The 111,803-nt window shown below is 41.3% G+C and overlaps 2 protein-coding genes across 4 annotated transcripts; one reads left to right on the top strand and one right to left on the bottom strand.

Moving 5' to 3' along the window:
* Positions 1 to 19,542: 19,542 nt before the first annotated feature.
* Positions 19,543 to 52,538, top strand: CAPN7 (calpain 7). 3 transcript variants are annotated; one of them, XM_038163068.1, is made up of 21 exons: positions 19,543 to 19,755; positions 23,738 to 23,846; positions 24,488 to 24,645; positions 26,874 to 26,941; positions 28,023 to 28,223; positions 28,631 to 28,717; positions 29,408 to 29,534; positions 29,865 to 29,950; positions 32,318 to 32,411; positions 33,992 to 34,138; positions 35,770 to 35,876; positions 37,410 to 37,530; positions 37,790 to 37,934; positions 39,450 to 39,549; positions 41,216 to 41,351; positions 41,809 to 41,884; positions 44,124 to 44,269; positions 44,996 to 45,058; positions 47,448 to 47,578; positions 48,755 to 48,847; positions 48,928 to 52,538. In XM_038163068.1, exons 1-21 carry the CDS (start codon positions 19,654 to 19,656, stop codon positions 49,070 to 49,072), a joined length of 2,442 nt encoding a protein of 813 aa, XP_038018996.1. In that variant the 5' UTR covers positions 19,543 to 19,653; the 3' UTR covers positions 49,073 to 52,538. The 3 variants fall into 3 exon arrangements, with proteins under 3 accessions (XP_038018996.1, XP_038019012.1, XP_038019004.1); XM_038163084.1 differs by lacking the exons at positions 41,216 to 41,351; positions 44,124 to 44,269; XM_038163076.1 differs by lacking the exons at positions 19,543 to 19,755; positions 23,738 to 23,846 and having other exon boundaries at positions 24,503 to 24,686.
* A 1,102-nt stretch (positions 52,539 to 53,640) lies between these two features.
* SH3BP5 (SH3 domain binding protein 5) lies at positions 53,641 to 105,484 on the bottom strand. The gene is made up of 9 exons (XM_038163097.1): positions 105,335 to 105,484; positions 103,064 to 103,126; positions 92,851 to 92,979; positions 73,381 to 73,545; positions 65,182 to 65,312; positions 61,308 to 61,350; positions 59,187 to 59,406; positions 55,784 to 56,044; positions 53,641 to 55,099 (listed from the first exon to the last, which is right to left on the bottom strand). The coding sequence occupies exons 1-9, from the start codon at positions 105,413 to 105,415 to the stop codon at positions 54,918 to 54,920; spliced, it is 1,275 nt and encodes a 424-aa protein (XP_038019025.1). The 5' UTR covers positions 105,416 to 105,484; the 3' UTR covers positions 53,641 to 54,917.
* Between the last annotated feature and the right edge of the window lie 6,319 nt (positions 105,485 to 111,803).

Here is a 111,803-nt window from a genome sequence, read left to right as displayed (position 1 = left end):
GATGAATGTTTACTTGCCAACTTCATTTTAAAGAATGAAGAGACAAAATGATTTTCCATTTCAGTGTTGGTGCACCTTTTATAAGCCTATTGCATATTTTTCCATTTCTGAGTAAAGATTAGTAATTAGCACATTATGATCCTGTAAGTAAACATTCCTTATCATTCGTACTTCTGTATTCCTGATGGTTTAAACAGAACAAATTGCAATAAGTGCACATTAACAAAATTTCATGAGTAGACCCTGGTATCCTGACAGTCTCAAACAGTTCTTAACCTACCATGAAATTAAAAATAAAATTACAGTTTCTCTCTTCAGTCCAGAAGATCCCTCAAAAACAAATCTTCTGCCAGAGAGCCCAGCTATTTTTGACATCTCCATATCTGAAGTAACCATACCTTATAACATATATATAACATAACCATAGTGTTCCCTGAAGTTAGATGTGTTGAATGTATCAAGAACATATGTATATTCCCTTAGGATCAGGACAATTCCCTGAGAAGTCCTGAGCATCCTCTAAAAAATCTTTATCTATTTTACACCTTTCCTTTGCTCAGCATGAGCAACCTGCAACTCCCAAAATGCATGATAACAAGACAAGCAGAGCTATCCTTGCTGCCTGCCAGGTGTCAGAAGTAAAAATTCTGTAAGACTCAGATAACAAATTTACTGACACTGCTATGTTGCCTCCCGCAACTCCCAATACTTTGCTTCAGGGAAATCTTCACTGAAAAGTCTGAGGTTTCTACTCATAAAGCCATTTTTAACACAGAATAAAATAAAACAAATGGCTGAAAACCTCATTGGTTGAAAATGAAATCTAACCAGAATACTTACAACATCTACCTAAGACCACAGTTAGCTATTCTGAGAGCCTGATAAGCTTTCACTACCTCACTTTGAACACTCTGTAATTGGCTATTTACTAATCACACCCCAGTTTAAACTGCTATACTCAGTTGAAATTAATTAAAGCTTGCCCCTAAGCATATGAATTCAACTAGACTATTCCAAGTTGTCAGTAATGAACATAACTATGCACATTATTACAGCTTTAGACACTCAAGTTTTTGTTTCCCCAAGAAAGTAGTCAAGCTGAAGGTTACATTTCACCTTTCATCCCAGATGGAGGAAAGAATTTTAAAACCAAACCAAATAAATGGAGCTGTGAAACTTAAGAGTCTTTAAACCCTGAGTTAAACGAGTTCTTACCTAGCAATGACTCATTTTGACCCAGAACTAGTTCACTTTCAAACTCCTAAACACTCTGCTCTTTGGCCTCAATAAAAGAAGAGCAGAAGGGGACCTCATAGACAATTTGGGACTGTAACCAATAACCTGTATATACATATTTCACCGCAAGGTGAATGTATCTCCTACTAAGGAATTTGTTAAAAGGGGTAAAGGAGGCCAAAAGAGCTCCTTCTTATGGAGGAGCAGTTTTCCCACATCAGAAAATTCTTATGGAACTAGAGATGCATCTGTTATTGTTTCTCTCTCTCTTTCCTGTCTGTTCTGGCCTTAGACTTACTTTGCTGTAGTATCATGTCAGTATCAAAGAAATATCATGGCAGTGCCACAGATCAAGCTTGTTTACATACAGAAAAGAGTATAAAAGTGATCAATAAAAAGCATTAAAGCAGGAAACCAAAACCATTTCACAGACCTAATAAAATGGGCCAGCTAAACCTGGAGGATGATACAAGTAACTTTTCATATCCTTGCCAGTCCCTTTGACTGGAAAGTAGACAAATATCAACAGCATAAAGGCAAAACCTTACCCACATGTGCTTCACTGACTCATTTAGTAAAGGATATTAAGTGAACTAAACACAAACATTTCATTCATGAAAGCAGCTTCTCAAAGCCAAAAGTTCTTAAGAAAACCAGCAGATGCGACTCTCCTACTTCCAGGAATACTGAGTGGGAAAGCATCCTATCCACAGGAGTAAGTACTCAAACTCATCTGGAACACATTAATTTTATAACAATTCTTGTTATAGAATAAAAATAGTATTAGTCCCCTCATGCTGAACTACTACAAAGTGGGGAAATTTAAATTGAGGACAACAGTTTGCAGGCAGCGTTACACAATTTTTAAACCATCAATTATTCACTAACATATGCTAGATGTACCTTTGAGATAGGATTCTAAAAATAGGAACTTACTGGTGGCAAGATGCAGATTCTGGCTTTATAAAAACTTAATGCTAGAAAAATCTTACCTTGCAATAGTCAGTAGAAGTAAAATTTCTGCCAACATACTTGCTTAAAAACCCCACCCAATTATCTTCTCATTTTTAGTTCTTAAAATAATTAATTTTTACCAGAATCTATCACTTTTGATGGCAGGAAAAAATGAAGCTACAAAGAATCAAGACTTTTGCTTGTGAATATCTTCACAAGACTACAATATCATCCATAATTAGTTCAAGGCTCATGTTGTCTTGTCAAATGAAACATCTTTGTAAAATGAACAAAGCAAAGAGACATACGCATTTCTGAAGCCTCCTGATATTATTACTAGGTGCATATTTTACTTTGAATCATCTGGAATAAATTTTGTTTATCCAAAGGCTCTTTTCATATTCATTGACATGAAGGAGATTTGTTTGACTGAATGATACTGTATTTGGATTTGAATGTGCAGAAGAATTATGTAAATGATTGTATGCAGGCCAATTAGAGCTGAGTGACTTTGTGGCAATCATCTTTAAAACTGCAGCTGTTGTGAAACCAATGAAAATTAAACAGCATGTTTTATATATTGCCACATCGAGAGAAGAATCCATAATAAACTCTGGAAAGCAGTTGTGGAAATCTGACACTTTCTCAGGTGTCTGCATGCCTGTACAGGTAACTTAGAAAATGTGTTTTGTGGCACTCGCCATGCACTAAAGTCACAATGCACCAGATAAAATGTAAGCTCATCCATATGCAAACATTCATTAATAATCCTCAGAAATGGTATCTCACTATAGCAGATCTTGAAAAACAGTTTTGTGAGGAGCTAAGAAACTTAAAAATGTAGCTTCACACAGAATCAAAATAAGACCAAATTCCAATTTTTCGCTGAAGGCAAATCAATTTAAATACAATTTGGCACCTCTGAAGTGCTCCATTTTCTCAAAAATCGGTGTTCTCTGATTTTTTTTAATGCTATAATACTAAGCTTCTAAATGCTGAAATGAGCTACATCACACTTGCAAAATGAATGTTTGTCATACATGATTACTCAGTACTACATAGGACTGTCTTGGCAGATGAAAGAATATCACTTGAATCTGCAAACTACTGGTGAAGGTGTTGGGTTCTCTTCCTTCAAAGCCTTGTCACTGATGTTCCAATCCAGCAAGAATTGTGCATAAATTCTTTCACCGCATTTTTTATATTGACAATGCCCACTGAAATTCACTTCACGCAACTGAATGCAACTGAATAACCTATGTAGAAAATGTATTTTGAGATAACATACAATCAACCATAGTCATGGAATTTGGCCTCTACAGCATCATCTACAAAAAGAGCCCTCTGTTTCCCTAGGACCACACAAAAGAAAACAAGTATAGCATCAACAATTTTTCCCTGAGCGCTACTAACATTTCCTGGACAATGTTTCAGTTCAAGACTACCATATGCCTCTAATTATTTACTGATTAGAATTCTTGCATGAGCCATTATGTTTCTACATTCTAATTTTGCTTTGAAAGGTTGTAGGTTCAGTTTAGAAGGCTTCTAAACAAATGCTTTTTCTTTGACTGGTGTCAGGAAAGCTAAAAAGAAGTGGAATCTTGCACACTGTCCTGCACAATATAGTGCCATACAGATAATTCAGCTGCAATTCAGTCCCTTTTTTAATACATGCTAATTACTTCCAAGCAATGCAACCAGAGGTCCTGGGATCCTCTGAAAATTGACAAGTGGGTTGAAATACCACCAAGAGGCACTGGCCTCAACCGACAGTAAAGTTCCCTTCAGTGAAAGGGAGACAGCAACCACTATGTTACCAATTTATCTGGAGTCGTTGTAGGTAGGAAAAATGCTTCTTCATGTTACAGATTTTGAGATGTCTCAAACTTAAATGGGAAAAAAACCACTGAAAGCTCAATTGCCCACATCAGAAACATTGGGTTTTCTGTTCCCTTCAGAAGGGAGTCTCACTCATCTTTTTTTCGTTATGGAAGCAGTTTTGATGCAGGGAGTAGAGCAACTTAACCTCAGTGACACCCCCATGCAAGATGAATCATTATCGCTGTAATTGTTCACTTCCACTTGTAGAGCCTCACACCTATTGTGCAAGGGCATCTGGAAAGGGGGAGACAGAAGGCAAGGACATTTGGAAAAGACAGGATTTGTGCACATTCAGGTTCCTTAGCTGGTCATAAACCCGATTTTCTCTTAAGGGGTATTGAAGTGGGCATTTTCCCAGTCCCTACCTTTGCACTCTCAAATTGAGTGACATGACTGGAGCACTTGCTAGTGAAGATCAAATCAAAAAAACGTTGAACATCTCAGTTTTGTACTTGTCAGTTTTGTACTGTTGTCACTTTTAACAGTCATAGATAGGTCTCATTTCCCACTGATCAGGCAGGGTGCCTAGGTACAGTTTGTGGTAATTGGGAGTGGGGCTGCCATCAAGCCTCATCCCTAAGTACCACAAACTGTGTACCTACAAGGGTGCAATTTCTTTCTCTTCCTTTTTTGTCGTAAGTACCTGAAGGAAAGCTGTTATTTTTCATTTCCCTATGGAAGAGGAACAGGTTCAGTTCCAGATGTCTTGGCTTGCCTGATTCCCTCCATGTGCCCTGACTTTTTCTCTTCAGTATTTCATTTTATTTTCAATTTGCTTTAATCTTCAGCTGCGTCATCAATTTTGTTGTTGTTTCCCTAGGAATCATCTTCTATGTATCATACAGTCTCAAAACCCATACAATTTTGTTCTGTTTTATAGTAATCAGGTGTCTCAGGAAAGACAGGCAGCAACTTTGCTTTTTTTTTCCCAATTTATTTCCTATTTTATATATATGTCTTGGGATACAAATCAGGAAAGAACCACGGACTTCATTAGCACAGTTTACAGTAGATAAGGATCTGGTGTACAGATGGGGCTTTCATTCCAACGTCTCCAGTAATGCCTTTCCTTAGAAGGAAAAGGAAAAGCTAATGCACTTAGACTGCCCAGCAAAGGCAATGACCAGCTATTGTAAGGGTGACTCTACGGGTCACACTGCTTCAAGATACAAGAGAGATCTTTTGCTTTATTTCCAGTGCAAGATAGATTTAGTAGGAAAGTCCATCCCTTCTGAACACAGTAACTGCAAAAGGTGCAAAAGCTAAAAGAAGGATGAGCTAATAATGGCATGGTAAGCAAGGTTAATGCTGGAACAGAGATCACATGAGTAACAATTCCTGCAACTCTATCCCTGCTCCACTCACAAGGAGCTCTACACAGTATGAACTACATCACACCAACTAATGGGGCAATTGCACCGTTTGGGGTGTTTTAAGGCATGTAGTGGCTTTAATTCTATTTTTTTTTAACCTTTTACTGAAAAACTGATTTCCAGCATCAAATACTGTAATGTTTTGCTAGTCTCTCCTACATTTGGGGGTAGGAAGCCCACTGAATATAAGAATATAAGACAGACACTGCTGAATGTTTGCCTGATCCATCATTCAAACTAAACCTACTTGCAGAATACCTGGAAAAGTTTCTGGATCATCCTGGTCCTGTAGCATATTCACATGATGACACAGGTAGTGTACTTAATCCTGTACAGATAAAAAATCCTCACTTCCTAGGAAGGCAAGAATTCTTCATTAAAAAAAAATATTACAACCTGACTTTCAAAACTTCTTACAAATATCTCGGGCTTAGTTTACAACCCTGCAGTGACATCTCATGGCTCCATAATAGTTCCAGCAGTGAACACATGCTGGCAAAGAACACAGACAAAACTGAGGAACACAAACATCTACATGTAGAAAACTGGGTAGCTGGCATTGCTATGGGATGATCTAACCCTGTTAGCTGGTAACACCAGACTCATTTATCTTCCCAAATAAACCTAATACAAAATACTGCCTGTTACAGGGTACTTACATCTGTTTGTACACATGTATCCTCCCATGCCAAGTATGCGAGTTTGAAATAAAAGTATGGAATGGATGTGGAAAATAAAATGACAAGAAACTATGCAGGGATTAGTGAAGTTAAGGAGCAGGGTCAGAGGAGCAGCAGTAGCTTCTGGAAAAATTGATTCCTACTCTTCCTAACACAGACAAGCCACCATGCCAAGAGGTCAATGCCTTAGGTAGCCACCTGTTTCAAGGAAAAAAAAAAAAAAAAAGACAGTCTCTTAGTTTAAGAAGCCTGGAGCCATCACCTGAATATCATTACAGGAAAGCTTCATACTTGCATTGCAAAAGACAGCAATAGGTGAATTAATTCCATGTAATAATAAAGTTGACATTTTCTTACAAAGAAAAACTACTAAAATGCTCGGTCAAAACTGAGGACTAAACCCATTCCAGCCTAACCAATCACTGCATCTGTATACCTTTTCAAAATTTAATGCAAGATCAGTCTTTATTCCTTAATAAACTCAAAGCACAATATCATTTTCCAGGTCAAAAGAAACTACTATATAATTTATTCTCTCATGATGAATAGCAGAGCTTTTAACTAGGTCTCTTGGGAACTGTTTTGGGGTGTTTTTTTTGCAGTTCTGCGAACATTAAAGTACTTCATAAATGAAACAGACTGGGGAGGTGGAGGGGAAGCAATAGGCAGGCTTACCTCATTGTAGCTGAGGGTAGTTTTTGAGCACAATACAGTTTTTGTGTAATTATTTTTAAAAGGATCAGATTAAGGCTTATGGTGAATACTCCACTGTCCCAGCATGCCACCCTTGCATCATTCATTCTTTACTCCAGTGGCTTAAAACTTCATCATGTCTTCAGGGTCTTGATCTGAATGTGTGCACACTGTCTAGAAGAACACACAGTGAGCTCTAAATAGGCTCTATTTCTATTTCATTAGTTTTGTGACCTACTACAGATATTGAAATTTCTGAGTATTTCAAAACAGGAATTCCATAAAAGTAAAACCTCTAAATATTTAATGGTCAAAGTAAATAATATAAACTCTAAGGCTATAGATTCTGCATGATTTCTACAGTCCTGGCTTTTGATGCAGATCAGTACTGAAGTCAAACATTGCTGTGGCAGTTTTGGTATTGAGTGAAAATTACTTGGATTTCAACCACCGGACACATGAAGAAAATTCTCAAAGACAGCCCCACCTTCTATGGAAATATGTTTTTTTCCTCTGGCAAACACCAGTTTTCATACAAAAGAAAGGAAATTAGAACATCTGGCAAAGTGAACTCTGCTATGTTCCTAAGAATGGAGAGTTCATTGAGATCTGTTTAACTGGAATACTTCCCACTTGGCTGGTACATAAAGATGAGATGAGATCAGGTTAATAAAATGTGCACAATTGCACACCTTTGCTACTTCTCTTGATTTTCCTTTATTACTTCATAGGACTAAACATTTGTTTTATTTGGGTTTTACTTCTGTTCTTCTGACATACTGTTTGGTTTTGAAGATTTTGATCTATTGAAGAGCCTAACTTCATTGCAGGGTGTCATATGATACATAGAAAGAAGCAGCAATGTTTGCATTTGACTGGACAACACAAACCCTTCAAGCCCACGTATTTCTTTTCCTGCTCTTTTTTTCTCTCATATGATCAAATACTCATGTCTCCATTGAAGTAAAGTAACAATGTTTTCAGAGATCAGCAATAACTCTGCAAATTCACCCAAGCACAAAGCAGGATAAAAAGGATAAATGAAAGGTATGGAAAGACATCCAAGCATAAAGGGACTATGCAGACTACTGGAAAAAAAATAGACGACTGAGTGAAGATATGATGGGTGTTTATAAAGCCATGAGCAACTTGGAGACAGTGGCTCTTCAACAAAAGGACAGGATATCAACTGAAGCTAGATGCTGGCAGACTCACAGCAAGCACAATGGAGGCTCAAGTATTGGGTGCTTAAGCCGTGGAATGCTATGCAGCAGGATGTTGGGATTGCTAAAACATCGGATATGCTCAAAGAGTCAATGAATTGAAAGTAAATAAATCAGAGGGCATTAAAAATCCACCTTTTATCCCTAGAAGTCTCTGATCCTAGAGCATTACTAAATTTCTGCTGGGTTCTTTTACTCTTCTCTCACACAGACTTTCAGGGAGAGTGGAAAAATTATTTGAAAAAAATTTGACGAACCAAGGATTGGTTTGATTTTTTTAATGAAAAATTTATCTTCATATAGAACACAAGGATTCCTCTTGGGACTCAAGTTAAAGATCATTGCAGGGAACCTGAAGTTAAGCTCTAACCACAGGATGCACTTTAAAAAAAGTGTACGCATACGTCACTTGTAAAACACAGAAAAAGACAATTTCCTGCAAGATACACTGGGGATTTTTTGCCCAAAACAGTTATAACTTCCAGGCTGCTCCAGTTCCAGTTCTAAGCTACTTCTTTGTTTCCAGGCAGCAAAACAGTCAAAGAAATGTTCACCCACCAATACTGTTGGAGGTCTAGTTCTGTTTTCCAGACAGTGCTCACTGCCAACTTCCTTGCCTGCAGTACTTTAAAATAAATAAAGCACAGGAATTGTCTTACTTCTGAGGGACATTTTCATATCATTATGCTGTTCACTTGTCTGAGGCAGACACAATTTTGTTAAAAAACAAATACCTTATTGCCTTTTAACCTTGAAAAATTCAATGTATGAGTAAAAACACATAAAAATGAGACCATCACATGCAAAGCCACTACCATGTGGAAAGGTTATAGGATATGACAGCCAGATCGGAAGTGACATTTCCAGGTCATGGTTTTCTGTCCTTAATTCCTTCTGATTGTATTCAAGCCATTTTATTTTGGTAGCTCAGAGCAGACATGCTGCAGCAATGCAGATTATAAAACCCACGACATGCTAGACTTTATTCAGGATTGTTTTATCACACAGTTAAATCCTGTACAGTGGTCCCACAGGACTAAAGGGAGACTCTGTGCAGAAGTAAAAAAAAATACTGGGTATTCATTTGGAAAATGGACTAGATTTTTTGGCATGCTATTTTTTTTTTTTTTTAATATCTGGAGAGTTATGGTTAGGTTAAGAGATTCACATGCAGTGTACCTATAATTTCTCTTGTTCCAGCTGTACAAGCATTTACCCCCATGAACAACCTAATCCTAGTGAAATTTTCAAGGGTAAAGTGAAAGTTCAGGATTTGCAATAACTGAATGAGGCCCACCATTATAGACACATTAGTGTCCTCAGGACTTTAATGTCATTATTTTTTTCTGCTGCATTCCTATGCAATATAAATGGCATTATTTTAGCACTCATCATGGAATCTGCCTGCTGCCTGCCCAATAACTGCTTAGAACAATGTGTCTGGCCTACTTCAAAAATACAAACTCAAACAAATCATGTCATTTGATGATTGATGAAATCATGTTATTTGACTTAAAAATGGAAAAAAATCTGTAGTAAAAACTGGCTTGACTGAGCACAAGTGTATTTATGCAAACAGGGAAAGAGTGGAAAAAGCTGAAGATGTACACTTGGTATCTACTCCAAATGCTACCAGATTAGTTCTCTGCATCAATTCATGAGGAAAGATTTTCTCAGAAAAGTGACAATTACCAAGATGGGTCAAAACTGTCTCGGAGCAATTGTACTCCATCCTCACATTAAAATTATTCTGAGCAGTTTTTCCTCATTCCTTCATACACATTTGTTCTTTTCACCTAGATTTTATAGCTTAAGGACATGAAAATGTTCTTACCACAAAGCTACCTCCAAAATTCAGTCAGATGTCATTAGTACAGTAATGAAGTTCATTCACTAAGGAAAAGGTTCTTCAAGCATCCAATATCTTGCTCACCCTAGAAGACAGTTAAAAAGAATATGGTTATTTGAAGAAATCCTGCAAGAATGTACTTTAATGGAAAAGCATTACTTTATTAAAGCAAAATTTTAGTTTTTAATTAGAGTAAGCACATCAAGCAAAATAATCAAATTTTTACATACCAACTTCATTAACAGTATTGACAGGAGGATAAACTACCCAATCCTGTATCAAACCGTCTAACTTAAAAGCCGCAGAAACCATTACTGTGATCCCAAGGATTTCCCCAAATAATCAGCCTCCCCACAGTCCACTGAGCTGACCTTCTTAGTCAAGTCCAGTGTTCTTCAAACTTTCACCATTGTTGGCCATTTCCATACTTAGACAGAAGCTGAAATTTAACCCATTTTGATATATCTATATTTATTAGAACTGTTAAACTTGCTAACAAATCAGAGAGAGCAATCAGAATCTGATCTGGGGGGGGGAGGGGGGGTGTGTGAAGAATGTAGTCGAGAGAGACCAATCATGCACCTGAAAGACACAGTCTCAAATAAGAGTATGATATGCAAACAAAATTACTGTTAGGGAAGGTCAAGTGCAAAGTTAATGAACAGTTTCCCCATGTACATTACCCTCTAAAAGACAATATGCACAAAGCAGTTTTACCTTCTCACTGACCTAACTATTTAGTATTGCTTTCATACAGTACTTGGCACAGCACAGCCGATACACATCAATTTCAGAAATTTAATTTTGCTGGTAAAATGGCAAAAATACATTCTTACACAAACCTGTTTCCAACAGGAGAAGACAACGCTCTTAATACCCAAACCTTCATGACCGCAGCAGCCACAGGAACATAGAAACTGTACATGAAGGACAACCCACAGGAGGCATCAGTGGTTTCTGACCTGTCTCCTTGATCAGCAGCAAGGATCTTCAACAAGGGTCTTCCCTGCCAGATCCAGCAATTATCAGCTGAGGCAGCAGGGATTGTTTCCTTCTGCAGCTGTGGATTTAGTTTAGCCCAGGGTACACCCTCTGCAAATAGAAGAGGGTAACTCTAGAAAGGGAACTTGAAATCCATGTGTCCTCTATATGGGTCCTGTTACCCTCTGACAGGTTTTCATTTGTGCCTTACATATGTAATATCAAGCAGTAACTAATCCAGTCCAACTGACTGCCTTAATTTTACCAAGTTGCCTGTTAACAAATCTGAGGAGGAAAAATCCTTATTTGTAATAATCTCTTCTTTCTCTTCAAGCTGACCCCTTTAAGAACACGCTGGGGTATAAAGAACTGGGTTTTGATAGCAGTGGTGGGGCTGTAGAAGTGGTCTCAGTGAAAAGAGGTATGGGGCTGCCTTGTGTCAAAAACAGGTGACCCAACAATGGACCCACTGCACACTGAACCAGAGACAGCCAATGTTTGTCACACCTCTCTGAAAAATATTTTAAGAAAGGGCAGAAAAAGCTAAGACTGAGAGTACCAGTGTATGGTGAGCAACAAGCTCACAGTAGGAGGCACTCCATGCTGGAGCAGGGACAACCCCAAAGGGACTACAGTCAGTGGAGAACCCACACCTGAGCAAAGCACACAAGTAAACAGCAGAAGACTAGAGAAACAAGGAGCAGCAAAGAGAAACTGTTACACACTGACCTCTAACAACGGCATCATACATCACCCTCTCTTAAAGTACTACATGTAACTTGCACCAGTAACAAGTGAGGAGGGGAGGTGTCTGGAGTGAAGTTAAGCCCAGAATAGGGGGGAGGAAAAGTGTTTTCACAAAGTGTTTAAATGTTTGTTATCGTTGTTTCCCAATGCCCAAATCATTAACTAAATGTTTATGTTAATGGACAATAAATTAATTTAATCCCCAGCTGGGGTCTGTTTTGTGAGCAGTAACTGCTGCATGATTTCCTTGTCTTTATCTTGGCTCATGAGTTTTCTCACTCTTGTTCATCTGTTTTCTCTGTTCCCCCCCAGCCCAGTCCTGTTGTGGAGGTAGAAGTGTGAGAGCTTCGCTGCCAACTGAAGCCAACCCGTCACGATGAGGAATATGTCTAGAGTTTTAAATTTTTAATTACCTGAGAGTACAAATTTGACAGTATAACAAGCTGTTTCAGTAAAAGACTTCCTTGATTAAATTCAAGTTTCTTGCAAATAACATTATTCACGCTAATTAAAATGCCTTCATTGGAAATGAGAAAATAAATAGCACCAAAGGAACCTTTGAAAAAGGCCCAACTCGCCCAATGCACGGAGTCTGAATTTTAATTTTTCTTCAAAAAGAAAATAAAATATCAGCCAATACTAACCCTCTAGGAGTTGCTTCTGGTAAAAATTTGATATCCTATAAAGAATAAGGCTTTGTTTACAGAAATGTTTTTCAACAGATGACAGAGACCCATTTAAGCATCTATTTTATAACTTTTCTGTCCTTGAAATTGAGAAAATTAACTAGGGCTATGTTAAATATTTTGATATATTATTATCAAGATATATTTCTCTCTTTTCTTCCCTCTTTCTATAATAAGGATCACAGTCCCTGTCACCATGACTGTTTTGAAACAGATGCCACAAATTACAGCCCAGAAAGCTGAGAACCAATATTTAAAAGTGTAAGGAGGAACATTTTGCTTTTAGAAAGTTGTATTACTTTTTGCAATAAACTAACAAATAAATTTTGGAGGACTGCAATGATCTCTGCTGAAACTGTGTTACTTACTAAAAAAAAAAAATCTACAGAATCTATAGTAACATGATTTTGTATTTCATACTTCTATTTCTCTAGTGTTTGGGGGACCCAATATTTCTGACCACTCTGAATACTGGGTGTTTGACTATAAAAACCAAATCTAATTCTCTGTAAGGGAGTCAAGAAAACTTCAAAACCAAAATTAACTCAAGCAACTTTAAACACACTCATAGGTAAATCAGAGTCAAACTAAAAATGTATTTTTTCAATTTCTATTCCTTTAACCATGCAAAAAATTCTAGCTTCAATCTAATCATAGATGGACACCTAGTGGTATAATATAATTGATTCATTTATTCAAATAGTTTCATAAATCCAAAGCCCTATGAATAGAAGGGATTTCTAGCATATTAAAAATTAAAATATCATATACAATCTTAAAGGCTTTATTTTCACCTATGCTTTCCTGACATCTTATTTTCATAAAAGTACCATCTGCAGCAATCAGAGGTCTGGGTTCATATTCAGAAGCCTTCAATCAAGGAAAAGTTAATGTTGTAGCAAAAACACTTTAATATAATCAATAGGCAGGGGTTCAGTCTTTAAAATACAATACTTAGATAGCCTATGTAAAAATAAATTTGTGGTACTTTGCACAAAAATAAACCAAGATCAGTTAGTCCGTTTAAGAAAACATTTCATGCACTGGAGAATATAAACAGACTTGCTCTGGAACAACCAAGCAAACCAGGCCCATACATATAGATATAAGGAGTTGTTCCTACGTAGCTGAAAAATATGGGCAACGTTTCCCTAAATTATTGCAGAGTCCCTTTAACACTTGTGTATACACATTCAACAAGTTATTGATGAAACAGGTATTGATATTCAAAGATGTTCTGAACAAACAGCAGCCATTCTTTAGTGAGCTATTTTACCTTCCTTAGCTTCTTGTCACTTTGCCCCATGCCTCTAAGTCCTAGATATTCCCAAGTCTGTAAAATATAAACCATCACATGTCGAAAATAAATTAACCTGACATGTACTGTATTGAATCAAAATGCAAAACACAAACCTAAAATCTTTTAATGTAGGATGAAGAGGTTATTCAGCATACTTCAATTACTAAAATAATACAAATTACATGAAGGGGGAGGGGGCCAACAGATTGATTAGTTTTATTTCTTTTATAATAGTGACAACTACCATAATCTTTCTGCACTTGAAATTAAAAAAGGAAGAGATTACCTGTAGTCTGACTAGATATGAAACAGCACAGTCCAGTCCATGAAAGCAATGACAGCGTCAAAATATGAATAGCATCTCAGGTAGAAGGTTTGGAAAGCAATTTGTAAAAGGAGAGCACTTGGGAAAGGATGTCACTCAGAGTAGAAATCTGGATGACAGCTTCATGCAGGGCATTTAAAAGTTTCCCATACAGTGCTTTTCTTTAACAAGTAGAGGAAACAGTAACCATTGGTAAAATATATGGGATGTTGATTCTTCAAATAGTGAAAGGGGAGGCCCCTATGGATCCTGAACACAGTGTATCCAACTTCTGCTTCTGAACAAGGTGGTCACCTATTGTGAAAATTCCCAAGTCACCTAAAAATGGCAGGAGATAGTAAGATGAAGAGCCAGTGGTGCATTACAGTATGCACTCTGGGAGAAAATAAACCCCCTTGCATTTCACCTTGATCTCTAGTCCTCAGAGGTGCTTGGTGTAGGTAGGCTGAATTTCTGATTATAACCAATTTGGCCCTGTGAGTCCAGTCATGTTCAATAAGAACTTTCACAATCACAAATTCTGGACTGGTGCAATTTATTGGAGCACCAGAAATAGAGATTTAGAGCGGCCATTGATAAATGCATTTATTGCATTAGTGATAAATATATCGAGGCTAGCTGGCAACTAATTAAGCTAAATTAACAATTCAAGCTAAAGCAACTTTAAATTCAACTTTTCACCAAGCTTAACTTCACTGCTAATTAGCTTGGTTTCCCCAGAGTATACCCTACCACAGTCAGAATCACGAATCTTACCAAAAAAAGGCCTACCTGTTTTGAGAAGGAGAGAAGAGCAAGCCCAGCAACTTGCTGTGAACTGGGGTCATTTTTTCATCCTCTCCATGGAGGATTCCAAACGTCAGTGCTATATTTTCAGATAAATGCGGGTGGGACTGTAGTCAAATATAATTGGTCAAATATTGCTGCTGTCATAGGTGGGGGGGCAGCCCCTTTCTCATTTTCATATAGATGGGTGTATTTTTTCACACACAAAGGAAGGATGATGAGGGGCTTTTTGAGCTCTGGTCAAGCTTAGCTATAGTACTTACAGATGAATCAAAGGCAGAATAGAACCTTGACACTTTAGCATTGCTTCCTCTCCAAAAAGTCAAAGCAGCAATAAAGGCCCAGTAGTCTGCTTCCACCAGCATGTTAAAACCATACATCATCGCCTCCTCAAAGGACCAGACACATGCTTCTAACAAGGCCTGGTACGCCTGGGCAAGGAGGATTCACATCTCAGGGTCAACACCCCAGCACAGAGGCATCAGTGCTCTTCTGTGCTTCACTGAGACAACATTGGGCTGGCAAGCCTCTGCTTCACCCCACATATTGAGCTGGTAAGCCTTGCTCTATCCAGGTGCAAGACAAGTGTCTCAGCTCACGCTGGCTCAACCACTCAACAATTCTCCTCAGCAAGCCTGGCAATTTTCCACAGCCAGTGATACAAATAGTCTGGTTTGTGATAGCCTGCTACAGAAAGTTGTGCAAGCATCTCTCCTGTGTATGTAGTAAACAGCCTGTGAAATTAAACGCTGTTAAATCACAGGGGAAAAAACACCACATTAGGTACATAATGACAGATGCTAAACCATCAATCCTTTCTCAGAAAAGCTGAATCATTCTGGAGAGTGCTCAGAACTTGGGTCAATGCTAAGCAGTGGTTAAAAGTGCAAATAGAGTGTTAGAAATCATTATTAAACAGAAGAAAGCAATGCACAAGGATACAAAATTAATACGACAACTCTAATACTGCACACTATTCTGGTCACTCCATGTCAAAGGAAACATTGTGAGATTTTAAAGAGATTAAATGAGTGACAAAAAAAAATAATGGCCGAAAGAGATAGTAAAGAACAGAAATTTATGGGCAAAATAAAAGATGTGAGTGATAGGATCATAATTTTTTATAAGAAGGGGAGAAAGGGTGAAAAAAATGCGCTGAGAAACAGCATGGAAGTTGATTTATTATTTTGGTTTTTGGTTTTTTTTTAATGGAACGTTATACAACAAATTTAAACAGTCCTACAAAATATTTTGAATGCAGAAATCAAAATGTGCTAAAGCAACCATTAGACTAATTAACTGAAAATAAGCCCAGCAAGCAGTATCAGAGGCAATAATGTGAGTTCAACCCACAGCCCACAGGAAGCTGAGACAAAACACTACTTTGACTTTATCTTGTTCCTGTACTCTTTCAACAGGCACCAACTCCACTCCAGTCAGAGGAATAAAGGACCAGAGTAACTCCTGTTCTGACTCTGTATTGCCCCTACAGAGTGAAACTCACGGTGGAGGAATTCACAGACCACATCATATTGAAGGTTTGTATCTTCAGGGTTTTCAGTGCCAGGCATGGGGGAAGCACTGAAAGTATTATAAAGCATTAAAAAGCTTTGGCTGCAGTCAAATGAAAATAGGTATGGCAATAAGCAAAATATAGGTCAGAAGCATCACCATCATGCAAACATCTATCCTTACAACATATGTTCGAAAAAATTAGGAGAAGAAGAGCAGAGAAGCAAGAATCAAAATCAGGAGGCAGGAAGAGGAGCAGGGAGACAGAAAATTGCAGCATTAGGTAAGACAATAGGAAAAGAGAGATGAAAGTATCTTCAGAGGAAGGGCAAATGAGAATGAACTGATTCTGTCTTGTTAGCAATGAAAAACTACGACACAGAAACAGAGACCTGAATTTCTTCATCTGATACTGCCTCTGCAAAAAGGCATGGGCTGGATGGAATAACATTAAGATAACATACAGACCTATTGATCTTCCCAGAGAATATTGACTGCAAAAGGCAGGCAGGAAGGAAAGAAAGCAAGCACTAGATGAGATTAGGAAGGAAGGCGCATAAGGCAAGTAAAAGGTGGGAAGTAAGGGATACTCAGAGCAAATATCATCAAAGTGAAGAAAAACTGAGGCAGAAGAGGACCTGGATATGGAATTGGGATTTGTGACAGTGGAAAAAGGGGTTTAACAATCTTAGTTAGTGGAAGTGGTTTTCTGCACAATATCTTGGGAGACAAGAGTTAACCATGCAAAAATTTAAATGTCTAGGATATATCAACATCAATTGAAAGAAATTATTCTTCCTCATCTAGAAAGAAAATGGGCCAGTTTTAATATCTGGCTCCAAAAGTAAAACACCACTACATGCAAAAGGCAAAAAATTTATATGTGTGAAGTCTTAGCTACAGTCATGACCTTAATAACTCACTCTACTTTCTGCACATTTAAAAGCCTTTTGTAGAATTTTAGAGAGGATTAGTAGGAAACAGAAACACACAAGCCATTTATTATCTGAAAAGGGCCAATCACAGTGACCATCAAATAGTGAAAAAATAATTCTTCAAAGTGACATTTTTGAATCCCGATTAGCTGGAAGAGGTCTTAGCTTATGTTACAGAATAAGTGGTTTTGGCATGTAGATTTAAGTAAGGAACAGCATTTTCTGTGGTTCTGCCCAGTTCAGCCTCCTTTTATCATGCATGTCACTCTGAATACTGCAGAGTTGCATTTGATCCATAAATGGTTTAGTCTGAAGCCATGATACACAAATTAATTTAAGCTATGGAAGTTACACCACTATGTCTCAACATCAAATTGAAGCAGACCCTGACTGAAACGCCTTCATTTTCATGGCATCATTAGGGAAATAATGAACAAATAGATCTTTATTCAGAAAAACCCTTTAGTGTAATGTGAATCTTTCCTGTGCTCGGACAAAATCCATAAAATATACTTTGAAAGAAAAAAAAAGACTCAAAACAAGAAGCTTTATAAGGAGCAAAGCCAAAAAGGAAAGCCATGAAGAACACAAGAACTTCTCCCTACATGGCAGATCACAAAAACAAAGTTCCTTTTTGCACTAAACATTACTGTATTTATATAAATGCAGTCAGTAAAGCACAAAAAGGATAAAGAAGAGAAGAAGATGAATTGGGAACACTTAACTCTGCACTTAAGAAAATTATAGGGAAAATAACAGATTTCAGTATTTCAGTACTTTGTACTCCTGGAGGTACAGCTGCACCTCCAACCAAATCTGTAATCAGAAAACAGGCTGAAAAGACACACACAAAGGAGAGCTGCAGAACAACTCACCAGAGAGTATTTTTATATCTCATGAAAACAATGCCTTGCAATAAGCTGTATGTTCAGGCAGAAATAAAAGCTTGTAGAATCACAGAATTGTTCAGGTGAGAAGGAACCTCGTCCAACCTTCTGTGAGAAGGGGAGCATAGATGAGACTAGCACCTTGCAAATACCCTCTTGAAAACCTCCAGCAATGTCCCCAGGGAGGCTGTTCCAACAAATGGTCGACGCTTCTACAAAAATTTTCTTTCTTATGTCAAGATGAAACCACTCCCAGTGCAACCTGTTCCTGTTACTCTTTGTCATGTGGCTCCTTGTGGAGGGATGCCTCTCCTTGAGAACTCCATCCCTCAGATTTCCCCTAACTGCCTCTTAGGGTAGAAAAAAAGAGAAAATCCTGAAGATCCTAGCGAAGCAATCTAAGTTACAAAACTGCTAGCCCGATTTTTTTGTTTTAATGAGGATCAGTACAAATGAATTTTTGTCTGCTTTCCATTTTACACCTATATGATAAACAGATGTGCTCTGAAAATACTCTCCTTTAAAGGCTAGAAAACCCAGCCTCAAGGGGATTAGCCATGTTCACCTCTGTTAAAAATTGAGAAATGGAAAAAAAAGAACAATCCCACTCTGCAACCCCTGGGCTCCACCTGCTTCCTTCACCCGTGGCTGACAACCATGGGAGAGAAGGAATGGAAGAGAATCCAGGGAAGTGATTCTTCACCTGTACCCGAGACTGGTCTGGCCACACCTTGAGTGCTGTGTCCAGTTCTGGGCCCCTCAGCTTAGGAAGGACATTGAGGTGCTGGAGTGAGCCCAGACAGACAATGGAGCGATGGAGCTGGTGAAGGGTCTGGCACACAAATCCTGTGAGGAGCAGCTGAGGGAGCTGCGGGTGTTCAGCCGGGGAGACCTCACTGCTCTCTACAACTGCCCGAAAGGAGGATGGGTCTTAGTGACAGGACAAGAGAACGTAGTCTTAACCTCTTCTAGGGGAGGTCCAGGTTGGACATTAGGAGGAATTTCTTCGCCAGAGGAATGATTAGACATTGGAATTGGCTGCTCAGGGAGGTGGAGGTGGTGGAGTCACCGTCCCCGGAGGTGTTTAAGGCTGGATGTGGCACTCAGTGTCACACTCAGGTTGACACGGTGATGTTCGGTCACGGGTTGGATTCGATGATCTCAGAGATCTTTTCCAACCTAACTGATTCCGCGATCCTGTAATTTCGTAATTCTGTAATCACCGCCCTGCGCGCGCTCGCGCCTCCAGCGCCTCAGGCAGGCGCGCGCTGTTCCCGCCCACCGCCCCACCGGCCCCGCCCGCCCCCGCGAGCCCGAGCCCGAGCACGCGCAGCGCTGCCGGGGAGCGCGGGCGTGGGCGCGCGGTGGGAGCGGCCGAACGAGGCGGACAGGCCGCTCTCGAAGCCGGTGGGCGTGGCCACATACGCGGCAGTGCGGGGGCGTGGTCAGACACGGGGGCGTGGCCAGACATGGGGGCGCGGCCGACGGGCGTGGCGGGGTCAGGGAGGCGGGGGCAGCGGCCGGGCGGGCGCGGGGACAGAGCCAGGGTGGGCTTCGACGGGAGTTGTCGCCGCTGCCGCTGGCACCGGGAGGGCGCTGGCCATGGACGCCACCACGCTGGAGCTGGACGCGGTGAAGTTCGCGAAGCTGGCGGTGCAGCGGGACCAGAGCGGGCGCTACCAGGAAGCGGTCTTCTACTACAAGGTACGGCGGGGACGCGCCGGTTCCCTCGGGGCGCCGCTGTCTCCTTCCCGTCGCCGCGGGCGTAGTGATGCTCTTGAGCTGCCAGAGGGTTCCCCCTTGGTCCCCCGAGGGCCGGAGAGCAGTGTTCGGCGCCCCCGCGGCCCGGCACGGCCCTGCAGGCGGAGGGAGACGCGCTGGGTCAGCGCGGCCGCCCCCGCCCTCCCCCGGCGGGTGTTGCCCGGGAGCGAGCTGCTCGGCCCGGGGAAGACGAGGCGGTGCCCGCCGAGACGGCAGCGGAAGGCCGTGCGTGAGCGTCGAAAGTTTGTCAGTCTTCGGAGGAGCCGCGTCCTTCAGGGCGGGTTGCGAAACGCCTTTTCCCCGCGTCCTGTTTGTAGGTGAGAGCGAGCGCTGCCCATGCGCTGATGTTTACCGACAGGCTTGGGGGAAGCACTGCAGGTACTCCGCTTAAAAAGCGGGAACGGGCGCTTCTTCCAGCTGCTGGAGACACAGCCCCTTCGGTGCTTCTGGAAAGATTCATCGTAACCTAAAAACGTCTCTGCCCCGCTGGTTTCACACGTTCATTCCTGACCTCTCCTCAAGCCCGGCCAGGCCAGAAAGACTGATCAGTTTTATGCTAGCCGTGTAAGCGCTGGGCATTTTGGAGAACCACAAGTGGGCATACTGCCGCTCCTGGGAGGGCAGCTGGAAGCAACTCTCTTGTACAATCACCGAATAGATAAAGAGGTGTTCGGTGTATTTCTGTGGTGAAATACAAGATGCTCAGCAGTAATCAGATCACAAGCTGTCAGTGAAGGTTTTTAACCTCGTGTGAATATTCTTTCCATCTGGGACCAGATTTTATTGTTTCAGTATAGGTTCAGGTTGGTGTAGCTAAGGGTATACCCTTATGAGGTTGATTCAGTGTCTTGCTCAGTATCTGTAGGCTTACTACTAGTATTTAGTAGTTTTTGTGCAAACATTAGGCATTTTTCACCTATGTAAATTGTTGTTTCATGCGTCATAAAGTTACATTAAAGTTCCGTATCGCATTGACTTCTCACCTGCGAGAAGCCTCTTTGAAGCCTCTGTTTATCCTTATCACAGTAATCATTCCACAGATTCCATTATCCTGACAAAGTGATTCTCTTCCAATAACTTGTTAAGGGATCTGTAGCTGGCCTTTTATTTCATGAGTACAAGTTGTCTGTGGAATGTTTAAAAAGCATAGTGTTGATATCTTGGTGGCCTATGCATGTAAGTGTGAAAGAATAGGAAGAAGAGTCTTTTTTTCTTTTCTTTTAACCCAGTTGTTAATTTTGTGGGGGGCTAAATTTATATATGTAAACCTTATATATGCAAAAGTTTTAGTTACCCATAATAACACCTATAAACTCTGTTCAGCAGCAGCAGCATGTGTGCACGGTCTGATAACCATGTGTAGTACTGCTTTAGTACAGTGTATTTCTCCTTTTATCTGGAAGAAATTACTCAGTGCTATTCAGAATGAAAATATCTTTTTGTGCAAATAGTCACCCCTGTATGCTTTTGAACGTACATGTGTGTGGAAAATCTTTTTCACATACTGTATACAGGTAATATTCTTGCTGAGTGGAAAAATGCACCCCTGGCAGTCTAGCACTTGAAGCTACACGAGACAAGAGGGTAACCTAGATATATTCCAGGTGTTGCCTGAAGAATCACTGCCATGTTAGATTATATAAAATAATTACGAAAAATAATTGCAAAATGTCATTTATTATTTCAGGGATTATTTATTTATTTGTTTGTTTGTTTGTTTGTTTATTCCAGCACAGTAGAAGTAAGCTCTGGCCTGGCAGCAGCTTTCTTATCAACTGCTCTAAGAAGTCCAGAGCCCACTGATGCAATTACTAAGCATGGGGGAAAGCTTGGGTACTGAACTGGCTTCTACAGAAACTCGACCTTAAGGATGAAATATGGAAAATGCTGCAGTTGTTGCCATAGACAACACCAAAATGTGTGATTGGAGTTCCTATGGTTAGCAAGTGTGCTTGGCTTCCTGCTGCCATGTAACTTTGATAGATGCCTAGGGGAGTGCTGCATGTGAGCCAGCTTCAGGCAGCTTGCTAATTAATGGTGCTCTGCAGAAATGTCAGGATCATATTTGGACACCGATGGCTTCAGCCAAAACTGCTGAAGGCTGTTGCTAAGTCTGGCTGTTGACCAGCTGTTAGCAGCTTGCAGACTGATGGTCTGTAGTTAGCTTAGTGTGACTGTGGCACACTACTTGTGACAGTAGTGACATTGGAGAGATCATAAATGCTAAGTCTGAATTGCACATCCATCTGGTCACTGGAAACAGCTGGCATGCTGGCTCCACAAGCACTCTGTCAACTGCTTCAGTCCTTTGCAGATTTGGTTTATAAAGGACTTGTTTCCATTATGGTCACATCTTAAAATCAGGCAAAAACAATTGTGCTTGAAATCACAGGAGCAACATGAATTATACACTGGTTTTGTAGCACCGGTTTGGAAATCCACATTTGTTCTTTGCATCATAGGTAGACCACATACCTTTGTGATACAGCGCCTGTTTTGTCAGTCTGTACTTGCAGTATGTCACATACAAATATACCACAAATATACCCATCCCTTGAGCACATAACTGTAGTGCGCTGTTTTCCCCTGCAAAAAATAGTTGTGTGCTAGACCTTAATGGTAGGTAATTGCTACATATAAATGGTACTTCTGCTTACCCTTCAGTGGCTGTGGATGTTTTGTGTGATGTAGTATGGAGATGGATGTTGGCAGGGAGCATGCAGTACTTGGTTCTGTGATGTTTCTCAGTGAAAATTTATCCTGATGACAAATACAGGCTGTGTCAGGATCAGTTTTAAGTTTGGGCAAACTAAACAGATGGGTATGGGAGTAAACTGCTAAGCTTGACCAAAATAATGGCCATAAAACACACAAGGGAGCCCTGGCCATGGATCTGTGCTTGCCCTGTGCAGGGCAGCCTCTCTGAGCACCATCTCTGTGAAGCAGCTCTCTAGTTACTCTTGTGCTTTCTGCCTTCCCAGCCTGCCTGCTACCCACCACCTCCTCTGCTCTGCTGCTGGTGGGAAGGCGAGTGCTGCCACGAAAGTGGGGGGTTTCCCCATGTCAGTAATGGGGACAAAACAAGGCTTCTGTCCTCATTCTTGTGGGGTGATAAATGGTGATTTTCCCATATGGTTTGGAGACTGTGTCAGCTCTGACTATTTATTGCAACCCTGCCAAACCTTACGTGTTTTTCATAAAATCAGTGAAGGGATAGACAGCTTATGCAACTGAAGGCGTTTTTTCTTAATAGATTTGTACAGGATGGAAAAAGCCTTAATGTGGGTAACGTACTGTGCTTCTGAGCCAGAGGCTCCCTCCTGAAAGCAGACTTCCATCCAGTATTTTGTGTACATACAAACATTTAAAAAAACTACTTTGAGAAGCTAGGAAGCCTCACATTTGTAGATGTTCCAGATTGGATAGCTTTATCTGAGTAATCATAATTTTAAAAAAATACTTTCTAAACAAAAATTCTTGTCATTTGATTTAAAAAGCTTATATATTTGTTTACTTTCGTTATTTCCAGATTAAATGCAAATAACTGTAACAGCTACATTTTTCTCCTAACCTTAAATCCTCAGCTTTGAAACCAAACTGATTTCAGTGTATGCTTGAAGAGTTTTACTTAAAATCTCCTCATTTCGTGCATTACTATATAAACAGGCCTAAGATGTGATCTTACAGAACTTCTGAATGTTTTTGGAGTCTTATAGGTTGTCCCAGATGTGAGAAATTATACACAATCTAGCTTATCACTTGAAACTTTTTCTTTTGAGCAGAATTTCCCTGCAGCCACTGAGTCTTTTTGCAGATGCAAGGGCTTGCTTTCATGCAGCTCATGGCTGCTGTAGGCCCTCTGTTTATGGCAAGTAATTTTCTAGGCAGCAAACATTAACTTTGTCTCCAATTCTTCTCCCTGCAGGAAGCTGCACAAGCCTTGATTTATGCTGGGATGGCTGGGTCCAACTTGGAAAATATTCAAGAAAAAATAAATGAGTACTTGGAGAGAGTTCAAGCTCTCCATTCAGCAGGTGGGTAAGGAGCTTTCTAATTAAACCTCTGCTTAAATTAATTGAGTGGAAAGTTTTTTGCTGCTGTGAAATACATATCAATGGTGTTTGCTCTGTTTTTATTATTCTGATTTTCTTGTCCTTTGTGAAGAATCACAAATACAACGAGCCTATCAGTGCTTTGAATTCTGATACATCATTAATTAAGCAGAGACTGATTTTCTAAGGACTTGGGTGTGGGCATTCTTTGCTTTTAAATATTCTGAGGAACCACATCTGAAGAGCAAATGTGAGAAAGGTCATTAATAAAGGTATTAAGTGAGATGGACATCTAAGTATATTATTACAGGTGATGTATTTTCACAAATTATGCAATATTTTACATAATTAAACATCCTTGTTCTCTGTGTAGTATGAAAAATATTTTACTTACATTATTTCAAATCTGAAATATCCTGAGAGCTAACCTCTGGTTCAGGGAAGTGTGATGGTGTTTCCTTGCCCTTGCATAGATGTTTTTAGCAAAGTTTAGAAAGATTTTGTTAGCAGACAAGAAATAGATATTACCCATCTGAATAGAGCTGCTAATATTTTGGTGACATTTCAGGATGTTTTTACACATCTGCTGCTGTAGAAGGCTAAATACTGTTTTTTTCATTTAGTTCAATCACAGAAGACAGACCCTCTGAAGTCAAAACAACAGCTGGATTTGGAGCGTGCTCACTTCCTAGTTACACAGGCTTTTGATGAAGATGATAAAGGCAATGCAGAAGAAGCTATAGAGTTGTACACAGAAGCGGTGGAACTCTGTTTGAAAACAGTATGTTAAGCTACAGGTTAACTTGGTGGAATTATGTGATGGTAAGAAATTCTTCACTCTCACGAATGACTGACCCTTAAAGGCTGGCTTGAAAATGGAGTACCTGTATTTGTGAAAAAATACCTTTTAATTTTTTTTGTTTGTTTCACTGTTTTTGGGTTTTTTAGTGTTTCTTCTAGTCTTTGTTATGTTGCTATACAACACTGTAAATTTATGGGGACTTGTCATTCATGTGGTTTTTTTTCTGAGCTGTATTATACTAAAAGCTAGAATTATTCTGAAATATTTTTCATGTTGATTTTTGCCATGGAGCAAATACCACAAAGACAGAAATGAAAAACTGTTAAAAATGAAGATGACTTGCCAGTGTGTCAGCAGTATTAATTTCTGACTACATTAAAGGAAGTCATTTAAGGGAAATTTGTGTGTATAACATATTCTGAAGATGTAACAGTCTAATGATGCCAAAACTATTAAAATACTACTTGATTACTCAAGTGTTTAACACAAAGGCTGTTATGAGTGAGTTCAATTCACACTGAAATTAATAAGGATGAATTGGCCATTACATAAACAATGAAGAATATAATTACAGGTACTGCTTTTCTCCCTTAAGTCCAGTTGCCTTAACTAACTCATTACAAGAAGAGCTCACCATCATAATGTAACTCCACCAAGTCTGTTTTTCTTTTTCTCTTCTTTTCAATGTTATAATGTAAAAATATTTGTGGGTTGTTGAGGGTGTTATATTACTGTTGCTACATGCTTGAGTAAATCCTTTCCTTTGAATTATGTTAACGGGTTTTACCTAGGCTAAAACCCCTGGTGATAAAGTGTAACCAGATCAAGAGTTAGTAGAGCTGCTCTAGTTTTTCCACTTGAGCTGTTGGAGCAGAACATTTTCAGTCTATTACATAACATTTACTGCTGCAGCATGCTCCTTTTTCTCTGCTATGTTCCTCCTTCTGTTGTGTCAGTGCATGCAAATATTACTGAAGTTAGTCTGAAAATATCTCATATTAACAACTGCATTTATTTAGTGTTTCATTAGGTACAAGATACTGCTGAAGTTTCTTTTAATCTTGACTAGCGTATTCTTTTGTTGACACGATGGTAAGGTTTGTCCCTCGGGGTGATCCAAAAGTACTTTCTTCTTCCCAGGATGAAAGGAGATTTAAGATTTGCTATCTTGAAGCTTTACTCCCATCTTTCTCCTCAGTATATTCAGATGGAGAGATTTGTTTCTTCCTTACCCTTGAAGTACTCAGAGAGCAGCCACTCTTCTGTGGCTGATTCCTAGAAGAGTGTGCTGGTGTTCCATCTCCCCTACTTACCTTCATAAATCTTTAAAAGTCTTTTCCACCCAGGAACGCCAGAGTGTTATTTATTTGCAAATGAAATTAGTTGCTTACAGAGGGTGTTTCTAGTTTTGTTTCTTGGGGTGAAAGTAGCTTGCTTTTTGTATCCTCAGTTGACATCCCTGACCTGGAATAATTGGTCAAGGCACAAAGCTAGAACCTGAAACCTGCTTTTGGGTGCCACAGGAGAGGCCACACCTCACGTTGTGCCTCCTGCAGATTGTTTGGCTGCAGAAGCTATGCTTCATCTGTAAGGAAGACAAAAGTATAAGCTGTCATAGATGACCTCGCAAATGGGAGCAGAAGTTAACACTCTTCACATCTTTGTCACCCTGTCCTAGGTTATTTTATGCTTTTGATTGCAAGTTTAAAATGTTGTTCTTGCATCTCTATGTTGTTTGTTTGAAAACAAACTTATTTTATGAAAGTAAACATTTAAAATCTTTTTCCTAAGTTACCATGATAATTTTAACACATTTGGGGAAAAGAATCAGAAGACATCCAAGCTCAGCAGTAAATGCAGCATTTTGTTATGTCTTCTTTCTGCCAATAGTGTTTTAATACAATTAATTCTTCTGGCAATTCTTTTTCTGTGGGGACTGTTTTCCATGCTGAAGAATTTTAGACATAACTTCCTTTCTATCAAAATTTCACTAGAACAGCAAAATGATATTTGCTTACACAGTATTTTTTAGGTTGAGTTTAAAAAAAGAAACAATAACAAACAAAGCAAAATATTTGCTCATTTCAAAAAGAGAATTGGAATAAATAGCTAGTTACTCTTTGCTGTAATCTAGAGGTATGACAACTGAGCTTATGAAACATGTTGGTTTTTGGATGTGTAGATTTTTCTTTAATTTTGCTCTTCAGGCTACTGAAACCTCAGAAGCAGGCCTCCAATCCAAGCTGAAACAACTGGCTCGACAAGCACTGGATAGGTGAGTACTGCTAACGTTAGTAAATATGCTTGCTGTCAGGTCTAAGTGCACCCTCTGAGTTAGATTCTCAGTCTAACAATCTGTGTGGATTCTGTGTAGACTAAGCTCCTGCAGAGTTCCCCTTGGAGCCAGTTGCCAGCTGCTTCCCTGCTGAATGTGGCAGCTGTTGTGCCAACCCTCTGGGAATCTTGGGACATGCAGAATTAGGAAAGGACTGTGTGCTTGTTAGAACAAATGCAGTACTTCAGAGGTGGAATCCAGAGTACTATAATCATTGGCCTCTATAAAAGGTGCTGGATTCAGGCTAACATGAAGTCAAGGTGTCAGTGTCCCTCCATAAGGAAGACAGCTTGGAAACTAGGAAACATTTTTCTTTAAAAAAGCAATCTAATTACATAGGGTATGTGTAGTGAAATCTCTGGAACAATTTACACAAGTATAAGGTCAATGTACCTCTTTTTAAATCAGCTCTATGATGGTAAATCCCAGGCTGTGTTGGGCTGAATTCAGGATAAAATGTGTTTTAACACTTCTCCGTCTGTGTTCAGAAAAAAATCCCAATGTTTTGCATGTGTGTGACTATCCAGAAGCCTAATGCAGCAGTAACAAAATATGGCTCCTGCATACACAGTGTTCAAGAAGTTGAAAGACTGGGTTGTGAGAATGCCCATGGGTTTTACTACTGTTGTACCTGTTAGACAAAATAAATCTGGAAGGTATGAGAGGATGCAGATGAGTTTTTTCTCTGTTTCAGTGATCTTGTTCTGAGATTCCACATAATGAACACTTACACAAATTATCCTGTTAGCATAATTTAGAGGCAATAAAATCTAATGAGTTCTGTAAAAAGTAGCTTGTAAGAGTTGGAAATGCTGTGTTTTAATTGATTCAAGAACAGAAAAATAAAGTACCAACATCAGAAATCGATTTTTGTTTTTTAGAAAAAGTAGTGTTGGTCAACTTGGGCATTTTCTCATTCCATTTAACATGTGGGAACATGAACCAAGAAAATCAATAATTAAACTGTAATTATATTTTTATCACTATTGTAAAGAAATTTTTTTTTTTTTTTTTGCTTTAGAGCAGAGGCACTGAAGGAATCTATGTCAAAGTCATCTCAGAAAGAAAAGTCAACTGCAGCCAAACCAAATCAGCCAGTCAGAACGTTCTTTCCATTGGGACCTGATTTTTCTTTAAATGATAAACCACAGACAATCAGAGCAGTACAAGCTAGTGAATCTCAAGGGCAGAGATACACTGCAGAGGAGATTGAAGTACTCAGGTAAGACTAAGATTTTCCAAAATGAGTTCATGGAAGGTCTGATTCTGAGAAACCAAAGTGCAAAGTTGTTTTTATAGATTATACAACTGCTACTTCACTAGAAATCAAAGGAGCATAATATTTTATATGTTTCTGCCTTCTATTACATCCAGTTCCTTTTACTTTGATTTTTAATATATGTGATATAATCTATAAATAATCCATATAACCATTAACCTAAATTGTGAATTTTGAAAACTATCAAATATAAAATGTTATATAAGAGGTAGTTGTCTTGTTTTCAGAAGCACGGTGTATTACTAGTTTTTGAAAAGTTACTGTATTGTCTCCTTCTGCAAGTTAATCTTCAGAAGATGATTGATAGGTTTGTAACTCTTCTTTTTTGTTGTTTTTCTTCTGACTTGCAGGAAGACTTCAAAGATTAATGGCATTGAATATGTACCTTTCATGAGTGTTGATCTGAGGGAACGTTTTGCCTTCCCTATGCCTTTTTCGTAAGTATGCTTCAGTTACTGAACTTCATCTTTGTTTTTATTTTCAAAACTTTTCCATATTTGGTATTTCTATATTTTATTTTTCAGGGTTTAAAATAATTTACATAGGCTTTTAAGCATAATTCAGGCAGAGATATTTAAATACTACCACTCTTCTTCCACTCTGAACTTAAAACTTCAGTGTAAGCTGATCCTCTGTAGTACTTTTGCACTTGTGTCTTCAAGCCTATAAGGATAATTATATTTGGCTTTTTGGATTATTAGGCTGGGCTGGCAGCTTGAGTCTGTTTTCTGATGCTGCTCCATGCTAATGAGTTTAGCTCTGTTGCCTGTAAAATGCAGGTCATAGCTGTTACCTCTGTAAAAGGCTATTCCAAGGAAGAGTGATATGTAACAGCTAGATTTTCATTCATAAGCAATAATAATAACTTAAGATTACACAGACATAATAGACAAAAGCCTTTAGGGTTGGTTGTTTGGGTTTTTTTAACATTTTTGCTTTTTCCCCACTTAGAAATCATAAACTTTGAAGCAGTGTTGAAATTGTTTTGAAATAGTTTTGCAGCTTTATAATTGTTCTGTGCATATTTTGCACCATCTATCTGACATATTTAAGACTGCACATACCATAAAAAGCTCTTCTAAACTGCTATTGATTTATTTCTACTTTTTTTTCTCTCTTAAATCTAGTGATAAGTGTGGGAAGCTACCGTTATCCCCCAAACAGAAAGCAATGTTTGCCAAGTGGGTGAGACCAGATGACATAACAAATAACCCTACGATGATCTATACGGTATCAAGTTTCAGCATAAAGCAGGTAAGTTGTTCCCAAGGAAAAATGTGGGCTGCTAGTGGTTTTTCATGGGGGACCTCGTTGTTCAGAAAGGAATCCCTAAATATGACAGTGCTTTCCTTGGCTCTTATGAGGTTAAATAAGTGGAAAAAAATTTGCTCTCTAGGGGCCTCCTGTGAGCAAGCATACAATTTCTGCCTCTTTAATAGTGGCTTTGCTTCTTTTGGTTTAAAAGGGATTTAATTACCTTTTGAAAGGAATTACTGACTGTTTTCCTTCCCTCCACTTACTGCATTCATCTCTCAGTATCTGAGTAATTAGTAAATGTCCTCACTGGTTTTCTTCTCTTTATAGACAATAGTGTCAGATTGTTCTTTCGTGGCATCACTAGCTATCAGTGCAGCATATGAAAGAAGATACAACAAAAAATTGATCACGAGGTAAGTAGCTGTTGCTTTGCAAGATCTTTTCAGATTTAATACTGCTAAGCTTTTGCAGTATGTTCTATGACAGCTGTACACAGTCAAAACAGCATTTGTTTCACCTTCATCTCCCTTGGATTCATGGTTTCAGCACTTCTAAGTGTCGGAATCCAGAACATCCCTCTGGGTGTCCTGGATGGCCAGAGCCGCTGGCAGGGGGCTCTGAGACCCTGGCATGCAGCCAAAGACACACGTGGGGTTTTGATCTTAGCCCGTGGAGCAAATTACTAACTCTGTATGAAGAATTACAAGCCACACACACACAAGTTTAGATAGCATAGTAGAGATAATCACGAAGTGAAAGGAAAGATTTTTGAGTGCTGTACAGGGGGGTTTTAAGCCTTGTACGCAGGGGTCCAAGTTTTGTACATGGGGGTCAGGAGATCTAAGATGGAGGGACTTGGGTGTGCCCTGTCCTCTTTCTTTCTCCTTCCTAACCTCCATGTCTTTGGTGATGTTGGCACTCACAGATTGGTTTAGAGTAGAAAGTCACCATTCAATATAGATAGTAGGTATTGGGGGAAAAGCATAAACATGTAGTATGTAATATATGATATAAAAGATGGCACCAGCCCCCTGGGAGGGCAGTGTGCCTTTGTCTGACCTGCTGAACGGGCCACAGCAGTTCAGAGAGAAGAATCTTGTAGATAACCAACAATAAACAACCTTGAGAACAGACAACAGAAGACTACTGAGTCTTTCTTCGAAGGCACGGGTTGGAGGAGGGACTTTTCCGTCTTTCGGGGTCATCCCAATCCGGGGGTGAAACCCCACACTAAGCTGGAAGCCAACTTTATATTGAAACAAAGGGTTTTAAGTCTAACAGCAAAAAGCTATTAGACAAACATTCCTAACAAAATTTTTGAGTCAAACTTGGGAACAGATCATAAATTTATTCACCATAGACATGTCCAAAGAAACGACAGTTTTCAGATATTTATATATGCTCTAATTTCCAAGATTTTTTATAAATACTCCCAAAAGTCTGCCCAATTTATTGCATCATGGTATAGGTGTTTTGTTTCTTTTATTACTACCAGAACATCTCATCTGTCTTTATTTAATGGATAACCCAAGTTTTGTCCAGCCAAGTAGCACTTTATTAAATTTGCTGTCCTAGTTAGACAATTACCATTGATTAAGTTTTCTGGGGTGGAACAAGTCTGTGAAATGGCTCCCTTACTGTACCTGCAGTGAATTAATCAGGTTTTCTGGGGTGTATAGGCCTTTGACTCCTTAACTTGCTCAAGGTAGCTTTCTCATTTTATGACATCTTATTCATCTCTAGTTATATGATAACCATTAAACAATGCTTTATTGAATTTTGTTCTTCAGCTGTTGATTAAGTTCTCTAAGGGCTATGGGTTCATGGAGTTCCTTTCTGCAGGTGCTGAGAGATAATTTTTTAGGGTTTTCTACTGGCACTCAGCCAACACAGATCTAAATCAAAGCCAGCTAAAATCACCGTCAAACATTCCTTAACTAATTAAGCATAGTTCATTACAATTTTTTTTTTAAAATCACAAAATTCCTGGCTAAAATATAGCTTGCTGTCAATAGAGGTATGTATACGGACACTGATGTCTAACTTCAGATGTGCTTTGAGGAGTAAGAAATAGTTTGGAAGGATTTTGTATTTGTTTGGGATTTTTTAAATATAAACTTTATTTATAATGCCCTCTAGTTTCATTTCTCTACTTTGTTCATTGCTGTGCAACAGGTGGTCCATTTTACAACTCACTGTAGAATTAATGTTAAGAGCACTATCTCAGCTCCACTCAATTGGCATCCTATGATAAATTTGCTGTGGGTTTTCTGGACTTTGCTAGGAGGCTCTTGCCAGACCACCATGTGAATGTTTTTGGATTGTTTTGTTTTAATTTATTCTTTTTGGAGCTGAATTTGTATTCTTTTCAAGAGCAGCAAGTTCTGCACTGCCTTCTCCTTCAAAGTTTGACTTGTCATTCAGGCAAAGACTGTATTTATATTATAGATTTGTAAATACTGCTTGTTTAATCATAAGATCAATTTGTTTGCCTTGCTTCTGTTTGAGAAACAGGTTAATTACGTTCTTTTTGCTACTACATTAAATAGAAAGCTGCAGCAAGAACAGGGCCTGAAAACATAAAATTGATTTAAACATGATTATTTTTACTAAATTTGACTTGCTCTTCAATAAAAATGCCATATTTCTTTTCAGTGTAAATTCCATAAACAGACTGTGTTAATCTCACTTCTCACTTTTATCGTTATAAGTTGTTATAAGTGTAGATACAGCCAAGTAATTTATGTCATAATTTCCTCCTTTTTTTTTTTTGTTAACAGTATCATTTACCCTCAGAATAAGAAAGGAGAACCAGAATATAATCCATGTGGTAAATACATGGTGAAGCTTCATATCAATGGTGTTCCTAGAAAGGTAACTTTCTGGGGGGAACTTACTACTGTTACTGCATGAGTCATGGGTTTTAAAGGCTTGATCAGCTTCACTATGAAGTGCTTGCATAGCAAAAACTTTAGGCAGGTGTTTTTGGAAAGTATTTTTTTAATTGTTAAACCTTTTTGAGATTCATTTTCGGTTTTGAAGTATGCAACCACATACTTCTTCTGTCTGTACTTCTGTACTCCTATAGACAGTAATAAAAACAGCCTTACATCAAATTAAGGTAAAAAAATGCCTTATATTACTTAACAGAATTGTGAAAATAAGATAGGAAAAAAGCTATGTATCCCCTATTTATGAACTAGATGTGCACTCTTCCACTCCATCTTAGAATTAAAAAATATAGAGGGGGATATCAGGAAGAGTATAGATATGAAATGACCATAGAGGAATAACTTGACTGATAATTCAAGCAAGGCCTTGCTTGACTACAGATTTTTAGTAAGAAGAGGAAATGCCTGAAGATAAAACTTTGTAACTCACAAACAACTTCATTTTCTTTTCAGTGCAGTAAATAAGAACATAAAATAATGTATTTCTCCACATCATACTTAACTGTAGCACAGATCATAGTGACTGATGAATGCTTATGAGAGTTCAAAAGTTGAGTGGTCATATTCATAGGGTGGAGAAGTAGGACAAACTTGTCAAAGGCTCTTAATTGTTAAAATATAACCTCTGGGTCAGTAAGTCCTTGAGCTGCAAAATTCTGGAATCTGAATGTTCCAGGAAAGTATAATTTTTGTATCTGCCTTGCTCTTAATATTCTTTCCAAAGTATCTCCTAATGGCTGCCTTTTGTTAGGATGAATGGCCATTTGCTCTCCTATGAAAAGGTCTTTTCATTCCTGCACAGATAGGATTTGACCAGAGAATGTGCTGTGTTGGTAGCCTGTATTTGTAATGGACCAGTGCCAACAGGAAACTGAAACATCTATTCACAGAAGCTGTTTCAGATTACTGCAAATATGCAGTAAGAATCTGTAATGACGGTGAATATATAGTACCTGATTTAAAGAAGAAATGTTAATACTGTCAGAGCTGCTGCTTTGAGGTGTTCTTCCTTTTCAGAGAGAAGAAACTTAAATCTGGAGCTAGAGGCTATGAAAGTGATGACGCAGTTTGTTTCCTTAAAGATAAATAAATATTTATTTCTCTGCTGGCTACCAAGCATCGTCCATGCTCTGATTCCTAATTAGATGAAGAATATTGTTAGGCTTTTCTTTACTTTTTTTACTTGTAATTGTATGGAACCTCTCTGGAAGTGCCTTTTGCAGTAGCTTTTGCACACTTTATAAGAGTGTACTGTCACCATCAGTCAAGGCAGCCACTCACATGTCACCCAATTAGACCAGTGCAATCAAGAGCTGGCAGTGGAATTTCTTTTTCACTTGGGCAAACCACTGCAGGATTGATAGAGGTGTCCATATGTGAGAATAATGTTCAGGTCTGGCTGTGTCTGAAAAGCTGTGTATTAATGAGGATTTTGTTTTATTTTCTGATTACTTTCAAAACACTTTATTAGATTGATGATGATTTTTCATTCATTTCATACAGGTAATCATAGATGACCAGTTACCTGTTGATCACAGTGGGGAACTTCTCTGCTCTTATTCCAATAATAAGAATGAGTTATGGGTGTCACTAATAGAAAAGGCTTACATGAAGGTCATGGGAGGATATGATTTTCCTGGATCAAATTCTGTAAGTATGAGATTATTTCTAAGAGGAAAAAAATCCACTTAAATAATAATGGGTAAAATAATTTCATTCTAGTGAAACCAAAGTGAGCATCTTAGGTAGACAAGTATTTGGTTTGATGCTTTCTTAATTTATTTTTTTGTTTCTTTCTTTCACAAGTAATTTTAGCTGTGCTTAATGAAATTATTCCATCAAAACAGAATGAGCAAGACGTCTTGATGGTCAAAGTTAATCTTAGTGCTCAGATTTCAGTATCGATGCTTGTGGGTAGGAGATGTTTATATCGAGTCTAGATGGATGTGTTGGGTGAAGTCAAATTCTCTTTGCCCATATCAATACTGCTGATTTTGGGTTCTAACTCTTTCAATAAATAGGGCAGTTCTCCCTCATTAGGGAGAACTCATTTCCTCAGCTAGGAAAGGAACAGTCTATTCATTTAGAAGGTCTGTATAGAGGGAGCAAGTACTTTGATCTGTGCAAGTTTGTTTATCAGATTGTTCCACTCCATAAATATGCATTGGGTTTCTATAATGTGGTTAGTAAAGAAACCGTCAACATACATCATACAAGTGACATGCAAGTTATTCTTTAAAGAGGAATAGTTTGCTGAAATGAGTAGCCCACATAATTTGTTACTTAGGAAGCCTTTCTGATTTTAACTTTATACTACTAAAATTTAAAAGATTTTTTTTTTATTCATGGTGCTAATTGGTGTCTTGACAATCACATTCTTGGTGGATATACTTAGTAATCATCACCTCTTGAAAATTGTTATGGAGACAAATGTGGCTTTGTGTAAGGGGTATATGGAGCACATATTTTTAAGTGTCAGGCTGCTTTGTTTTGAAGGACAAAAGCTGTTGAGAATAAGGGTGTTTTATTCCCGTTGTCATCCTCTAACTTGCTATCTGGAAAAACAGCTTGACTGGTGACATTTAATCTCCACCCTTCCTGCCCCTTCCACTTTCCACTGTATTCCAGTTTCCTTCTGTAATCAGGGTTACTTACAATCAGGCTGTCTTGTACTTGCAATTCCTCAAGTTCCCACTCCCCACTGCTGGTTATTGACACTTCAAGCATTTACAGTCTCCGCTTTTGCTTTGAGGAGTACAAAGGAAAAGAATAGGAATTAAGCAGTATTTCAAGGAGTTGGGAGATTAAAGCATCTTTTCATGGAAATACATGTCAGTGTCAGCTTTACCAGAAAGATTAAAAAACCCAAACCCTGAGCTTTAGAAATAAAACATAAATTATTTAAAGTGCATATATAATAACAAGGTACCAAAGTGCTTCTGAGATATGCTTTAAAAATCTGTAAATCAATGAAATAAATAGAACACATCACACAGTTGAGCATGACTGATGATTCTGATATGCTTCCATTGCTCTGGAATTCCAGTTTATTTCATCAGTTCACTTTCCAGCTTTTTTTTAAGCTACTTGGAAATGTTGTCATTGTCTAATCAAAGAATTTTTTGTTTGTTAGTCTTAATCTTGACCCTTTTATGTGTAGAGCTATATTGTGACCTGTGTATACTTGATTTCTTTCAAGGTGTTTTATAAGTTGTGTGCAGACATCATATGTTTATATATGGATTATCTGTTCTGATTTCTTTTGAATACTTGCATTTCAGAATATTGATCTCCATGCACTGACAGGTTGGATACCTGAAAGAATTGCAATGCACTCCGACAATCAAGCCTTCAATAAAGACAGCACTTTCAGAATGCTTTATCAGAGGTAGACATTTGTTCTTTCCTAAGTAATTAACATGCTTGCTGTGTAGTAGCTGTGTTACCACTGTAAAAGCAGTACAGTCACCACAGATCCTTCAACAGCATTTTGATACTGCTACAAATTGTGCTTTATAAAACCTCTCTGTACTTTCTGGAAGAAGAGAAATTGAAGCATTGGTGGCTTTGTTAGAACAGAAGATTAAAATACTGGGGAATTTTGTGTGATGGAATTCTTCTTCTATACGAATGAATAGGAAAAAAAATAACCATTTCCTTGATAAAGAAAACAGAACATAAAAGTCAGAGAAGAGCAGTTTGGAACCAATATACCAGTTATATTATAACTGGTACCAGTATATATTATAACTGGTGAGTTAAGTGTTCAAAAAAAAGAAGGATATGTGTTCTGTGTTTCCACACAGTTCCCCAGAACTATATTATATCTGCTGTCCTTGGCAAGCAGATACAATACAGTGTTTCTAATTGTATCACAAGGTTATGCCCCATCAGTAAATCTGCTGAAGGAGCAGCAAAAGTCTATCAAAACTGCAATACTGGTTTTCAGACCTACCATAGCAGTTGCATTTGATGGTCTTAAAGGTCCCAATCAAATAATTCCATTATTTTGCTTATGGTGAAAGATACAGCTGTAAATTATAAATGCCAGGTATACCAAGTACTTTGATTTCTTTCGAAATGGTTTTGTGCAGCCAGTGTCTCATGTATTTCAATGCAGTAGAAGGGGGTTATTCTGTTGACTGAAACATCTACATCCATGATAAAAAGAGTCTTTCTACAGAACTTTTTCAATTGCTTAGGAGCTCTCAGAGCTGTCAACAATTTTTCAGATGTTCTGGTGTTGTAATTTGAAGGTATTACTAGAGTTAGGATGGGATCTAGCTGTTGGAATATTGCTATTGTTCACCTGGAAATGTGTTGATCCATGCAGTCCAGTGATCCTGTAATCTGTCTAGGATTTTTAGCATAGGCTGGAAACATGTTAGTGTGTTTTCAGAACAGTAATTGTTCCAAAATTAACAATTGCTATTCAGAACATTAAACTTGAACATAAACATCTGCAAAAGTATGGAAGCATGAACTTCTCCTTCTTCAAAATCCTGGGGGTGTGACAGATTTAATCATTTGCTATATGCAGTCATTGACTGAGTGGTGATGAAACCACATTTGTGCTCAGCTGTGGATCTGTGAAGAGTATCTTAAAAGTGACACAGGCTGAGCTTCAGCAACCAGCTTCAGGTTGATAAATGCTGAATTTTGTTTATGAAAATACGAAATTATATTAAAATAATATTTTTTTATTTGAACTGTATACTTAATTGTGAAAGAAAAAAAGTTCCACTTTCTCAAAATTTTTTCAGGAGTGATATCTGTTGACAAAAGCCTTTATACCCCAGTTTTTATAAAGCAGGGTCATGCTAATGGGTAGTGTACAAGCACGCTATTGCAGTGTCTGGCAAACGTTAGATTGCAACTTGTAGGATTTAATTAAGCTATTTTTTCACCTCTTTTTGAACAGATTTCACAAGGGAGATGTCCTTATCACAACAGCAACAGGGGTGATGTCTGAAGAGGAAGGAGAAAAGTGGGGTTTAGTTCCAACCCATGCATATGCAGTCTTGGATATAAGAGAATATAAGGTATCAAATGAAACCGAAGTTGTTTCCTAACTGCTGTTTGAAACCCTCATGTGTTTCTAGGTTTACCCTAGATGGGTAGCTACTGTTTTTTTTCCTCTAATGGCTAATATATTTTATTTTGTCTTGGACTTGGACTCCACTGGGAAATTTCAGAAAACTTAATGATTCTGTGTTTTTGTGATCCATATAAAAGCACTTTCAATATGTAAAAATTACCGTGACAAGCTGAATTGACAATTTTGCTTTGTGGTTTTATTAGGGACTTCGATTTCTTCAGCTAAAAAATCCCTGGAGCCACTTGCGTTGGAAGGGACGATACAGTGAAAATGACACGAGAAACTGGACCCCAGATTTACAAAAATACTTGAACTTTGATCCCAGAACAGCTCAGAAAATAGACAATGGTAATAAGGTTTTAAAAGTCATAATTTTTTCAAATAGTATGGATCTTTGTGGTGAATCCCTGCAGGAAGGTGGAAGGGAATGCTTAAGCAGAAAGCAGAAGGAGAGTAAAACAAATACTAGAAACTAAATAGTCCAAAAGTTTAGGAAGTATTTGTGTATTTAAATCTGTCATTTCAGGTTTGTGTGGGGTTTAAGTAATGTAGACTGTTATATATATATCTCAAATTCATTGACAAGAAAGCACCTCCTTGGTTAAGTGTGCTGTCTCAGTATGTGGGAGTTCAGTGCAAAGAGAACATTTTGACAATAAGCTGTGTAATGCTGCTTTTTAATACGTGAATGGACTTTCTGTGGGTTTTTTTCGTCTCCAACATTTTCAAATATGTATCCACATGGTTACTGTAATCAGTATTTAAATCAGTCGTTCTGGTGCATCAGCTGCATTTTACTTTCAGAAAGTTGTTTCTGCTTTTTACTGTGTCCTAGTTGCTGCCTGCAAATCTCTGAGGGAGCCCTTTTGTTCAGTGCCACTGTTTTTACAACACTATGGGTCCAAATCCATCAGATTATAGCATTTATTGATAAGCCTCGTGCAAATGCCTGATGAAAACTTTTGATTCAAACATAAAAATAGAAGCCCTGGATTTGTGACAAGTTATGAGATAATAGCTTATTATTTATTTACCAATTCATTTAGTAAGTAATTTGTAGCATCTGGTTGTTAAAATTTTATATGAAATGACCTTAGTAATTCTAATGGAGTTATTCCTTCTAATTGGATTTACACTTCAGTCTTCTTGTTTTTGTGTAGTTATTATTGCTGGTTTTTAGTGCTGCAAGATCTGCAACTGCCCATGTCTGAGACATGATTTATAAGGCTGCTACCATTTTAAAAGTTCATTCCACTAGGAATTTGTTGGCTTGAAGGCACTGCTGTTGGCTGAAGTTGTAATTAAGGGAGCTATGGAGAACTAGAATAAATGCATGAGAACATTGCAAAGATACAGCAAATTTAGGGTGCAAAAACAAGTGACAGTGACATAGGTGTTGGATGAAGTACCTCAGAAATACATTTGAACATACTCGCATGTTGTCAAATACTTGATTGTGCTGGATGACTGTTGAAGTAGGTTGTTGAATTGCAGGAAGCTGTTTGACTGTGTATTTTATTTTTTTGATTTTAGAAACCTAGGAAAGGGAAAATCAGGTCAGAGTCTCCTAATGAGGTCTCTTTCAAAATAGCAAATTTTCTCATACCTCCTGCTTAGTGCTTGAGAATGGAAAGCATTCTGACAGGTTCAGAAAGTCCCTTATGATAAGCAGAGACTAACTTGTTTTTTCTTGCTTTAACTTGGTTTGGGGGGTAAGTTTAAATTTAGCAATTTAGGCAGTGCAGAAATTTTGCAGAAATGTGTACTTATATAAGCTGTATCATTTGCTCAAAAAAAGACTTTTGAGAAACAAGTAAAATCAAGATATCTGCTAAGAAAATAATAACAGCATTTCCTTTTCAGGCATTTTCTGGATTTCCTGGGAGGACCTGTGCCAGTACTATGATGTTATTTATTTGAGTTGGAATCCAAGTCTTTTCAAAGAATCTACATGTATTCACAGGTTGGTCCAAAAGATAAAATTTTTGTTTCAAAATCTCAGTAAGTGTTCTGTTGTGATGTTTCCTTCCTTCAATTCTTGCAGGTTACAGCTAGGGGCTTGAATTCCAACCCTGTTCTTTTGAGCCTGACTTTACACTTTCTCAGCCCAGACTTTGTTTTTAACTACTTCTGTAACATCAGTGGAGCTCCGTGACCCTTGTGATGTTTCTGTGGAACTACAGCTTTGTAACCAGATCCTGACCTCAGTCCCACATCTCCCTATCAGAATAAAAATCAGATTTTTGTCCAGTCCATCTCTAAGCAGTGCCCAGAAAGTGCTTAAGTGACCTAGTTATTATTTGGAATTAATTTTTTTGGCCACTTGCAAGTGAGCTGTCTGGCGTGTGTTGTCTTTACAGGGTGTGTTCACTGACATCAGGGCAGTTTAACCAGTTCTGGGTTTTAGCAGTTGTAGTTATCATAAATAATCTTCCTTGCCTGCTTATTTGTTTTCTGAGTCTAAATGTCTCTTACCAAACAGCCATTACATTCAGGGGGTTTGTCTCCCAGTTTGGGGATAAGTGTGTGTATCTATGTCTTGGGTTTGGAAAGCAAGGGTTTCTGTAATACTTTTCCACTCCACTAGGCTGCACTTTGCCACTGCTTCCACACTGTCCCTGCATGTGTTAGCTCTGCACAAGCTCCTTCATCCACAGTGTGAGTGCTGAGCTTATCTGTAAAGGCTCCTTCCATCTTTGCACTCCAGTTGTTTCTAAAATACACTGGTGATGTAGCAAGATGAGATAACGTGTATGCTAATGTCAGAGCTCAGCTACTGGTCTGTCTGTCCTTATGTTACCAACAGTTGTCTTCCCGTGTGTAGGGAAAAGCCTTACCACAGTGGCAGTTGCCATAAAATGGAGAGTAACAGCGGTGATAATTTGAAGCTTTTTTAATGCAGCCTTCCACACGTACTGTTCAGTTTTACAAGTGTGAGAGGGACAAGGAAACTTAGGAATAGCTGTGTACACTTCTGTTTCCAGTGTGCCACACTTTGTGTTCAGTCATCAGCACCTTTTTTTTTCTCACTGTATTTTTCTTGTCTAGACGCTTCACAAGACAGCAGGAAGATTCTGCAGTAGGGCACCTCAAAGATCTTTAGCACTTCCTGCAGGCACCCTTCCAAGCATGAAACAGGGCACATTTTAAAATAAAGATTGCCTCAGAATAAAAAAATAAAAAAAAAAAAGAGGAAAAAATTTGGCAAGCTTTTGAAACCAACCATAGCAGACAGATATATAGATTTCTACAGTTACAAAAGTGTAGGTGTTTTTCATTTAATATTGGTGTGTGCAATCATGGCTGTGTTTGTGTAGCCCAGGCTGCTTAAATGGTTCAACTTTTTCTGTGTTTCTGCTGGTTGCAGTCACCAGCCAGGCTGTTTGTATTTAGCATTTTTTATTATCATACATGTATTGTGATGAACTCATTTATAAAACAAGGTTCTAAGATAATGTTTCTGATGTGACTGTGTTATGTAACCACTGCCATAGATTCCAGTAGAAAACTAGGCTTTGGTAACTTGTTACTGATAGTATCACACTCTGCATATGTGTAGGAATTAGAGTTCGTTTCACAGCACAAATTAGTTTCTTACTGGTCTAATAACGTGTCTGTATCACTTTCAGTACGTGGGATGCAAAGCAGGGCCCGGTGAAGGATGCCTACAGCCTGGCCAACAACCCTCAGTACAAGCTGGAGGTGCAGTGTCCACAGGGTGGTGCTGCTGTCTGGGTGCTGCTCAGCAGGCACATCACTGACAAGGTGCTGGTTCTGCACTGCGAGCTCTGCCACAGCTTCTGTAAATCTTTCTGTATGGCTTTCTCTTATTATTTCTCTTATTATTTCATAGGCAGTATATTACTGCCTGTGTTCAGGTGTGTATGCCTGAGTACCTGTGGAATTTTTTAATTCAGCAGGTACATGTACCTCCAGTTGAAACAGAGTAAAATTTGAGCTAAATGATTCTATTCCACTGTAAAGGTTCTGAAGTAACTTTGAATCCTGGGGCCTGAATAAGTTAAATTAGTGAAAGTTTGTTTACTTCAGGCATTTGAAAAAGAATTCTTTTGGGTATCCCAAAAATACAAATATCACATCATATTGTGTGCTGATCAAAAGGGATGGTAGAAGGTGTACTTGACGCGGATTAAGCATTCATGATGTTTCACAGATTTGCACAATTCTGATTTGTGTCTTTTTGTGGGTTTTGTTTTTATAGGATGACTTTGCACACAATCGGGAATTCATTACAATGGTTGTATACAAGACTGATGGCAAAAAAGTTTACTATCCAGGTTAGTGTACCTTAATTGTCAAGAAGCTGATGTTATAAATTAATGAAGAAGCACACAGAATTTTGTGGAGAGGAAAGGCACTTTTTTCTTTAAAACTAGATGACTCGTTAAGAGGTCAGTCTTCTGAAATCATTGTTTTGCTCTATTTGATCCTTATTAAAGTCTACACTGAAGGAATAGGCCATTCTATACATGCTGTAAGCACTCTTAAGAGGTCTACATAGTCCTGCTGACACTTATTTTGATGCAACATATTCTTTATTTTTTCTGGTTATTTTTCAGTGCCAGTAGTTAATACTTAGAGGGAACAGATGTTGTGTGTTAGTTTCTGTGATAGCATAATTATTTCCTACATTTGTGAAATTATTTAAAGGTCTACAGCTTCCACAAAATGAAAATAATCAGGGTTAATTGTCATGTGGATTTGGCTTAGTAAAGTACCTAAACAAGCTTATGAAATATAGGTGAACACTTCAGCATATTTCCAAGTATCAGGTAAGGCAAGTTAAAAATGTTCAAATTTTATCAAAATCTCACTCTTGGTCATCATATGTCAGATTCTTTTCACCTTGAGGAGAAGTGGTTTGCTGTAGCTGTGAAGTAGCCAAGTATGCTTTATATCAAGAGAGATAGCAGATCTGAGACAGAGGCTGAGACACAGGGTGTAAAGGTGATGCCCAGGTTGAAAGGACTGAAACTTTAAGGTAGAGCTAGTAAGATCATCTTTTTATTTATTCTTTCTGTTAAGTTAGAGATTGCTTGAAATATTCCTTGGAATTATTCAGTGAAGGTGCACCCTAAAACAAGCAGGATTTGGCCAGTTGCTTTTACAGGTAGGAACCTCTTTAGAACCAGGTTTGCATTCAGGTAGCTGCTCATGCAACAACTCCCTTAGTAGATTTTAAACCTTTTTTCACCAAAGGGTGGGATTTATAGGACTTTTTCTATTGGAATGGCTAATAAGCATTGCATTGTTTGCATCTGATCTTGTTCAGTGAACTCTGATGACCAATTCCCCCAGAATCCAAACTTCCCCGAGAACCCAAGTCTTTCTGTGGAAAGATCTGTTGACAACTGATCACATCTGGTTTTGCAAGAGCTCCTCTGTGAGGAGAAGCAAACACCCAAGTTGCTTCTGGTGTTCCTGGTAATTGTAGCAGTGCTTACTTTACATGTGTGTCTCACTGAAAATGTTCTTAAGTGGGCAAACCCAAACACAATTTTATAGTAGAGGGAATTGTTCAGTTGTGCTTGAAGGAGACAGCCTAGCAAGACCAGTAGCAAAACTGAACAGTTTGTATGTTTTGTCTTGCTAGCCAAACTCTTTTAAAAACTTCTGATCTCACGAGCTCAAACTTGTTTAAAACCTTTTTCCATGGAAATAGATTGGTCAAGCTGCAGTATTATTTTTAACCATCTGTTAAAATAAGATGAGAACAAAGCAGCTTAATCCTTTGGCAGTAAGGCCGAGATTTCCCATTCCTAAGCTTCTTATTGTTTTATATTAATCCTTTCCCCTCTCCCATGTTGCTTTGTGGAAGAAAATAAAAGGACCTGATCTTGGGCCTATTGAAATAATTGGCTAGACTTGGTCCTGCTTCACTGAAATTAAAAGAAGTCTGGAAAGAACCAATTAGAGGCCAAATAACAAATTACACTGTCTAATTATAAAAGCAAACATTTGAGATCTTTCTAAAGAGTACCACATGTGCATTGGTATTGGGATGCAACTACATCTGTGTAATGATCACAGGGATTTGAAGAGAGGGGGACAGAAAGCTTGTGTGATTTAGTTAAAGGAATTAACATGTTTTGAAGTATTGTTTACAAGGTGGCCACAGTTTTGGCAGCTGGCATTCTGGAACTGTCCAGCCAATGGAGAAAGAGCAGACACTTCAGAGATTTTCAAAGAGTGCTTAAACATTCATTATCTTTGTCTTGAAATTTCAACATAACTACAGCAGTCTTCTTTGAGTAGTGGCATTGGTGGGAGATGGATAAGCAGTCCTTGCACGTCTAGGGATTTAAGCTGTACTTTCAAGCATGGAATTTGTGTCTTGTCATGTGTGATGTACTTCTCCTGAAAACAGTAGTTGATGTTAAGACTGTCCTTTCTATGGGTAAATCTTGAGGCTCTCATCTGTTCAGAGCACTTGGGTCTGTTCAGTCTAATCTTAGAAGTTTACCAAGGTGGGGTTTTTTGGTCAGGAAAAAAAAAGTTCATCCTTTCCTTTTTCAGCTGATCCTCCTCCTTATATTGATGGTATTCGGATCAACAGTCCTCATTATCTGACCAAGATAAAGCTGACCTCTCCAGGTTCCCATACATTCACCTTAGTGGTGTCCCAGTATGAGAAACAGAACACCATCCATTACACCATCAGGGTATGTGCTGTTGTTTCATAATGAATGTAAGCAATTTAACTGTAAAGTGTCCTTTGTTTATAAATTTTATAAAAAGGTTATTTCTGAATTAATATTGCTATCTTAGGGAGGATGGAGCAGAACCACTGGATGACGTGTTTGATAATGTTCTCCATTTGTAGTAACAAAATTTTAGTAACAAAATCAGCTGAAAAATACTATTACTTTCTAGAATAAAAAAGTATCTATGTACAGGCAGGTCATTGGCTCTCTATGTATCCAAAATAAACCTATTTTAGATCCTGGTTAAGATTTAAAGGTTTTTGACTTTTCTAGGTCTTGACTTAGGCTTTGGGTTTTTCTCTTAACTGCTGAGTTACATAATGATCAATGCTAGATTTTTTTTCACTGAAAAAAGAGTAAAATGCAGATTGTTTCCATTTTGCTTTTTTTGTTGGTTGTTTTTTTGGTTGGGTTTTGGTCTGTTGGTTGGTTGGTTGGCTTTTTTTTTTTTGGGGGGGTGGGGGGCAGGGTTGTTAAGAAAATTAAGTAGAACTAAGTCTTAGTCCCAGCACTATTCTGAATTTTGAGTTTGACACAGGGTCATCTGATGGGTAATACAGGCATTGTGGTGAACCAGTATCTAAGAATGTTGTGTAGGCAATTCTGCTTTCTTTTAATTTGTCACGATTTCACTTGAAAAGTGCAAGATGAATGTGTGACCTGCTGCTTCTTTTTACAACACAGGTGTATTCCTTGTGCAAGTTCACCTTTTCCAAGATCCCCACACCTTACACCATTTCCAAACGGGTAAAGAAACATTTTCTTTGACATGTCACTGGTTTGGCTTTTCCATATTTGAGATGTACAAGGTTTTTAAATATATTTTGATACTACTGCCCCACCTCCACCACAGAGTGTGTTGTTGCAGCTGTGCCATTGCAGATGTGCTCTAAAGCCTGTGTAGAACAGACTGGCCTTTGGAACAACCATACCCTAATAAGTCATCACTCTGCAGAAATCAGGTTGTGCTAGTAATGGTGCAGAGTGAAAACCCCCCAGAAGCATTGCTCATTTCCCCCAGGGAGAATTGCATGATTTTCTTGGAAAAACTCCTGGCATGATGGGACAATATCAGCAATGTCAAACCAAAGGCACCAGTAGCAAGACCATAAGAAACAAACTTAGGATGGCAATATCACAACACATTACTGTTCCTAAATTTTTCAAAGATACCTCAAGGGTCTGTAACAATTGGAATAAGCACTCCTGTTGCCAGGCAGGATTAAGGAAGTATATCCATTGTACATTTCCTGAGATTTTACACTCCCTGAGAGTATAGGAACAAGGGGAATAGCGAAAAACTTGACTGAAACTAGGTCAGAAGCTCAGGCAGTTTTGGGGCCAGCTGCTGTTCATATTTCAGCTGTCAACATGAGCTGCAGTTACACCTTCAGCTGAAGTATAAATATAGCCAAGAGCTCATAGGATAAAGTAACTTGCATGTATTTTCGTGTTTTAGCAGTTTTATCCTCAGGAAAGAATAAACCAGCAGCTTTACCTCCATACCTACCATGCATACCCTGGGGAATCCTATTGTAGTCAGAAGTCTTCTGTCCAAACAGAAACTTGTTCAGGAAGAGAGAAACAAGGGAGTTTGAGCCACAGGACATTTGCTAGGACACTTGTGCCTAAAGCCCAGGACTGCATTACTTTGTGTGGTCAGGGGGACATGCTGGCTTGCAGCTTGGCTCTTGAGTTCAGACAATGTTCCATACCAGCTGTTATTTCTGGAACAGTCCCTTGAAGCCTCTTCTAGAGAATGGTGAGTGAATAGAGAGATTCCTGGGATCAGCAAGATGATTTGTTTGGTTCTTCCAGAAACCATTGTCCTACATAGCTATTAAAAACTGGGCTTACTCTGAGGAAGTCTTTTAAGAGGTCAAAAACATATTCAAGGTGAAAATTCTGTTTGAGGAGGGATATCCATTTTACGTTGTAACTTGTTTGAAAAGAGAATATGTAGAAAACTCCTGTTGATTATTTCAACATGTCTGTCTAATATTAAAAAAAAAAAAAAAAAGGTAGGTTCTATCTATCCAATGCCAGTTCTTTCTTTAGGATTGAGTACAAAACGTTTGTTGCCTGTATTTAATGCCTGTTTGGTGATTGCTTAGCAGTCATCACACTGAAAAGCAAGCAGAGAACTAAATCACAGTTTAGCAGTAAAAACAAGTTCTGTTAGATGTCCTATACTGGAGTCAAGTGGTCACCTCTGGAGCTCACCAAGCCCCGATGTGATTCCTGGAATTAAGTGCAGCAGAAGTGGAAAAGAGCTAGAAAGCTCCACAGCACACAGCAGTTTTAGGTTCCTGGGTAGTAGCATGGTAGGGGGAGAAATTCCCCTTGCTTCCATACTTACCATGTTTGAGGGGTTTGGGCACTGACTGCAGAAATTAAATCAAAAGGGAAAATGCTGCCCCTTGCTGATTTGACAGAGACAGGAGAGAAGTAACAGGAGAGATGGATCTCAGCTATAAATTTGTGGAAATGCCTAGCATGCTTTACAAGTCTGACCTTTCAGTTTAATGACTAGCAAGAGGAACTTGGAAACAGATGGCCTACTTCTCAAAGTCTGAGCAGCATTTTTCCTCCCGAGTGTCTTTACCCTTGCAGAAACTGTCCTTGTGGTTATCTTGTCATTGCAGTGCTTGCTCTCAGAGTGCACAGAGGTGATGGACAGGGCTGAAGGCAGAGATCTTTAAAAGCAAAGGTTACAACACTATTGGTGTTGCACTGCCTGTATTGCTGCTGTTTCTCATTTAACCCAACAGAGGAGTATCTGAGGACAAAAAATAACCTGTGTAGTCTAGTGGGCATGGGATAGATGGGAATGTGGGTCTTCTGTTAGCTGCAGTTTGTCACAGTCAGAAACAGTCACTCAGTGCTTGTTTAATGTAAGCTGGAAAAATACAGTACACATGTTAGGGATGGGATGTAAGGCTTTGATGGGGGGGGGGGAACTACATGAGACTTTGTGAAGGCTTAACACCATCTTTCACTTCACTTTTAAAATTAGGAGAGGTCACTAAAGTCAGTAATCTCTAAAGTGAGAGGACCCTCTAGTCTTGTGTGTGTGTATATATATAAGCAATAAAAATCCTCAGGATCTGTTTTCTGTACTTTTGACTTCTTTCAGGTTAATGGACAGTGGAAAGGTCACAGTGCTGGAGGATGTGGAAACTTCAGAGACACCTACAAAAATAACCCCATTTATCAATTCCAGCTAGACAAGAATGGACCATTGCTAATTGAACTACGGGGGCCGAGGTTTGTAGAAAATAATTGTGCATCAATACAGTGAAAGCATTGCATGCCAAAGATAAAGCTTTGTCAGTATCCCCTTGGGGAGGGTGGGAAGCTCGTGGAAAATCCAGAAAACAAGGTGTGGGAGTTGACTCAGATTTAGTACTATTTGTTTCTATCTTTACCTTCAATAGTGTTTTAAATCTACACATTAACTACTGAGGGAAATCCTTGACCTATAAGGAAAGCAGCAGCCTTCCTTTCTCTTTAAGTTTTGGAGTCTGAGCAGAGCTAGGGAAGAAGGTATAAAGGATTTCTTCTTAAAACTAATTATGATCATAATTCCTTTTATTTTGTAGTAGAGCTAATATGCAGGATACTAAACCCTTACAGCTCTCAAACACCTCTGAAAGTGCATTTACTCTGCTACTAGCAGGCCAGGAGAAGTGCTGGATGTCAGTGTCCCATAAAGTAGACTTATGCAGGCCAAATTCCTTTGGCACAATTAATGATTACCTCAAAATAACAGTATTCAGTACTTCTGAATAGCAACGTCTCCTGACCTGCAGTCAACTGTTTATCCTGTGCAAAGCTGTACAGTGGGCCCTACAAAATAGCAGAACTTTCCTATCTCTCCTCCCCTCTTTGAGGAAACTCCTTCTCTCATGAAGTGAAGGCAGAGGTGTGGCTGCACGGTTCCATGAATTGAGCTGTTCTTTGTTTGCATTTTTTTCCTGCACTCGCACATCATTTGGGTAGTTTGAAGGACAGGGGCAGTGGTGTCTGTCACATGCATTAACAGGAGCAGACAAAGTGTCCCAAGTTGTATTGCAACATGAGAAATTCTACTGAGATTACTGACACTGAGTCCTCCAATAGCAATCTGATCACACCCCAGGATCTCTGCCATGTGGCACAGGAGTGTGTCACAAGCTTAACTAGTTGAATTCTGCTTGAGTGCACAGGCAGGCTTCTAGCAGGCATTTTTCCTACAGTCTAGTTGTAAACCTGAAATGAGTTCTCTCTTCCTCCAAATACTGCATTCACGTCATGGCAAATTTGACTTAACATTTTTGTCACCAATCTGGCAAAACTTTTCGATGTCTTTCAGTTATGCTGTATAGTTTTTAATAACTAGCCCTCTTCATGATAATCCTGCTGGCCCAAGCATCTAAAGCAAGTCTGTCATGTCACTTGCAGGCAATACAGCGTTGGTTTTGAACTTGTCACCGTCTCAACAGTGGGAGATCCTGGTTCCTATGGCTTTCAGAAAAAAAGCAGTGGTGACTACAGGTAACACTTAATGAAGTCTGGATAGAGGTTTGAAACATACTTTAGATCCCATGTCTAACAGGTAGTTTTCTTTATCATAGGTGTGGATTTTGCTACTTGGAGGTGGAGAACACATTTGCTGGAGTTTACAACATTATCCCTACCACATTCCTGCCTCAACAAGAGGGGCCTTTTTTCTTAGATTTTAACAGTACAACTCCTCTTAAGGTGTCACAGCTGCAGTGAGGAGACAGAACTGTGCAGTGCTGTTTAAGGAGATGGTTTGATCTGTCCTACAGCCTGAGAACAGGTGAAGAACCCTTACTACACATGAACAAAAGAGAATTACATCCTGAGTTACAGCCAAAAGCATAGAATGACAGATTGCCAGTTAATTGTGGCAGGCAGTTAGCTGTGGGTTTGCTGCTATGGTCCAGGAGTGAGCACTGTTCAACAGCCTTGGGAATAGGCTAAAATGCATATATTCAAATGGACCAGCAGAAGAGCTCAAATTATTGCAATTGTTCCACACTTTGAATCAAAGTCTAGTGAGTTACAAGAAAAAGTAACATTGAAATTCCCTCCTCCCCACATACAGGGTATATGGGCTAAAGATTCTATTCTTAAAAGTAAACATGTAAGAAAAAACATTCTTGTGTATTCTGCTTATTCAGTCTCAGGACCAAATAGCTTTTATTACATATTTGTGCTGCTATCTATGTTTTCAGCACTGAACTGGTTCTCCCATCTAAATGTAAATGTACTACTGCTGAACCAATAGTATTCCATGTGTCATCTTCTCTGGAATATGTATATAGGAGTACAGGAAAAGGAAGGTTCCAGCTTTAGGTATTTTTAAAAGCAAAGCAATTGCTTTGCTCATGTTATGTGTACCTTGAGAGGTGTTACTTTGTGTCTGTATGACTTTAGTACATAATACAGCATGAGGTTCTGTGGCTTTCTTCCTGCCATCTGCCACACCTAGGGATGAGCAGCAAGGACAGGAGGTTATCCAGCAGTAGTGACCAGGTAGTGCAGCACAGCCTTCCGTGAGCAGCTGTGAAAGGTTTTCATGGTTTTCATCTGAAGAGCCCCTGTGAGATTCACTGTATCTACTGAGGGTACTCTGAGTTGCTGGTGCAGGGAGATGGGGAACTGCCTACCATCAGCAACTCAGCAAAGAAATGTTTTATTTTCATCACTTATGTATGTATGTGTCATGTAGGGAAGGATCATTTAAACCTCTCTCCCACCACACCACATCTGCAAGGAATGTACAGGAATGCACTTGCTGATTCCATTATGCAAGACATCTTTGAAAAGATACTTTTTTCCTTTTAAGTTGAAACCAGTGAAGGAATTGAGCACATGGCCAGTGTCATCAATAGAAGCAGGATCAGAGTTCTTAAGAAAATAGTGGAGATAGGATTAATGCAGAACAAGTTATTTTTTTAGAAGACCCCCCCCATATGTGTTCTTCCTCTAGATCTGTATACATTGTGTCTGAAGAGGATTCAAGATGAGAACTTTTTATTTAATACCAACTGCATCAGAGATCCTGAAATGGATTAAATTTTGTCATTTTTACAAAATTTACAGAATTTCACAGTTGGGGGAGAGGGTATTTTTAAAACAGCCAGGGGGATTTTGCTGCCATTCACACTGGTTTGGCATTTTTCCAAGCAAAAAGGTAGCATTTAAATCTTGCTTTAGATTACAGGTGTCACTTGGCCATTGGGAAACTGAACACACATTCTACAGTAGCACCAGAAATAGCTGTGGGCTAAAATGATTCCCACAGAAATCTGCTATTAGTCCTCTCCAGAAAGTAGAAGAACCTTTTGTTTCATTTCCTTCATCAGACAGCTGCTTAACAAGTGTCTGGCACTGAAAGGGCAGGGCTCCTGCCTTGGAAAACACATGCCTTGCTGACTGCAATTCTCTCAGAGACCATCTGGGCTAGAGAATTTGTGACAAGTTTGTCACAGAGTGACTTACCTTCTCTTGCAGGGAAGTTTCTGATGGTTATTGCAATAAATCAACAGAAGGAATAGCATGGGCACAAGCTGAGAATAAAACAGATTAGGTTCTTTGTGGTTATGCTTGGCTTTTGGAGTATGTGCCAAGGACTGCTTCACCCCTAGAACATGAAAGTTTCATTCAACTCCCATTTTCCCTACAGGTTTCTGTTAAGTTTTTAGCTGAGGCTAAACCAGAGTAGCAGTGGAGTCCTCCATGTATCTTATCACCTCTAAAGGTGAGGTGAGCTGAGGTGAGGAAGTCTCAACTGAGTATCTTTTTGGCAGTACAAAAGGCAGATGCCAGAAGTGCCAGCTTTCAGCACCAAGTTCTTGCACATTCTCTGCTGTTTGAGATCAAGCTGGTAGACTTGCCTACAGGAAAATCTGTTGTTGTTCTTCAGTAGCTGGTTTCTGCTCAGCAGGAAGGAGTTTTTCTTTCTCTTTCCCCCAGTACAAGTTAGTGCCAAAGCTTATGCTGCATGAAACGAGCATAAGGATCAGCTTCTGTACTGTGCAGAACTTAAAACTAAAAAGTAAGAAATGTACTCACTTTTCTAATGCCAGGCAAAGACCTTAAGGCCAAAGGATCCTGTCCCCACCAGAATATGCCAATATTTCTTACACATTCAAAACAGTCAGTGGATTGGGCTCATCTCCATTAGTGCACAGGACTTAAGCTTACTGTCAATCTTATATATACAAAGCAAATTCTATTCAAATATTGCATCTGCATAGGCTACTAGAATGCCATCATTCCCTTCAGATATAAGGAACTTCCTTTCAGCTACAGGACAGAACACTCAGGTGAAGTATTTAAGAGGTACGACAAAATATCCATATAAACTGCAGCCAAGGGATTCTGGTTATTGGTAAATTATTTTACAACAAAATTTTCTTGCCCTTTTTTCTTAAGAAAAAACATTGACGTAAGCATTTAGGATTTGTTTTAATATTTTTCACAAGTCTGGAAAAATTACTGCAAAGTGAACTGATCTTAGATTTTAACATGACCTCAGGCCACTAAGTCAAGCTTTCTTTCCCCTGTACTGTTTAGCATTTTTTGAGCCATGTGGCAGAGAACATAGTTTGTTCTGTTTGTTTTGTTAGGAAGACACAGGTTAGCCCTTGGTTGATCTGATCCCTCAGTCCTCCAAGATCCAGTGAGACACAGTACCATGGATGAATGGTATCAACAGCTTCTATCCCAACTGCCCCAGACTGAGACTGAGATCAGTCCTAGTCTCCTGCTGCAAGCTTCATGTAACTATTTTGTACAATAATCATGCATTTAACCACACAATCTCTGCAGCCTTTGAACTGCCACCTATTTAGAACTAAGTTTGTGTACATACAGTAGAGGTTTTTGTCGCTTCATCTAAAAGGACACTGAAATTGTTTGATAATACCAAAGAGAAGTAGAACTCCTAGGTTAACATTTGCTTTATACATTTTCACATCAGGGCAGATGAAGCAATCATGTATACTTTGATACACCAGAGGCTTATTTTTATACCCATGAAGGCAGCTACCATCATGTTACACTTCAGAATCCATGAAGAGCTTAGGTAAAAAGTAACTGGAGAAAGCTTATTCATTTGCTTGTACTCCATAGCAATGTATGTTCATTTAAGTCTGTCATATTTATAATTATGGCTTTTAAGAAGTTTAAAATAAAATGAATTTTCCATTAATTTATTAGACACGCAGTTGTGCCTGTTTGCTTGCACGTTTGAAGGGTGATTTATCTACCAAGTCTGGGGCTCACCAAAGGAAGAGGGCTGCACCATGATCTTTCACCAACTCTTGCAGCAGGGTGATAGAAAAGGAAGGGCAGAGTGGGTTCCACACCCTTTCAAACTTCCAGATCAATGGTTTTACCCAGCTGCGAGCTGAACCCAATCAGGACATAGGCAAGGCAGCACACACACAAAATTAATTTGTTGTGCCCAAGTGTGGCAAGTTTGGGTTTCCAGTCTGAACTGGCAAGATGAGAAGAAATTTGATAACAAGAGAGGTTAAAAAAATAAAAGGAAAAAAAAATCACCACCAAAACAACCATTCAAAGAACCAAGGAACATGTAACAGGTGTTGACTGGGAGATCTGCAAAAGTGAGATTCAACCACAAAGACCTCTGCTAGTTTTCTAACTGATGCAGCACAGACAACAGCTCGGCTATGAAAGTTTAAGTAAAAACACCTAATAGAATGTGGCACAATGTGCTTTTCATAGTTAATAGTGTATAGCCCAGCTTTTTCCTAAGCAATGATCACATCAGAAGCTGGAACCACAGACTTCTTTCCTAAGCGTTTTCTGTGCCTGGGAACTGCTGGCAGTGAAAGGTTTCAGCCTTAAGGTCTTCAGAAGATGTAAACATATAAACGTCTAACACAGTTACAGCTTAACAGCTATAATGTGATCAATCTATTTTTCTATGAAAACAGGATTCTTTCCTCCAATTCTGCATGGCTTTACAGCCAATTTCAGCAGCATTAGGTACAGAGGTTTTATGTAACAGAATACCTCCCTCCTCCTGCACACTAAGGAGATTTTGGAGAGCCTGACTGAAGCTCTAATCTTGTGGCACAGTTCAGAATAAAATGTGAGCCACGGATGCAGGGATTTGGGAAGCTGGAAAGAGGCACCAGTTGCCCACATACCTCAATGGATTCTAACACCAGTGTGACCTCAGCCTACAGTCTTCAGCTGGAAGGGGATATTTGGCAGCTAAACTTGCTGTGGGAGAAGATTGGTTCCTAGCACTTGAGATAAACTTCACTTGCACAGACTCAAAATGTGGAAAACAAAAATGTTTACTGTAGTGTGAAGAATTTTACATTAACTTTGAGAATAGATACACAAGCTGTGGCAGGGATGAAATACAACAGGACTGCAAAAACAGAATAGAAAATACTTTGGGCAATACTAAGATTCCCATCAAATCAACAATATAAACTGACATTTTCGAGAAAATGGTGCTTTCAGAAATGCTTAGTCACCAAAACTGAAGAGTCCTAGGATTTTTACTACCACTTATTAGCATAATTATCAGACACTACTACTGCCTAACAGCTGCTGGCAAAACATGCCCCGTGCCCTTTCTAGTTTTATTGAACACTTCATCTAGGGCATACTAAAATCCCAAGTCCCTTTAACAGTTATAAACCCCCACACAGTACGACCTACAGAGAAGCTTAAGAACACATTGTCAATCTACACTGGCAATTCCTTTTCTTCATGCATATTTCAAGGGCAAACCCCTTATCATAATCATCCTGAAAACATCTATGACTCCCATTTTTGAGGGGAAAAAAAACAACCAAAAAACACTTAAAGTGCTGAAAAATAATTCTTCACTTCTCAGGGAAGCAGAAGGGTAAGGGGCCAATCAACTCTTTTTGGTCACTGGAATCACCTGCAGAGTCCAAGCCAGACTCAAGAAGGTGTCTAGAAAGGGCCTCCCACTGCTGGGCATTACCATCCCCTTCCTGTCATCCATCTGTTTTATAGGCTTTTAGAGGCATGACTCATTTTATCCTTTCTGTGAGCACCAAGGGAAGAGTGAAGGCTTTCAGACCCCCCACATGCAACAGCTTTCCTGTATACAAAATATTTCTACAGTTTCAGCAGAATAAAGACCAATACAGATGTTTAAAGATTATGCCACTTATACTCAAGAGATTGGTTGTATCTAAAGAGCATTTCATTCTACAAAACCGAAGCCAAACCACTCTCTGCAAAAGTCTGGCTTGAATTTCAGACCCCCGACTGGCATGAATTTACAAGGGAACATTACTAGTTATTGCTTCAGCCAGGCTGCTACAAAACAATTTACAAAATCTGTGAAATATGAGCACAGCTTAAACATTTGATAACTCGTCCGGCCTACACAGGATTTACTGAATAAAAACTTCAGCCCTCCACATCAATTAAACTTCTTAGTGCATTTTTAAATTCTCAGAGTAAACGCTTAAGATTTGGCATATATTATTGGCACGACGTTCTTCAAACACTTAGAAGTTCATGTATAAATATTTAGACTCCCATTATTCAGGATGGGGCACGAGAAGGCTCAGCCAATCTGGGCAGCTTTCCTGCCCGCGCAAATTCCCTCTTTGATTTTCATGCACTGAAGGGAGAGCTGCTTCATTCGGTTATCCAGAGCCAGCCCTTCAGTGGAGCTGCTCCTGGTGCTGCTCCTATTCTTGTTCGCTCTGTCGCTTGTCTTGTTCTCAGCCCCTTCTGCCCTATCCCCTGCAAAGAAAGGATTAAACTGGATGTTAAACCCAGATTTCATTCTGCGAGTTAAGCTTCAAGCAGGTGCCTCTGCGGCTTCCTTTGCCAAAGCACACAGAAATTACAGGAGCGGGAGCGAGATGCTTTAACAAAACCAAGTTGGCCTTCCAAGCCGTGCTCATCTTGTGCACTGCATCAGCAAATTAGTGAGAACAGCCTCAAAATGGAGCAGACAAGGGCAGTGGTAATCCTCTAGTCTGAATTAGTCAGCCAGGGCTGGCAGAGCCTGCAACAAGCTTCTTCTGGCATGTTATTTTTTGTGGGGATTTTGGTTTCCTTTTTTTTCCCCTGGAAAGCAAGACTTTCAAAAAGCAGGACATTAATTTAAATAAATGAACTCAGATTTTCCTCCAAATAAATGTACCATGAGAATCCCACTGATCACTTATTTAGTGAGAAATCTCAAACCCCTGCACTAAGACAGAACTGGGGAACATTCTCAGCCAGGAGAACAGCAATTAATACATTACAGACATCGCTGTTAACTCTGAGACACAAGGCCTTCCGCAATTGCCTTCCCCAAAGAAGCAGCCAGCAGCTCTAAGCATTCCCTGGCATATGCCTAGGGGAGTTAGGAAGGTTTTCCTGCTCCCCTTATGAAGCTGAAGAAGACTGGCCCAGGGTGTATCCAGCTGTGCATACCTCTTTCAGCTTCACACTCGGGGGAGGAGGCCCCACTGCATTCGCTCCGGGGGCCCAGGACAGGGAAGATCATCCCGAACTCAGACAGGGAGACAGGGCTGGGCAGATCCAGGCTTCCAGGTCGTGTCGCAGGAGGAAACTGAGTGGGCACCTCACAGGGACTCGTAGGACCAGAGCTGAAGCTGGACACCGACTGAGTTTCTGAATCTTCTTCGGACACAAAGCTGCTGCCATTGTCATCCTCAAACACTTCTGAAGCCACTGCAATGTTCAAAGAATATTCCAGTTAGGAATTCAGCCTCCCCTCCTGCACCTTCCCAGGCAAAGGCAGAATTTCAGGTTCGCATCTCCCATACACAGACACCCTGCTAACCCATGGACTGCCCCCTCTGGTTTTCTGTTCCCTGCGCAAAGCCTCAGCCTGGCTCTGCCCTGGGCAGCAGCACACCTGCCAGCCAGACCCTGCAAGGCCAGCTCTGCAGTAGCTACTGCTCCTCATGCCAAGAAACTCTTGGATTTTTACCAGCCCTGCTGGCCTTGTTCATTTGTGGTTTTCAGTAGACAACTTAGGTTAGAGCCCAGTTCCCGGTGTCTGCCTCCCCCAGCACTATCTTGATCCCTGCGCAGCCTCCTGGTTATTTAAGGTACTGATTAGAAAGACAGGTCCCAAGATTTCTTTTTGAATGAGGATCACCAAACAACACCAAAATAAATTTTAAAAACCAAAAAAACATATATTCTTTTCCCTGCTTGTGTTTGCGTAGATCTGAATTCTAATTAAAGCAAACCTGCTCCAAACTGTCTGTCTGGATTAAGCTGCAGGGTCCTTATGAACAACCAGAGGAGAAAGCCATTAAAGAAGGCTCCATTCTGTGCAACACAAGGGTGTAGATTTTGCTGAAATTCAACACACTTCAGAGGCTCATTGCAGGTTGGGAAGCAAAGACTTCTGCACACAAGCAGTCCCACTGGGATCAGAAGGTTCTCTACACACATCCGCCTCTACACCACACAAGTGTGTGCTGGAATCACACCGGCCTGAAGAAGTCCCAGACACAGCAAGACATCCACAGTGACCAGAGGTTATCTTCAATTCCTCCTCCTGGTGATTCCTGCCATTGTTAGCAAGGCTCAGAACCGCCTTGGAAGAGCAGCAAGAGCAAAGCAGAGGCGTTACTAAATGGCTCAAGGGAGAAGCTTCAAAGAAGTTCTCCTGTCACCTTGGCAGCCTGGGGCCCACAGGCACCACTCGGACACGAAGGTGCCAACCGAGGCTGCTACTGCCAAGGTTATGGCAGAGATGTTCAGCCTCTTTCTGCTGGACTTGCAGATTGCTGCACTTACACTTTACAAAATTGACCCCAAAGGCTTCAAGCATAAAATGAATAACAACATTATCCACCTATCCCTATCCGGGCACTTCATACTCAGAGACAGCTTTTCTTGTGGTTTGAGTTTTGTCATTTTGTTTTTAATGAAGTCAAATCTGAGACTGCAGAGGGGCCTTTCTTCTCGCTTGCTGTGTTTCATCAATATATGGTGAGCAGTACAGATAACTTTGTGGGGGAGAAAGCAATAAAAGGTTTGGCAAAAAAGATGTTTCCAATTAGAGTCCTCTGCTTGGCAAGAAGCACTGACATCAGGTAGTCTACACATCACAACTTAAACTGCAGCTCCCTTTTCACTGTCTAAATTCACCATAATGCACAGGAGCATCTGCAAGGGCCAAGAAACTCCTGCTGATGACGAGATGTTTCATCCGACTCCGGCAGACAGAAATCAAGATATAAAAAGACCTTGGTGGAAAGCTCCCCCCACTTTACAATGAGAACTTAATCCAGGCTATTTTATTATTTAATCCAGTCTGCTAGTCCTGCCCTATCATAACCCAGTCCTGTGTTGGCACCAGACACAAGCTATGTCCTTCCACTCTTGTCAGACTGTGCAATTCCAAGAGAGGGATAAGCCCACACTGCTGGTCCTTGCCTGCAGCCTCAGCAGCAGCCAGGTGAGCCAGCAACTAAATCTAACTAACATTAACTTTCTGGGCTCTTTCTGCACCTATATCCCAGGTCCCTGAACTCCTTCAGCACAAAATACCCTAAAACTCAGTTATACCTAAGGCTTTCAGGAGGCCTTATGCATGAGGAGGGGGACTTCCAGGTATCCAAAAGAGGCAATTCCTGCCTAGGTTGGAGAGGGTCCACCTCAAGAAATTAAGGGTGGCAGAAGATAAGCAGCCATACTGAAACTTGGCTGCATCAGCTGTCCAGACACAGGTCTCAGCTGCACAGTACAGAGTGAGAGCTCCAACACATTGTGCAGAAACTCCTGCCATTGCAGAAGGTGAAGGCCAGCCCAGGCCTGCTTCCCAGCTCACACAAGGCTGTACCATGGACCTACAAGGCCTCAGTGCCAGTACACACTGGTGTCTATGGGGAAATTGCATCTTCTGCCTTTGGGCACCAGAGTTGTGCAATCATGAACTCCTGCAATCCTGACCTAGACTTTCCCCTGTAGAAACAAAGCTGAAATACAAATTAAACTGGAATTTGTGGGACTGGACAGCAAGAAAAAGACTTTCTGCATCAAGAGGGGAAAAAAGTGTCCAGGAAGGAGGGAAAAGTAGGCCACACGTAATGTCCATCTGTCCACTTTCATCCAGAGCCAGGACAAATGCAAACTCACCACACAACAGACTTTGCAAGACAAGGTCCCCATGTGCCACCAGAAAGCAGAGGTTACCTTGCTTGTTTGGAGCTTCCTCGGAGGTTGTTGCTGTCACACATTTCTCCTACAGAGCCCCTCAGCACACTGCAGCAGCATATTGCTGCCTCTTCACTTCCACTGCTCACAGCAGACGCTCTGCTGAAATCACACCTTGGCAAAAGACTCGGAAGCACAAAGGAGCTTTCCTTACATGCTTCCCTGCGAGCATCACAGCTTTCTCTACTACTGCAGCCACAACTCTAGGTCCCATGCCACAGGCCCAGCACTGGAAGACAAGCCCTTGATGGAGAAGGTCTGTTCCCAGACTGGCTGAATGATCTGCCACAGCCTGCAGCCTCCCCAGGCGAGTCACTGCCAGCAGCACCACTGCTGTAAAATTACACACACGCTTTGGAGTGTGTTCATTTTGCTCCTTTCATACAGCCCTGTGCAAAAAACTACAGGGATGTTAAGGGAACGGCTGATGCACTTTAACTCATTACCCTTTCCCTAGAAAACTGACTATTAAAGAATGCAATCAACTCCTGCAATAACAAGAAGCATCACAACTTAGCCACAGTCCCACGACAGCCAGCAAATTTCAAAACTGCAGAACACACAGAGCAGCCCTAACGTCAGCATTTCTTACAACGCCCATGGGATGTTCCCAAGCACCAAAGAGCTCTGTACTTACTGGAGACGGTGTCTGGCTCCGGCTTACTCGCTGACAGGTCTTCCACAGAGGCGTTGCTCCCCTCGGCACCCACGCCGCATCCTCGGGGCCCCATGGCAGTGGACCTTCTCCTCTCATGAATCTCATCTGAGATCATCTCCAGATTTTTCAAGGCAGTCTTATACTCTCCCTTTGCCAGGGCCAGTTTGGCCTGCAGGTCATCCACTGTTTTCTTCAGTTGCTAACAAGGGAGACAAGTATTAGATGGACGTTCAATGCAAACAAGGAACAGCACACAGTTCCCCGTTACATGTCCAGGTGCCTTGGCTCTGCACAGGCAAGCACAACCTGGGGCTGGTATCTAGGGGATGGGAGAGCTCAGAACTCAGAAGCACCCTGGCCCAAGCAGTGCCACTTGTGAAGGAGACAACAGCAAAGCAAACCATGGGAGCCAGGTGCTGGAAGTGCCTCTGGAGTGTGGTCATGGCCCCTGGCTAAGCACAGAGCAGAGGCCCTGTTAAGATGTGAGCATGCAGGATCTGTCCTTAACAGGAATGCAGCTCTCAGCAAGGTCACTGCTTATCCCAGAACCACCCCTAAGGCTTGCCGGCAGCCCCGGTCTGCAGGGCACAGCAGGGCTGGGGGGTCACCCCTGAGGGGGCTGAGCCTCACTCTCTGCTGAGCACCAAACCCATCCTTCTGCTCACTAAACCTGCAGAGCAGAAAGCTGCCAACCTCAAACCCTGACAGCTGTAGTACAGCAGTTCCTGTGTCCCCAGGCACAAACACCACCCTACAGCAAGGGCAGAAGTGTTGTGCATCCTATTTCCCAAAGGGGAAACACTGCTTGTGTGTCTGTAGTTCCCTCAATGCTTCTAATGCACAAAAAACCATCTGTGCTTTTTTCACACAGTTTACACAATCACCTTGCTTCAGGAGGCACTGAGCAGCTGCCATGGAGAAGCAACAGGCCCACAAACAGTGCGCCATGCCCGTGGAAAAAAGGGAATTTCTCAAAAGATGCTTCTAGGCAGCAGGGATTATTGGCCTGGCAGCCAGCCCAGGGCAGGCAAGGGCTCAGCTTGATGCAGCAGCAGCTGCAGGCAGGCAAGGCAGAGGAGGAGAGTGCACCCGAGCCAGGAACCTGGCAAGGAAAAAGGTGCACACCAGAATCTCTGAGGCTTACAAAATGTTGTTCAATTTCAGGCAAGAAAGGGCTCACAAAACCTTTGTGGGATATGCCTTGCACACCTAACAAGGAATGAGAATCCTTTTCTAGCTAGGATCCTACTGACCCCACTGGAGCCTTCCTGCACCCACGGCCAGCAGCCCAAGGCAACGTGCTCCACTCAAACCCTGTGCCCATCCCACACAACAACAGCACCAGCCACTACCCTGCAACTGTGAGGAGCCAGGCTCCCCATTCTGGGGAGGGGCACATGCAGTAGAAGTCACTCAAGTAGAAAGAGAGTGATTCTCATGTTTGAATTTGTAGGGCTGCTCTGCCTCCCATCCCTGGCAGCTCCAAGACTGGCTGTAAGAGCAGGGATTACCATCCCACACAGAACTGTCATGCCTGGCCCAGGGCCACTGTGCCCTGCAGGGCATGTGCTGTGCCCAAGCACTGGCCAGACATCACTGCACAGTGCAGAGATGCCAAAAAGCCCTGGAAGCCTATCCAGCCAAATCCCATATCCCTCTTACGCCAAACCCCAAATCAGAAATTCACATCTGCATGATATTTGAGCACTGCAAGCAGGTTACTTATTCTGTTAGTTGATCCAGCCAGTGAACATAAAAGAGCACCCCAAGAACAGTTAAACAGTCTAAAGCATAAAACATGGGGGGAAAAAATGAAACCCACAACAAACAAACAAATCCCAGACACATTAAACTACAAGAAGAAAGATAGTCAAATGGTACTCTTTTGGTTCTGACAGAGTTCAAACACTCTTATTTCACACAAGGAAACAAAGACACTCTTAGTCTTTTATTTTTGAAATGTGCTTAGCAAATTGCTCAAGAGGTTTTGAATTGGTTTAGTATAGAAATACAACATCATTGTCAGAGCACTTTAGATGTAATTTCAGTATTTACTGTAAGCAGTAAAGAGTTTCAGATGGATCTGAATTACATACTCACCTCTAGTTGGACATAGTACTTCGCCTTGAGTTCAAAATAAGGTCTGTGGAAAAACAAAGAACAGTTGTTTACAAGCACTGGGACTGAATGCCATGTACTGACGTGGGAGTTGCTCTCTTTGTAGCATTAACACAGCTATTTTGTGTATCACTGCAATCCCAGGAGACCACTACCCAGATGATGGAACACCTACACATGCTCTCAGTGTCTCTCTCTTACTCCCTAATGCATCTATTTCTCATGAGTCCTTTGACCTAAATACAAATTGCAAAATTCCAGTTTTTGGAGTTGACAGCATAATTCCTCCAGGCCTAGATTCTGCAAGATATTTAAATGTAACATCCAACTTCAGGCATAGGCATCCTCTCTCTACCCAGCTACTTTCTGAGCCCACGGCACATGTAAATTCCTATAGAAGGAGAACCTTCTGTGTGCTCAGGTGTGGGGGGTGGAGGCGCAGTTTTTGGGTTTTTCAGTGAAGGAGAGGGTGTGAAGAGAGGTCAGAGCACCACACGCAAGGGCACAGCACCTCCCAACAGTAGCCCACCAGGCACTTCCCGAAACTTGCTTATAAGGTTGCAAGAGAACAGGGGTACAAGAGGTGCAGTACAAAGCCTAGAAACCACTTTCCACCCTCAAAGTTTTGAAGCCCACAAGCCAATATAGTCTGATACAACTCTGAGCAGAAAAAAAAAAAATAGCCCTGTTATTTAGCAGGGCTCATCACCCTCCTCCCCTCTCAGAAGTTCTCCTGAAAAGTAGGGGAGAGATAAGCAAACAGATATGACTTGACATGAAAGTCGAAATGTGAACTACCCCTGCTGTGCTTCTACCCTGACAGCAATGCTCTTCTGAGCTGTAAGCCCTACTTCAGCTGCATTTCAGACTGTGCACTAGAATTCAGGAGTGTGAAGCTGTGGCTTTCTGACCCTATATTCTCTGAATTCACTACACGGTCACAGACAAAACAACTGAGTTGTGTTTCCATTAGAGTAGGTTATTTCCAGCTCTGATATTTTTAAGCACCCTCCCACCATCACCAGAAGCACACAGCCAAGTCTTAATGCTTCCAGTGACACTGATCCAGCCAAAATACACCCCTGTCTTCCCTCAGTGAGACATCACCCTGCCAAAGGCTACACAGATGCACTGCCAGGCCAAATAAAACACTGCAGTTGCAAATTTGGATCCAACAGATAAAGGACTCCTACAGCCCTACCCCAAAGCAATGGCAGCACACAGATATTGACAGAATGGCGTTGCAGGGAAACATGCACAGGGAAAGCAGTGAAACCCACTCACCTCAAATGACCCGATTCTCAACCTTCCTTACCCTGGTGCCAGCTGGGAGGGAACAACCAGGCTCGAGTCCTAACCTCCCACCAGCTTCCACAAGCCTTGGGAAAAGTCCCCTCTCTATCAGTGACAAGCACAAGTGTGTTTGCATGGTGTGAAAAAACAATCCACACATGTACGTGTGTGTGCACACAAACACGCCCGTGCACACAGCAGCAGGAATGTTTCGCTGCAGCAGGTGAGAGGAACACCACCTCAGCAGCAGAAGGGAGGAGTGCAGGAGCTCGCACACGAACACTCCTGCTCACTCCTGTCTCACACACAGCCGGGCACTGCCATGTCCCAGGGTCCCTTCATTCCCTGACATCCATGGCCCTGTAAGCATTGGGGGCTGCTCTGTAACTCAGCGGGGCGGGAGAGCTGCTCTCTGGCGTCCTACAGCTGAGCCCAGGGCACTGCACAAAGTGCTTTTCAAGTCAGTGACAGGATGAGTGAAAGGCACTTTGCCCAAGTCACCAGAGCAGAAAGTGACTTCCAAAAACCAGCTAACACAGGCAAGTTCATTATCCTACAGCTCAGAGGCACTGAGCCAGAAGATCTGGTAACTGTTAAGAACATGCAGCCGTATGCACATTCATAGATCACAAGCAAGTAAGCACCCAAAAACTAAATTAAAAGCAAAACCAAAATAAAACTATCCAATAATCCTTTTCTCATCAACTTTACCCAGCATTTCATCTAAATTACTTTCCTCCAGGATGCCCCAGTCTTGCTTTCAAAACAGTAATGCTTTAAGCATCTTAATCCCAACTGAAGCAAGGAGTAAATGCAAATCATTTTCTGCCCAAAAGAGAGCAACTCATTCAGTGTGTCTATCCACAAGCTTAAAGAGAAGATGAAATAAAGGCCAGAAAGGCCTAAGTGTTACAGCCAGTGCTGCCACACCACCCAGGGAAGAGGAGGTCAGAGCAGGATACTGAGTGTTAAACCCTTCCTGAAAAGCAGCTAGAGGCCAGCTACACCCTACAATACACACAGCTGCAAATTCAGCAGCCTCATTTCCCAGTTTCTGCAGCCACTTGACACCACTGATGTTTTCAGCTCAGCTGCAATTTTCCTTTATGTGAAAATTGCAATGCTGGGAGACAACTGACCTTTGCAACATCCCCATGTAGCATAACTTCAAAGACATCCATGACTATTTGCGCCACCAGGCATCTTTCACACCAGTACTAGGTTAGAAGTGGCACACTGTACACCCTTCATTAAAGGACCTCCAAAACACTCTACCTAGATGGTTTATGCTGCAATCAGCCCTGCTGCGAGACAAAAGAATACACTGGGATCCTTCCAAGAAGTGGAAAGCAGCTTGGCCCGAGGAGAATGCCACAAGACACCCCTCTGAGGGTAGCTCCAGCAAAGAAATGAAGACTCAGAGGCATGTCACACAAGAGGCAGCTGGGAAGCCAGGCTCCACACCATAATCAAAAACTATGCAGGACCCCACTAACAACTTAATCATGGTCTTTATTTTAAATCTTATTGCAAGGAAGGAACTCCCAGCAGCCAAAACTGTTCACAGCTATTGCCCTTATCCAGAGGGATCTGTCATTTAGGGATCTGATGATGGTTTTCACAGCCCCTGTGCAGTGCTAGACAAACAGCATGCAGCTCATTCTAGGAAGTCACACCATTACACTGTTTCAGCAAACATGCTTGAATCTTGCTTGAGAAGTGCTAATCCTTTCTTGAATTGAGCAAACACCAATCAAAATAGATTTTTAGTTGACCGATTTCACCAAAAAGTCATTTTTAGATGGAGGGGATTAAGAGCTAAATACAGCAAGCAGATTGTTTAGACAAGCCACAGTCTGGAAATATTAAAAAAAAAAAAAGACTGTGAAATATAAAGAGGATTAAGAATTGGTTGTAAACAGGGCCAAAATTTTAAACAGGTTCTGAGCAAAAATCTGTTTCACTTCTCTGCAACAGACCCAAACTGCACAGTAAATGCAGACACAATTATTAATGACACACGTTGCTTAGCTATGCCCTCTGAAGGGTGTTTCCTTCCCAAGAACAGCTCTCACACAGCTTTGCCATGGCAGCAGGAGGAAGTAAACAAGCCTCGTGTACAGCACCTTACACCCGTGCAGTCTCGCACCTTCCAGCTTTCTGTCACTTGCTTTGTTGCTCTCCTAACTAAAAATAAGAACTGTGAACAATCCTCGGCTGTGAAACATCCACACAGAGCTCTGCAGACAGCTCTTGTGTGGATCCCATGCACCTGTTCCTCAAATCACACACCACCAAGGAGTTCAGTGCACTAGAACAAGACCAAGATGCTGCTCAGAAAAGGTTTCTTATCCCAGTTCACCAGTCCATCGAGTCAGCTGCTCCAAAAGACACTTAGAAGGACAACAAGGACAAATACCAGTACCAATTGTGCTGCGAGGCTGCTACACACACAGAGGAACCCAAAGAGCAATACACTTTCACAAGTCCAAAAACCCCGTAGAACAGGTATTTCCCCCAAACAGTTTTCACCACTAAACTCCTCTCCAAATATAAAACATACTTTGATTTATTGATGGCTCTTTTCAGCTTCTTCTCCAGTTGTTTCATCCTTCCCATGGCAGCATTGTATTTGGCTGCAGTCTCCTTGTGAACCAGCTCGCTCCTCGTTTTGGTCTGTTCCGCCTCCATGACCTTCAAGAGGGGGAAAAAAACCAGGTTGAGCAGCAAGACACAGTGATCCACTTCTTATCACTTCAATTAACAGCAGCTTCATAATCTCTCCAATCAGCTCATGTCAGGAAAGCGAGGGTATAGAAAAAATTACTTCCAGTGAACCTATTTAAAAATCTTTCCCAAAAAGAGCAGCAGGTCTTCAAATACCGTGTAAATTATGACAAAGGCGTTACAGCTTTTCACACAATCTCTCTTACAGGAAGTTTAGAAGGCCCTCAACTTTTGGGAACATCCATTTTTTAACCCAGTTAGATATACCAAGTGGAGCAACACTAGCAGAAGTCACCCAGTTATATTCAATAGCACTGTTTCTGTTTCCTCCTTCTTCTCTCCCGGGAACCTGACCGTCCCAGCAGAGAGCTTGCTGCTTGCTCAGCTCCCAGCTGCAGCCCCATCACTCTGGAAAGGGCTGGACACCAACCACAGCAGAGGGAGGACTCAAACACAGTTTGGCCTGAACAAGCAATCACTAGAAAACTGTGTCCAAGATGGCTCTTCTCGTTAAAACAGCTGACATGCCTGAAACCACAGTTTCACCACTGAAAACGCAAAGGTTCAAGCCCCGAGCTGACACTCCCCCTATGCACACAAGGAGAGTTATGCTGATAACCAGCCCCTATCCTCACCTATCAAGGTACCTAGAACACAAGTCTGATAAGGAGCAGCTGAGAGAGCTGGGGGTGTTCAGCCTGGAAAAAAGGAGGCTCAAGGAAACCTCGCTGCTCTCTAAAACCCCCTGAAAGGAGGAGGGTGTAGCCAGGTGGGAATCGGCCTCTTCCCCCCAATAACAAGCTACAGGGAAGAGGAAAGGGCTTCAAGTTCCTCCAGGGGAGGTTAAGATCGGATATTAGGAAATTTTTTTCACTGAAAGGGTTGCCACAAGCATTGGGAGAGGGAAAGTAAATGTCTCTCCATTAGCTGCACTGTTGGTATCCCACAGCCATGCTTTGCCAGTAATTTTATCCAGGGTACTTTTATTGTCCAAATTTGAGATGTCAGAGGTGTAAGTCAGAAAATGTGTTTTATTTGGTGCAGTAGCTATCAAGACCCAGACAGGGAGGTGATTGATTTTTTTGAAGTCAGAAAAGTGGTGACACCTCTTTGTTGGTCTGGCAATGAGGGGAAAGCAGGTGTTTTTTTTAAGCTTCCTGTTTTTGCAGCTATGAAGCTATTCACACAAAAAATGGCAGGACTTGATTCTCTCCAGTATTGGATTTTGAAATGCCTCAGCTGTGATACCAACTACTCCACAACTTCACATAAATTTGCTCCACCTGGCTCCCACCACCAGACTACATCTGAGCTCACATATGCAGTGAGAATATTCAAAATATCTTGATTTTAAATAACCTCACCCACAAAGCTTTAATTTTTTTTTTTTTTTTTGAAAAGGTGTGCTAGTCCGCCCAACCCTCAACCTGAACTGAACAAGGAAAAGAGATGGTCAACTCTGACTCACTCAGATCACTGCTCCTCCCAGGAAAACTGTCATATTGTCCTTTCTGATTCCTAAAGGAAAGGGTGAAACTGCCAAAGCCATCAGCATCAACTCAGAGCTCTTGCTGACACAACTGGAGGCTGCTTTTTGCTCATCTTCACACACCACGCATTATTAAAAAAAGGAATTGCTAGAGAACTTTAAACTATGAAAAATAAAGATTTTCAAAGGATCTTCTAATCAGATATAAAATAATATATTCAACCCCAACACCCTTCAGCTTTCTCATATATATAAGGCATCCATTTTCAAAGAAAGGGAAAAAGAAAAAAAAAATCTATCAGGCTCATAACATATTCTCTCCTACATCCTGAAAAATAAACTGCATCCTCTTATCTCAAACAATTGTTTTAAAGTCAGGTGGTGCAAAGACTTGCCTTAGTGAAACATGTCAGACAAGGCTGGTTTTCATGTGGAAGTCTCTTAAATTAAGCTGCAGTCTCCAAAGACTGCACAGAAAGTGGCTCATCTTCTTTCTAGTGTGGCAAGGAAACTGCAATTTAAAAATGCCGTAAGCTACAAAATAATGGAGCAACTGGAATTTGCCAATGCTCAGTTACATGTCAGTCCCTCACATCCATTCTTGGGGCAAAATTAGCATAAACTTTGATATCTAGGATAAATCACATGGTAAATATGACCAAAACCAGGGTCGTAAAGCAGGTTAGGTGTCCAGTACTGTGCTGATTTTTCAAATGTCTCATATCGAACATCACAGAAATGCTGAACCCTGCAGAACTGGGATTTGAGGATGACACATTGCAAACACCTGAAAATACCTGACAAAATGTGGAATTTGCTACCAGCCATATATACCCGCATTCATCACCTTGTCCAGAAAAAAAAGGGAAAAAAAGGCTATCTATTTCACCCTTTTGAGAAATCAGTGATGTAAGAAAACCTCTCTCTCCCTCCACAGCCTTGTTTTCCTGTGGGAATTCTCTCCTCATATTCACATTATCCACACAAGCCTGCAGAGACAGCCTGTCCCCTTTTCCTGGGGGAAAAGGTGCTCAAGGTGCATGCCCGAGGCTGAGGATATTACCTGGGGGATTGTAAGGTACCTCTGCAGAGATCCATCACCTGCCAAAATGCATTTAAGTACTTCATTCAAACAAGAAGAAACAAGAGAGATCATCCACCCCTCCACAAAAGCCAAACAGCCTTTAAATGGAGAAGCTGTCCATCAGGGCTGGCAGACAGAAACAAACTGCAAATGATGCTGCCATCTCTGCAGCTGGGAAGTTCAATGTAAGACCAGCTAGCCAAACTCCTCACCTCCTTAAGAAGGCTTAGAAAAAGACAGATAGGCTTGTGTAGGAAAGAAGTAATTTTTATTAGAGCTAATAATACATTTGGTGAAAAAATTGCAGCATCATATGGACTTGTCAAAAAGCTCTGGGTCACAGCTGCCAAATAAACTGGTTTGTCTAACCCAAGTTGTTCTACCACCCACCTTGCCTTGTAGATGCTCCTAAGCCATCACAGATGCAGCAGCACGACTTAAAAAATGGCAGAAAAAGAAGTGAGGATGACACCTCTTCAAACAAAAGCTGCTCAAGACACATCTCACCTCCTGACACCGTACCTGCCTTTCAGCTCACCCTTGGGGTGAGCAGGGGACATAGTCTTGGACAAAAACACCAGGATGGATGAACTTCCAGGATACCCACACAACCACCAGACATTCCTGTAGCCCTTGCCTGTCCCTAAGTACTGGATCACCTACCCCAGGTAGAACTCACTCTCCCAGGTAGCACAGGCTGTAAGATACAAGTAATGGGAAACAAAGCAGGCAAAAACTCACAACACAGGGATTGATTAATTCCTCTTCTCTCCTCCCCTACCCTCTATTTCCTACCCAGCTGTCTGTAAAAGGAAGGTCAGTGTAGAGCATATATTTGCCATCAATAAGTCTGTACAAGTAGCTTTGTTCCACCCAAAATGTTTCCATAATCTGGGGTAAAAATGGATTCCAGGCAAAATTTCAGTAATAATAACAGATGCAAAAGAACAATTTTATCCGTGGAGCTGAGGAAAGCTGACCATCTAAGCCAGAGAATTACTCTGAAGGACTGTTTCTTTCACAAAACATTAAATTGACTGTTCTTCTAGGGGAAGAATTAAAAATAAGAGAGGAAAGAGACAAGGCAGTATCAGTAAACCAGGAGGAAAGAATCAAAAATATGAGGGATCACAAAAAAATCACTGCATTTCCAGGATAAAGTGCCAGAGAGATCAGGACAAGGAAAGATGTGGTTTGTTCTTTCTTCCACAGACTTTTCCTCTCCCCTTTTTTCCTCTAAGTTTTTCTAGCTGCGGGAAGTATCTCTCCTCCCTACATCATGAAAGCACCCACACATTTTACACTGACAGATGGTACTTCACTGTGTAATATCAAAGGGAGCTTCACAAGCCAAATTAATCCAAGAGGGAGCATTCCTCTCCCTCTTTACTCTCCCCTCATCCTCTCCTTTTTAAAATGTCTCATGATCAAGAGCCAAAACATTTCTTCTCCCTGCCAGAATTTATGAACTCAACATATCTCAGGAAAGAATGTAAAAGCAGAACCTTTTTAAGACTGCAGATTGCATCAGCAATTAGAAATTAGCAATTTCTCTTGAAATTCATGAAGCATCTTCCTTTCTGCTCCAGCTTGTGTCAAACTAGATGTAACACATCTGTCAATGCTTTCCTTTTGTACATCTTTATGAATTATTTTCAATAGGAGCACAAACGTGAAGATCTTTTGCCTCCATCCCTCCAAAATTCAATATCCTTTGGTCCTTTCACAGGACTGTCTTTTATAGCCCTGCTCTCTGCACCCCAAACTGCAGCATTACAATTCAAGGTACAAACAGGCTGGTACCCACTAGCAAAAACATCATCTCCAAATTTTAAATAGACACCGCAGTTACCAAAATCCTGGTAAGCCAATGGCTAAGACTGAACAGTACTCTTCCTCCTCAGGCAGCTTAAGAGCTCATCAAGCCTGTCTACCTTTCCAATATAATCAACAGAGAATTTATCTTACATTGAACTTGCCCCTCTGGCCACATGAATTGCTCTCCAGACACCACTTACTGATCAGATCGCCTTTCATCAGAATGGAAATTTGGCAAGTCATGGTGATACACAGTCAGCTTCTAGACATGACACCATGAGCTAAATTCCAATCTAAGTGTCATTATACTTCTCAGATCTCTGGAAAAATGGACATTTAGGAAAAAAAATGCAGGACTTCACCTCAAAATACACATCAAGTTAAGAGCAGAAGTGGGCAAAGCAGCCGCCTGACTTGCAGGATTGCACCAGAATCCAGTGCTTCTCTGTTGTGAACAGTTAGCTCAAGCACAGACATTTGCAGGGATTAGTTGCATCTTCAGAGGCAGGTAGGCAGGAATCCAGCTCCTATTTATGCTCCCAGCCCCCTTTGGAAACATAGCTCAAACTGTGAGGTGCAAAGAAATTTCTGAGTGATAGCCTATACTCCATGTATATGTTCATGCTGGTTCTGCCGGTTCCATAAATAGAAAGATTTGCCACACATTATGCTCCTAGCTCACCCAGGAAAAACAATATTTCAGTAACTGTCCCATTTTGCATCAGTTGAATTGTATGATTTTCTAGATCAGTGGCTACAAAAGTCTTGTTTGCAGAAGCCAAACAGCTCGTCACATTAAAAATAGCATTAATAGCTTTTCAGACTATCAAGACATCAAAAAGCAATTACAACATACAACCCTTATCTCTACTTCCTCCCAGTGAGGGTCTGGAAACAGCATTTCCTCTTTGGTACCCTGGAACCCAAGTCTTTGTCTATATCCATCAGGTCAAGTGCAAAAGTAACCCGGCAGCATTTCCACACATAACTGTATAAAAAAATCAGTTTCTTGTTTGTTCTCTCGCCTACCCTTTTTCTTTATGCTTTCTGTTTACAGTGTTTGTCAGGCACCAAGCTGCTACAGGGCTCAGGTTTGGTTCCAAGTTTCAGATTCATTCAGTAAAGCCTGCTCCCTCTGCCTAAGAACAGCAAATAAAAACACTTGACTCTGGCCTGACATTTCTATCAGAAGAGAAACAAAGGAATTAGTAACCCACTTCTAACATTTAGCTCAGAGGGGCTTTTCTGCACTTGAGTCCTTGCTGTAAAAGGCCTGGAGCAAGATTATTCACTGCCCGCTACAACTGTCATCTAAAAATGCATGCAAAAAAAGTTAGAAAATCCAAATAACCAGAGTGCAAAAGCTTTCTCCAGGAGAAATTTTATATGTGCCAGCAGAAGATGTCTATTTCTTAATCCTCAGCCTTCACCCACAGAAACAGTTTTTTTCCATTAGTGATTTCTAATGTAATTTTCACAGTTAATGATCTGAGTTGTCAGCAACACTGCGGCAGTCAAGGAGAACTTTTGTTCTAAAACATCCCATCCCCTAGCCTCTTTTCATCCATAGCTTGGTAGGCAATGCCAATGTTTCCTCCTCCCAGAGATCCCAATCATTCTGTTCGCCTCACTGAACGCTGAGCACTTCATTAATCGCATGCACTGAGGCCAAGTGAAGCTTTCACCCCACTCTTAGAGAAGACACAAAACTCAGGCAAGCACTCCAAACAAACTAATGCTGGGTGTGTTCAGTCAGGACATCCAACAGCATTTTCACCCTTCTTGGCTCTAGCCTTAGCCTTAAGCCCTCCACCACAGACAATGAAAATCATGAGACAAACGTCCATGGAACTTCTCCCAAAACCTGCTGCACCATGGAAAGGTGCAGATGGGCGCTTTCTGGGAACTGAGTTCGCCCAGACTATTTTAAGCACTGGGAATTGTTGGACAACAAGTTTTCCATTCTTGGAGCCCTCAGCTGCTCCAAACAGTCCAGTCAGTGTCTAGAGTTTACAGCTGCAGTGAGTGCACCTAAGTGCCCCATTTACTGTTCAGCTGTAACAAATCAGAGACATTATGGCTTGAACCAGCCCCCCAACAAGCAGCTGTCCTGCAATCACTGACAGCACCTCTCGACACCACCAAACACTGCCAGCAGCCAGCTGCTGCTCTGAATCACTGGGTTTGCTCATCTCAGGTGCACACCTCTCACAGACTGTCAGGGAATGATCAATGGCTGCAGAAGGACACAAAGATGCCTTTGAAATAGCGAAGTAAAAGAAGAATTCATTTGTACTCTCAAGTTGCCATTGTTTCTTTCGTCACCCACCCCAACACAAGTTTTTGTTCTGCCAGCTAGAGAGAGGTAGGTGGCAGATGTGATTGCTGTCACTGTCCATACAAACTCAGCAGTTTAGCAGTCAGGAGCCCTAAGCAACTCCTTAGACACTTCTGGTTTTCTCATCTATCAATTCTGAGAATCCAATATTATCTATTTCTGGACTTCATTCATATGGAGCAGGGATTACAGCTAGGGAAAATAACAGCTGGCGCAGACACACAAGCAAAGGTGGGGCTCCCCTGGTAAACACAGAGGTCACCACATCTCCAAATACCAAATTATAACAGGGGCAATAACACAAACAGTACCCTGGAGTTCATTTTCTCACTAATATATACCAGGTTTTCTGTCTCACCCCCTATACACAGCAAACATCCTTTCTGTTCCCTGTCTCTTCATCAGGCAGCTGGATTTTAAAATTCACTCTGAAATAGAAGCTTTCTTATAACTGAGAAGCTTCTGCAAGAAAACAGAGCAACTGTTGCGCTGAGGACTGCAAGACAATATGAGCATTGTATGGCATGATAGCATGTTTGGAATAGCAAGTTCAGCTTCACTGGCGTATTAAGGATATGACAGAACAAAGGTTTTTAACTTCGATTTTTGGTTCTTTTATGTTCAAAAAAAAAAGGCAGAAAGGTTTCTTTTAACAGAGAGAAGACAAATGACAGGAAAATTCTTCCTGACATCTGCTAGAAAGAATACTGTCTTTCTTTGTTAGTGCATCTCTTCTGTAGGTTTAAAAAGACTTTACGAAGGCGGCAGGACCTTGTCTAAATTCCAAAGTTAATTCAGGATAAAGCAGCATGCAAGCTTAAAATGCAACACATGATTTTGAGTAATTCTACACTCAAACACACATTTCTGAAGCAAAGTGACTTGTTCAATTTAGTCCATACTAAGAACAGATTATACTAAAACTGGAATATGTCCATATTTTGCAAGGGTAAACACTCCCATAACACACATATTCAGGAATAGGCATCCCCATACAATTATTCTGACACAACTCCAAATCCAGACATCCCTTAAGACATTGTTTATCCCTGTAAAATAGATGGTAAATAACTTTTTTTTAATTTTCTGGAGAGCTACTCCACTACTCTAGCACCAGACAGAGAACTAGAGTTGTTCCAGAAGCAGCCAAAGTCCAGACCACTCAACCTTAGGCTTCACCATTTCCATAGCTTCATTTCCTACATGTCATGTATCTGGACCAAAAGGAAAATTTGGTCTTTCAGAAACTGGGCCTCATACACCACAAAGTATGGAAAAGGCAGATGCTGGGGCAAGTTGGTATTACCCTCTGAGTAGCGTGGTTGAGCATCTCTTGCCAGGCAGAGTCAAACTGACGCTTGTCATCTTCCAGCAGCCTCTGCTCTGCAAGAGAAATGGTCTCCTTTGCAGCACGCAGCACTTCCGTGGCCCTCTGGAAATCCTGAGTTGCCCTCTGAGCCTCCAGCTGTGCCTAAAGGGAAACAAACAAGGCTGGGATTAGAGACAAAGGACCCCTCACAGTCACACTTAGAAAATCTGTGACACAAATCCCAAAACTTTTATAAGGAGCCATACCAGTGTCACTGTTTCCCAAACTTTAACTTGAAATGACAGATTTTTCACTGCAGTAAGTCCTGCTAAAGCAGCAGCTCCCACCCAAAGAGGTCATCTGCCAAGAAGTTTAATTTGTAGCTGATGGCCTACAAATAAGTACCTGGCTGAGAGATAATACCAAATGACGCAGGCTTAATCACTGATGAACAAACCAAAAGAAAGTGAAATAGCAAACTAGTGGCATGTCAAGAATACACTGAAAATGGCACTCCCTGAGTTTAGTCAGGGTGGATTTTTATCTGCTACACCAATAATCACACTGAGGAAATATTTCTGAATTATTACCTTGCTATAAAGAATAAACAAGTTCTCTGAGATGGCGACTGCTTAATTCTTTGGGTGTTTTTTTACTTTGCTATCACTGGTACAGTAAGTTCCCAGTACACAGACACAAGAATAACTAAGGGAATTTAAAAAAAAATCTTTGCCTGAATTTTTCTACATTATAAATTTCACAGATTTTATTTAAAGGAGTATTTTTGAGCTGTTTTGCTCAGAAATACAACCGTTCCAATGTAAGCCTCACATACAATTAGTTGAACATCCAGCACTGTGAAGACATTTTTCATTTACACTTCAATGATTTTTCAAAAATAAACTGGAATTACCCAGTCCATACCTATGAAAAATGTCTTTGGCCAGACATGACTGACAGAACAAAATAATGAATAAAAATTTAGGTATCATGATATACATAGAAGGAGTCTGAGAATCAAACACGAGAAAGGACTCGGACATACAGAATACTACACTGAAGAAGACAAAGTCTTATGAATAAAGGAAGAGGTTTCAGCATGAAGAAATGGTGGTCATTTGGGATGTGGCTAAAAATTCCTGATATAAAAGTGGAACAACAGTGCATTCTTCAGCAAACAGCTGGCTACACCCCCTCAATACCAGGTGCAAATACCTCTATACTTGAGACACCACAGTTATTTGAAAAGGTAATGGAAAAAAACCTCCCTCCCTGCCCCATGGCAGGGAAGATGGACTCCTAATTTAAACACAAGTCACAAAAGGAAATAAAGCACACTAAGTTTCCCTCTCCATGTCCTGAAATAGCAGCAAGCTCTTCTTACTGCCTTTCCTCTCTCACGTGGAGGTAGTTCACCCCAAGGTAACCATGCAAAAATAGGAATTATGTGTCAGAGGTCCTTCACTTACTAGCTAGAGAGGAAAACCAAAGTCATCGCAATCAGAGCAGTAATTTCCTTCCAACCAAGGTCCCTGATGCATTTCCTTCTGAAGTGGCTGGTGATGTTTTCCACAGAGAAGTTCATCTAACTATGCCCTTTGTTGTTTTCAGGCAGTTTACACCATCTCCCCCTGCCTAGAGCATTTGTGAAGAGCCAGGGCACTAAAGTGTTAATTTCCATGCAGAACTGCACATTCCAAGGCAGCACGGATCCTTTGGGCCAAGGTTAGTGCACGCACAGCATCCTGGTACAAGTTCAAAGCCAACAGGATCTCTTCTCCTCTCTGAAAAAAAACCCCACATCTTACATCTCCTCATCACTCCAGTCACCAGCTGCCTGCTTCAAATATATTAATACATTTTATAAGTTGAGAATAAGCCAGAATAAGTTCAGAATAAGAATATTTTTATTTAGCCACTAATTAACCCTAAACCATAATACCCAGCAAGCACAAAAATTCGCCAATACAAAAAAAGCCATCTGAGGATCTTTAAACAAGGCTCAACCTGGGCTTCCAACAAAGAATACATCAAAAAGCCTGAATACATCAAAAGGCCTGATCCTAGTCCCCAAAATACCTACTAAATTTTCTAAAAACCCACAACTTTTTTTTTTTTTCCATCCAGTAAGTTTGACCTGTGCTAGTAAAGGACTCAAATACAAATAAAGGCCAAAAGTTTCCCATAAAAGTAGTTTGAGATGGGATTTTAAGACAGGAAATAAAATGCAAGATGCCAGTAAGACCCTCCACCAAGTACTGCAGAGCAGTGCTGAGGATGCCTGGAGGAAGAGCAAGACCAGTTTTCATGGAAGACTCTAGGAGAGGGAGCCAGGTCCCAGCAGCTTCCAGCAACAAGGCTGTGAAGGCAGCTTCAGCTCCTTGGCTGCCCTGCTGCAGGAGCAGGTCTGCCCACGTGAGGAATGAGTTACAAACACACAAAACCAGACTGGAGACCCATTACTAGCACAGCCAGAACCTCCTCAGCGAGTAACTGCTTTCGAAACTCAGTACAGCCAGATCCCAGGGGCAATGCAAGCACACAAGTACAGTTTTCTCACCATAATGCATCAGCACTTGAAAGTTTCTGTTGGCACACATACCTGGGTCAGGGATCAAGACATCTAAGCCAGCAAAAAGCCTGCAGAGCATTAGGAGCTGAGATACTTAATCCCCATGGAAAACAACACTTAGTGGTGGTAGCCTGCAGTACTAGTAGCCCTTTTGATGAAGGCCTTAATGGCCAATTGTCTCTAAAAAAGGAAAATTGTCTTTATGATAAAAAACCCAGAAGCCAAATTTACAATTCAGTTAGACTTCTGCTTGCACCTGGACCTGTAGGACAGTGACAGCTGGAGCTGTTAACAGGCAGGCCCATAATCCATTCAGATTCATGCCCCCTAACTTTGTGTGTAAATGGAAAACTGAAACAAAATCATACCTAAACACTCCATCCCAGCTGCATTTGTTGAATACTGTTCTGCAGTGGCAATTTGGAAACACTGTTTTGTTTCTGAGCAACATAGTTAGTCCAAATAGCAAATTAGCTCCAACAGTTATCTGAAGTCAGTCTACAGTCTGCAGTCTTTAATTTAAGCAGCTTACTGAAAGTCTGAGAAAGAAAAAACAAATGCTAGGGTAAAGAATGATACATTTGCCATCAGGAAAACATCAACAGGTTTGTGGCTTTGCCAATGTGAAGAAGAATACTCAAACACTTTCTTTTGTGTTCTAGTACAGTTACCCAATAATTAGCCCTCATTTAAAACTGCCTCCAGCACGTACAAGTTGTTCTGCACCATCACCAACAGGCTGCTCTCAGTCCTAAGCCCGCAGGTCACTCCATTTGATGGAACAGAGAGTAGCCATGTTCTTCATGTGCTTTTAAAACCACAGAGAAACCAGCAGGAGCTTGCCTCCCCATCCAGCCTCCTTATATTGCACATAAACTTTACCACTTTAGACAGTGGCTGTTTCTCTCAAGACTAAAATCCAAAATTCAAATGAATGGCTGAAAAACTAGGTTGGCTTTCATCACAAACTTGTTTTTGAGTTGAGGGAGGTTTAGCCTTGGGGTAGAATGAGAGAAAATGTACTAAGGATGAGGACAAAAATTGCTGAGGGAGGCTGGAGGCAAGCAGGATGTCAACTTTCTGCCTGTCATCCATATCGCTGGTGCTTGATGGAGTCTACCCAACACAGAAGTGAGGATTTCTTCCATCATGGTCAGAAGAGCCAGTCCAGTGAAGCCTCTTTTTGAAAATGAGCAAGTCCTGACACCTTGGGAACAGGGGACCAGTTCCAGTGCTCCAGCTCCCACTGCCAGGGTGACAGTGCTCATTGTGGTTCATGATCAGTGCTTTCTGTCAGGAAACTCAGCTGAATGTCTTCACCACTGCAGACCCTTCCTGCATCAGTGTAAAATATAAAATAGGAGTCCTAAAGAAACACAATTAGACAGCCACAGAGAATGAAGCTGAGGAGAATCCCTGTGTCACAGCACATCTGTCACATGCTGTCTGCACAGAGCATCAACTGTTCCTGCCACTCTGTTTGTCCCTGCTCTGAAACTCAGTCTTCTACAAGCAACCAGCTACAAACACATCTGCCATAACAGTAAATCCCTTCCCTACAACCAGCAGCACACGCAGAAGTCCTGCTCTTCCCACTCAGCCCTCTCCTCATGGCCAAGAGCTCTCTTTACACCACTGTCCACCCTGTGCTGTTCTGCACATGTGACCGCCTCTCACCAGCTCATCCACCTCCCTGATCTGCCTGGCTCTGACAGGCAGAGCCCTGAACCTTCCAGGCTCATCCCAAAGACTCAGAAGAGACACGCAGTAGCAGCACTCACAGAAGCAAATTGTGCACTGTGGTATAAAATGTGTCAGCTTAGAAAATAAATTATGTAAAATTAAAGGGGTACTGGCAGGATTCATAACTGCAAGCTATTAATACATTGCTGAAAGATGCTCACTGCTGACAAATCCCTTTTGGGGGATAAAAGCTGCACCCCCACAGGCAGTCCTCTGCTTAGCCTACACAGGGCCTTGCACAGAAGGGAACCAAGCACAACAGACATATTATGTTGTCAGCTAGAAATTTAAAAAGCGCTAGGCCATGGCAATGTAACAGAAAACAAAACCAGGCACTTTTTAAATGCAGTCCTCCTGGAACTGGCAGCACCATACAGACATCTGCTTGTTCACTTTCAGAGCAGGAAACTGTGCACTCTTTAATTAAGAAATACAATTTTCTGATTAGTCTACATTAGCTTCTATTGACCCAAATCCTCTTTGTAGTCAAAATCTTGCCCAGGTGCTAAAAGAGAATTTTCCCCACCTTCCCATATATATCTTGAACCTATGACATATCTCATCTCATGTTTCATCTCATCTCTGATTTTTGTTTTTGTTTCTGCACAGTATCACTGACACCAAAACATGGTACAACACAGCTACAGCATTCCTCTGAGGTTAGCCAACATCTAATGTACCCTGGTGGGCACTGCTCAGCCTCTGACACGTGAACACACCTGCACACAGCTCACAGCCCAGCCAGGCTTCCCCAAATAGATGCAGAGGGCTCATTTTGTGGAGACAAACCTATGCAGAATTTCTCCCCTTGGCCAGCCTCACCAGAGGACCAGACCTCAAGTATTGATATTTAATGAAAAGGACATCACAACACAAGTAGAAATTTTCCCATTAGAAACATCAGTCAGAAAAGATCAGATATTTTCAAAATTGGCTTCTCATTTATCCAAGTGAATCTATCCCATCCTGCACTGCCAAGGCCCTGACATCCACTTTATTTCAGCATCTCTGAGTTATTGCCAATGAAAGACACGAACAATTTCTGTTTATGAAATCACCATAAGCTGGAACATAAAGGGAACACACAGCTGCTGGTCAGAACAAGGCACCAGCACACCACGTGCTGGCCCAAGGCCTTGGCTCTAGAAAGCACTTGTTTGTTACTGTGAAACCAATGTTTCTCCCACCCATTCATCTTTAAAACAATAGTTTAATTGCCACCAGCAAGCATGTACTTGCTTACTAGCAAACAGATAACGAACTGTGTTCCAGTCCCACTCTTCAGAAGGAATCAAGTTTCAGATGTTTTCATTCTGGCCCCCCCTTCCTTCTCGTATCAACATCCCACGTTAATTTGCTGTGCAAAGTACAACAGGGAACACGTTTTGAAACAGGAACTTTACTCCATCAATCACCCACCAGAGCTGCTGTAGCACTGCCTGTCTTCAGGGATCCCTCTGACTGCAGGGACTGCACCAGAGCACTCTGCACAAGCTTCTGGCAGGAGTGGGGACAGCAGGATCACCACTCATTGACCACAGCATCCCCATCTCACCAGCCCTGCAGCAGATTCAGCGATTCAGAAGCCCCCAAGGTGAAGGCAGCTGAGTGCTCGCTGTGCCGCTCCCAGTGACCAGCCCCTGAGTGCTGCTATTTCAGCTTCAGTTTTCCTCGACCTGTTTTAATTCAGCTGGCAGGAAGGAACAAGAGCAGCAGCCCAGATGTCAGCACAAGGGCTCATCATGCTCAACATCCAAACAAATAACAACAACCTTGGCACCGGCACAGCTCCATCCACAGCAAATCTGCAAATGACACTAAGTCAGGAGGTGGCTGAAAAGGCAGAACTTCAGCCTAGATGGACCTTGGGAAACCTGACTGTGCCAAGAGACACTTTACAAGACCTGTGGAGTCCTGCACTTGGGGTGGAAAAATCCCAGTCAGCCCTGTCAAAAAGGACCTGCACATTACAACAGGTGTCAGGCTGAGAAAGCTGAGAAGGTGCAGTCTCACTGGGAGTAATGCAAACCATGTCCTAGGCTAAACTAAGAGAGCCACGGCTGGCCAATCCTGGAGACAGGTTATACGGAGAGGTTTCAAATCCCCATTTCTGGCAGTCTTCAAGACATGGCAAAGCCATGGCTGATGCAATCCAGCAATGTGACAGCTCTGCTTTGAGCAGAAAGTTGGGATCTGATAACCTCCAAAGGTCCTGTACAACCAGTATTTCTCTCAAATACCATAATATTTTTCCTAGCTTCTAAAAATCTGAAGAACGTTTCTGCAAAAACTTTGCAGTGATGCTGAATGTTCTCCTAGATACTCAGAGGCATTTATTTTCCTGAATAAACAGACTAGCGGTGCAACTGGGGGGTGTAAGGGTTCTGTTTGCTTTTTTTAAGGACCATGACCTTTCTTTCCCCTCTCCCAACAGCCTAAAAACTCTGATCCAAACCAGAACTGAAAAGTAGTAAAAACACTCCAGAAAGCCCTCCTAGCTATACTTTTCTAAACAACTTCTAAAGTCCAAGGCCTTGGGAGTGACCTCATTTTGACACATCAATGAGGCCTGAGCTATATAATCTATGATGACTGTTTACATCAAAAAACACAAGCTCTCAAGAGTCTGAAATACTCTTTAGTTCTTTAAGCAGTTTACTATAAAGCTATATAATTGAACACGGGTTAGAACTTGTTTTTTCAAAAGCAGACTGAAAGATTTTTAACTGGATGGAGAAGGCAGAGGGGAGGAAAAGGTGAAAACAAGCCTTGCCAGAGCTTTGTGAAACACAAACCATTTCCTCCCTGCTGCATAACTAGCGAAATGCCTGCAGAACAGTAAAACCACGTGTCCCTTAGTCTGTGCTTTTGATTAGGTGTCTCATTCTTGTTCTGGGCCTTTTGGTCCCCTACGTGCATCCACCCCTTCTCTTCTAACAGCCAAACTGTTGCAGATCTGACCTGACTCCTGGTTGTATGTTACATTCCTGTGTAGTCTATAAAAAGGCTCAGGAAATAAGAGCAGACCTACAAAGCATGCTTCAAGAGACATCTAGCTCTGTGCTAAAGTTAGGTGGTATGTGTAACCCCTTTAAGACAGGATCACAAGTGTGTCGGAAGACCCAGAAGGTTCAGGGCACAACCAAGAGCTCATTCATTAGCTGCTTCTTTTACCAGCATGCAGACAGCTGGACTCCTCAAGCAGAATCCCACCTCCTTTCTTTGGGAGCTGTGGAAGGAAATGAGAAAGAAAATACCTGAACACACAGTTCCCTTAAACACTGTTAAGGCCAGCTCTGAACAGGACTGAACAATCAGCTGCCAGCCCTTCTCTGTTCTCTGGCAGCTCCCATCCAGCTTGTAACCAGGATCTTGTGAAACGAGGGCAAGGATATCCCCTCTGAGCTGATCACTGCCACTGTGCAGTCAGTCACCTGAAACCTGCTGGTCTCCTCGCTGGTTTTCATTGATGTAGCTCCTTGCCTTACAGGAATAGGGAGGTGATGCTCACTTGGGCGCAGAGATTGCATGGGAGACGCTACCCCAAGCCTCCTGCCCCTCCTTTGTTTTTCATGTGGTTGTTGAGAGATGCTGGTGTGCTTGGAGTTACTCACACTAATTAACAAGTCTGTGGCACCAGAGCATGACAAATGGTTCAGTCTAATACCATCTAGGCACAGCCTTCTTTGGCATTCTCTGCCATCTGCTTGTTAGTTGTGCAATTGTTTGTGGCCAAAATTATTAAGCTGTTGCTTTCTGGAAGAGGGGACGATAGAATATGTCCAGGTTTTGATCTCAAAGGTAAAAGATCTTAATAAGAGAGAAAAACACCGAGATAATCCACCCCGCTCTACGCACCTGCATTCTGGGAGCTTAGGCAGTGAGTCAGCGAGTCTAGGGCTTACAGCTGTTTCCAGGTTTACAGAGGCTCTACATGATCATCTGCACCTGGCAGCAGCCTGCTTTGCTGGAATTAAATATAGAAGCAAGGAACAACTCCCATGAATACACCCTGGAAGAGGTACACCGCCTGCATTAATGGCTTTTTTTAATTATCCAAGATAACCAACATTCAGCACACACAGATGCAACAGGTACGTTCAGGAGAAACACTGGATCCTTGTCTCATGTAATCACCACCAAAGCAGCAAATGTTTTTAAGCAGAAGTTTCCAGAGTGCTGGCAAGGGATTGGCAGCCTGGTTCTGAAAGCACATCTTGTGCATTCATACTGGCATAAGCAAAGACAAGGCATGTGGGTAGGAGTTTCACCTGGCTGATGGGCTGTTCTGGACATGTTCTCCCAGTTCCCAGAAAGCCCCACACCCACCAGCCTGCCCTCAATACCAGGAATACGGTCTGGAAGAAAGTTTTGTGCTGACCTTGTCCGCCTTTGCACGCTCACAGATACTTTTTAGACAGTCATCCTCCTCCTAAGGGACATGTTGAAGATAACTATTGACCCCTCAACATTTTTCCTAGTCAAATTACACAACTCCATAGCACAGGTGAAGAACAGGCTTGCTTCACTCAATCAAAAAAGTTGCAGGCGGTGTCCTGGACTAATGAAGGGCTAAGGCCATTCCTCGAAGGAAATAGTCTAGGTAGCAGCAGGAATAGGGAATGAGGGAATGTGTCAGTTCCACTTCACAGCTATAAAATCCTCCTTTGAGAACAAGCACACTTCACCAAATTAAAAGAACCTACCAAGACAAACCAAACAACAACAAAACAAAAACCAAACAACCAGTAGAAGCAGACACAGCTAAAAGAGGTGGACATTTCTCCCACATCCTGGCAGCAAAATTTCTTGTTGAACAGTACAACTTTTTGTTTGCTGCAATTGAGAGGTCTTTGTTACAAAAAACTAAGTCAATGCAGAGCCATTCCCACACGCTAATTTCCTAATACAGAAATTACAATCTTCAGATAATCTTTTCCAGCAAGAACAGACAAAAGCTCCAAAATTCATACTGTTTTACTAGAAGTCATTACAAAACACATCCAGAAGGCAGTAGCCAACATCCATATGACATCTGTTTTGGCAGCATACCTTAGCATGAGCATTTATCACTTCAAAATAAACTCCCACCTATTTAGACCACGGTATACAATAAACACTTGGTTGGCTGAAAAAATTCCCCAGAAGATGCAAGACTTGTGCTGCCTTTAGCAGTCATCCCTGAGCAATTATCACACAAATCAGGTACACAGGATATCACCCTGACCTCAAGCCACCCAGGCTCAAATGCCAACTACTATTTTTAACAGATGATCCTGTCTGTGGTTTACAATCTCTTGAAATAGACTTTACTAGAGGCCAGACCAAAAAAAAAAAAAAAAAACAGGAGAGAAAATGGTGACAGACAACAAAGAAAAGCAACCTTTCCTTTAATTTTTTTTTTTTTTTTTATGTTTGCAGATCAGTGTTCTGGCAATAGCTGTGCAAGTGCTACAGTCAAACAAAGGAATGCACAACCTAATCTCTCAGGTTTTTCCAAATTGAAAAGGATGCAAAATGATGTCATGCAAATCTTCATACAACAACAGAGGAAAAAAGGGGTTCTGTTTTTACATTCCGGCACCCTTTGAGAGCTGCTTATACTTTTCTGCCAGTTCCAGCATCTGTTATTGTATCTGTGGCTAAACATAATAGCCAGACCACCTATATCACTTCTTTCTGCCTAAATCAGCTGTTATCTATCAAAAAACCCCAAATTTTTCTGCACCAGCTTTCTCCTTGTTACTCCAAAGAACTGAGGGTATTTCCACACCAACTAAACCTAGTATTCCATTACTTCAGACCTACTTGCACAATATTTTAAGTATTTCACAACAGAAAAAAAAAAAAAAAACCAACAACATTCTTGAAGGTAGGAAAAATAATGAGGTCATTTGATTCCCAACAATTAATGGAGAGGAGGTTGAACAGCTATCTGGCTTTGAGCTCCTGCCATCCACTATGGCTGAGAACTGATGGAGGCTTTGTAGGGTTGGAGAAAAGTGGGAGAAAGAGACACCAAAAGAGAGTAACTTTTTTCATCTCTCCTAGATAAATTCTTCAAAACAGATTAAATAGTATTTTCTTCTACTTCCACAAAGAAAAGCAGAAGAGGGAAGAAGCTCTAATTTACAGAGTACAGTCAACAAATTTACATGATGGAACCCTCCAAGGCATATCAGCCAATAACCATAAGAACACCAATTACAGTTTTTGTATCAATAGCTTATACAACCATCCCTCAACAGAAGAGTGCTCACACAAACCAGAAATGTAGGGTGTATGAATACCAACCCAGAATAACTAGACCCATTCACTGAGGCACAGAGGCTCAGAGAGACAAAGGTGATCTAACTTTTAGAGAGGGACATGAACACACACAGAACTTACTGACACAGCTATTTCAACAAACAAGTGGTTAAAATTAGTTCCCACCATCCAAATGTGCCAGGAACATTGTACTTGCAGGTGATATTGTTACAGATGCCACCTCTTCTGCAGGAAATAATAGCAACAGAGCACTAAATTTGAATCAGGTAAGGATTTTTTTTCTGTTCATCTGAGAAGTAGCTGTCAGTGCTCTCAAACATAGGACAGATTAGGAGGGTAAAAACCTGCCAGCCACGCTGGCCTACTGTCCTATTAGTAAGGTTGATGGGAAGACAAACACATTAAGGAGCTTTCCTTGAAAGATCAGATCTTTGGCATAACTTTCCCAAGCCAACCAGGCAACATCTGTCACCTTCTTGACAGTTTAAGGACACACTCCAATATCACCCAGTTTGACACACTCCAATATCACACTGTTCAACCAGGCGACAGAGCCAGAACACAAAAGCCACATTAAGTTAGGCTTTAAGTAAATAAATAATGTTAATAAATCAGCCAGGCAAAACCTAGCTTGTTGACACAGGTAAGTGACCCTGAGTTCCCTGCTTCCTAGGCTTTGTTGCTACTTTGGCCTGAAGGAAAACGCAACAGAACTATTCAAGACTTAAAATACAGTTTTCAAGTTCTAAGCACCCAGGAGGAGCAAACAGAGCCCACCAAGCACAAGCTCTGTGCAGCAGCACTGATGGCAGGGTAGAGACTCCCCACACGCTGCTCACAGGGTTCCAGATCCCAACTGTGCAAACACGACAGGAGACACTCCATCAAACTTTGAGCATGGCAAAACATTTGCTTGACTGAATCCAAAGTACATCCTGCTTTAGAAAAAGCTTACAAAATTCAGTGGATTCCCTGGTGAAAGTCCAGGAAGTGACTCCTCACCCTCAATAATAAAGTTACAGATTCCCTTGCTTGGCTTATGCCCTCTTCAGCCATGCTTTGTGTGGGAAGGGAGATTATTGTAGTGAGAATGGCCTTTGGGATCACAGCAGTGGGAACTCCACATTTCACCACAGGACTGACGTCACATCGACATGGTTTCCCCAAGATTTAATGATGTGTTTTGTAATAAAAAAAACAAAAACATTGGTGGGAAAAAGGGGTTCAGACCTAGAGCAGGCCCATAAGGAGCAAAAAGGTAAAAAGGACACACAAAACCTCACAGACAAACAGGTACAACGCACAGCCTCAATGCTTCATACTTTCAGGCACTTCTTGCACAGCTCACCTACGTTTCCTTCCCTTACCATTTGCTCACAGCACTGAGCTTCCTGATTGCTTACACAGCAAGTTCCATGTCTCTTTTCCCTTCAGAGCACACCAGTCATCTGTTCCCAGGCAAGGCTTGAGCCTGCCTGCCTCCCTCCCATGCCTGCCACAGCACCAGCCGAGGCCATCACATCAGCCTCCATCCTACAGACAGGTTCCTCAACCACAAAGTCCCAGTTCAGGAAGGGAGCTGCTCCCCTGCCTCTCCACCAAGTAATCTAAAAATCACAGCCATTTCCACATGGTTGATTTACAGACTCAGGGAGTGAGTCGCTTCTCACGCCATTCACCCCGCCTTCCCAATCCAGGCATCCTTCCCTCCCATCTCCCACTGCCAAGAGGCTCCCCGAGAGCCACCAGGGCAGCTGCAATACAGCACCCTCAGCTAAAAGGGCAAACAGCACAGGCAGGGCACAAACAACACTACAAACAACCTACACTGCCAGCCTAGACTGCTTCTTGCAAAAGGCCAGAGCAGCAACATCATCCAAAATACAAATAATACAAAATGCAAAAAAAAAAAAATGTCCTAGAGATCAGACAAGGGGAGCAGTTTTAAACTAAAAGGGGAGAGATTTACATTACATGCTAGGAAGAAATTATTTACTTAGAGAGTACTGAGGCACTGTAGCAGGTTGCCCACAGCAGCTGTGGATGTCCCATCCCTGGAAGTGTCCAAGGACAAGACAGCTTGGGCATTGAGCAACCTGGTCTAGGGGGTGGCACCTGTGCCCATGGCAGGTGCGCTGGAACTTGTTATTTAAGGTCTCTTCTAACCCAAACCATTTCATGATTGTATGATTACTTAACAACAATAACAGCACTGAACTATAGCCACAGAAAGCAGTCAAGTACTCTGGGCATTTGGTTTTTCCTGAAACAGTTGGGAGAATTTGCAGAAGGTTTGTCAGAGTTTATTTTCAAGTCTCTGTATTCTTTTCTTTCAAAATGTCAATCCACACAATAGTTATTTGGTTTATGAACAGTTAACCAGAAACACTCCTCCAGCCAGGAAAGGTCAGCTGGTTGTTTCACTGTAACTGTGCCAATAATTTTGCTTTTCACTAGCTCCATGGCAAGTCTCCAAACATGAATGCAAGTCTGTCACAGTTCTGCTGACATTTAATTTTTGCTTCTCAAGTTCCTTCTCCCTCCACCTATTTTTTTTTTTTTGCCAAGATAAGTTTACCAGATTAGACAAATCAGTCTTAACTCCTTGTTGTCCTAATCATGAGCATCAGGACTTCAGGTCCTAAAAGTAGCATGGAGAAGGAGATTCCTTACAATAAGGGAAGTCAATATACTGATGGATAACACATTCAGTGTCTAGGAACCAGAGAGAAAGACCTGGATATCTACTACTGTTGGAACTGAATCCAGGAGTTGTCATCCACACTCAATGCTGCCCTCCTTTTCCCAGCAGAGCCAGCTGGTGCTGTGATCCCATTAGCTCTCACTCACTGAGTGAATTTGGACACAAAACTTGGGTGCTGCGGGAATCGAACTGGCAAGACCACAGTTTCCATTTCTTAATTAATCTTTAAGGATGTTCATCAGTTTTGAACCTCCAAGTTACAAGAATTTAAAAAGCTTTTGTTTCCTGAATTAAGGAAGTTCCCATCTGCAACTTTCCACACTTGCCACACTACTTTCAGACACCTCAAGCTGAACACTTAGAAGCTGAGATGCAATGGCCACTTCAGAAAGTTTTGTTCATTTACTGGCTTGATCTCTGCAAAGAGGGGTATCAGTCTCATCTGCTGAGGAAGACTCTTCCAGGTAGGTAGGTAGGTGTGCTCTTATCTGCTTACACCCCTCCCACCTTCACCACCAAGTGGCTCAGTTCCTCCTCCCTTCCTGTTCTGCAAGACTACAGCAGCTACTTTTCATCCTGATTCACTTTGAATAAAAAATTCATTGAATCACATCAAAACTTACATTTGAGAGAGGAAATCATTTCCCAGTGGTAACTGGGCTCCCCTAAGTTTTGTGAAGACAAGCAGAATGGAGGTGCAGGATCTGAATATCTGAAAGCTCATCTTGAATATTTCTTTATTCTCTCAGCTGATTTCTTCACACAGATGGGGCAATCCAGTTATAAAATATTACATGAGTAAAAGATTATTAGGGAGGTGAGAGAAAGGAGCTCTGCAACATAAAAAGTTGCAGGGAACAGGATGGGACAGCTGTCCCTACATGTCTATCAACTGCACTTCCTCTTGGGTTTGCCTGGACATCAATGGAGAAGAACCACTGTAAATACTCATTCCAGCAGGTTTTTCCAAGCCTTTTCAGATAAAAGAGTGCTGCTTAAATATGCCAACAACATGAAAAAAATAATTAGTTGTAAAATCTAGGAAGACTAACCCAAGAGGAAGCAGAACATGCATATCCTCCAACATACTGCTGTATGAACACGTGGTACAGGTGGGTCCTTTACTGAGACACACAGACAGGTATGATCCAGCATAGATCTTTCACCTATTTTTGCCTGAAGCAAGTTTTCTAACACCTTTTTGTAAAAGCTAAATGAGGCAGGAGGGCAGAGGGGTGAAGGGAATATCACAAAGCAAAACCATGTCTCTCCCAAACAGGCTCAGTACTAAAGTTCAGCTAAGCATCCTCACTCCCAATCTGAGCCAATAAAATGTAACCCCTCACCCTGCCACAAAACCAAAGCCAACCAGCCCACCACCAAACAAAAAACTACCAACAAAAAAGAACCAAAACCAAACCTAAACAATGCTGAAACTCAATTAAAAGCAATACTCCCAGGGCTTTTAGTCAGGTTAGGGTCACTAAAAATGCATGAATTGTTTTATTTGTGGGGGTGGGAATACACTTTTATCAGATTATTTTTCCAGCAGAAGCAAAGCAAAAAGGCACATCTCCTGTTCAATTTGTCTATGGGTTCACAAGTGATGATGTACGGACAGCAGTGTTTTAATGGCACCTCTCACCCAGTGACCCCAAAGTGCTTTTACTTCCCTTAATGAACTCAGCTTCACGGTAGCTTGACAGCTCCATTTTACATGGGAACTGAGAGAGAGATGAAGTCATTCATCTGTGCCATGCAGCAGCACAAAATCAGCTCCTGCCAGCCCAGAGATTTATGCATTAGACCACACTTGCCTTTGCACAGCATCCTGCCAGCAGGGAGGTAGCACACTTCCCAGCCCTGTCACTTGCTCAGGCACTACTCTGAGCACCATTGCGTAGGCACCTTCCACCCCCAGCCCTGCAAAATGTTAAGTCAACAGTGGCCTTAGACACTCCTTATCTCAGAGGCTCAAGAATTCTGTTTACATTATTAATGTTTCCTGGCAACTTCACCCTTCTTCCCCATTAGCTTTGGGTAAGAAAAGTCTCATTCTTTGACTAAACAACTAGAGAAGCAGCTACTAGTGGGGAAAAAAAAAAAGAAAGAAAAGAAAAAATAATAAACCACCACCCAAACCAAACAAACATGGGAAGTTTGATTTTCTGAACATTTAGAACCTGGGCCACCTTCTGGAGTACAGGAATTTCATATTGCTGCAATGTGGGCATTGCTTGTGTACATGCACAATCCTCTGCATGCCAAGGTTCTTCCAATGAACATGAGCATTACTGCATAAGTTAAAGAAAAACATGAAAAGACAATATACCAAACAAAAAATGTTCTCACAGCACAAGTACTTCAAAATTTGATTAAACAACAAACTGGGATCAAAATGCTCCAAAATAGTAACAACCAACACAAAAGGCCCGCTGCTGTACCAAAAGAGGGATCACGACAGTTCTGTCTTGGCAGAAGTTACATGAAATCTCCTTGAACAAGAATATTAGCTAGATCTCACTTGAGTCTCAGCAAAAGCCAAATTTTACTGCTTTGGTACCAACAGACAGCATCCTAACTTTCTGTGCCACCATTTCAGAGGGCAAAGTACTCAGATCCTAACACTAAGGGACCAATGTTCTGGTGAAGCAAAGTTTCACCCTGAGGCCAAGCCATGGCTCTCTTGGCACACATTCCACAAACAAGATCCTACAGGATCTTTGCATAGGAGAGTTAATTTGTTTTGAATTCCCTATCTTCTGCCAACACAGGATTGCACAAGATGGGGATAAGGGTGAGTAGACAAAAGGGCTCAAGATCCTAAAGCTTCTCTGGTGCTATACTTCAGTTGGTGACCTGGTTTTTGGTGACCTCACATCACTGCTCTCATAACTTTTTTAATGGGCTTTATCTTAATAGATGAAACAGGTATTTCCAAAAGAGACTCGTGCTGGTGCCATGTGAAAGCAAACTCCTCAATGTGACTTACTACAGCTTGCATTAGGTAACTTACCCTGCAGCTGACATCTTCAACCCAAGTAACTCTGGACAACTCCTGCATTTCTGCCAAACTAAGAGTCATTAATTATGCAATTCTGTATTTCCAAAAGGCTTAAAATTTACAAGGTCATAGTTTTACTTCCCTTTAGTGAGAACAACAAACAGGAATTTACAGTTCCCTTTCTCTTACCAGTACAGTCACTCATTTTTCTCTTATTGCTTAATTAAAGCTCTTTCAGCCCTCAAGAACCTTGTGCCTATATTTTTGGAGACAGCCTAATGGCTCTAAAATAACTATAAAGAAAGGAGGAGAAAGAAAATTCTTCATAGGCCAGATGATGTTATTAATTTAAATTAAAAAAATAATAACAAGCTCTCCCCATGACTGCTCTACAGTTTTGCAAATCAAAGTGAAAAGAGAAATGCAAACTGGCACCTAACCATGTTAATACTCTGGTACTTTCCTCCAGTTTCATATTTCCCTACCTATTCACCCCTATGCTTTATCATAGTAGATTTGCTCCCAGTTAAGTGGAACTTTTCTAGATTAAATTAAAACTAGAAAAACTCTTTAGGCAGATGCTTTACTGATGACTGGCACCAAGCTTTCCACCCTCCCAGCTTCCAGATAGATTCACCATTGTTCAATGCTTCCATTCCTCTTGGCCCCCACATTTTCCATTTTAAGATGTTATTAGACAAAGGGCAAACCAGAAACCATCTTCTATCTCTGTCTGCTGAGCAGATACAAAGTGGGAACTCTGTTTCATGACCAGATTCATTAAAATGAAAAAAAAGTTAAATGAGTGGTTAGGAGGGCAACCCCTGCTTTAAAATAAAATGCCATCAAGAAATTAAAACCCAAATGAATGTGAAGCAAATAAACAGATCTGGGATAAATAGCATTTAAATCTAGCTAGTGACAGAATGGATTGGGAGAAAAATATGGTTCTCTCTAACAAGCCTACTGCTGGAGCAGTGATTCTACTTATTTAAGGAACTTCAGGAGCTTGGGTGGTCTTGCAAAATACCTTTGAACCAAAATGACTGAATGGATTTCAGGGGTAGCAGAGACATAACAACACAAAATTCCATTTCCAGAACATAATCTGCTGCCAGCTTCAGAACAGAGGGCAAAGTTTGCTGCTGTGAGTTTGTGATGTTACAAACCTCAAAGTCAATTGATCTTTCGATGGGGTTTTTTTGTACTGCAAAGTGTGTGCTTCTACCACGAACTTTTCCAAGTGTAACTCTTGAAGTCCTATGCATGCTGTGCCTTACCCAGCTATTTATAGTGAGAGAAGTATAAGATCATGCTCAAGGCAGGGTCACAGGGATTGTTTTTCCAAATTGCAGATACTAATTTACACAATTACTAACTTCTGTAGCTCACCACTGGTTTATCTCTAGCACACACCATGGTCATCAAGAGCAGGGTTTCAGAGCACTCACAGATGAGAGGCAGATACTTCCAAGCACAGCAAGCAGGGCAGAGTTTACCTATTTGCCACACTGCTTCTAGTCTGCAGGAGTAAGCCTTATATCCCCTACACCTCATCCCCACCACCGGAGACAATGCCTCCACAACAATGCTATGCAATTTAAAGCATCAACACAGTCACATACTATCCTGTAGGCCACATCCCATCAACCCAGTCCCTGCTTCACCAACTTTCAAGGGAATGAAGCTTTTTCATTCCTCCCTTTCCTGTGTGCTGCTCTGAGGACACATCCTCTTCCCTCCCCTTCTTTTACCCTGAGAGTTTACTCTCTGCCTCCTGGCACACACCTACTCTACTTCTCTCAACCCTCTACCTACTTTTATGAACAAAATCCTTCTGCAGTTTTCACGTATTTCACACATGCCGCCCCATCTCTCACCCTCCCCTTGAACACAATCACATCCCAACTACCCAGCCACAGTTGCCACCCCACACATCCTTCCAGTCAAGCACAGAAGTAGCAGCTCTAGGCAGTTCTTCCTGACTCTTCCTGCCTCAAGAGAAAACAGAAATAGCAACCAGGAACATCCTTCCCTTGGGGAAAAAACCAAAAAGCCTCACCCACCAGCAAGCCCCACCACCACAAACACCCAGCAGAAGCACTGCCTAAGCCACCACACACTCAACTCTCAGCAGCTTCTTCCCTAAAATGAGATGCTGCCTGACATGTCACAAGCTTTCTGGCTTTCTCCTCATCCACACTCTTTCCCTCCACACCTCATCCCTCCCTGAGCTCCACAGACCTATCAGTAATCAAGCAGTAGTTGTGGCATGGGAAGTAAGGCCACGAAGACAGAGAAAACTGAGCTCAGTTTGTCCCCAAACCAAAACACTTTAGAGGCACATTTAGCACATTCCTACTTCAGCACAACCCAATCAGCACCAAACCCTGCCCCACTCTGCTGTGATGCACTATATAGGTATTTAGACATGAATGATTCCCCTTCTCCTCAGATGGTTTGTCCCTAAGGTGATCTGTCCCTTGTAGCCCCTCCCTTCACCCCTCCTCACTGGTGTCCCCTTGGCTGCGGCCTTCCATCCCCGCCTCCCATTCCGCGGGTATAAATGTCCCTTGGGATTGGAATCCGTCCTCTTTTTTCACCTGGACGGTCTCCAATGCAGATGTCCCTTTCCAGCTAATAAACAGGACATCAGAACCACGTGGAGAAAGAGCGCTTCTCGTCCTTTACTTCGTCCATGTAGGATCCGTGCGGGCTTAAATCCCAAGCTAGCCAGGGGATTTACAGCCCGAAACCCACAATTCCTTCACCACTCCAGCCTTTTCTCCTGCAGCTTCCAGCTGCAGCCATTTAGCTCCTGAGCATTTTGCTTTAAGCAGAAAAACCACACACACAAAGTCTACACTGTATTTTCAAGTAAGTACAACTACTGATAGGAGAGAGCTCTCTGAAAGGCCATTTATAATGAGAGAAGAGATCTAGTCTTTTGCTATTGTGTCTCTTGTAGCTGTTCTGGGTTTGAAGAGCATGTGCAGCTGTGGCTGTGAAGAAATCCATTTTGCCATTGATTCCCATGGCTGACATGCAACTGAAGGCACAGCCCAGTGTCAGCCAAGTGCATATGCTTAGGATGTTATTAATAGCAGGAAAGCAACGCCATCGGTGTGTGCCCTCCAGCTACCACCACAAGCTTACAAGGCAGAAAGCTCTTACCTGCCTGGCCACCCTCCGAGCTTCCCAGTAAGGTTTAGAGTCTTCTACAGCTTTTCCAATCTTCTTGACCAGCTCATCCAGTTTTACTGTTGCCTCGACCAGCACAGAGCGGAACTTCTGGCGTGCATCCTTCAAAACGTTGCAGGAAGGAAAGAAAGGACAAAGGCAGATTAGAGCTTTAAAAATTATTTCTACCTGTTTGTTCCTGCCTTCAGGTTCCTCTTTAGATTTACACAGGAGTTGACACGTTCAAAAGAGTTACTGGCATTTGGACTAAGAATTTTTCAACAGAGGAACCCTGGAACCCAGAGCCAAATCCTAAAGCCAGGATCCTGGACACCAAATCTTTGTCTTTCAGTGACAGCTTTTACATAAAGCCTACAACAGCCTGTTCTAGATATTCCCTCTGGCAGGGTTTCTCAGAGAGGAATTGTTTGTAAATTACTCACTCGGTGAGGAGGCAAACAGCAGTGTGACAAGCTCTGAGGGGGACTTCAATGGCAAAGACATCTCACATACATAACGCTAGAATGGTGCTAGCAGGCAGGCCAAACCCCCACAACAGGCTGGCACATCAGCTGCAATTGGCAGAGAAAACCCATCCTTTCAGCTATGGTTTCTATCAATGGAGAAGGGCACCTACATTCCACTTCACTGTTAATATTTGCTATATTTAAAAAACCCAGCTACTTCCACACGGGATGAGTTGTGCTCCTTACATGACTAGCTAAAGCAATTAAAATATTTTCTCTGTTCCACTGAAATTTCCACATATGTAAGCAAAGTGATTCTGATTTCAATCTCAGAATCCACCAGACTCTAACTATATGAAATTATTGCAGATTGATGCAAATTCAGGCTGGGACCTGGCCCAGGATTTAAGGAGATGAAGAGGAAGGGCCATGTGAGCTCTCAACAAGGCTTGTAACTCTAATTAGAGTGCAACACTTATGCAGACTGCTGGAGTGACATGTTAATAATCAGGAAGCAGCTGGTTTCAAGAAGTGCCCTAATTCAGGAGGGTTTTGTCATTATTGTTGACAATTTCTAGAATGCAAAACTGCTTATTCACTGGAAGATTTAAAATACATTGCAAGCTGCCACTGTGCTCTCAGAAGTGGGAAAAAAAATGCAACAATACATCAGTTTTTGCAGAAAAAGCAACATACTTCTGTAAAAGCTTCTTTGCTTCCTTTTTAGTGTTATGTAAAACCTGAACCAGCATCAGCATTATCTTAGTCCAGGGCAAATAGCTTTGGATTCTTAAGGTACTCCAATTTATTCTAAGGAATTATTCAAATGGGTAACAAGGTCAAAAATGGAGAATTAAATGGACATTAACTTATTATTTCATTAACTCAAATCCAGTCAATAATCTCACTTCTCAGTGAAAGCTTGAAATGTATCATTTAAACAATATTTATCGAGTCAATGATTTTCTCAGTGAGAAGAATTTGAATATTTCCAATTAAACTACTGGACCATACATGGTTCACTGCTCAAAATGAGTTTCATAAGTAACTGAAAAAAGACTCCAAGCATGATGACTATATTGCAAGAAAAATATTAAGTACTGAAGTATATTTAACAAAGAGAAAAATTCTTTGCAGGTGTAGGAACAGAATTAAAAGCTCATTTCTAAACGAATGAGCCAGAAGATTTCTTTTCACTCTCTTTGTGAAAGCTGCATTTAAGGATATTAGTTAGGAAAAGCAAATAGTTTAAGTAAAAAAAATCCCAATGCAGTGATTCATCCAAAAGTTCAGTTCCCATGTTTGCAAGATCACTTGGAACAAAGAAATCATCACTACAAATCTGTGCTTGGAGACCTACCCCAAATTTACTCATGTAATAATTATATACAGTCTTATCCCATAGGAAATAATGACTAGTCCCCACTTGGAGTTTAAAAAAACAAAACAAAAGAAAACAAGGGACACTAACAACAAAGCAGTCAAATTAACAGTAACTTCTGTACCCGTTCATCTCCCTCTAACTCTGAAGCAGATACAAATCACTGAACTCCAAGTGCTCCTCTAACTGGTGCCTTGAAGCACAGGTTACAAATGGTGAAACAGACATTTGCCCATGAGCAAACTCCACGCCACAAAGCAGTTAGTTACACAGAACAGGAAGCTTCAGCTGAAGAACACACTGGTGTGAAATTCCAGTTTATCATTTTCCTCCAAAGATGACTGGTTCTTCTTTTAAGGCTTAATTTAGGTCTGACCACACTCATTCTTGCAGCAAAGAACAAAAATGAGAACCAAAACACCCCGGAACTTTGTATTATCCATCACAACTTATTTTAAGTGACATTTTTTCTCAGGCTTCTGACTGCCAGGAACACAAGCCTGCAGGCTCCAACACCTTCTGCATGGCAGAACAAGCAGATGCTCAATTCTCTGCTGGGATTAGTCCCCCTACCAAAGGTTTCCAGGCATCCCCTTCAGACCCAGCAGCAGGATGCCGAGGTCTCTGAGGTGGGATGCCAAACCCATGCCCTCTCCCAACTACACCACAAAAGCAAATTATCCCACACTGTGTGTGTGATCCTGTGGGAACCCAGTGCCTTCACACCACCCAGCCTCCTCAACCCAAACTGAGCCAGCTCTCCTGGCCATGCCTCTGACCTGGGAGCTACAGCAACCCCTCCTGAGAGCAGGGTCACAGCTCCCTCCTGCAAACACCCAGCCACGCTCCTGGCTCCAGGGTATGGGCCCTGCCATGTGCTGGTGGAGCACCTGCAAAAGACATCACCCTTGGGACAGCACAAAACTCCCCTGGCAGGTAATCCTGGGGAAGTCTGAGTAAGAACTACAGGTGCAGCAGCTATTTTTACGCTTCATGTGAAAACAGGGAGGTCAGAAGCACCAAGGCAATTGCACCAGCCAGTAGGACTGGGCTCGGTGCACTTACTCCTAATGGGACATGAGAAGCACATCTGTTGCTCATGGAAATGAATGGGCCTATGGTCAAGGCAGTAACTTGGGAATTTATTTAATTCACTACTTTTTATGTCTGGCTTCCCATGTTACTGTCAGCGAGACACTTTGACCCACATGTGAAGTGGTTCAAAGCTATAAATCCTCTTAACAGTGTTTTCTGTAAGGACACTCACATCAAAAACTTAGAGGCTCAGAACAGCACATCACTGCAGCTCATTCGTGGTCCCCAGCACATGGATGTAAGTCCTACATCCATGTTAGAAAGACAACCAGAACATTTTCAAGCTACTTCTCAAATCCCTGCTGTAACTTGCCCCTCCATACAAGTGTTACTATTTAACTGCCAAACTCTTGCTTCATTTAGACCTTTATCTTGCACACATGGATGACAGAGAAAGGAAAACATGTCAATTCCTGCAACTTGCTGTCGTGAGCAAAACCAAGACAGTGCAGCATATGCCACAGAAATTTTCTAGCACAGTCCTCAATCTCTATTTTCTGTATTTCTTGAATACAGTTTCAAGTTTCTTGAAAGATAACTCATGCCAGCAGAAATGCTATTCATTGATAACAGCAGCCTTAGGTAACATGTGAGTCACACTCACCATTTCTGGGTGAGTTTTTATGGTTTGATTTTTTTGTTTTTTAAAAACACATTTTGTTTTTCTCATCACTGCACTGAATACATACACAGACCCTAACAGAAGCAATGCAATTCACATGAGACATCTCAAACACCCTGACATTTTTAAAGTGTTTTCCCTTCTGCTCACTCATAATCTTCTGTGATCATTTTTAAGAACACCCTGCTTCTGACTGTAGAAATAGAAAGGGGACTTTGAAAATGTTAGCCAGTCAGCTTTCAATGTTTTTTTCCCCTCCTATTTGTTCAAATGAGATGATGATAAACCTTTTCCAAGCTGGACAAAAGCCGATTAAGGCATTTATCCTCAATGTGTGTCGCAAGGTAAAAAAAAAAAAAAAAAAAACAAAAAAACTAGCAGGAGAAGCTTCTCACTTAAATTACAGCCTTAACAAGTAGACTCTCACTAGCTAGGTGTGTGCCATACACACACTCTAGCAGGCAGAGCACTTAGTGTAGCACATGGACAGCTGCAGTTTACGTTTCAACATCTTGTTCTACGGCTGCAAGAGCTCCATGCTCATCAGCTTTCTTTCTGGAAACCCTTAGCACTTTTCTTTCAAAAGAGATTTCACTAGCACTGTCTTAAGGAGCAGGCCAGACCTCTATTCCATATACGGTTCTGCTGCAACAGCTCATTATTAAAAGCAGACTTTGTTTCCAGGGACTTGCTGCTGGGCAGCTTTTTGATACTGCACCAGAAAGTGGGACCACATTTAAGGACAGGTCATCCTTACAGCAGCATTTTGAAGATCTATTCCCAAATGGAAAAAAACTGAAAAACTAAAATACAATTTTCAACTTATACTGCACCTGTCAGATGAAAAAAGCATGCCTGTTTTCCCCACTCATGAGTGATGGTGATGAGCTGGCATTAGATGCCAGATGACAAGTAAATAACTATTTCTGCCCATCAAATGAAACATGTATTTTCAAACAATTCTATTTTTAAAATGAGCTTTACATATCAACCATGTCTGAATCATCTTAGTAGCAAGCACATCTAAGTTTCATTTACAAAGGTTGTCTCGTGACCGTTCTGCCAGTCTGGTGTGCAGAACCTCTGGCAAGCATGGGAGGCGCATGGAAATGGAATTGGCTGAGAGACAGGCTTCATCTATTTCCAAGAGGCTGACAGGATCCATACCCATCTTCTCTGCTACAAAGACCCACCAGCTGCAAAAGCTCATCTCCAAGCTAAACCAGCATCAGTATCATACATCCACACCAAACAGATGCACAAGGTGTGCTCAGAAATCTACCTTCAAGAATCAAACCAGTTAAAGACACTTTTTAACATCTCTTTGGTACCTGAGCAGATCAAGTAAGCCAGACTGGCAACCAAATCTTAAAAACAAAGTGCAAGGAAGGGGAAAAGTAGTATCTCAATTTTTAAGGGATAAGAAAAGCCTTCCTTTAGGTTTTTTTTAGGCAGCTACCAACTTCCTATCCAACAACAATTTAAACATCACTACCTGAAAGTTGCTCTAACCTCCTTCTTGCAGACAGTTAGAAACTGAGACTACCAATACTTTTTACTACAAGTGTTTTAAATTCTCTTAGAAGAAGAGAGAAGAAAGCAGGCATGGGAGGGTACTGGGTGCTCCTTCCTAAGCAGGATTTCTCCACCTAACCCTTCCTCTCTCAGGCTGGAAACCCATCTTTACGTCAAGAACATGAATCAAGTAAAGCCCTTTGACTCACTTGGTTGAAAAAATCTTTCCAGAGCCACAGCAGAGGAAGAAGCCTTCCCTTACTCATCCTTGGATGAAAGCAAAAGGCAAAACAACAAGGAATTCACACACAGGAGCCATTTCCTATGGAAGCAAGTAGATAATAAAGAAATGTGGAAAGATTTGTCCTGATAGTGCTGGACGAATCCATCACACATGTACATCCTCCTTCAAAAGCCAGCAGGAACACCAGTCAGTGAGCTGCTCTGTCCTTATCTCTGCATTCTTTTGTGGACACTGGAAAATGCTGCACAGGGATACCGATAAGGTAGCGGATGTTTCCACAGATGGATGTTTTCTCAAGCCAAGCAGGCACGCTCAGAATGAGATTCCAGACACTGAGAGGTCATTTTTCTAAAACCTGAAAGATGGAGAATTTTTTTAAAAGCTACTCGCATGTTTCATGTGTAACAGGGTAAACAGCTCAAATTTTTTTCCTAAATCAAGTATTTTAGTGAAGAAGTAAGAAGCAATTCTAAATAACTGGTGAATATCTGCCTGCCAGTGGGAAGCAGAGAACTAATTCCTTGTTTTGCTTTGCTTGTGCGTGCAGCTTTTGCTTTACTTAACTGCCTTTATCTCAACCCATGGGTTCTGTCACTTCTACTCTTCTGGTTCTCTCTCCCTCCAGTCCCACCCAGCAGGGAGGGAGCAAGGGACTGTGTCATGCTTAGCAGCCAGCTGGGGTTAAACCATGACAAAAAGTCCTTCCCCTTTTGAGAGGGGCTCAAATGCTGACAAGGCTCACCAGTGAAAGACCACCACAGCTAATAAACCCCTTTCCTTATAGCCAACAACAACCCAGGGTGACCTTTATGATAAAGCCAGGACTAAAAGTGACATGAAGTCTTGCAGATCAGGACTAGAGGATCTAGGCATGCACACAAGAAGCATCCCAACCAGGCCCTCTGATAAGGAGCATGGCTGAAAGCAGCACTGTTCAGCTCCAGTTTTCCTGTGCAGTATCTCCCATGAACAAACATTGGCAAGCTCGTAGCTCCAGCAACACAAAAAACTCTCTCTAACAAAAACCACATTTGGGATAGCTGGGATTCCAGTGGTAACTTTAATGGTATGTGCTGCATTTCCCCTCCCCGCAAAGCTGCCAGAGGGTCCCCGGGTTAATTTGTTACATCTGAGCTGTACTTTCAGAGCCAGCCCAAGCCCTGTGTGAGCTGGCTGGACAGGCAAAACCTGCACATTTGTTATGGACATTCACAGCTCCTGATGCGAGTTCAGATGGAGATGCACTTCCAATAAACAGGAAAAAACCTCTTGCATTTGGCCAAAGCACACTTGTATCTCCCCTGCAAGACGTTTCCCCCAGCCCTTCACAGACACTTTAAACATAAACAGGGACATTAGCGCAGCCAAGTGTTAAATCCCTCAGAGAACCCTTATCATCCTTCTGCTGTGTCAGTAATGCTCCGTGTTGCACTTAGGATGAGCAGCATTATGGATTTTAAATCAGGTCTAATCAAAGATTCATTAACAGGCAATACATTAACGCAGCATATAACTACGAGCCACTCGGTGCCCTTCAGCAGCTCTGCAGCTCCCGAACAGGCAGCGAGTGTCAGCAGGTCAGGATGTTTCTTCAGGGTTTAATAGGATAGGTCAAAAGAGCAAAAAATGAGTAATTCTTCCAAGTAAAAGAATAGATGTAGCCAACTTCAAGGTATGTGTTCAAGTCATGCCATGCATGTATATCTTGTGCTCTCACAGGCGGTATGGGTGCAGAACCTACTTTAAAAGATTAAAAAACCCAGGCTGTTCAACTTAAAAACACATCACATGGCAGTTTCAGAGCAGAACTTAAAAAAGTGGCAGGCTGGTCAACTTTAAACAGAATTCCCCATTTTATCACCTCTGTAAGCAGTAGACACCAGTATTTTCTACATTGCTCAAACACGGACATTCCTGTGGCTACACCAGGCCACTGCAGTCTCAAAATCCTAGAAGCCTCGACTGAATTCAGCCCCGTAACATTTTCCACTGGGTAACACAGCATTATTACTTCCATTCTGCAGATGCAGACCTGAGGCACAGCAAGAACAGAAGCATGGGTTTAGAAGGATTTAACAGCTTTTTTTTTTTTTCCCCAGTTAATGGGAACTGGAGACAGCCAGCCTCCTCACTTAGAGCAACTCACACAAAGCTACATACAGGAAGTCCAGAAAAGTCTTACAGAACTCAGATGCCACAAGGTTACCCTTCCTGCTTATCAGAAAGTACATCGAGTCACAAAAACATGTGTGTATTTTTCTGAACTTCCTTCAAAGAAATATACCTTCCACTCAAACACTCCCATTGCTTTTCCAGATTATTCTGGGAAAAAAAAATCAACAGTGGGAATCTATGGACCACAAAGTAGTATTACAGGAAGCTGGTAGTCAGCAATTTGTGCTCTAAATAATGCAATGATACATCTGTGTTCCCATTAAAGATATTGAAAAGGTAAGGAAAATGATACTAGCAAAACAGGGTAAATACAACTCCATTGTCTGGTTAAAAAACACCCACACACATCTTTCTTCCAATGAAATATAGCAGGTACACCACAAACTAGGAAGGGGTAGCAGGAGGGACCCAAAACAGCTAATAAGAGCCAAAAGTGCAAACCTTCAAAGGGAAATTCAGCATGGCTCTCCCAGAAGCCCATGTTTTCAACAGCATTCATGGATTCTGGAAGCCTTTGAAGCAGAATGATCCCAATTTCAAACTCCTCCTTCCAAACTTTCCTGTAAGGCTGCTTGGCAAATATTTCCTTTCTTGTGCAGAATATGAATGCAGAGATTTTCTGCTAACCACAAATATTGGGTGTTGTGGGATTTTTTTACTCCTTTCCCCTAGAAATGTTTTAAGTCCATTTAAAATGCATTTATCAACCTGTATAGAAATTAAGCCTTGCTTACATCATCCAACTGCATTTGTCATCAATATTTAAGCAGATAAATGCAATGAAAATCTTTACAGATTAAATATTATGCAGTTGTATGACACCACAAACTGGCATCCATCCAGTAATAAGATTTTTGGATGAAAAGTGAAGAGAAGACATCCAAGAAAGCATTCTCTTGGTGATATTTCACCTTAATTCCATCAAAAACTGCTTAGAGTAAGTACTGCAGACAGATCTGCAGTAAACACTTAATGGCCAAGTGCAGGGAACGATTACACGATTTTCCACCTATCTAACACCTGGTATTTACCAGGCTGAGTAAGCAACAATGTAAGACCAAGCTAATGTGGAAATTCTGCTCCTTTATTTACAGTTACATTTCCAGGAGCATTTCAGCCTCTACAGCTCAGCATGTGCCACACACAGAGTAGCTACAAATCTGCAGGCTCGACAAACACTTGATCACATGAATAATTTTAATCAAGCAGCAAAATCCCATCTTAAAGTCATTGGGATTTATTTCATGAGGATGCCTTTGCATTATTATTACTATTCCATCTGCTTCATAATATGTCCTCGGTGCAAGGTTATGACAAAATTAATGAAATCCAGGCAACTATCCATAACACCATCTTTCAATTTCAGTACCTCAGCATGAAGTAAGGAGACTGGAAAGATACATATAAGGAATTTTTTTCAATATATCTCTATAAAGATTCCTGAAGTCCATTTAATTGCTACTCTCGCAGACTAGAATACTGATTTTTAAAGCTCACTCATAAAATTTAAATCATGCTAGTGACACTGAACAGTTCTCACAGCAAAAATACTGCTTCATTATACATAGCAAATAGTTCCCCATTTAACTGAGTTTATTAACCAATGAATTCATGCTCTACATGCCACAAATGACAGAATATGCAAACAAGTGGGGATAAGAAAAACGCTACAAGACAAGGCTTGTCCAAAAATCATAACCCCATTTTCCGTTCAGTGCTTTCAGTGGATACTCCAGTATTTCAAAATTCTACCAAGAACCACCCCATGCTTGAGGTATCCATCTCATGAAAAGACACACAAGAGGAAAAAAAATTAAAAACTAACAAACAAACCAACAAACCATACTTTGATATTTTGAAGGTACAGACAGAAATCTACATTTGTTCCTCACTGCAATCTCAAAATGTTTTAATACAGTATTCAAGACTTTATAATGAGATCAAAATTATTTAGGATGTAAAGTCATATTTTATGCCGGTTTTTCTTTAGCAGGCTATTTATCCTATGCTTCCATTGTGTTTATCTTCTTTGTTTTGCAAACAAAAGAAAATTCAGACACACACATAGGACAGTTCGTTTTGCTTCACTATTAGATCAATAATGCTGAGCGTTGCAGAATAACTACCAAGTAGATGAAGCTAAAATTTGGGGATTTAGAAACTATTTCTTCAGGACTTGCTTTAGATGTTTAAGTACCTCTGAAAACCTCTCTGTATAACCAGGAAGTCTTTTATTCCAACTTTCCTTCATCACCTTCCTTGCTCAGGAAGTGATGACAAAAAAGGCAAGGATAACAATCTAAAAAAAAACCACAGCCACCAAAGAGAAGATCCTGGCAGACAGTTGTAAGGCAAAAAACCTCTTAACCAAATAACTTTCCCTGTCTATAATCAACAAACACAAAACAGTAACTTGTAAAAATAAAACTTGTCTAAGCTTAGTGTCAAAACCTAAAAATAAGTTCTGGCAGTGGTTGTGTGTGAGATTCTCCACACAGGGTTTTTACACTGTCAGCTTACCTCTACCTTTTCCCTTTCTTTACAGCTGTTAGATCATTCACACCTTTAAAAACATTATCACCAGACTCTTGCTGCAAAATTACCATTCAGGATGCACAAATTCAGGAGGCAACCTACTCAAAAACCCCGTCCTTTTGTTCACAAAACCCAACATGCACAAAAGGAAAATGCAAGGATAAATTCTGTACCTCCAGCTCCGTCTCTCTGCGATTGATATCATCTGTAGATTGATTCAGTTTTTCTAGCTCCCCCTAGAAGGAAAGAAAGTCAGATCCATAGTAAGAAATCGGGGGAAAAAACATGTCTAAGAAGGCTCATTCAGCATCCCCACTGAAAGCTCACAAGGGCTGTGGCTAATGAATTTGGTGAAAAGAGGAAACCTTGAGATGTTCAGCTTAACTTTGCCACTGGTATTCTACTTTGCTACTTAAAAGAAAAAATAATCAGAGAAGCCTTATAGTTTTATGTTAAGGCAACACATTTCCTATTCTGGCTACTTCTTCACTATTACAAATAAACACAAGGTACAGTAAGCTCTGTCAATATCAGAGCTTACTGTACCTTGCGTACTATAGCAATACAGTCAATATCAGCAAGGTACTGGGAAGACAGACACACCCACCCCAGAAGATCAGCAAAGTCTGGACTATCACAGGAGGCACGCAGCGAAAGGACAGAACTGATAAGAAACACATCCTGCCCCATGAGAAGCATTTTATTTTGGATTTTGGCAGTCCATGGGACATACAATTATGTTTACACAATTTGCCTTCCTGACAACATTTTGATCCCTTAACAGCAGAAACGAAGGTGTTAAATCTCTTGAATAAATATATAGTAGAAGTGGTGTTGGCATGAATGAAGTTACTGTAAAAATAAAGCTCATTCTTACTGACTTTCTTACCTCAAAAAGCAACCCTTAGGAGGAGATCTGATAGCTTTCTTTATCTGAGCGACATGTTCCTTCATGCGAGATTGTAGGATTTTTAACAGGAGTGTTCTCCAATTTATACGTTATTTAATTGTCAACCAGTGTAACAGAACACGCCTGGAAATGTTTTGCTGTACAAACTGAATGCTGTAAATTGACTGTCACTGGAGCAGTTTCCCACTGGACTACAAGAATGACTCTTGTTACAACCAGAAAGGAATTCATTACAACAGTTTAGCTCTCTTATCCTCAGCGGTCAGATTTCGTTTCCTACTCCTAGGACTTGGAAAACACCTACTTGGGTATCTGTGTTGTCTGAAACAAACACTCATCCAAAAATTACCTAATTGTCTCTTACTGTAAGGCTCAAAACCTCACGGCTCTCGCGGAAGCAGACACAGCAGCCTGTTTTTCAAACCAAACAGAAAACCGAACCAAACCAATTGTTTTGCCAACAATTCACAAATCGTATATGTGGAAACGTGTAGCAAGCTGAAGAACCTAAGGCCAAAATTAGATCAATAGGCACCAACCAAGCTCAGCCTCTTAAAATCAGGGCAGTACCAGGCTAGCTTTTGGCTGAGGGCCTCGCTCTGTGTAACCACGTTTTGAGAATTTTGCAATGGCTCTGCACAGCCCTGGAAAACAAAATGCTCACGATGGAGAAAAGAATGACAATTACAGCGAGCAGGGACGGACGCCAAGGATCATCTCAGCAATGTACACACGTGTTATATTCATTCATGACAAACAGTACCAGCAATGCTGGAGGCAAAAGCCATAAATCTGCAGAGACCTAAAAATACATTTCATTTCGGGGACCACAGCGTGCTTCAAGTTTGCACCGTGCTATTGGTCGAGACACGATTTTGGGGAGAAAAGCTTTGTTCAGAAACCACGCAAGAATAAAAAGCATTGCAGAAGGCATTGAGAGAGAGGAAGCACCATATTCCACTAAAGCTCCCTTTTACAAGAAACCAAAAATAATGATTAAAAACAACGAGATACAATTTTAAAACCCACGTTTTCCCGCATTGATGAATTTCTAAGCACCAGCCCCGCTCCACGAGCAAGGTCACGCTGTCATGGTCAAAACTAAAAAGGGGAGGGGGAGGATTTCAGCAGCAGGAGGAGGAGAAGGAGGGACGCGCAGCGGAGCCGGGCGCGGAGCGATGCCCGGGGTAACAAAGGGCTGGGGCGCTCCGGGGGCGCTTCCCAGCACCGAAACACCCGGGGCTGCTCCGGGTAAAGGGAAAAAAAAAAATATATATATATATATACACACACACATATGTGTGTTTCTATATGTATGCGTGTGTATATGCGTGTGTGTGTGTGTGTGTGTGTGTGTGTGTGTATGTATATATATATATATATGTATGTATGTACATAGGCAGCAAAAGCAATGAAATACAAGGCGACCATTCTTACATGCACACATTACATTACATTACTACATACAGCCGTAACATACATATCGAAACGAACTTAGGAAAACGCAGCGGCCCCTCGGCAGGCAGGCCCTCACCTGGATGCGGGGATCCACCTCCTCGTCCTCGGGCCGCGGCGCTTCCTCGGCGGGGCGGCCCCGCCGGCCCCCCGGCTCCATGGCGGCTCCGGCTCCCGCTCCCGCTCCCGCTCTGCCGCTCCCGGCCCCGGCCCCGGCTCCGCGGCCCGGCCCGGCCCCGCCTCCGGGGGAACCCCTCCCTCCCTCCTCACAGCGCCCCCCGTCTCTTTGTGCCTTCGCGGCGCAGCCAGGAAAGCAGCGCGAAATCGTGGGGTTTCCTTCCCCCCCTCTTCCCCCACTTCTTTTTTTCTTCTTTTTTTCTTCCTTTTTCTCTTTTTTTTTCTTTTTTTTTTTTTCTTTTAACCCTCCCTCACGCCGCGTTTTTCTGGCCTGCTAATTCCTGGGTCCCCCCCGCAAGGGCGCTGCGGGAAAGCAGGATGAGTAGTTCCAGGTGCAGGGAAATGCTAAGGACACCTTGCTGGCTTTTTAAATTTATTTCCCTCCCCCCCCCCTTCTCCTTCTGTTCTTCTTTCCTCTTTTTTCAAGCTCTGCTGGATGCTGACATGCCCATGGAGAGAAAAAAAAAAATAAAAAGGGAGAAAGGGAGAAGAGAAAAATACTATAGGCACTTCCAACAAGCTTGACAATTCAAATGAAACCCAGATTTCTATTGTGTGGCAGCTAAGCGGGCAACTATTGTACCTACTGCATGCAGAAGAAAAAGACATACTGAAGACACATCCTTTTGTTGTCAGTAAAAAGGAATTTTATACAAGAAATATGTACATGCATGGCCCATGTCTAGCAGAGCACTTCAGATTAGTGTGTCCCTAATCACAGGGGTGGATAACAAGTAATTTTGAACAGATAAGGAATATATTTCAACCTTTAAACTAGCACTATTAATTTAACCCCATTTTTTTGTTTGAAAAATCCTCAAAAGACAATAAAAAATGGAAAGTTTAGATGTGGTGAAGAAAGAAGCTTCCTTTGTGAGACTGAAGGTGGAAAAGAATCTCATATCTCTTCATAAGATAAAAATACGAGGGAGGTAAAATAAGGGGGAGGTAAAATAAGAAGATAAAAATTAACATTGTTAAAGTAACTAAGGTAAAAAAGGAGACAAAAGAAAAGGAGTCAAGCTATTCCAAGTGCTATAAAGCAAACGGGGGGGAAAAATCAAAATATGGGAAGAGAGTGACATAAACATTTGAAAATAGTATAAACATGCAAAGTGACACCAACAAACTAAAATAATCATGGAACAGAGGAGGTGTTGCAAAAACGCAGATGGGTTGTTTGCAACATCTTCACTGCTCACAGCAGGAAAAAAATCATGTTAAGGAGGGGGAAAAATAAAAACAAACGAAAAACCAAATTAGCCGAAGCCAAGTGTTTGCTCTTACTGCTGTCTGTTGAGGGATTCCAATGTGTACACACAGCCAGAGGTTCCCAGGACCTTGGCGTTTCTTTTCCCTAGTGTGCTGTGGCTCATGCCAAGACTGTAGTGGCCAAATGTCCAACACTCCCATCATACTAAAACATCACAGAAAACACCAAGCTGCACATGGAAGACTTACTGTGGACAGTTCTGCTGTTATCACTTCGATTTCTAAAAAACAAGACCATGTAAAAGATTCACTGCAGCCATGCCCTGTTCCTCCAAAACCTGCACAGGCTGACCCATGACAATGTGACAAAAAGCACTGCCCACTCCTTGGGGTACAGAAGTGCTCCTGCACACACATGCTCTCCCAAAGAGATTTGTTATGTTTGCACAAAGGACCCTCTTCTTGCATTGCCACTGTGACAATCCCCATGACTTTTGCAGCTCGAAAACCCCCAGCCAAACTCATCAATCTGCGACCACCAAGGCAGAGCAAAGCTGTCTCTCTCCTTAGATTCAGAAAGTTGGGAGAGCTGCCTGCAGAGCTTAGCACTGTGCAAGAGATAGTGTGGATACACAAGCCCCTTTTCCCATGAATATGAAATCTCTCATAGAGCCCTGAGGCCATCGAGATAATTTTTATATCAAGCCAATACGTTGGGAAGAGATAATAAAATCAGTGAAGAATGCACATCTGTCATTACTGCAGACATCACTAAGGCGTTAACAGAAAAGTGGCCAGAAGGAAAAGATTTGACAGAACAGGGAAAGGGAGACTATTCAGTACAATAAAGATCAATAAAAGACTCAAGGCTATTATTTACATGTTCATTTTCATCTCTTCGCCATGGAATGGTTTTTGCTGAAACTGCTGTCCCGTGCAAAGGGCAGCAGGACCCGAGAAATACCCAAGGAACAAACCCGTGTATCACACACGGGCACGGTCTCCACAGGTTTGTTGGTGACACCAAGCCATGTGCTGAGATTGACAGCTCGGAGGGAAGGGACATCATCTAGAAGGACCTTGACAGGTGTGAGAGGTGGGTCTGGGCCAACCTCTTGGAGTTCAACAAGGCCAAGTGCAAGCTGCTGCACCTGGGTTGGGGCATCCCAAGCAAAAATGCAGGCTCGGTGGAGAATGTACTGAGAGCAGCCCTGAATAGAAGGGCATGAGAGTGTTGGTTGACGAGAAGCTCAACACGACTCAGGAATGTGTGCTTGCAGCCTAGGAAGCCAACTACGTCCTGCAGGCTGCATCAAGAGAAGCACGAGCAGCAGGTGAGGGAAGTGATTCTCCTGCTCTGATCCACTCTGGTGAGAGCCCACCTGGAATGGCGTATCAGATGAAATTCTTTACTGCGGGGCCAGTGAGGCACTGGCACAGGTTGCCCAAAGAGGTTATGGATGCCCCATCCCTGGCAGTGTTCAAGGACAAGTTGGACAGGGCTTTGAGCAGACCTGGTCTAATGGAAGCCATTATTGCCCGTGGCAGGGGGATGGAGCTAGATGATCTTTCAGGTCCCTTCCAGCCCAAAGCATTCTATGCTCTGCTTAGGTCAATCCTGCGCAAGAAGTGAACAGCAGTAGATGGCATTTGGGTGTTATTTTTGCCAAATCATGAGTGACCTCATCCCAGCAAATCCCTCCTACACAATCTGTTAAAGGCCAGACCGTTCCCCAGCCCCACCCCGCTCCCAAAAAGCCAGTCATGCTGACCTTTTCCTTCCCCCACAGGCCCTACATGCGCCAAGGCGTCTGAGCAAAGCTTGCACGAGGCCTGACCCAGACAGTCTTTACTTTCTCCTGTATCAATATTTCAAAACCCCAGTCCCAAGTATTCAATATTTGAACAAAGCACTCTGAAGTCGAGGCAGTAAGAAACCGCTTGCTCTTTCACTAATGGGATTCCAGAGTGGCCACAGCAGAGAATTAGTCCAGACTTGTCAGGCTGGGCTGCAACTTAACATGAGCTATGCTGAAGAGGGTGCAGCTTAACTAAAAAGCATGAGGAGAAGTTCTGATGCAGGAAAAGCCACAATCCAAGCTGCTTCAGCAATCAATTTAAGTGTATCAGGCAACACCTCTGGCTTACATTACAGCAGGCATTTAGGGCGCAAGCTTTATCATTAACATCATGCCCTGGAGCACAGAAATCCCTAGGCAAGGGTGATGTTCTGGCTGAGAGTACAGCTACAGCTCTGCTTTTGGGGGAAGTTGCTACATAAACACATGAGCTGGTCCCAGAGAAATCCTCAGTGTACAGGCAAGGGAAAAATTTGGCAAGGGAAAGATTGAAAACGTCTGTACTTTGAGGAAGGAATACAGAGAAGAATTCTCTTCCTCATTCTGAAAGATGGTTTGTAGATTCGGTATTACATTGCTGAATAGCCATTGGGGAACTAGAAGTTGCATTTTAAATAAAATCAGCTGGGAAGAAGTATGCATCAGTGAAGAATCGCCTCAGGAAACAGCCTAATGACTATAGTTAATTTAGGGATAAAATTCAAAGGGAATGGATAGTGTAATTTTACATATATTTGAGAATGGTAGATTCTGAATGGATTTTAAGGAAGATTTTTTTCCAAATCTCATCTTACATTCAAATTTCTGCTCATACTTGCCCTCAAAGCTTGCTTCTGCCCCAGCACCTAGAGGCAAGAGCCTAAAACACAAATCAAAAGTTGCATTTCCTTACTCGTAAACCCGTATTATCTCTTTCCGAACATTGATAGCAAACTAAGCAGAGTTCAGGACTAAATAATGCACATTACTGAAGACACATTTCAGCTCATGGAAATGTTCAAGGAAAAAACAGCCTAAGAGACAGAACCCTGCTTACAGAATACTGCCCCTCTCCTCACAGGGACTGGAGAAACAGTTGTGCTCTGAAAAATTCTTCTGCTTCCCTTGATGATGGTGCTAAAGGCTAACTTTAAATTGGCTTCAAATGTTGAAGTGTTGTTGCAATTCGGTTTTAAATAATTTACCAACAAATGAACACAGAAGTATAAACAGTCCAATTCTAAGGAGTAACCAACACAGTCCCCCAAAATACATTTATGAGCATAAAATCTACCATGTAGCTTCTTAGCTGAATTAACCCTGAAGACCAGTTTACCACACTGACTTTTGCAATGTTACACCAGAAATTGGTTTAACTCAGGGAATGTCTCATTTAAACACAGAGCCACCAACTCTATCTTGCAAGCTGCAGCAAAGACATTGCTCTGCCAGTGTTCAAATCCAGTATACTTTCCTGGCTTCCAGAAGTCTACTGCACGTGTTGGAAACATTTTTAAACATTAAGTGAGATCTCACCCACGGTTATGGTACATTTGAAAATCTGGGCCTCTATCACTCAATCTTTTATAGGAGGCTAAGCACAAAATTTTTGTGGAAGATATGCACTGCATTTATTGAAGATTTTCAATTTCTTGGATGCATATGCAGGGTATTAAACACAAAGTGGCCAGAATCAAAACTTCCCCCGGCTTATTTCTCAAGCAAATTTTCACGCTTCCATACTCACAGTGGTTGTGGCATGTTTGTGCTCTGCATTTCAGAAAGCACTAAAAATCAATTATCTCTCCTACACCACTTTGTAAGATGGTATCGCCTTATGAACTTGCACACAAAGATATATTAATGGAGCTTGAGCATCTGTGGTACAAAAAACTTGTAGATTTCCCCACCTACAAGGAATGTATTTAAAGAAAAGGCTACATTCCAAAATATCCTTTGATTTCACTTCTCTTTAACAAGCACCATTTAAAATTAAAAACAACCTCCAGGCTTCACAGGGCTACAAAGAAAGGAGGCTCATTTTAAAGAGGTACAATCTATTTTCAAGCCACACTAATCTTAGTATCTTCCATAAAAACTAAACACAAAGATTATTAGCAAAATTATCTGCTGGGCCATTTTCTATTGTATACACATTTATCTCCCATCATATCATGAGTTACTTTTCTTATTATTTTGAAGGCTGAAATTGATGATGCACACAGAGAGTGTGAGTGCAATATAGTTTTTTATACACACACATAGACACACTCACATGCACTATGCTATATATATGTGTGTGTAAAAAATGCATGACTAACATCTTGATGGATTTCCCTGCTTGCTCTTATTTCACTGGGAATGAACCACCATCAACACAGGAAATTTTCTCCTCCTCCAAGCTGTCTTTTGGCAAGGCTGGTGGTGGTGGAATTTCCCACTGGAAAAAACCATCCATGCGATGACGCTACACTTGCAGCAGTCCTGCTGCTCCTCTGGCCACAATGCAGAGTGTGCTGCTCTTGCAGATTTAGAGAATAACAGAGTAACATGAGCCTCTTCCTCAGATCTGCTGTTGAATGATAAGGAAGATCCCTTTTACAGTGCTTAATACTTGAACAGGGAAAAACCCTATACTGCACCCTTTTAAGTTGAATATATCCACCCAGATTCCCAGTCCTGCTATCTGCTTTCCTTGATAAGCAGCCTCACATCAGTTTCAATGGCAGCAGGATCAAATGCAAAGGTGTTAGCCTGTACTCAAAATGAGGCCTTAGACAAGAGGTATTGGCTCGTGAGAGCCAAAATGAGATGCAAGTGCCATTCTCCTCTCCCCAGCCTGGCAATTCACTAAGGCTCTGCAGCGGTGTGGATACATCACTGCTATTCAGTACAAAAACACCCACCCTCCTCTTTTATTCTTTATACTTAGACATCGATGCAAACCACATCTAAAGCATTTATTTAAAGAACCACCTCTGACTCTCAAATGACATCAGCCACGTGCAAGAATACATCTCGTTTTTTCAGTAGCGTGCTTCATGTTCAGACCGTTTCCATATTTGTGATTATTTAACTGTGTCAGTAGATTTCTCACTGGTGAATTAAAGGATAAAATCCATTCACAGGTTTCTTGCCATTACCCCATGTTGCTCATGATACCGAATGCAACATTGACACAAGAAGACAGAAGTTCCTATGAAAATTAAGGACAAGCAAGAAACTCGAGGTAGTGAAGTTCCTGTGGGTCTGGTTCAGGGATTTATGTGTCTGGTGCACTTTCTGTGAGGGAGCCAGGTAGGGCTGCTTAAAGCTGGCCAC

Source organism: Motacilla alba, chromosome 2 (assembly GCF_015832195.1).
Source record: "Motacilla alba alba isolate MOTALB_02 chromosome 2, Motacilla_alba_V1.0_pri, whole genome shotgun sequence".
In the NCBI taxonomy this organism is placed as follows: Eukaryota; Metazoa; Chordata; class Aves; order Passeriformes; family Motacillidae; genus Motacilla; species Motacilla alba.
This window is presented reverse-complemented; position numbering and strand designations above follow the sequence as displayed.

Coding starts and splice junctions, on each gene's coding strand:
- CAPN7 (XM_038163068.1), top strand. CDS start 19,654: ATGGACGCCACCACGCTGGAGCTGGACGCGGTGAAGTTCGCGAAGCTG. Junction 29,535..29,864: donor CAAGTTTCAGCATAAAGCAG/GTAAGTTGTTCC, acceptor TTCTCTTTATAG/ACAATAGTGTCAGATTGTTC. Junction 32,412..33,991: donor TCAATGGTGTTCCTAGAAAG/GTAACTTTCTGG, acceptor CATTTCATACAG/GTAATCATAGATGACCAGTT.
- SH3BP5 (XM_038163097.1), bottom strand. CDS start 105,415: ATGGAGCCGGGGGGCCGGCGGGGCCGCCCCGCCGAGGAAGCGCCGCGG. Junction 65,313..73,380: donor TCAACCACGCTACTCAGAGG/GTAATACCAACT, acceptor CCCCTCTTGAAG/GTCATGGAGGCGGAACAGAC. Junction 59,407..61,307: donor AGTACTATGTCCAACTAGAG/GTGAGTATGTAA, acceptor CTCCCTTGTTAG/CAACTGAAGAAAACAGTGGA.